We start from the raw sequence: 144179 nt of genomic DNA on the forward strand, positions 1-144179 counted from the left end.
TGGCTGACTTTACCAGCTGCTCTTGGTAGAGAATTAACCTAATTCCCGACCCCAATTCTGCACTCGAATATTTCCAATCCGAATTCTTAAAACTCGGTGATACCCATGCTCCACTACGCAGAATAGGAGTACGGGGGCCCCCCCTTCCGTGGGCTACAACTGACCTTATAGCGCTCTACCATCTTTGGCTACATCAAACCCAGCTAACTTCTGGAAGGTTATCAACAATATATTCCAGCCTTCTAGCCATCAACAAATGAATACTTTGTGGGTGTGCTACTAATTTATTAGCGAAACGTGACCCAAACCACAAACATGAACCTCATTCTGAGAGTACCCCTTATCACGATAGACCAGGTCTTTTAACACATTTATATTTAAGCGATCAGTCACAAGGCAAAACAAGGTAATTAAATAAATTGAGGTTTATTTGGATAAGACCTCGGAAACACACAGAAATACAAAATACAGAGAATATACACACTTATTGGTGTCTGGGGATTGATATCTAGTCCTTTCCTAGTTGCAGGGCTCCTGCTTCAGCAAAAAGCGTTACCCTGTCTGCTCTGGTTGGGTCCAGCCTGCTAGCTGGGCCTCTCCAGGCTTCTGTGTGTGAATAGCCCTTTCACTTAGAAGCACATTTGAGAAGCACGCCAGCAGCTGCTTGTCTTCTTCAAATCTGCAACAGAAAAGAGAGTTATCTGATGCACTGCTCTCCCTTATATAGGGCTTGATGCCTATCTAATACACTGAGGGAGCTGGCAACCAATTAGAGCATGGATTGTGGTTGTGCATTCAATGATAGGAGGGGAAAATTCAAAACTTGCCAATGCAAATTGTCCTATGAGTTTGACAACCAGCAACCCTTTTCCTGGCCAGCCCCATGCCCCCTGGGTTCCTGGCTCTGCTGGGTTTACATGAAACAAAGGCTTTTTACTCCAGCTATCCTGTTCACAGCCCTTCCCTCTCCCCATGTGCAACAAACCTGCATTTCTTTTGCTATGCTAATCTAAATTGTAGTTTTAAAACACAGCAACACTGAAACTTGATCCCTAGAGCTAGCACTATACAATTTGGACCTAAAATGTGGGGTCTTTTAACTGGGCTCTAAAACCTCTTCAAGGACACCAGCCCCTTCACCCAATACAGTAACAGTAATATTTGATCCCTAGAGCTGACACTCTAAAACTGGGATCTGCGAGTGGGGGTTCTAAAACCTGCATTAGCATACAAGCCTCCTAGACCCAGTGCTAATACCTTGCTGGCAGGAATACAGGTTAACCATGTTTTCCCCAAAATATCCACCTTTTTCCTCATATTCCAGAAGTCTCTGCCCTGCAGCTATTTCTCATAAGGGGTCACCCATACAAGGCAACCCACATAAGCTTGCACAGGCAGCTACAGGACCACGAGTCAAAGGGAATACTACATAGAATGCCTTAACTGGCCCACTGGGCTTACATAGTTAACCCCCCACACACAGTTCCTAGCTTATAACCCCATGGGGGACAGTATACAGGGAACAGTATTACAGGGCAACAGGGTAAGGTACAATATAAGACCCAAGAGCTGACACTCTCAGCCCTTGCCATATGGTTTCTGGGGCAGCCAGCCGGTCTCCACCTTTATTAATGTAGGCCGGGTACCCCCCCTACCGTCACACCCCTACAGCCCAACCCTCTCCCAACACTGCCCCCAATTTTCAATTTGTCCCAGTATTGGAAGAGGAGATTACACAAGTGCTCCTCAAACTAAAACTAAGCAGCCAATGTTGACCTGACTTACTGCGATCTAAGTTCCTAAGACTTGGTGCCCCGGCCATTGCCAAACCGCTTGCTTCCCTAGTCAACTCCATTCTGTCTGCATGCCATATCCCTAAGACCTGGAAAACAGCCACGGTTGTCCCAATCTTCAAAAGTGGGGACAAAAACACTGGCTCAAACTACAGGTCAATCTCTCTTCTCCCAATACTATCCAAAGTCATGGAAAAATGTGTTCACTCCCAATTAAGCGACTACTATACAAAGACAAATTTCCCTAGCCAATTCCAATCTGGCTTTCGCCCCAAACACTCCTCCGTAACTACCCTCCTAAAAGTTTGCAATGAGATCCAGTGTGCAATGGAATTGGGACAACTCACTGGTGCAATATTCCTACATTTGGCAAAGGCTTTTGATACTGTTGATCATGTTATCTTGCTAAACAAACTCCAGTGCTCTGGAATAGGGAAGCATGCTTTAAACTGGTTGCATTCCTACCTATCAGGTAGATCCCAACATGTGTCCATCTCAGGCTCTAATTCCAACCCCTTGGATAGCACCTGTTGTGTCCCGCAAGGCCTTGTTCTGGGGACCCTACTCTTCTCAGTGTTCATCAATGATCTTCCTACAGCTTGTAAGGGAGCTTCAATACACATGTACTGTATGGATATGACACAATCTTATATGCACACAGCTCTAGCCTCTCCGACCATGGACATGTACTTCAATCTGATTTTTTGAGACTTGAAAATTGGATTTCCCAAAACAAATTATTTTTAAACACTGACAAGACTGTAACAATGGTATTTGGGACCAAGGCTAAATCTTTAAAGCTTCCAATGAATGAGCTCCAGAACAGAACCAACGCTGATACCATCCTAGCCCGTTACTAATTTTAAAAACTTGGGCATATGGTTTTACACCCATTTAACATTGGGATTGCACATTGATACCCTGACATCCAAAACCTATGCCAAACTAAGTGTACTTTATAGGAACAAATCCTCCCTAAGTCTGCTGGTCAGAAAGCGTATCGCACAGCAGATGCTAATGCCAATTATAAACTATGGAGACATAGTATATGGCTCGGCACCCCAAACCCACCTTAGCAAACTTGATACCTTCTACAATTCAATATGCCGTTTTGTCCTCCAATGCAACTACAACACACATCACTGTGAAATGCTCAAAGAACTAGATTGGTCATCACTTGAGTCTAGGCGCAAAGTTCATCTTTCCTGTATTGCCTTCAAATACTTTCTGGGCAAGCTACCCATCTATCTGAACAAGCTCCTCATCCCTACCACATGCAGCATCTATCATCTGAGATCTGACTCCAAAGAACTGCTCATGGTCCCAAGGTTCAACAAAGTATCCGGCCGCTCCTCCTTCTCTTACCGTGCACCTCACAACTGGAACAATCTACCGGAGACTCTCACAGCCGCCACCAGTCTAAGTTCTTTCAAACTAAAGTTGTCTCACATTTTAATCTGGTCTGTAACTGTTACATACACCTATAATATGTTATCTCTTACTGTACATGGAATGTCTTGTATATAATGTATAACCATGCTCATTTAATGCAACTATGTATTTGTAACGTGAATACAAAACTAACTAAAAAACTCTCTACCAGCGCTTGATCCAAGTGATAAACTAATTGGTGTGATAACAACAATTGTGTGATTACAATATGATTACATATGCAGCCAAGGGGGCAATAAACAATAGATTGTTCAAATCCAATACCATACAAATATAAATACAAATAATGTCCCCGGCGCAAAGTGTGGTGATGATTATTACAGTACCATATCGAAAGACAGTCCTGGTTGAAAAGTCAGTCCTGGTAGTAGAATGTTTCATCAACAATGTGAGGTAGATTTTCCTCTAGGCGTATTTCCCTTGTGTTGTCTGCAATAACAGATAAAGAAAACACACCATTGCGCAGTATACAGACTCAATTGCCCCAACCTGAAGAGGAAAAATCCCTACTTACAGGATATTTTCTTGTTCATTCGGGGGAGAGGATCTGTTCTTTGGCTCTCTTCCTCCACCTTGATCTCCACGGGCCCCTCGTGGTTCCTAAGGTGGCTCTCTTCAACTCAGTCTGCGTCGTCCCAGTAGCAGCATACACCGCAACAGCCGTGGTTGGAGAAAATTGAAAGACAGCCTAGTGTACTCCGCAAATTTTATTAAACAATATTAAAAAGCAGCGATGTTACACTCACATTTTGCGAGGGCAAACATGCCGCTCAAGAATGCCGTCCGCAGCTTGTGTCCACTCGATGGTGTGTTGTTCACGAGGTCGCGCGCCAACCGATGACGTCAGTGGCGCAGCGCCCGGAGATCTCCCCACACCACGAGATGCAACGCAGGTGACGGCTTACAACGTGCACCGGACATTATTTGGGGAGTGACACATTGGCTGGAAAACATACTAGCCCTTGGGCGCTGCCTATAACGCAGAAGGCGCTACCCCACAGTTAGTATAATGGCAATTGGAGGAGGGAGTTGCAGGCCCATGTAGCTCTCATAAGGTGTGGAGTTACATTACCACCTCTCAGGGGGGTGCAACTAAGAATCCACGAGGTCTGGTTGGCTAACGGAGTCATCTATTTTTATTGCCCCTGCCTCAATCGTACTGTGCAGTGCTAACTGCTGACACCTACTCTTATAAAGGTGTATGAGCTACCACATCGCCATCCTGCAGAGCGCCTCATTATATAGTGATGCCCTGGAAAACTGGTCTTCTTGTAGGATCTAACCAAGGAGACTGGAAGCCAGACAGAGGAGCCCATGCTGAAGTGGGCCCTTCCCTTCTACAAGGATAAAAGATGACCCAGGCAGACGAACTATGCAAAATGAAAAAAATTAATGCATCTAAGAAACCAACGTTTCGAGTGTTACGCACTCTTTATCAAGCTGAGGGCGTAGTACTCGAAACGTTGGTTTCTTAGCTGCATTACATTTTTTAATTTTGTATAGTCCGTGTGCCTGGGTCATCTTTTATCCTTGTGAATACCCATGGGACTTATAAGACAATCCCGGACACTGGAGCACCGGCAGTTGGTTTTGTTTGCTGATGTAAGATGTGTGCCAGAAAAACCTAGTTGGAATTACTTTGAACCCTTCCCCTCTACCCCAACCTAGAGAATGTGACAAGAGACACCAGCAGAAAGGCTCCAGTCGGTGGATGATCTCCCAAAAATCCACCTGGGGAGATGTCTGGCCTAGACATGGAGAAGGAAGGGTTGCTGAACCTTGCACGACAGTACCAGCTCCAGCCCTAAGGAGGTAACTTGTCAAGGAACCTGGCCATTCAGAGAGCACCTGGCTCAGCTGAGGCGATACTTGCGCACACCGCTTATGGGACCTTATGGGTACTTTGCAGATAAAGATGGAGAGGAGGAGGCCATGTTCAGTTACCTGGACAGTGTACTGGATGAGTTGTATTTCAGGATACCCTGGATGACATGGTCCTTAACACTAACTTGTGGGCTGCCTGAGGAAAGCTGACAGAAGACTGTGCTCGGGTCATGAACGGGTCCCCTTTATCCCAGAGTAGCTTATGAATATTGTCAAAAGACAATGGAATCACATTGTGGACTTGGCCATACTTTGACATCTGCACAGCCTGGGCGGAGTTCCTCGTTCAAAGCACCAGGGTACCATTACCGAACCTGAGTAGAGACTGGTCTTTGGGATGGGCCATTCATAATGATAGTGTGGACTACACACAATCGTCTGGGGAATTGACCAAACATAGTGTAAGCGTTGCAGATAGTTAATTCGGATCCATCCCACTATTATCGACATTCCCCTTCTGCGGCGGTGCACCGTACAGAAGCCGGTACATTATAGCAAATGCGGAGAAGGTTGACCAGCAAGACTGCCTCAGTTGGAGGTCCCTTTTTCATCTTTTTATTGTTTGTATTAGGATTATTGTTTTTTTTTTATGTTCTGAAAAAAAAGAAAAAGGTTGTTGTAAATGGTGTTGAAATGTACTGCATTTTTTAAAACATTTTTTCCCAATTATTTTTAATTAGCCTAAAGCTACCAACTGTCCTAATTTACATAGGTCTGCAGAAAAAGGATAAGAATAACTATTCATAGCATAAACACGTTGTTCAAATCACTGCAGATATGTTTCATTTTAGAAAAGGTATCATCTCATTCTATAACAGCCCCAAAGTTATAAAATATGTGTTTTGCTTATGCTAACCTAGCCAGGTTGACCTTTTCAGAAATGTAGTCGTTTTAATTGAGCTATACTGTTATTTACAGTTAGTGTGCCTTCTGAGATCGCACTCTTCCTAGTGAAGGTCTGACACTGTGCTGTGGCTGGTAGCCCTTCACCCTCTCGCTAAAGGACACTCAACATCACAATCTCTAGGACTTTGAAGGTTGACAAAGATTTACAAAGAGGAAACTGTAGATGTATCCAAGCCTGAGCAGGAGATTTTTTTTCTTTAGTTAAGTAAAAGTATATATTTTTAATAATGATATTGCTTTACTTCATTAAAGGAAGGGGGGTTGCATTATTTTGCTGAGTTGTTGGGTGCAACTGTGTTGTTTTACAGTCTGGGGTTGAGCAGCACTACTTTGGTATATTTTGTAAAAATAAAATTAAAATAAAAAAAGAAGATAATTTCAGTAGCTCTACTCTGTTTTTTATTATCTAGGCAGAAAAGGGGGGCTGGGAAGGGGGAAGAAAGACGAATAAGGAGTTAGGGTGGGGGAAACCCCAAGGGAGAGGGGTAAAGGGAAGTAAAAAGAGCAGGCAGAGGAGGGGAGCAGAGGAAAGAAAGGAACAAATACAGCAAAGAGATGAAAAGAGCAGGACTGCAGTAGGAAGGACAGGAAAGAAGAAGGAGGAGGAGGAGGTGGGGGAGAGGAGGGGAGAGGTAGGATGAGAGGAGGAGGAGGAGGAGGAGGAGGCAGTGATGTGTTGCTGCTGCTGCTGCCTCCCTGCTGGGGGAGCGGCTGCAGATCTCGTCACCTCGCCCAGGGATCCGTGCACCGGAGCAGGGAAGGGGGGCTCCTCCTCCTCCCCGGGCAGGGTCCGGGGCTGCTGCGATGTCAGAGGGAGCTGCAGGAGGAGGCGGTGGTGGAGGAGGGGCGGTGGTGTGTGCAGCCGGTGCAGGGAGTGCGGCACTGCAAGTATCCCCGCCGGCCGTGGTGGTCTCAGCCGCCTGCGGACCGGCCCGGGCAGCGGAGAGCCCGGCCGCCGCCGCCGCCGGGGGAGGAGGAGCCGGGGCTGCACCGATAAGGATCGCTGCCAAGAAAGGGCAGCTGCGCTCAGCTCCCCGGGCAAAGAAACTGGAGAAGCTGGGGGTGTACTCTGCGTGCAAGGTAAGTGTGTGTGTGTGTGTGTGTGTGTGTGTGTGTGTGTGTGTGTGTGTGTGTGTGTGTGTGTGTGTTACACTGTCAGACTGACAGTGACAGTGAGAATAACAGGGCAGCAGGATTCGCACAGTACTGCATGATAGCAGAGGTGCAGACTGACACCCACACTGACATAACAAGGGAGCTGCAGTCACTGACACACCAACAGCAATAATAATAATAATAATAATAATAATAATAATGAAATAGCAATACCACTGACACAGTAACACCACGCTGTGCAGTAATGTAATAACAGTACCACTGACACAGTAACACCACACTGTGCAGTAATGTAATAACAGTACCACTGACACAGTAACACCACGCTGTGCAGTAATGTAATAACAATACCACTGACACAGTAACACCACACTGTGCAGTAATGTAATAACAGTACCACTGACACTGCAACACCACACTGTGCAGTAATGTAATAACAGTACCACTGACACAGTAACACCACGCTGTGCAGTAATGTAATAACAGTACCACTGACACAGCAACACCACACTGTGCAGTAATGTAATAACAGTACCACTGACACAGCAACACCACGCTGTGCAGTAATGTAATAACAGTACCACTGACACAGCAACACCACACTGTGCAGTAATGTAATAACAGTACCACTGACACAGCAACACCACGCTGTGCAGTAATGTAATAACAGTACCACTGACACAGCAACACCACACTGTGCAGTAATGTAATAACAGTACCACTGACACAGCAACACCACACTGTGCAGTAATGTAATAACAGTACCACTGACACAGCAACACCACACTGTGCAGTAATGTAATAACAGTACCACTGACACAGCAACACCACACTGTGCAGTAATGTAATAACAGTACCACTGACACAGCAACACCACACTGTGCAGTAATGTAATAACAGTACCACTGACACAGCAACACCACACAGTGCAGTAATGTAATAACAGTACCACTGACACAGCAACACCACACTGTGCAGTAATGTAATAACAGTACCACTGACACAGCAACACCACACTGTGCAGTAATGTAATAACAGTACCACTGACACAGCAACACCACACTGTGCAGTAATGTAATAACAGTACCACTGACACAGCAACACCACACTGTGCAGTAATGTAATAACAGTACCACTGACACAGCAACACCAAACTGTGCAGTAATGTAATAACAGTACCACTGACACAGCAACACCACACTGTGCAGTACTGTAATAACAGTACCACTGACACAGCAACACCACACTGTGCAGTAATGTAATAACAGTACCACTGACAGCAACACCACACAGTGCAGTAATGTAATAACAGTACCACTGACAGCAACACCACACAGTGCAGTAATGTAATAACAGTACCACTGACACACCAACAGTAATAATAATAATAATAATAATAATAATAATGTAATAACAGTACCACTGACACAGCAACACCACACTGTGCAGTAATGTAATAACAGTACCACTGACACAGTAAAACCACACTGTGCAGTAATGTAATAAAAGTACCACTGACACAACACCACACTGTGCAGTAATGTAATAACAGTACCACTGACAGCAACACCACACTGTGCAGTAATGTAATAACAGTACCACTGACACAGTAACACCACACTGTGCAGTACTGTAATAACAGTACCACTGACACAGTAACACCACACTGTGCAGTAATGTAATAACAGTACCACTGACACAGTAACACCACACTGTGCAGTAATGTAATAACAGTACCACTGACACAGTAACACCACACTGTGCAGTAATGTAATAACAGTATCACTGACACAGTAACACCACACTGTGCAGTAATGTAATAACAGTACCACTGACACAGCAACACCAACCACACTGTGCAGTAATGTAATAACAGTACCACTGACACAGCAACACCAACCACACTGTGCAGTAATGTAATAACAGTACCACTGACAGCAACACCACACTGTGCAGTAATGTAATAACAGTACCACTGACACAGCAACACCACACTGTGCAGTAATGTAATAACAATACCACTGACACAGTAACACCACACTGTGCAGTAATGTAATACCAGTACCACTGACAGCAACACCACACAGTGCAGTAATGTAATAACAGTACCACTGACAACAACACCACACTGCGCAGTAATGTAATAACAATACCACTGACACAGCAACACCACACTGTGCAGTAATGTAATAACAGTACCACTGACACAGTAACACCACACTGTGCAGTAATGTAATAACAGTACCACTGACACAGCAACACCACACAGTGCAGTAATGTAATAACAGTACCACTGACACAGTAACACCACACTGTGCAGTAATGTAATAACAGTACCACTGACACAGCAACGCCACACTGTGCAGTAATGTAATAACAGTACCACTGACACAGCAACGCCACACTGTGCAGTAATGTAATAACAATACCACTGACACAGTAACACCACACTGTGCAGTAATGTAATAACAGTACCACTGACACAGCAACACCACACTGTGCAGTAATGTAATAACAGTACCACTGACACAGTAACACCAAACTGTGCAGTAATGTAATAACAGTACCACTGACACAGTAACACCACACTGTGCAGTACTGTAATAACAGTACCACTGACACAGCAACACCACACTGTGCAGTAATGTAATAACAGTACCACTGACACAGTAACACCACACTGTGCAGTAATGTAATAACAGTACCACTGACACAGTAACACCACACTGTGCAGTACTGTAATAACAGTACCACTGACACAGCAACACCACACTGTGCAGTAATGTAATAACAGTACCACTGACAGCAACACCACATAGTGCAGTAATGTAATAACAGTACCACTGACAGCAACACCACATAGTGCAGTAATGTAATAACAGTACCACTGACACACCAACAGCAATAATAATAATAATAATAATAATAATAATAATAATGTAATAACAGTACCACTGACACAGCAACACCACACTGTGCAGTAATGTAATAACAGTACCACTGACACAGTAAAACCACACTGTGCAGTAATGTAATAAAAGTACCACTGACACAACACCACACTGTGCAGTAATGTAATAACAGTACCACTGACAGCAACACCACACTGTGCAGTAATGTAATAACAGTACCACTGACACAGTAACACCACACTGTGCAGTACTGTAATAACAGTACCACTGACACAGTAACACCACACTGTGCAGTAATGTAATAACAGTACCACTGACACAGTAACACCACACGGTGCAGTAATGTAATAACAGTACCACTGACACAGTAACACCACACTGTGCAGTAATGTAATAACAGTATCACTGACACAGTAACACCACACTGTGCAGTAATGTAATAACAGTACCACTGACACAGCAACACCAACCACACTGTGCAGTAATGTAATAACAGTACCACTGACACAGTAACACCAAACTGTGCAGTAATGTAATAACAGTACCACTGACACAGTAACACCACACTGTGCAGTACTGTAATAACAGTACCACTGACACAGCAACACCACACTGTGCAGTAATGTAATAACAGTACCACTGACAGCAACACCACATAGTGCAGTAATGTAATAACAGTACCACTGACAGCAACACCACATAGTGCAGTAATGTAATAACAGTACCACTAACACACCAACAGCAATAATAATAATAATAATAATAATAATAATGTAATAACAGTACCACTGACACAGCAACACCACACTGTGCAGTAATGTAATAACAGTACCACTGACACAGTAAAACCACACTGTGCAGTAATGTAATAAAAGTACCACTGACACAACACCACACTGTGCAGTAATGTAATAACAGTACCACTGACAGCAACACCACACTGTGCAGTAATGTAATAACAGTACCACTGACACAGTAACACCACACTGTGCAGTACTGTAATAACAGTACCACTGACACAGTAACACCACACTGTGCAGTAATGTAATAACAGTACCACTGACACAGTAACACCACACTGTGCAGTAATGTAATAACAGTACCACTGACACAGTAACACCACACTGTGCAGTAATGTAATAACAGTATCACTGACACAGTAACACCACACTGTGCAGTAATGTAATAACAGTACCACTGACACAGAAACACCAACCACACTGTGCAGTAATGTAATAACAGTACCACTGACACAGCAACACCAACCACACTGTGCAGTAATGTAATAACAGTACCACTGACAGCAACACCACACTGTGCAGTAATGTAATAACAGTACCACTGACACAGCAACACCACACTGTGCAGTAATGTAATAACAATACCACTGACACAGTAACACCACACTGTGCAGTAATGTAATAACAGTACCACTGACAGCAACACCACACAGTGCAGTAATGTAATAACAGTACCACTGACAACAACACAACACTGCGCAGTAATGTAATAACAATACCACTGACACAGCAACACCACACTGTGCAGTAATGTAATAACAGTACCACTGACACAGTAACACCACACTGTGCAGTAATGTAATAACAGTACCACTGACACAGTAACACCACACTGTGCAGTAATGTAATAACAGTACCACTGACACAGCAACACCACACTGTGCAGTAATGTAATAACAATACCACTGACACAGTAACACCACACTGTGCAGTAATGTAATAACAGTACCACTGACAGCAACACCACACAGTGCAGTAATGTAATAACAGTACCACTGACAACAACACCACACTGCGCAGTAATGTAATAACAATACCACTGACACAGCAACACCACACTGTGCAGTAATGTAATAACAATACCACTGACACAGTAACACCACACTGTGCAGCAATGTAATAATAGTACCAATAACACAGCAACACCACACTGTGCAGTAATGTATTGTATTGTATTGTATGTCTTTATTTATATAGCGCCATTAGTGTACATAGCGCTTCACAGTAGTAATACATGTGGTAATCAAATAAATAACAGATAATATAAATAACAGATCATGGGAATAAGTGCTTTAGACATAAAAGTAACATTTCGGAAGAGGAGTCCCTGCCCCGAGGAGCTTACAGTCTAATTGGTAGGTAGGGAGAACGTACAGAGACAGTAGGAGGGAGTTCTGGTAAGTGCGTCTGCAGGGGGCCAAGCATTATGTATCGTGTTTAGAATATCCACAGTGCTATTCATATGCTTCATTAAGCAAGTGTGTCTTAAGGTGGGTCTTAAAGGTGGATAGAGAGGGTGCTAGTCGGGTACTGACTGATGTAATAACAATACCACTAACACAGCAACACCACACTGTTTAGTAATGTAATAACAGTACCACTGACAGCAACACCACACAGTGCAGTAATGTAATAACAATACCACTGACACAGCAACACCATGCTGTGCTGTAATGTAATAACAATACCACTGACACAGCAACACCACACTGTGTAGTAATGTAATAACAATACCACTGACACAGCAACACCACACTGTGCAGTAATGTAATAACATTACCACTGACAACAACATCACACTGCGCAGTAATGTAATAACAGTACCACTGACACATTAACTCACATTCTGCAGTAATTTAATATCAAAGCTAGTAACACAGTAAGTGTATTAACAAAATCTACTACCAACACAGCAACATCACATACTGTAATAAGGTAATATTATGTTGTGCAGTAATGCAATGATAATACTATTAACACAGCAATATTGCACTGTGCAGTAAAGTATGAACAAAGCTAGCAAGTTATGTAATGCAACAGTTTCACACTGTTCAACACATAACAATACTACTAATACTACTGCAAGTGCAGCTTGACGCTACAATAATATAAACACTATGCTACCAATACAGTAGAATCATGCTGTGTGATAATGTATAATAATATTACTCACAGAACAGCATTGTACAACATAATATTGCAACAAAACTATTCAAAGAGCACAGTAACAGTATCATATTACTCACGGAGTAGCATCACAATGAATGCTAGAATAATACATCTGAAAGCAGTATCACACCAATATTAAAACACAAGGAGTATTACAGTTAATACTCATTAATACAATGAGTACTAAATATAATAACACTACTTGCGATTGTGCCGCATCTTTGTGTGTATTAAAGCAACAACATTAACAATACCACTATTAGAGAATTACACTATGTAATAATGCAAAAACAATACTTAGGGGGATATTCACTAAGCTTTCATAAAGGGTGTCGGAGGTGGATCCCGCGTTAACTTCCATTCAAGTCATCAGCAGCTATCAAGCTCCGAGAACCCGCATCTGAACTTCTAATATTGTATCAAAAATATGACTATAAGAGTAACATTAGGCTATGCAATTATGATGCTACATTAACATTGTAACAACAGTTTTCTAGGAAAGTAGCATCAAATTGTGACAATCGAGTTGCAGTCAATGACAACAGTATAACAATAGTACTATGCAGAAATGTTCATATGTAGGAAAGTGTAGTTGGTCTTACTGACCATAAGATATATGGTCGTAATTGTTGAAATAAAAATAACAAATGTTACAAATACTGGGGCCTACAGGCCCACTGACTGAAATTAATAACAATCTTCACCATTGATATTTGGACTGTCTTACAATAACAACTGCATCAGAAATAATGGTGGCACTATAGTAATACTCAAGGCTGGTGTTCTGGGCCTGATGGAGGAACAGATTAAACTGGACCATGTCTGTTCGGAGCCTGGCGTGTCCACAAACATCCAACTCTCCCACCATAAATTAAACATCCCCTAACAAATTGCCTGGACCCACACCACCTTCCGCCAGTCAACAAAGTGACCAGGGCCCAGATCATGGCTGGATTCCTGTGCTCCGGCAACTATTACGGTATGGTACGGTAACATGTGCTGTCGCTGAGCATCACTGACAAGTAACAAATCCTAATGGGACTATAGCCATATTGTAAAAACTGTGTTGCTGTCATAATTATGATGTTAGTAAACATAGAAAATATTAACAAGGCTAACAAGCCATATCAGACAGAGACATGGCAAAAGATTTAAATAATTGTAATACTGATATGAATATTAGCAAATTAACAATATGTAGCAAAAATAAAGCTAAATTGCTTATTGGCATGTAGTAAAACCACTAATAGCTATTGTAACAATGTCCGGAATAACAATAATTATTGTTAATAATTATTTTCACTTGGCAACATGTATAATGTGCTCACAATATAAATAATAATCTAACAACTAAAATATTGTAATTAATACTAAAAATAGGCCAGCAGAGTGTAGCATACTGTTATAATAATAAAAAGTCAAATGTAACTTAGATGCAAATGTACCAATGCTTAATTACGTTATACAATAAAGTAGTGCAGAATATCTTTATTGAGGTAGAATGTATTGCATTCCATAGCCATATTCCAGTAATATTAATGGTGCGATGGACATTCTTACACAACAATGGTGACTGAATAAGACTAAAGGTAAGGTGAAAAATAAGCCGTCCTGCTATTTAGCATTTCAGTGTGAGGATCTCCGTGCTCATTGTAGTAAACACCCATGTTAGACCGGTTGTATTTATGAGAGGCTGGTGTCTGTAGCCCAGACAGCTCTGTCAGTGGGAGGGAAATAATTATGCTCAATGTACAGTATGGCTTACGTCTCTGCTTAATCTTCACAATTGATTTAGAGGCTGCAGATAAACACAGACTTATTCATACAAGCTTAGTGACTAGCCATTAACTGAGTTGATAGTGAGTTCTTGAGCTAGCATTTAATTTATGTGGGGATTGCTCCTCCCTCAGCTGACAGTAGGACATCTAATTCTTGACCAGCTGTAATAGGTGGTGTCCCCCCTCCTCCGTCAGTATTCTCTAACCTACTGAAGCTAAAAGTAGGAGCTGGAGTGATATATATATATAATGTGTGTATGTGTGTAACACCCCTATCCTCTTCCCCCCCCCCCACCCCCCGGATGCAGAAGATAGGGTGTACACATATTCAGTCTCTCTGTCCATTGCAGACAGGGTTTCTACCTGCTTCAGCGTAGTATAGCTCAGTCAGTTTTACCGTTGGTCTCAGGGCTTCTCTGGTGGATCCAGGCCAAGGCTTGTAGTGAGGAGTAGAATAGGTAGAAAAGGGTGTCCGGAACTTTAACATGATGCTTGCTTTATTGTCAGCAGGATCAGCATACCAAACAGCATAAACAGGACAGGCTTTCATTATCTCTCTCATGCAGCAGTTCCTCCTTTGCCTGCAGTTCCTCCCAGGAGCCAACCTAACCCTGAATAGGAGTGAAGTAGGCTCAGCCCCAGGTCCCTACTTAACCTGGGCAATAGCCTTGCTCCCTGCAGCATGGGAACCTCTGTGCCTGCACCGGACACTCGGGAACTCACTTCACCAGCCCAGAACAGAACAGAAACCACTTCTCTAGGGTGGGTCCTTACCTTTATATACCCAGGGGGTGAACATCTTTCCCCTCTCTGTCTCTGGACCGGTCACATAACCTACTAGAACTCTCCAGGCCCTGCCAGAGAAGCATGTGCCTGAATATTGCAACAATATAGCTTGTCTCTAAGGCCCAGATCAGACAGGATGCTACGCGATGTGCACGTTCGTCACTCTTTGAGGCTAGTGGATGACAGTTGTCACACTAGAAACTGCTTTTGGCGGCAAACTACAGCATTGACGCAACATTTTGCCGCCACAACCCAAATTGAAATTTGGGGCTGCAGTCGCGTCACGTGAGCTGGTTCAGCCAATAAAGGTGAACCAGCTCCGTGACGTGTTCGTCGCGCCCCCTGCCACGTCCCCAAACGCCGCAACCCAACTCCTGCAGTTTGAGCACAGATCGCTGACTGTAGGAGCGCGCAGGGAGACGTAGCAGCCAGTCTGAGCTCAGCCTAAGACTGCTCTCATGCAGGACCGTGTGCAATGGGTTTAACCCCTACACTGCCATAGCCTACATGCTAAAAGGCACCTGATTTTTGCAAGAGGGCTACATGTGTATATGTGTATATATATATATGAAGAATGACCCTTTCAGGATGTCTGTGCTGGCTCAGGCAGCCCGATGTACGCCACTTACCTGGAGAATGTCAGGGGGGAAAGGATCCATTACTTGAACTTCTCTGGATTCCTAGGAAAAATGATAGCCAGCATTTTCTGGTCAAGTGTGTGTGTGTGTGTGGGGGGGGGGGGAGGGGAGGGAGGTGGAGACTTCCACGTTTTCACAACACATTGCATTCCATGGACTAGTGGGGCCAATCTAAGCACGGGGAGTTGTGAGGACGCCAGGTGGAGGAGGTTCACATCTAAATTATGGCATTACTTTGGGGGTGGTGCCTCTCTGAATTTCTGACCCAAGGTAGGCTTTTTAAGCAGCCCAACAGATGCTGAGCTCTTCATTCTGTGCAGGTAGTGGCTCTGTCTGAGCAATGTGTGTAAGTATGTCAGGAGGAAAGGCTCCATCTCCTGACCCGAAAAGTTATTTGGATAAACATAAAAAGTCTTTATGCAAAAGCAAGCACTTGACAGGTGCAGATTGTGTTGCCCATGGTCTACACCAAAAAGTTATGTGCAAATTGCATACAGCAATTGGCCTTTTCATTTTTTTTCTCTTGGATGAAATCAGCAATGTTGTATCTATTTGAGGCAAGCTACGGCTGAAATTATACTCAGCGCGATGGTGCTGTTGCGCGACAAACACAAATGGCTTATTCCTATGCGGCCGCCGCTAGTGTGCGCACACGCACGATGGAGCGCGATGGGACCGCGTTTTGAAATGACAAAAATAATTGTCTTTTCAAGTGCGGTCTCGTGACTTCAGCGTCACATGAGCGGTTCAGCCAATGAGGGCAAACCAGCTTCGTGATGCCTTCACCACGCCTCCCCAATCTCTTGTAGCTAAGATCACACATCGCTCGGGCTAGGGGCGCCCGCAATGCGATGAGCGCGTGGACAATAATCGTGGCCTAAGTCTGACGTCTCCAGGCTTGAAGAACTGAAGAGAATTCGCTCTCAAACTTCATTGACAGCAGACATCTGATAAATTTCAAGAAACTTTATTAAGTGAACAGAAGGGAAATCTTCTCTTAAGAGGAAGAATAAGAAGAAATCGTTGAGGATAGAGTGACATTTAAGGTGGAAGCAATGGAGGGCCTGATCAAGAAGATGTATTTAACTATCAATATTGAAGGCAGTAAGGGGTAGCTGGGAGTCTTGGATAAAGGTTTTTTTTTTTTTTAGGCAACGGAAAAAAGCCTAGAATTTTCTAGTTCATTATTCTCTTCTCTTGTGCAGCCCACTCGAGCGTAACAATCTCTTAGATAGAAGTTCTTTAAGATGTATACCTTCTTTAAAGAAGAATCGTCATACTGGTTGTAGCCTCCTAAATTCGATGCGGCTGTTGTCAGAATACCTAGAAGAACAACCATACCTTTGGAAGACAGATCATTTACGGATCCAATGGATAGGCGTTTGGAGGGGTTGCTCCACTTTAGGATTTGCTTTTAAACCAGTGGCAGCTGCTACATGTTTGCCAAAAACAGTAACCCAGATTCTGGAACATGAACTGAAATCTAGCATTTAGGGGAAGATAATCCTTAAAGCGGCAGTTCAAGCAATATCCTGCATGTGTGTTTTTGTTTAATAAATCCGTTCTGTAGTAAGAAAAAATACCTTTAGCATTTTCTGTTTTAAAAACAACAACTTTGAAAGACCAATTTTCTTGTATTCTATTTTTAAAAGCATGCTTGTTGCTATAGCAACCATTTACATTCCCCATATTTAAAGATGTCGCCAAACTTTGCCGATCAATAGACGGAGAACGAATTGACCGGCAGCTATGCAGTTCTTTAGGTAAGTAGAGATTGCCCAAATTAAACTATTGAAGTAAAAAAAAAAAAAAAAAACGGGAGCTTGATCTGCAGCTTTAAGGATTTTTAGGCGTGAAAGAAACCACAGATTATTTATGTGATGCAGCTATAGATATTATAAAGTTGACTTCAAGATTGGCAGCCCTTTCATTGACAGCTTATAGGTCACTATGGCTTGCACATTGGCAAGTGGGTCCTTCATCAAAATGTCATCTGGAGCAATAAAGTCTACTTAGACAGAACCAGTCATTTAAAAAAATCAGATTGTCTTTTTATTTAGCATTCTAGACAACAGACTCCAGCTCCTACTTTCAGATTCAGTAGGACAGAGGTGGGGAACAACACCAATTATACCTGGTCAAGAATTGGATGTCCTACTCTCAGCTGAGGGAGGAACATTCCCCACAGGTTAAATGTTGCCATGGAGGAATTGGAGAAAATATATTTTTGACTGGCTCAAGTACTCATGATCAACTCCGTAAATAGCTAGTCACTAAGCTTTAATGACTGACTGTTTTTATCTGCGGCCTCTCATCAATTGTGAAGATTAACCAGAGAAGTTAGATATTGAAACTAAATACAGAAACGTATCAGTAGAGCTGTAAAGTATGCTGTGACAGTGGAGGTATGCTGTGACAGTGGAGGTATGCTGTGACAGTGGAGGTATGCTGTGACAGTGGAGGTATGCTGTGACAGTGGAGGTATGCTGTGACAGTGGAGGTATGCTGTGACAGTGGAGGTATGCTGTGACAGTGGAGGTATGCTGTGACAGTGGAGGTATGCTGTGACAGTGGAGGTATGCTGTGACAGTGGAGGTATGCTGTGACAGTGGAGGTATGCTGTGACAGTGGAGGTATGCTGTGACAGTGGAGGTATGCTGTGACAGTGGAGCTATCCAGCACCTGAGATTAGTTCAATGCTAGAGCTGCTGCCCTGAATAGCAGAGGTTGTGGGTTCTGATCCTGTTGGTTATGAAATCAGTACCCCCTGGGGGTGTGGGGGTGGCGTGGCTGGCGCTAATTGGTTGCTGAAGGTCATGTGGCACATCAGTGAGCCTGGAAATCAATTTCATCTGTCTCGCCAAGCGCCTTGCACCCGCAAGCATACGAGCACGAGCGCGCGCGCACCGCATGAGTGTGGCCGTATGACATTCAATTGACATTCATTGAAAACACCCTAAGCGCCAAGCGCACTCAGCGGCAGCGTGGACGCAGCCTAAGTATGATAACAGCCTTTCCTCCACTCCTCCACCTTTTTCTAGTTTAATAATGTTCCCCACATTTCTCTTTAAGAGGGACAGATATGGCTTCTTATTGTGGTTGCAATGCATCATAAATAGAAAATAAAACCATTACAATATTTAAACAATACACAACCCACGACCCCCTGTGCCCCCACATAAAACCATAAAAACAGGATTAATACCACAGGCCGGCAGGGGTCCCAGCGGGTGTCTGTGGGCCCCACAGGGCACCTGGGGGGTTCCCACGAGTGTCTGGGGGCCCTCGGGTGGTCCCCGCTAGGCTCCATGGGCCTCCAGGTGGTCCCTGCGGGTGTCTTGGGGTCCCCGGGTCATTACCACGGGTGTCTGGGGGCCCTCGGTTGGTCCTTGCAGGTGTCCAGAGGGCCAACAAGGGTCCCCAGGTGGTCCCTGCAGGTGTCCGGGGGTCATCAGGTGGTCCCCGTGGGCGTCTGTGGGTCCTCGGGTGGTCCCCAAGGATCCCCGCTGGCTTGCGGTACCATTCCTGTATTTAAAAAAAACATGGCCTACATTTCAATAAATACACCCCCCACCCCACCAAACACATACAGTACAGTAATGTGCAAAATAACTATTATCCAGATATGGATAATAGATTATTTGCCCATTATTAAACACAACATTAGCCAGGCAGCATAAATAAAGCAAATAAAAAACGTTCTACTTACCCCTGCCAACATGGAGGGCGTCCTCATCAGCATACTGCAGGGCCATGTCCTCAGATGAGTCCCTTTCATGCCGTCACATTAAAAAAAAAAAAAAAAAAAGTGGCACATGGTTTTCATAGCCAATCAGATGGCCTGTGAACCATTTGCCGCCCAAATGTGATGTCACAGGCCATATTTAAGGCCGTGATGTCTCATTTGAGCTCAAGAAGCCGACGGGTCAACATCGTGGAATTAACATGGGGTTTTTGGACTAACAGATGAAGATAAAGACAGAAGATAAAGAAAAGCAAGAAATAATCACAGATGAAGATGATGAAAGATTTAAGAAAGAAGAATTGTGTTATCTGTCCTGGATCTGTAATCTAACGAGGACGCCCTCCATGTTGGCAGGGGTAAGTAGAATGGTTTTTGTTTACTTTATTTATGCTGCTTGGCTAATGTTGTGTTTAATAATGGGCAAATAATCTATTATCCATATCTGTATAATAGTTATTTTGCACATTACTGTACTGTATGTGTTTGGTGGTAGGGGGAGGGGGGAGGTGTATTTATTGAAATGTAGGCCATATTTGTTTTTTGTTTTTAACCACCCGAGGACCCACAGATGCCCACTGGGACCACCCGAGGATCCCCGAACGCTCACGAGGGACCCCTAGACACTCACAGGGACCACCCGAGGGCCCACAGACACCCGTGGAACCACCTGAGGGCCGCCAGACACCTGTGGGGATGACCCGGAGACCCCCAAACACCCGCGGGGACCACCCGTAGACCCCATTGGGCCCATGGACACTTGCGAGGCCCATGGAGCCTAGTGGGGACCACCCAAGGGCCCCCAGACACATGTGGGAACCTCCAGGGATGCCATGTGGGGCCCAAGGACCACCCGGGGACCCTTGCCGGCCTGTGGTATAAATTCTGTGTCTAAAAAAATAAATAATGGTTTAATGTGGTGGCACAGGGGTGGGTTGTGCATTGGTTTTTAATTTAAATTGTCTTACTAGTGTAGATGGGCAGGGGGTCTCTGGAGCAGAACCTTGTTGATTTGAGGTCCAGGGATCCCCTGCTTCCCAAGATACAGGCCCTGTTATAGGGTGCCGGTGTATCCTATGCATGTAAATGTCCCGCGTCATGTGACCGGGACATTTCAATGCATAGGAGATACCGGCACCCCATAACAGGGCCTGTATCTCGGGAAGCAGGGGGTCCCCGGACCTGAAATCAACGCGGATCTGCTCCGATGACCCCCTGCTCATCTACACCAGTAATACAATTTTTTTTTTTAAACATTCATTTCGGGCGAGATTTGCGCAGGGAGAGGCGGCTCTCTCTGAGCATCTCTCTGCAGCAGAAAGAACTCGCCGGGTAAGGCCTTTTCAGAGGGTCTATCTTCACGTCGGAGGCTACTCGCCCGTTTGTGAATTTTGCTGTCACAGGGTAATTGACGCTTTCTGAATACCGTTATAGTAACCCTCACAAAACCGGCGATTTAATTTCATTTTTAATGAACCTTTATTGCATAGGCCCCTTAATACTTTGAGATGGCAGCTTTTCAGTGTTCAAACCAAGAGGTGTCAATGGTAAATACTCTTGTCAAGCATATATTAATATTTTCATTTTATATTCTCTACACTATGAATAATTCAGTCACATGATTGTTTCAACATAAAACCGGGAAGATTGTACGCACAAGCAGTGTGCAACCTGTTTGTGTTGTGGAGGGGGTAGGATTATCATGATTTTACTTTCCTGTCAAATAATTTGACTGCGAGGCCTGGTTGGAAGCCCAGCAGCAGGAGCTTCTGTTATAAACAGCCCTCTGGCTCAATGACAATCCCAGTTTAGCAGCCGCTGCTCCTGTAGGTTGTAGGCTAGATGGCATAGCACATTTATTTGGTGCATGTTAATCTTCTTCTTTGTATTAGCGCAGATTTGTTATCCCTCTGGCACCCTGTGTACTTATGAGGTTTTGTAGGGTGGGGCCTGTGGTGTAATGCAGAGTTTGTTTTATGTTTATTTGGCTCCAGTTTCCTTGTTTTGACAGCTCATGGAGGCGGGGAAAAGCTTGTTGCCTTTGGCTGAATATATCCCTCCCTCTTGAAACAGTTCCTGGTTTAACCTTTTCCATTCTGGAAATATTAGAGAACAAATGCTTATGTTTTTACACTACATTTGATTAAATACTTCATATATCAGCTTGCCAGTGGTTTTATAATTGGTATATACAGGAGGTGGATTTGACTGATTGTCAGAGTTTAAGGCTACAATAATTTTTTCATAGGTAATCCCTGCAGACATTTTATTTCGCCATTTGTTTGTAAATTTAACAGTGATGTTGTTTTATTTTAATTGAAATAGCGCCATGTATGGAGCACTATACAGTAGAATAATTCTTACAATGTATGATACAGAAAATGATAAGAGCATCCAATATCAACGTAAGTGTAGAGAAAAGGGGGTCTTTGCCTTGTTGGTTCCAAGGCTGTGTACATGGCTACTGTCCACAAGCCAGCATTGTAAAAAAAAAAAAGCCTGTACAACAGTAATTCCACTAAGGGTCATTCAGTATATCACAGGCATTATGGAGTAAGTATGTGATCGAGGAAGCAAATGACAAGTAATTTAAGCAAGTAGTCAAATCTACATGCAGATTTTCCCATAAAACAAATAGTGAAGACAAAAGAGAAGTGACCAGTGACACAGTATGGGGTAAATGTTGCCTTTTTCATTGCAGTGGCAGCAGATAATGAAGGTTGCTAGATATGATGTATTTTTGATTATAGAAGGCTCTTATCTTGAAGGTCATGACAACAGTCTTGCTCTGAAAGAGAGCTCAAAAAGCTGCATTGATCTGTTATGGCTGAAGTTTTGGTCATAATCTGGAGGATATCAATCCCTCATTTTCTTTAATCATGACATATAACGTAAAGGTATTGGCCCTTAAGGCCTACTATATTGTCTGTTGTGCACGTACACTGCTCAATGCTCAGCGCTTGGGGAGACAGGGAAAATTGATTTCCAAGCGCGCTTAAGGGTCAATGCACACACACAGATACACCATCCCTCCCACCATCCAGTCAATGACACGCCCCCTCCCTTATGTGCCACGCCTTCCCCCCCCCCCCCCCCCCCACTCACACTCGCAAATTCCTGCAGGACAGGTTAGGCTCATGCTCAGAGACTTGGTGACGTCATGGCTCTGAAGCATGAGCGCACATTGCTGCATTTTGTCCACAGCTTAAAGCAGAAACCACAAACGATCATTGTAGCAACCGTGAAATAAAAAAAAGATTTCAGAACTAAGGCAAAGAACGTAACGCCGCCCCTTGATATTTCATAATATTTGTATTTCAAAAATAAGAGGAGGAGAAACTTTAGGGAACTTCAATCAACACGTCCTGAATCAGTCATTCCGAATGCTGACATTAATATATTCAGTTGCCTTAGGGACTGGCTATTGTTCATAGATGTTCAAAGTCGTTCTTTCACATCCATAAACTAAGAATATAAGTACATTCCCTGCAAAGTCAGGCATACAGTATAAGTACTTTCACCAAGTAGGTGAATGTTATCAGTCTATATCTGTGTCAGTAGTGTTCAGATACTTCAATACATGTGCATTGCTGTCTGCTGAGAAATATTGCAGTCACATTGAAGATTTGTGTGGTATGCCCAATATAGGCATGGTTCTTTTTTAGGCCCCATATTCGTTTTATTGTGAAGCCGGGAACCTTGTAATTGAGAACATTTTGGTCCCATTTTGAGTGGCGTTGAATTGAGCTTTCTAGCATTTTCAGAGAAAGAGGAGAACATTAAATGTTGTACTCTGGAATCATTATTGCTATTGCTCCATACAATACACATGTGCAGGCAAAGGAGTAATTTCTCATTTCCAGAATCAATTTTTGACACCCTTGGTATTGAATACTGGCAGTGTGAATCATAAAAAAAATGAAGCCTGTTGTTTTGCTTTAAGTATAAATAGTACATTATTCCCAGTGCTTCTAAAATTCAAACGTAACGTCTAACTGCATTCAGTTTTAAAAAAAACAAACAAAAAATAATTGAAATAAAGTGAATACCCTAACTATAGCGCTAAACCTATTTAAGTGTTAACTAAACGTGAATGTGTGCCAATTGTGAATGACAAGAGGCCAAAGCTGCCGTAGGCTTCCCACAATGCAAATTACCTCAATTTACATACAAAGCTGTGAAGGTGAAATTGGGATACCTGGCGCTTAAAGAGTCACTGTGTCCATGGGAAACAAAACCAGTCTCAGAAGAGTGTTTCAAAGTCCAAAACTTGAAGTAGATGGCTGTGATGTTTCTTTCTTGCTATTGTTCTTCAATACACCTGAAATTGATAAAAGGGTACACCATTGCGCAGTATCACTGATATTTGATGTTAGCCCCTTATTCCAACTTCACCAGTGTGGACTGAATACACTTACAGGAGTGTTTCTTTTAGGGTACAGTGGAGACAATCTGTGCTTTATTCCCTTTATGTTCTTTATGTACCTCGAATCCCCAGGGTACTTCCTTAATGCCTTGGGATTTTCGTAGTGTCCAAAATACCTCGAACTCCACGAACCCCCAAATGAGGAATGAACAGTGAAAGAAGGGGGGTCACAAATTTATTGAAAAAGGCTACTGATAAGCCCTATAAAACCGGCTAATAAGCCTGCATAAAAACAAATGAACAATGACTCACATGTACTCACATGAATACATGTGTTACAAAACAACACAAGGATGCCGTCCGCTGCTTGTACTGCGCTTCCTGCGCTTGCACCGGAAGAGAAGGGCTCTCTCACAGCTTCTCCTGACCGGTTTGGTGTAACTGGTGTCTCTCCCCCCCACTCGGTCACGTTCCGGTTTGTGACCAGCGGTTATGGCAGACTACTCACCTCTCAAGCCGCAGGGACAGCACTGCGCTCACGGGATCCTAACTCCTCCCACCCTAACGCGTTTCGTGACGTAGGCACGCCACTTCCTCAAAGGGATGAGGAGTTACTGCTGAATTAACTTTATATACCCTCCAGAGGTAATTAACCTTTCGGGTGTGGTAATAATAATGATTGGTATCACATGTTGGTGCACATTAATCCACTATGTAACCCTGTGCATCTAAAGATGTTAACACCTTAGGATTCAGATGACAACATTCCAAGCAAACTAACACCTGAAACGTGATGCAACAATTTAAACATATATGACATGATAAAATCTTATACAATATGTAAAATGAACCAACCCTATAAAATGAACTAAAATTTACTGTTACTAAAAAATGGGACATATTAGACTGTTTACTCTTTTAAAAATGAGGCCAGATCGAATTCTATGTTCAAACCCTTGGGGGCTAGGGTTTTTAAGGTGTATATCCAAAAACTTTCCTTTTTGGATAAATTATTCAACCTATCACCCCCCCTCCAAAAAATAATGTTGTGGTAATTTGTTTAAAACACAGTATTGGTATTATTTATTTCATGAGAACTTGCTTTATTTTTTTTTAGCCGAACTGTAATTAGCTTATCTTTGTCGTTTCTGTTTTCCATGCTTTTGTTACTGCATATATTTATGAGTATTGCCACCATGATCTGACGATCTGTTAAGAATCTCTGAACAATAAAAATTAATTTAACCATATCTAAGATTAATTTTGTTTTGCATGTAACTGTTTAGGACTGTCACATTATTTTACAAGCATTGTGTATACCTCAGTATTAGGCTTTTATAGAGCCTTTGTGTCCAGGACGCCCAAGAGAGGATCACCTACTTACAGAACCGAAGTGAGCCAGAACGATGTCGTCTGATACAACTGTGGCCAGAAGGGTCACTTCTCTCGGAACTGTCCGGAGCCCAGAAAAGCCTGGACATCCAATCTCAAGATCATGATCTACACAGTGCAACCCGCAGCAACATCTTTCACGTCCTCAGAGAGCACACCAGCACAAAGACTCAATGAAACACCTCCATCGGACACTTACAGTCACGTGGGGCTGGCAGCGATCATACACATCCTTGTGGACGGCATATATTCATCGGTTTTGCTGGACACCGGGTCCCAAGTAACCATTGTGTACCTGCCTTTCTACGACAAACATCTTAAACACCTGCCCTTGCAGTCGACGGACAAGATGAAGTTGTGGGGACTCAGCAAGGAGGACTACCCCATTGACGGCGTGGTGAAGGTTTGGCTGGAAATACAATAGCTGTACACTGGCAAGACTCACACCATGGATGTGGAGGCTCTGATATGCCCCGAGCCCCAAAAACACACAAGCTACCCGATCATATTGGGAACCAACGCCGATGTGGTGTGGGCGGTGATCCAAGCGTACCTGCAAGAGGCTTGCGAACTACCCCTGTTTGGCCCACAAATTCACCTGGCACTAAGGGAAGAGTGCTGCAAAATATCGGCACAAGATGGCTATGGGGACCTGTTCAATCATACCCAAGGATTGACCGAGATTCCACCAGGGGGAGTGAGGATCATGTACGCATTGTGCTGCTATCTGGGCCGAGATGAGGCCGATCATCTCTTCTCTCTAGAGAGTACGGCAGAGGAAGACGCCAACCGCAGCTACAAGCTTGTTCCCAAAGTACGAGAATGGAAGTCCTCACTACTGGAGAAGATCAAGATGTTTACCCAAAACATGTCTCCTTAAACCATGCCCATCGACCAAGGACAAAGGTTGTGTAGGATATAGCCAGGTACCCCCGCTGAGACGATGGCCACTCAAGTGAACACTTCTGCAGTGCAAGATCAACCAGATGGGCTGACATTCGACTTCAGGGAATGAACCCTGTCAGCCGAGTGGAGGGATCGGCTAACGGCCAAGTTGGAATAACGCTGGGACGTGTTCTCCACCAGCAAAATGGACATAGAGTGTAGCTGAAACGCCAAGCACACCATCTGGCTAAGTGATACCACGCCCTTCCGGGAGCGTTCCCATTGCATTGCTCCCAGAGATGTGGAGGACGTGAGAGACGTCTTACAATAAATGGAGACGGCGGGTATTGTGACAGAATCCTGTAGTCCCAACACATCGTTGATCGTGGTGGTGCGGAAGAAGAATGGGTCGTCCGATTGTGTCGATTATCGGACCCTTAACAATCGCACCGTGCCTGACCAGTACATTCTTCTGAGGATTGAAGAAATTCTCAACGCGCTGTCGGGAAGCCAGTAGTTCAGTGTACTGGAACTGAGATCTGGGTACTACCATTTACCATTGAGTGCAGAAGACCAAGAGAAGACTGCATTTGTATGTCCCCTGGGCATCTACCAGTTCACCCGGATGCCCCAATGCATTTGTGGTGCACCGGCAAAGTTCCAGCATTTGATGGAGAATACCATCGGCAACATGAACCCACAGGAGTGCTTAGTCTACCTCTGGATGACATCATCGTCTTTGGCAAAACTCTGGAGGAACACGAAGAACGGCTGCTGAATGTGCTGGATCGGCTGGGCAATGAAGGCTTGAAGCTGTCCTTGGACAAATGCTGGTTCTGCTGCACATCAGTGACCTACGTGGGACACAGTGTACGCAGATGGGTTAGCTACCAACCCCGCCAAAGTCGAATCCGTGGTGATCGGCCCAGACCCAAAAATATAATGGAGCTCCGCTCCTTCTTATGATTCTGCGGTTACTATAGCCGCTTTGTGGAGGGATAAGATCCTCAACAACCTTCTCAAGATCTAGCCTGAGGATACAGGGTGGAAAGCCACCTCCGCGTGACTGCCGTTCAACGACAAGTGGACGGACGTCTGTGAAAAGGTATTCATCTGCCTAAAGAAAAGCTTAACGGAGGCACCCATTCTCGCTTTCGCCGATTCCGAGCTGCCCTATATTCTTCATGTGGATTCGAGCTTCAACGGCCTCGGTGCGGTCTTGCACCAAAAGTACCCGGCAGCCTCAATGTCAGTCGCAGCTTGAACCCCAGCAAGCAGAATTATCCCGTCCACAATTTGGAATTCCTCACTCTAAAGTGGGCAATTGTGGACAAACTACATGACTATCTGTATGGAGTCACCTTCGAAGTATGTACGCACAACAATCCTTTGACGTTCATATTGACGTCCACCAAACTGGACGCCACTGGTCACAGATGGCTGGTGGCTCTCTCGAACTACCAGTTTACGCTGAAGTACAAACCCGGGCCCCTGAACATCAGAGCCTATGCTCTATCCATAAGACCAGGACAGAGTACAACCCCAGATCCCTGGTCCACTGGGACGAAATCCCTGGACCAGGGATGCAGGCTTTGTGCTCGTCCGCAGCCATTGTGGAAGATAAAGTGGCCTTCTCAGAACTGAGGGTCGCAGATTCATTGAGATGTCAATCCAAGGCTATCCCTGCCGCCTACTGCCACCCAAAGGGAATGAACAACATCCCAGACAAAATCATCACCTGGAAAGATCTGGTGCAGTACCAGATACTGGATCCCGTGGCCGGAGCTATTCACCAGGCCATCCAGAAAAACATGCAACCCCCCTGTTGAACGTGCTCCCAGCGACACGGTCGCCATACTAATGTGGGAAGTGGACAAATTTGAAATCGACAAGGGTTTACTCTATCGAGTGGTTCCATCCAGATAGAAGGCAACTGGTTCTACCAAGGGACCTACAGCATATGGTTCTTCGATCGCTACACGATGACCATGGACATCTTGGAGTGGACAAGACCTTTGGCTTAATACGCGACCGGTTCTTCTGGCCACGGATGAGAGAGTCGGTAGAACACCATTGCCGCCTATGCTCACGGTGCATCCAATGCAAGACACTCCCTACCAGAGCCGCTCCAATGGCTCATCTGAAGAGCTCGGGTCCCCTGGACCTCGTATGCATGGACTTTCTATGTATCGAGCCAGATGCCCGCGGCGTCGGCAACGTACTAGTGATACCAGACCATTACACTCGCTATGTCCAAGCCTTCCCCACCAAAGACCAGAAGGCCATCATGGTGGCAAAGTTTCTGTGGGAGCAGTACTTTATACATTACGGCCTACCCAATTGCCTACATTCGGATCAAGTAGAGAAATCCTGCAGGAGGTAAGCGGAGCACAGCGAAGCAAATGCAGGGGCTATACACCAGAGTAAGTAAAAATCCTTTATTGCATGATCAACATCTACTTGTCCACTAACATGATGTTGATCATGCAATAAAGGATTTTTACTTACTCTGGTGTATAGCCCCTGCATTTGCTTCGCTGTGCTCCGCTTACCTCCTGCAGGATTTCTCTACTCGTCCATTACCAGAGTGATGCACGCCTAAGGAACTGCTGAGACCTTCCAACCGTGAGTACCCCAGTCCGCTCACCTGCGCTCTGGGGGTTACGTTCCCTGTACCCATATACTTCCTAGGGGGACTACAAACTGTTCTTAGGTAATCAGATATTTTTCACTGATTTTACCAGTAGATTCAGGTCCCGCCAGCTAGAGGAAGGGGTTAATTATATGGAACACACGGCACCTATATTTGAGAAGACAGCCTTTTCCACTTTGTCCTTTTTCATGATACATGATTTATATCTTTCTAAGGAATACCATATAGCTGAGCACAGTATTGGAGATCTTTCTCCTACTTTCTACATTCGGATCAAGGCCAGGACTTTGAAAGTAACCTCATCCGGGAGTTGCTGATATTGCTATCACAAAAGTCCCGAACGACCCCTTATCATCCCGAGGGAGATGCTCTGCCAGAGCGGTTCAGTCGGACCCTCCTCAACATGCACGGCTCCCTAAAAGGTTCACCGAAGAATGAATGGAATAAGCACGTGGAGTCCTTGGTGCACGCCTATAACTGCACCTGCCACGAGTCTACGGGATAGACTCCCTACTTTCTAATGTTCGGACGAGAAGCACGGCTTCCAGTAGATATACGTCTGTGGGTACCAAAGAGGACACACTTGAAGTACTTACTGCAGCTCAAAGAAAGCCTGCAATGAGCTTACTAACTAGCAGAGAAGGCATCGGCTCATCTGAACACCTGTAACCAACGGCGCTACGACCATAAGGTCCAACATTGGGAGATTCGTCCTGGAGATGCCGTTCTCCTCCGCAACCTTGGGATCTCCAGCAAACACAAGCTGGCCAACTGTTGGCGAGAAGGAGTATTTGAAGTAGAATCGCAGATGCCGGGCTTCCCGGTCCACCGTATAAGAGACCCGGAGAGCCGGGTAAAGGTCTGGCACCGAAATCATCTCCTGCCTATTCCGCAAGTGGGGGATGACGATCTTGAAATAGAGACTACACCATTGGCCGATGAGCACAGTGGAGCTGATGAGAGCTCAGAAATAGTAACAGAGACACCCGAGGATCCTACGGAAGGGCCCTCTAGTAGTACAGACCACAGTCACTGGGCACCTCCCGAAGGAGCCATGGGCCCAGACAGCATACAACTACTCAAGTGGCTCCAAGGAGCCTTCCTTTGGACCCTAGGAGTCCTTGTCTTAAACCCGTAAGAGACATGTCAGAGACACCCTCTATGCCCGAGCCTCAAGCTTATGGTTATTACTCCCAAGAGGGAGTTGCCGAAGAAGAGCTTCGCAGAAGCCAAAGAGTGAGGTACCCTCCCAACCGGGTAACTTATGATTCGTTAGGGGCACCCCACTACGAAGCTCAGCAGTGGTCTCGTAGCAAAATTAAATCTGTCGTAATTTTCACAGAAATGTACAATCTGATGTAAAGCCATTGTAATGCGTTAAGTTGTGTATACATGTCCTGCATTTTTATTATATAAATGTTGTGTTGATGCTTATGTCGTTCCCAAGCAGGGCATTGGTTCTTTCACGAGGGGGAGAGTATAGCCTAGGTCCCCTTGGTCCACTGTTTGTCCCCTTACCTTGCCATAGGCAGTTGAGGCTGGGGAGAGTGCAGGGGGTATGTGCAGTAGCAAGTGCAAGTGGCGGCCATTAGGAGTATAGCACAGCAGGGGAACTACAAGTCCCAGCAGCCTCAGGGGCTGCAGACCACATGTTGCCAGGCAACCAATAGGGCTGAGAGATGCATGGCAGTTAGAATTCTGACAGTTGGAGTTCTGACAGTTAGAGGGACTGACAGTTGGAGCCAGGACAGAGAAAGGAAAGGTCTGGGTGTCAGTGGCATCCAGACTAGGCTAGATTAACCCTTTAGATCTAAGATAGGCCCCACTCACCTAATCAGATTATGGTTGCTACAGGGAAACCCCTAGCAAGGGACATTTCCCCTGTAGCTGTTGTGGTGCCATCGCTGTCCTCTAGGGGCTGAATGGGGCAGCTATTGAACTTTTTCACCACAGAGAGCTAAGTTAATCCTCTCTGGCATGGCTGTTCACCTGCTGGCTAATTAATCAGGAAGTACCTTAAGAGTATGGAAGCAGCAAGGCACTGAGAGACAGTTTTTCCCCAGAGAAGGGGGGGCAACAGAGGAGCTCCCCAGCTACCAGGAGCTGGTTAAAGAAGCTTGCAGAAAGTGAGAGACACTGCTGAGAGAGCCATGCTGAAGCAGTGACGTCTCGTTGCAGAGGACCTTAAAAGACTAAAGATAAGGCAAGCGCTTTGTTATTATCTGCAGAGAATTTGTATGGAATGTACATGTTTTGCGGCTGACAACCGGCTTAGCTGGCGGCCCTGATAGTAAGGGCCTGGGAAGTTTGTTAGTTCCCTGAATAGGGATAGGATTTTATTTGGTTTTCTTAAAGGGACGGTGGGCCTATTCGTATTATTTATCCCTGTAAATAAACCCCAAATATAAAGAAATACAGCGTTTCCTGCCTCATTTGGGATAAAAGAGACTGCAATGTGGTGTTGGCATCACACTGTATACAGTTAGTGTATAGTGCCATTTGAAGACGCTGCACAGTGATTTGTGGAATGTGGTCTGGGGCCGGACTACCACTGCACTATCATAGACTATCAAAAGTCAGTCTCTCCTACCGGAGTTCACCCCACGCAGAGGCGGAGGCTTCGCTGACATCGACATCGCTGGATCAGTGGATCCCTTTTGCTTTTCAGCCATATTCGGGTGCTGGTGCACCTGGGCAGGTACCTCACAACGTGCACCAACTATAACACTTTCTGTTACTACGGGCAGCGCTGTCTAACACTTTGGGTGGGTTGGCTCTTATGAACAGTAGGGAGGTTGGGTGCACAGGGGCCCCTCAGTACTTTGGGGAAATCCCATCAGGGGTGGACACTACGGTTGGAGGGCACGTGGGGGGGGGCTATGGCCATGCAAGGCCTATATTGTATGTGGGTTAATGATATCTCTAGTTGTACCTGTGTTCAGTAAACTGTTATTAAATACAAGTGTGTAATCTTATGGCGTTGGGTCCTGTGAAGGGGTTATCTGGCGCTGTCAGGATCCCTCACAGGTGGAGGTGCTGTCACCAGATGGATCAGGTGCACCATGGATTCCCAGCAGCGGAGGTTCAGGCCTCCTGTGAGCCACAGTAAAGCACCACATACTCAGTAGCCGCCACATGTCCCATAGGGTGAGGGAATCAGCGCTACACCTATAACTCGAAATATGGCATTATATAGTACAGGAGATTTACAGTAATGGTGGTAAATTGTAGCTAAGGTAGAGGTACAGTAATTTGACTGGATGTCTAGTGCAACACTGCTTGCTTGGTCTGTGACTTGTAACAACTCACAATGGGATGGTTGACCCGTCCTCATACATTCTTATATCTGGGGTGAAATTCTCTGGTATGTATCATTTTATTTATATAGCACCAACCATGTATGCAGCGCTATATAACATTACAACAAGAGGTAAATAATGTACAGTGCAAACATTGGGAATAAGGGCAACAGGTAAATGACAACATAAGGCTAAAGGAAACCCTGCCCCAATATATCTTACAATGTAATTGTTATGTTGGGAGGCTTACAGACACATTAGAAGTAAAAACTGCATTATTAGAAGTGCAGACATGGAAGGTCAAGCGGATCTGTAGTTTGTAGCAGTGGTGTAAGACCAGTGGCGGATTTCCCATTGGGCCCTATAGGGCTGGGCCTAGGGCTGCAAGTTTCCCTTTTCCCCCCTATATACTCTCTTCCCCACTGATTGCCAGGGGAGAGCGTGGGGTATCTCTAAAGTTCTTACCCGCTCTTGCAGCGCTGCACTCCTCCTTCTTCAGCATTGAGGCTTCAAATAATGCTGCCATAACAAATGATGCTACGACATCACATGGCATCGTGTTGCATGCTAACATGACGTTGTGGCATGTGACGTCATGTTGCCAGGGCAACGCAACGGCATGTGATGTCACAGTGTAATTTGACTCTGCGGCGCTACAAAGGGAGGTGGCCCGGACGGCAACAAGGTAAGTACCTAAGGGCGGCAGATTTTGAAATGTAGCACTGCATAAGACGTTAAATGAGCTGCTTCTTTTAAGAAAAGAAAGAGACTGTCCTGCGCTCCGGTGGTTGATCTCAAGCACCCGTGGGTGTCAGTGTAGTCACTGGAGGCTGGAGAATGAGGGTGCAATAGGGGACCTCTAGATAAATCAGAGCTGGGAGGGAAATCCCTTACCTATGAAGACTCTCCGATCTGGGTCCTGCTCTCCTCTGCTCTCCGGTATCCCGCGGGCAGCCTTCAGAGAAGTTGAATGAGAAGAAAGAAAATCCGGCGCCACTGCAAGTGACAAGCATCCAGGCTACTTCCGGGTAAGTTGAAAAAACTTTATTGGCACATTACACACACAAGGCTACGCCACGATCTCCCCCTCAACGCGTTTTACGCTATGAAACAGCGCTTCGTCTGTTCCATAGCGTGAAACGCGTTGAGGGGGAGATCGTGGTGTAGCCTTGTGTGTGTAATGTGCCAATAAAGTTTTTTCAACTTACCCGGAAGTAGCCTGGATGCTTGTCACTTGCAGTGGCGCCGGATCTTCTTTCTTCTGCTTCTTTTAAGACGGGGATTTTCAGATGTGCTTTGAATGTGGAAAGTGAAGGTGGTTGACAAATATTGAGTAGAAGAGTTACATAGGTAGCTAGAGATTAGTGAAAAAGGTTTACGATGGGAGAGGTTTGTAAAGGTAAAAGATGCAAAGTTGACCTTGGGTAGAGCGTAACCTTGGGTAGAGCGTAAATGTGTAACAAAAGATCAGCGTTGAGATATATGGAGGTGCAGAGGCATGTGGAACCTTAAAAGTAAGGAAGAGAATGTTGTAGTACATATGGAAATTAATAGGAAGCCAGCAGAGAGAGTTCAGGAGATGGGAAGCAGATATACACATAGAAGAACAGAATATGGGGAACAGCATTTTTAATGGACTGTAACAGAGGGATGTGAGGCAGGGTGGCCAGATAAAAGAATGTTACAGTAATGTTATATATATATATGTTTTTACTGTCTCAATACGACCTAAGCATGAAGTGTGATTATGAAAGCATGAATTATAGATTTATTTATTTATTTATAACATGTTTTACCAGGAAGTAATACATTTAGAGTTATCTCTCATTTTCAAGTATGTCCTTGGCACAGTTATGATGACAGATACATGGTTACAAATACATGGTTACATTAGGTGAACAGGGTTATACATTATGTATAAAGACATTGCATGAACAGGTAAAGATACAATATGTTATAGGCGTATGTAACAGTTACAACCCAGATTAAGATGTGAGACAGGTTTAGTTTTGAAAGAACTTAGACTGGTGGCAGCTTTGAGAGTCTCGGGTAGATTGTTGTAGGTGTGGGGTGCACGGTAAGAGATGGCGGAGCGGCCGAATACTTTGTTGAACCTTGGGACTGTGAACGGAGTCAGATCTTAGATCATAAGTGCTGCATGTGGTAAGGGCGAGGGAATTGTTCAGATACTGGGGTAGCTTGCCCAATAAGTATTTGAAGGCAAGACAGGAAAGATGAACTCTGCGCCTAGACTCAAGTGACGGCAAGTTCTTTGAGCATTTGCAGTGATGTGTGTTGTGTGCCCAGATTTTTGAAACTAGTGACAAGGGCTAGTATTAGAGTTGGTTCTGATCTGAAGCTCCGTCCTTGGTAGCTTTAAAAGTTTAGCCTTTGTCCCAAATACCATTATTAAATTCTTGTCTGTGTTTAAAAACAATTTGTTTTGGGAAATCCAGTTTTTGAGTCTCAAAAAAATCAGATTGAAGTATGTGTTCAAAGTCAGAGAGGCTTAGGCTGTGTGAATATTAGATTGTGTCATCTGCAGACATGTGTATTGAAGCTCCCTTACAGCTGTAGGAAGATCATTGATGAAGACTGAAAAGAGTAAGGGCCTGAGGACAGAGTCTTGCGGGACACCGCAGGTAATGTCCAAGGGGATGTAGCTAGAACCTGAAATAGACGCATGTTAGGATCTACCCGATTAGTATGAGTGAAACCAGTTGAAAGCATGTTTTCCTATTCCAGAGCACTGAAGATTATTTAGCAATGTAGCATGATCAACAGTATCAAAAGCCTTTTCAAAATCTAGGAATACTGCATCAGTAAGTTGTCCCATTCCACACTGGACACATCTTTGCTTGGTGTGGTAAACAAAGAATTTTAGAATTAATATGTAAACAAGTAGAAAGATCTACTGGTTCAAGTCTTGAAATCAGTGTATTGGAGATTATAATATCATAATTGAGTATTGCTAATGGGTATTCTTAGTACTGTCATAGGAAGTAAAACTCTTTCTTTTCCTGTTATGGGTATTAAAGAGGTACTTGCACATACAGTAAATCATTTTTACATCCCAACCACATATTTACCCATAAATCTGCATGATTTAGAGCAAATCCAAATTCATCTGGCAAACTTCTTGGTATTCTTAGAGGTATAGTACCACCTTGCAAAGCCTGCGCCATTACTTTAAAATCAGTAGAATGTTCAGTATCTCCAAGCACGCCCTGGCTACGTTAGTATTTTCTTCAATGTTTATAAGAGCTAAAGTTGCTTCTTGGAGAGGCAGAACAGACAGTCCTATCACTGAAGCAGTTTTTATTATCACCCCTTCCAAATTTTGATTTTTCCTCACTGAACATTTCCTCCTATTAACCCTGTGTTTTCTAGATAGTTTTTTAAAGAGTTTATATCCATGCTATTGGCTATGCTTCCTATCGTCCCTATTCCTCCTAGGAATCCTTCTATTAAACCTCTTTTATTTCTGTTTATATTGGTAGTGGTTTTTCCAAACCACAGTTTAATATCTTTTTCCATATTCGTAAAATGTTCCTTGCACTGAGGGAATATGGTTGAAATTTTCCATTCAGAAATATTACATTTCCAAACTATAGTCATACATTTTCCATCCAACAAAAGTGGTTTAGACTGAAAATTATTCACCTGAAAAGGGTTTGAGGGTTTAAAAGTCTTATTATTACAAGTAATGTTTCTAGGTGAGATTACATTAACTAATGCATGTCTACATTTGTCTTTTCTTTTTGCTAAAGAGATGCAACATAGATATTTCCCTTTTTTTAGGTAATGCAGGATTATCTAGGCTGTAACAAAGAGTTTGTCCTGACCAATCTACTCTCCCAACTGAACCTCGTTGTATAATATTAGGTGATCCATGAAGTAGACTTCTCAGACACTCACCATCCCTTGTCCATGTTTTTATAAATAAACATATTCATGCATTTGAAAACATTCAGATTATAAACTTAGGACAAAGAAAGGAGTGCAGAGAAGGCAGGACGTCAAAGAAATAGTTCACATTTATTATACATATAGCAAATTAAAAACTTACAGTGAAGTTCAGCCACTTGATCAATCCGATTCCCCTCATACTGCCGACATCAATACCACGAGATCCGCAGAGTCAACCCTGCTCCAACTATCCCGGATCACCACACGGTTGTCAAACCGGAAGTGAACCAGAAGCTGACTGCCAGGAAGAGCTGTTCCTCTCGTTAGAGCTGCATGCCTAGCTACAGCAGCGCTCACCGTTGTTTGTCTTAGTGGAGGTTCAATTACCAAACTTATCCCATAAACACACAAAAATGTATAATGTGGATGGGGGGACTGTGTGGTGGCCCTCTACGTGTTTCGCGCAATTTTGCGCTTTTCCTGAAGAAGACAAACAACGGTGAGCGCTGCTGTAGCTAGGCATGCAGCTCTAACGAGAGGAACAGCTCTTCCTGGCATTCATCTTCTGGTTCACTTCCAGTTTGACAACCGTGTGGTGATCTGGGATAGTTGGAGCAGGGGGGACTCTGCGGATCTCGTGGCATTGATGTCGGCAGTGTGAGGGGAATTGGATTGATCAAGTGGCTGAACTTCACTGTAAGTTTTTAATTTGCTATATGTATAATAAATGTGAACTATTTCTTTGACGTCCTGCCTTCTCTGTGCTCTTTTCTTTGTTCTATGTTTGCTGTGCTCCGGTTGATCGCCGGAGAGTTTTGGAGCAGCGGGAAGAAGAGGCAGAGGGAGCTCAGGACACCAGATAAGTGCGGTCTCACTACTTTCTTTATTGAGATTATAAACCTAACTGTATACTACGTGCAAGTTGTACTACATGCAAGTTTCTTGGATTTCTACTAGACCAAGTGATACCTTCACCTCTGGGATAATCCAGTCCATTACTGTGAGTAACAGTATCACCCTAATACCCATGCTCTGGTAAATCTAGTGTCTGTTATATCCCGTAAGTAGTTTTGGTAGCAAGCACCTAAAAAAATACTACAGTATTTTAATCTAGATATTCCTGTTTTTTATAAATATGGGGTACTTTTCTCAAGATCACGTGCCCATTCTACTGATTCTTCTCCATATACAGTGAAAAAGACAACAGATAGAATAAAGGCACTGTAAGAAATGTGTGCAGAGGTACATTTAATGGAGACCTTTTAGGGTGAAATTAATATAAGGCTTTATTGCCTGTTTCTTTAAACAATGTAAACACAAAACATAAAAGAAAAACCTGCTCCACTTTGGAGAATAACTAGACATTATATGCCCTTACTATCGTGGCTGGCTGGATAAGCCAGTTACCAGTCCCCAAAACATATATCATATTTCTCAGGGAGCAATGTATAAGAAAGTCTTATCTGGTTCTCCAGCTGCAGGCTTTTGCCGTCAAACCGCTCCCAGGAATAACAGTCCAGTCTTTACCCTGTCAGCATAGTTGTATGCTCAGGAAAAACTCTGGTCAGTCCTCCTTCTCTTTATGTCAGCCCAAATGTGAGCTAAGGAATCTCTCTCCTGTGTCTCACATGAGGCTTTTTACAGAGCTCTCATTAGTTCAGGTGGAGACTAGCTAATTGAGTGGCTGCAATTAACTATCTCTCTGCTGGATTCTCAAAGCTCTAAGGCTGCTTTATTTAAACAGGGTTAAGCCCCTGTTACAGGCACGATTTTAGTGGCCGAGTATAAGATATAGAACAATATTGTGTGATGTGTCTGGAGTGCCAGATGACTTCACCGGGGAAACCGTTTCTTAGCCCTTTGGTACCTACCCGTTATTGAGGTTCCTTTTGAGTGCATCGGTATGGATCTCATAGGCCCTTTGCCCAAGTCTGCACGGGGCCATTAACATATCTTGGTCATTTTAGACTGTGCCACAAGATATCCTGAAGCAGTTCCCCTTAGGAATAGTCTGCTAAAAATATAGCAAAGGTGTTAATGCTGTTTTTTAGTCGGGTCGGTATCCCTAAGGAGATTCCAATGGATCAAGGGATACATTTTATGTCTCGGCTTACAAAAGGGCTGTGCCGACTATTTAATATTAAACACTTGCACACCTCGGTCTATCACCCTCAGACAGGCGGCCTAGTGGAGCAGTTTAACAAGACTCTTAAAAGTATGCTACGGAAGGTCATAGACCGATAAGGTAAGAACTTGGATTTCAGGTTACCATATCTGTTTGCTCTACGGGAAGTACCTCAGACCTCTACTGGCTACACCCCCTTTGAGTTATTGTATAGGAGATATCCCCGAGGTATATTAGATAGGCTTAAGGAAACATGGGAAACTGAGTCGACACCAAACCGCAGCATAGCGGAGCATATTATGCAAATGCAAGATCACATTTCAGTGGTGTTACTGATTGGTCTTGCTACATATGTTGCCGTACAGAGTTCACAGCAGAATTCCCATAACCTGAATGCCAGGCCTAGGGTGTTCTGTCCAGGAGATAAAATCTTAGTGCTGGTGCCCACGGTAGAATGTAAGTTTTCAGCCAATTGGAAGGGGCCATACAAAGTCATAGAGAGAGTAGGAGAGGTTAATTACAGCATTAGCCAGCCAGGGAAGAGAAAACCAGAGCAGTTGTATCATGTGAACCTGTTAAAAACCTGGAAAAAGCGGGAAGCTCTGTTATTTGAAACAAATAAACTGTTGTCCCCTCTGGGCCACCTTCAATCCCTGATGTAAAAGCTGCAGACACATTGCCTGCTCTCCAGAGACAATAGGTGACTGAGTTTGTTGTGCGTAATGTCCACGTTTTTTCTCCCATACCTGCAAGAACCTTGGTAATTTTGCATAATATAACTATGGAGCCTGGAAAGGTTATTAATGTTAAGCCCTACCGTTTACCAAAGGCTAGCCGGCAGGCAGCTAAAGAGGAGTTAAAGAAAATGCTTGACCTTAGCAAGATAGGTGTCTTACAGTAACTTGTATAGTCCCATTGTGTTGGTTCCTAAGCCAAATGGCTCAATTAGGTTCTGTAATTACTTCAGGAAGCTTAATGCTGTTTATAAATTCGATACTTACCCCATGCCCTGGGTTGACAAATTGATAGACAGATTAGGGGATGCTCGGTATTTAACCACCCTCGACTTAACCAAGGGTTATTGGCAGGTTTCCACTAGCGCAGAAGTCGAAGGAAAAAAACTGCCTTTGCTACACTGGATGGGCTTTTTCAGTATAAGGTCCTACCCTTTGGCCTGCATGGATCTTCAGCAACCTTTCAGAGGTTAAGGGACAGAGTTCTAAAACCAGGAATATGCTGCAAATTATCTGTTATTATTATGATGTTATAATCCATAGTAGTGACTGAAATTCACATCTTATAAAGGTCAAGATAGTCCTAAATACCACTGAAGAGGCAGATTTGACGGCAAACCCCAATAAGTGTGCCATAGGTTTGGAAAAGACTATGTACTTAGGATATACAGTGGGTAGAGGGTTGGTATAGCCGCAGGTCTCAAAGATTAAGGTTATTAAGGAATGGCCAAGACAACTTAATAAAAAGCCCTCCTTGGGTAGACAGGCTACTACTGCAAGTTCATACCAGATTTTGCCACTATCTCTACGCCTCTGTCTGATTTAACAAAATGGAAGAATTCTGTCTTGGTAAAGTGATCTGACCAAGCAGAGCCAACCTTCCAAAAGTTAATAGACGCATTGTGTGCACAACCCATCTTGGTGACTACGGACTCTACCAAAGAATTCCAGGTCCAATGTGACGTCTCCGATGTAGGGATAGATGCTGTCCTATCACAGATAGTTGGAGTGGAATAACCCCCAGTGCTGTATATTAGCAGGAAGTTAAACCTCCATAACAGAAAATATGCTATTGTAGAAAAAGAGGGCTTTGCATTTAAATGGGTTCTGGAGTCCCTAAAATACTACTTGCTAGGTAGAAAGTTTACCATTATAATGGATCATGGCCCTCTAAAGTACATGCACCAGAATAGAGAAACAAATGTGTTGCTGGTTCCTAAGTCTTCAAATGTTCCCTTTTACTGTAGAAGACAGGGCTGGTTCCAAACATGGGAATGCAGATGCCTTATCCCGGGTGTATGCCTCCTTTTGTACAGTTGCTCACCCGACCATGCTTGAGCATAGATAAGGATGGGATGTAGCCAAAGATGATGTGCTTGAAGTGAGGTATTTAGGACCCAGCACCTTCCTGGGCTTGTACCCTTTCTCCCCACCTGGGAACTAGTTAATGGGCTGCTGTGTTAAAAAAGCAGTTCAAGCAGCTCCCTAGTCCCTGTTGTTTTTCCTGGATAAGAGTCACACTGACAGTGTCAGAGAGAGCTACAGGTGCTGCGGCTTATACAGGTACAGGGCTCTGTGTTGGTAAAGAGCTTAGCTCTACAGCTTATAGATAGTAGTTATCAAAGTGTTAGTTAGAGCTTCAGAGGAGCATTAGGTATTTTGTTTTGTTCTTGTTTATGTTTTGTGCCCTGTTGATAATAAACCTGATAAGTGAACCCTACATTTCCTGCCTTTCATCTGAGAGAAAAGACCCTACAAAGATAGATATATGTATGTATGTTGAGAAAATTCAAGCACTCACAGGATAAAATGCAAAGCAATCATTTATTTAATCAACGCTAAACTGTATAAGGAGAAACGTTGATTGAAAAAAAATGCAAAATAGAAATGTATTTAAACCCGGCGAGTGCCTGAATTATTTTTACTTTTTAACTATACCACACACACAAACCGCATGTATGCTGTATGTATGTGTATATATATGATGTATGTGTGTGTATACACACATACACACACACACACACACACACACACCTATGTTAAAGGTGCATGTAATGTACATTATTACTTCGGCTGGTGTGTTGCCGCAAGACTAACGTGTTATCCCACCTGATGAAATGCAGCAAATTATGCAATAATGTGTGTTACATCTGTATGTATATGGTGCATATATATAGTGTGTGTATATGTATATAATATATGTATAGTATGTGTGGTGGTACGTGTGAAGGGTGTGTCTGGTCTGTGCGAATGTGGTATGTCTGTACATATGTATATGGTGTGCGTGTTTATTGTATGTTTGTATATCTATGGTGTGTGCATCTGTGCATGGTGTGCATATCTGTGTATGGTGTGCTTGTATAGTGTGCACATCTATGTACGGTGCGTGTGTATGGTGTGCACAACTGTGTATAGGGTGTGTGGTCTGCCTGGTTCCTGGGCCAGTTTGTTGGGTTTGCCCCCAGGGCTAAAATTTGCCAGCCAGCCCCTGCTGTAATGCTTTAGTTTTTTGTAGGCTGCTCTAGCAGGTATGGGGCACACATTTGATGCCACACTGTTCAAGTACATGAAAAGTTTCACATCCACAAAATGTGTGTTAAGGGCACAATTAGCAACCCCAAAAGATTACTTTCATTCTGGTTTTAGAAATAATTACATATTGTAGAATGAGGTTAGGTCATTTCTATGGTGATTTGTATTACAACATCATGATCTATTTTAGCACATCTTCACACAAGAGAAACTTTTGAAGCCATTTCTTCAATACTTCATGTATTCTCTTAATTTCCCTTGCTGCTTGGACTAATTGTTCCAGATATTTGTGTATGCACAGGTATGATGTCATTTTTTTGTTTCTGTAGCCTTACAAAGCCTTTCAGGGAACTAATAGTAGAAATACTGTTCATGTATGAAGGAAAATGTATGCAAATTTCCTTCAAAGTTTGGCACCATGTGCTTCTATGGGGTTTCTTCTGTAAGGTGTGATAGCGCAGATGACGTCTGTAAGAGGGACTTATCACTGTTTGAGAGAAACTGCCTCTAAATCCAGCAGGGACCTGGTTAATTGCAGACAGGCAAATAACTAGACTCCACCTGGCCACATTAGAGCTCTAAGAAAAGCCTCCTGTTGGAAACAGGAGAGGGGTTCCTGATTTAACAATTGGGCTGACACAGGAATGCAGAGAAGCCTGCACACAGACACTGTCTTGAGCACAAAGGCTGTGCTGAGATCAAGACACCCAGCGACCTATATTTCCTGGACACAGAGGACCCAGGAACCTGCCAGAGACTGACATGGAGGGCCACCTGCTTAAGGTACCTCCTGAGACTTTGGGGTGATAGGCTGGTAATGGGAATATCCCTCTAGTCCTGCAGATAGGGTCTGGGGAAGTAAGTTAACCCTTACAAAGAGGGGGTTTGCTATTTTGTTGTTTTTGTATATTTTGCCTGGATAAAGGAAAAGGCTCTATAAAGCAAAGATATAATTTCAAACGTTATCGGTCTCCATTATATGAACCTATGCACACATCTGTTATAACGTACTATTGCATGAGAAGTCCCGTTTACTTTAATGGAGCTTTTCATGCGATAGCGCAGACGACGGGCTATCCCACCGTACAGAATAAGCACATATGACTCTACAAATCAATGTTATACTGTTTTTGCTTCAAGAAACCCCATCAGGTCTGAAGTGGCATCACTTTTCTGGCTAACACTTTGTGTTAATTGTAGGAAACTCTGATTTGACACAGATTGAAACAGAAAATTGAGCAGTGTGTTATTTTTACATTGATACATTGTCCGCATAGATCCAAATTCACGAAACTCTCTGAATTCAGGACAAATAATGTGACCTTACCTAAATCAGGAATTGCCATTATTTTCCTTAAATTAACACCTTATTCAGTAAGATAATTATATGCAAAATTAACCTTCAGACTTCAGTTCATTTCCATATAGTAAATGAGCCTTAGTGCATATTTATATCAACCAAAGCAGCACGTTCTGCAAAGTAGTACGTATGCACGTTAAGATACAAATAGCACACGTGCATTGAGAAATATAGGACTCTTGTCCGTTATTAAAATATTAGGCATATGCACGTTAAAATATTGTAATTCTAGCACTATTTTTTCAAATAAAAATATAAGCACATAACGTCCATTACAGTACAGCTTCCAGTAGCACACGGCAACAAATAATGCACAAGAAGCCTCAACACCTTTAAGCAAGGAAGGAAGAATAGGAGCCTTTCAAGTTAGAAAGGACGTAAATGTTCTTATAAATGGTATAATTGTAATCAAGTATAGCATATATGTTTTGGTGAGTGAGCAAAGCTTTAACACCAACACTTCCGAAATTTTTTACTTGGATCATGGATCATGCCACCAGGACAACTGACATCTTAAAAAGAGGAGGGCAGACAGCAAGGGGAAAGTTAACCCACCCCCCCCCCCCAAATAAAACAAACAAACAAACAAAAACTGACATACCATGCCAAGAAGAACCACAAAACTGGAGGAGGAATACCTGTGGAGCTCCAACTAGCTCCTTATGAAAGGCGCTTGAGTGAGGGATATCCTCTGCCAAAGTAGTTGGCCTACAATGTATCATTGGTATCGAGATCTGCAAGAGGAGCAAAGTGGTACCTGTAAGTGTAACTAAAACTCATAAGCTATTCAAGGTTACTGAGAATTATACCATTTTAGTTCAACACTATAGTAGGACCTCCATCACCTACGACATCTTTGGTACCTGTGATATCTGTGGCATCTGTTGTTCCGCCACCACCTGTGCCAATAGTGCAACTGACGCTCTAGCATCATCATTAGCAATTCCTGTGACACCTGAAACACAGTCTGCTGCCCATAGAAGGAAGAATTGGGATGAAGCAATTCCTATCAATGGCATCTGTAGTGTGTATTGGATACAGAGATATGGCAAATAATGTAAGACTTCTGATCACTGAGATTTGCCAACATCACAGACAGGCTAAGGCAAATAGTGTTTAACCACTATTAATAATGTAGCCTCAAAGATCACAGGTACTATAAATGATCTAACCTGTTTCTCTGCAAGAATGAGTAGATTATGAAATTGTATTTTGTTAAATAATGTTATATTAAAAAAGGAAAAAAAACAATGGGACATAACTTTAATTGAAATCAATTATTACAACTGGCCAAAGTGCTAAGTAACACTGGTGGATAAAAAATAGTTGAATAACCATAACTACAGCGTAGTTTTTGTTTTAATGCACATTGACACACATACTAACATGCTAAGATGTTAGAGACAGATGGGGTTTCAAGTGCACATACTGTTTAAAGTAATAACCCAGTGGACACAATAGTTAAAAATAAATATACAGCTCAACCCCATTATAGTGCGATCCGCTACAACGCGGATCCGCTATAACGCGGTTTAAGCGTGGCTCCCGATTTAAGCTGATCTCCTACATTTCTGATTGTGTGCTCTTGCTGCTGGCGCGCCCCCTCCTCCTCGACTCCGGCATCAAATGACCCCGCGGGTACATGTGACATCCCATCGCCACTACAATACACTACATCAGTCTAAGTTCGCCCACTATTGGCATATGATGTTATCTGCTGTCTGAGCAGTCTCCATTCATGCCTCTTGCAGGCGATCATACAGTAAAAATATTGATTTTAATAATAGTGTACATGTGCAGGGGGTCTCCTGAGCTGAACCACATTCGTTTCAGCCTCGGCGACCCCCTATTTCATGAGCTACATGCCCTGTTATGGGGTTATATATATATATAAAAAGAATACATTACCGCATAGCAGCAAAAAAGGAGACAGCACTCAGGTGAATGAAAATGAATGTATTAAATACAGCACATAACTCCAACGTTTCGATCCCCCTGTGGGATCGAAACGTTGGAGTTATGTGCTGTATTTAATACATTAATTTTCATTCACCTGAGTGCTGTCTCCTTTTTTGCTGCTATGCGGTAATGTATACTTTTATTATTTATATGGGACATGCACCTATTCATTATTGAATTTCTATTGGAGTGCCAGTGATTTTTTATCACATATATGTGATGTGTGTGTGTGTGTGTGTGTGTGTGTGTGTGTATGTGTGTGTGTATTGGCTCCCCATATAGCTTCTCACACTGAATGGCACTATATAAAAGGATCCAAGAACGAAAGAGAATTAGGGTACTTCGTATTTTCAAAACAAATGTATTTAAGCCATAAGGGGTGAATCAATGTTTCTGCTGTTTGTGCAGCCTTTAGGGGTGACACTATTCCTTTGATAAGGGCTGCACAGATGGCAGAAACGTTTATTCACCCCCTTATGGCTTAAATACATTTGTTTTGAAAATCCAAAGTGCCCTAATTATCTTTCGAGCTTGGATCTGCTAGACGGATAGCAGGATGTCTTCCGTTTTGGTATCACAGTTTTTTTCATTTTCTTTTGAAGTGTAACATAGTCCATATTTTACACTATATAAAAAGAAACACTAAGCACCTTAAAGTGCCACACTATGTGGCAATTTTAATATCCAACACTGTACACTGCATGCAACTGTGGAGCTCTATTAATCAGTATAGCATTCACATTCTTATTGCCAACATGTTTGGGGGGTTCTCAGCATAAAGAGTTTCTGAAACATTATTGAATCATTCAAGTACAATGCATTCTTCTGTTTCGGTTTTGCAATTTAAGTGACAAGAATGACTTTGCAGTTTTTTTTTTTTTTTTAAATTATAAGTCAGAATTATCAGAGTGAACATTCATCTACCCTAAATAAATTGTTCTATGAACTTCCAACTGATTCTCTGAACTTTTGTCATCCCGAACACACGCAAAGTTGTTTTCTATTTGATGTTCGGTGGTCTAAACTACAATTGGACTTTTCTTTGCTTTCAGGCTGATGAAACTTGTAAGTGCAATGGCTGGAAGAACCCTAACCCTCCTCCGACTCCCCCTAGGCTGGATCTTCAGCAGACAGCTGTTAGCCTCACTGAGCCATGCCGCAGCTGTGGTCATACACTTGGTAAGCAAAATACCTTTTGCTCATAAAGCAATGCAAACAATGTGCATCTTTTAACCTGCTATTGTTGGACTATAAATTAATACCTTAGAGACACTCTATTAATATTAATAATGAGGGTTCTTATGTAATACTGAATGGGTACCGAACATTTAGTACTGTATGCAGAGAAATAATGGCGAAAGGCAGGGTTGCAGACCTGTCTGAGACAAGTGAATGTGCTCACAAGGGATATTTTTATTTGCTGCATAGCAGGCGAAAAACTTGCCATGTATGTAACTGGTTATTTCCATGTATATTTTTGGATGATGATGGCAGCATAATTACTTGAAACAACACAACAAAGGAAAGAACCTGGATCAGCAAATTGCCTTTATATACAACAGTTTACAAATAGTCATCACAAAAGGGATTAGATACAAATTTGTAAACACCCCAACGCCTTTGGTTGCTTTAAAAGCTGTGAAAACAGCAGGTTTAAGCTCCATGCCGTGGATCCATAGTATGCTGTGCGATTTTAAGAAGTAAAGCAATGTGGACTTGTCTCAGATGTGAACAAGCTCGTAATGTTCTTGATTATTACTGTACGTTATATAGTGGAGGGTTATTATCACTTTTTTCTCACTGTAACTTACTTGTGTAGCCTTGACCAGCTTCACAATGCAGGACCAGTAACCATTCTCACACTGAGACCCACAAGGTCGAAACAATTATCTGTGATTAGGTTTACTGGCCATGCACTTCTTTACCCCAGGCTTTGCTTTAAAATCTGTGTAAAATAGCAGGCATTAGCTAATAAGGATCCATGTTAAAGTTGATAAGAAGCAAAAAGTGACACACTGTGGAGTGCACAATTGTATGCCTTTACCCAGAATCCTTTGCTGCAGTGGAAGCACGGTATGCTGTGCGTTTATTTTTTAAAGCACATTTGTGGACCTGTCTCAGATGTGAACATGCTCATCAGTGTTCTTTATCATTGCTATAGAGGCACAGTCTCTGATTTTAGTATCAATTAGGTGCATTAATAAAAGTAGTTGTTCTGTGTGTAATCCTCCTTGCCCAGTTCCCTAAGGAGGTCATATTAGTGCAGTGGTGTAATGTCCAACACAGCAATAGTTTACCTCATCTCAGGGGCTGTTGTGGTAGGCTGGGCGATGACAAGTAGGGTGCTAGAAGCTTTTGGGTGCTACAAAAGAACTCTTTTATTATAGGTTACCTTGCAGGGGAGCATCTTCATAAAGTCATAAATAAATGCAGGCTGTTGCACCTCTTACATTTTCTAGTTGACTTGACAGAACTCCTCCCCTATACAGGAATGACTCTTGGTAACATTCCCTCTGTGTGTTTGTCAGAATGACTCCTGTTAACATTCTCCCTCTGAGTATAAGGAGGAATCCTGTTAACATTCACTCTTACTCTGTATAGGAATGGCTCCTGTTAACATTCCCTTCCTTCAAGGAGTGTGTGCATGGCCCCTGGAGATCTGGGCCCCCCTCTTGTATGATTGTTCCCTTTAACTTCTTCTATGATCCTGGCCTGTTATAGACTCTGCTTGTCACTATCCATCCTTGCTGGGGAACTGCCACTTCTTCAGTGATACTTGACACTAACTTCCACTGTCGTGGAACTGCCCCTTCTACAGGGGTATTTACTACTGAAATATAGGGATCTGATTGTCAGGCAGATCCTGTGACACCATTGGGCCTTTTATATCTTGCTCTCTATGGTATGTCTGCATTCCCTCTCTGTGGGACATGCTTCTCTCTCCGGGCCATAATATAGGATCCTGACTACTTGGGTACTATCCGTGACTGAAACATAATAAAGGGTGGGCCTGTCCTACACTATACTTGAAGTAGCACATGTCCTACCCCTTCTCCTTGAGGTCCCACAACCTTCTGTCATCCTGACTTCTGACACTCTTGGAACCTGAACCTTCAAGCAGCCCCTCTGCTTTATATATCCCTTATGACACAGCACCATGGACATATACAATTTTAACAATTACTTTAAAACATTTATGCAACCAATACACCTCTGGGATTGTTCATTTTAGCACATACTGCGCATATTTGGCTGAATGGAGAGCTTTTTCAGTCTCAACTAGACATTGTATCCATAATGGGAGTACTACTGGAACACTGCCAGCTCTCATTATAAATATTAGATACATCTTTAATTCGTATTCATACCTGTACTTAATACATTTAGATACTTCATCACTATGATAACCTACTCTTTTGGGCACATAATATATATAGGCATACCTCTGACAGTAATGTACTGTAGGTCTTTTCATGGGCACAGCTTTCCCAGAGGGAAATATAAATTCTATGTCTTGACTGATTGTACTCTCAGTACCTAAAAGAGTTATCTATAAGAGTTGCCATATTTTACTTAAAAGTTTCCAAATTCTGTGGGGAACCCCAATTCACTTATAACAGTAGCCTAACGTACATACATACAATACATTGTATTGTATGTCTTTATTTATATAGCGCCATTAATGTACATAGCACTTAACAGTAGTAATACATGTGGTAATCAAATAAATAACAGATAATATAAATAACAGATCATGGGAATAAGTGCTTTAGACATAAAAGTAACATTAAGGAAGAGGAGTCCCTACCCCGAGGAGCTTACAGTCTAATTGGTAGGTAGGGAGAACGTACACAGACAGTAGGTGGGAGTTCTGGTAAGTGCGTCTACAGGGGGTCAAGCTTTATGTATCAGGTGTTCAGAATATCCACAGTGCTATTCATATGCATCTTTAAGCAAGTGTGTCTTAAGGTGGGTCCTAAAGGTGGATAGAGAGGGTGCTAGTCGGGTACTGAGGGAGAGGGCATTCCAGAGGTGTGGGGCAGTTAGTGAAAAAGGTTTAAGGCGGGAGAGGGCTTTAGATACAAAGGGGGTAGAAAGAAGACATCCTTGAGAAGAACGCAAGAGTCTGGATGGTGCATAACGAGAAATTAGGGCTGAGATGTAAGTAGGGGCAGAAGAGTGTAAAGCTTTAAAAGTGAGGAGAAGAATGGAGTGTGAGATGCGGGATTTGATCGGAAGCCAGGAGAGGGATTTCATGAGGGGACATGCTGAGACAGATCTAGGAAAGAGTAGAGTGATTCTGGCAGCAGCGTTTATGATAGATTGTAGGGGAGACAGGTGAGAGGCAGGAAGGCCGGACAGCAGGAGGTTACAGTAATCAAGACGGGAGAGAATGAGGGCCTGAGTCAGAATTTTAGCAGGAAAGGGCGTATCTTTGTTATATTGCGGAGGAAAAAGCGACAGGTTTTTTAGAAATGTTTTGAATGTGATGGGCGAATGTGAGAGAGGAGTCGAGTGTGACCCCTTGGCAGCGTGCTTGGGCTACTGGGTGAATGATCGTAGTTCCAACAGTAATGTGTAAGGAGGTAGTAGGGCCAGGTTTGGGAGGAAGTATGAGGAGCTCTGTTTTAGCCATGTTGAGTTTAAGGCGGCGGAGGGCCATCCAGGATGATATAGCAGAGAGACATTCAGAAACTTTGGTTTGTACAGCAGGTGTAAGGTCGGGTGTTGAAAAGTATATTTGTGTGTCGTCAGCATAGAGGTGATAATTAAACCCAAAAGATGTTATTAGGTCACCTAGAGAGAGTGTGTACAGAGGAAAGAGAAGAGGTCTCAGGACAGAGCCCTGGGGTACCCCCACAGAGAGATCAATAGAGGAGGAGGAGGTGTTAGCAGAAGAGACACTGAAAGTACGATGGGAAAGGTAGGATGAGATCAAGGATTGAGCTTTGTTCTGAATACCAAGAGTATGGAAAATGTGAAGGAGAAGAGGGTGGTCCACGGTGTCAAATGCTGCAGAGAGGTCAAGTAATATGAGCAGAGTGTAATGACCTCTGTCTTTGGCAGCATGGAGGTCGTCAGTTATTTTAGTGAGGGCTGTTTCCGTGGAGTGAGCAGTGCGGAAGCCAGATTGTAGAGGGTCTGGAAGAGAATAGGTGTTGAGAAAATGGAGCAAGCGAGAGAATACAAGACGTTCAAGGCGTTTAGAGGCTATAGGCAGGAGGGAGACAGGTCGATAGTTAGAAAGACAGGTAAGGTCAAGCTTGCTGTTTTTGAGTAACGGTATGACTGTTGCATGTTTGAAGGAGGATGGAAAGGTTCCAGAGCAGAGGGAGGAGTTAAAAATGTGTGTGAGCATAGGGATTATCGTAGGAGCAAGAGGTTTTAGGAGATGGGAGGGAATGGGGTCAAGAGAGCAAGTGGTAGAGGTAGAAGAGGCGATCAACAGCGACACATCCTCCTCAGAGACAATGGAAAAAGAGTCAAGAAAAGCAGGAGGAGAGTTAGGAAGAGGTGTAGGATGGGAGGAAGAAACAGAGGGGATGTTCTGACGTATGGATTCAAACTTTTCCTTAAAATAGTCAGCAAAGTCCTGAGCGGAGATGGAGGAAGGAGAGGCAGCTGAGGGTGGTTTGAGTAGAGTATCAAAGGCAGAGAACAGCCGGCGTGGGTTAGACTTGTGCATGTTGATTAGTGAAGAAAAGTAGGCTTGTTTAACTTGCGAGAGGGCAGAGTTGAAACAGGATAGCATAAATTTGTAGTGAAGGAAGTCTGCGAGAGTATGAGATTTCCTCCAGTGGCGTTCAGAGGAACATGTAAAGTAACATACTTTATTCAGCACATATACTTTAAAGCAATGACAGGTACCAGTGTAGTAGAAACACACATACACTTCTCTTAGATAACAGAGAAAAAAGTGGTGATAGAGAATAAGCATGCAGGCACATTTGTTAACTTAGTGTTCCCTTCATATATGGGAACCCTTTGCAATTGACAGATAAAGGGTAGATTAACAGTAATGATCAGTATCAGGTTTTCTGATCATCACACCTCCTCTCCCATCAGACACGTCTACTGAGTGGATTAGTTTAGTTCCCTTCTCATCCACATACTCTACCCTGTCAATATATACAGTTGTGTGAAAAAGAAAGTACACCCTCGTTGAAATCTATGGTTTTACATATCAGGACATAATAACAATCATCTGTTCCTTAGCAGGTCTAAAAATTAGGTAAATACAACCTCAGATGAACAACAACACGTGACATATTACACTGTGTCATGATTTATTTAACAAATATAAAGCTAAAATGGAGAAGCCATGTCTGAAAAACTAAGTATACCTTGTGATTCAATAGCTTGTAGAACCACCTTTAGCAGCAATAACTTGAAGTAATCGTTTTCTGTATGACTTTATCAGTCTCTCACATCATTGTAGAGGAATTTTGGCCCACTCTTCTATACAACGTTGCTTCAGCACATTGAGGTTTGTGGGCATTTGTTTATGCACAGCTCTCTTAAGGTCCAGCCACAGCATTTCAATTGGGTTGAGGTCTGGACTTTGACTGGGCCATTGCAACACCTTGATTCTTTTCTTTTTCAGCCATTCTGTTGTACATTTGCTGGTTTACTTTGGATCATTGTCCTGTTGCATGACCCAATTTCGGCCAAGCTTTAGCTGTCAGACAGAGGCCTCACATTTGACTCTAGAATTCTTGGGAAACAGAGGAGTTCATGGTCGACGCAATGACTGCAAGGTTCCCAGGTTCTGTGGCTGCAAAACAAGCCCAAATCATCACCCCTCCACCACCGTGCTTGACAGTTGGTATGAGGTGTTTGTGCTGATATGCTGTGTTTGGTTTTCGCCAAACATGGAGCTGTGCATTATGGCCAAACATCTCCACTTTGGTCTCGTCTGTCCAAAGGACATATAGTCCTGTATGCACAGTACAGTATCTCATGCGCAGAGAGCAGCTGCAGGGTGGCCATTATCGGATAGAGCTCAGCAGGGACTAGAGCCCCCAGAATGCACAGGGACAAGGCATCACATGGCGCAAACCACCCAATAGGGCTGTAGCATTACCCTGCTGAGGGAAATAGATACTTTTCGCGTGCTAGGAGTATGCCAGTCAGAGCTGGGACGTGGAAGGGGTAGTGTGTGTAGGTGCAGGGCATCTGTCACCCCTGCACTAGGCCAGAAATTCCCCTTAGGGCCCAGCTAGGCCCTGACTCCCCTCACTTTGTGGTTGCTGCAGGGACCGGCCCATCAGTTAGGGACACGGCTCCTGTAGTGCCAAGAGAGAGGGAGACAGCCAGGACGCGGTGGCAAATTAGCGATTCGGTGGTCTGGGAACAGACCACCATACAGAGAGACTATTAAGGTGGGACACTGCTGCCGAACACCACCCAACACGGAGCCGGACTCGTCGCTGACGATGACGGCATGGGACCGGACGGCTCCTTATCTACTGTCAGCGCTACCGGGTGCTGGAGTACCTGGCAGGTATCATCATGTGCACCAACTTGCACACGTTAGTTGTGGGCAGCGCTGTCCCACACACTTGGGTGGGTGGCTACTTGTGAACACCAGGGTGGTTGGGTGCCCAAGGGCCCCTCAGTACTTTGAGGGGATATTCCATCCAGGGGGGACATGTGCGTGGCCTAGTTGGTCTGGACTGGTTATCATTGTTATTCTTATGCATGCAGTAAAACTGTTACTCTTACCATTGTGTGTATTATTGCATGGGGTCCTGTAACAGGGTTATCCCACATAGTAGGATCCCGCACAGGTGGAGGCGCTGTCACCCGACGGATCAGGCACACCCAGCAGCGGAGGCCCAGGCCTCCTGTGAGCCGCAGGTAACGCACCACACACACAGTAGCTGTCATATCTCACCGGGGGTGGGGGAAAGTGCACTACATATATGAGACCCAATCTCTGTTTTCATCTTTGTAGATGGACTATTATTGCATATCATTATAAGATAAAAACAAACTATACAGGGAGTAATCTGATTGCCATTATTTGGAGTCAGGAAGGAATTTATTTTTCCCCTTATGAAATATCATTGGATGATGTTTCACTGGGGTTTTTTGTTTGCCTTCTCCGGACCAATATACGATAAGTACAAATATGGGATAAAGTATCTGTCGTCTTAATTTAACATAGGTTGAAATTGATGGATGTATGTCTTTTTACAACATCTGCTACGTAACTATGTAATTATGTTACTATGTTACTTTAAATGAATCAGCGCAGGTGTATATGTGATGATTATTTGATCATAGTGCTATGTTATGTGGCTCTTTGAATTGTCCATGTTTGCATTATTATACTGGATCCCTCTTACAGGAACTTTCACCTTGTATTCATGGCTGCTACTTGTTATGTTCCTTTTTATGTCGCATTTTTCTATTACTGTGCTGCATACATTTGAATATACTTCACTGCAACAATGAGATGTTGTTGTAATGGCTACAAATACTATTGTGATTACAAATGGCATTTCAAAAGGTTTTTAAACGATACAGTACTCTAATTTGAAGTGGTTAAATGGATAGTATTTTCCCTTTTTTTCTATTTAGGGCAATGCATTTCATATTTTCCGATATAAGACCAAATGTATCTTCTTTCAAACTCCCTATGTTTCAGCTTCTCACGTATCTCATTTGGAGAATGTATCTGAGGAAGAAATGAATAGGCTCCTGGGGATTGTATTAGACGTGGAATATCTGTTCACTTGTGTGCACAAAGAGGAAGATGCAGATACCAAACAAGTTTACTTCTATCTCTTCAAGGTACTGTATGCGATTCATAAAGTCTCCTGCTATTTTTTTTTAAAGCATTTCAAGTGTTTTGTGAACACAGATGATTTTAGGCCTGTTATCCAGGCAAATAAGTTGTCATAACCAAGTGCTATTTGTTTACTGCAGTGGATCTCTTCCTCCACTCATTTGAGGGTACTTGCTTTCTTAACACATACTTATCATGCTAATTCTTCACACAATTAAGGTGGTTATCCCAGTGTCAATTAATAATGGAGATGGCAGGAAATATAATTGAATCGATACGTTTACTAGATTTGTGGCTCAAAAGATCAATGTTTAATTGACAAAGGTAGTTGCAAACAGCACACGGAGAGGGCTCCTTTTGGGAGCTGATCAATCGTATGCATAATATTACTTACTCAATTTGTTCTCCCTCACAAAGTGATTTTATTCTAAAAAGTTGAATAGTTTGGTTTGCATTCATTCCTTGGTTCACTCCATTCAATTGTATTTGAGGGTAGTCAAACAGAGCATGTAAAAAAATATCCATGTAAATTGCTTTCTTTACAAAGATTTAATCACCCTTTCTGTTAACATTTGACTTATGTGTGCGCTGGGAAAAATGAATATGTTAATTTCACTGGGTTTTCTAAAATCATATTTATCTTCTTTTGTTCCCCCTACACTTTTCTCTGTTGGTCTAATGAAAGCAGAAAAATAATTTTACAAACAAATTGATCATAGAACATCTCGATGTGCAATGTGACAATGCAGTTAACAATGTAGTGTATTACACCTTTCTTGCAGCTGGCAGGTATCAGATATATCAATGGCACTATATTGTAACATGAAGCCACACTGAAACTCGGGATACAACGTTTCAGTATTGAGCCATCCAAGATGTCATTTTGGTATAATCTTACTAGCAACCTTGAAATGATCACACTTAGAATTATAATCTTTTTTTTTTCTTACAGATAATAACAAGGAATCTTTCCCATAAAACCTTAACTGTTCTTTGATTGAGGTTGATAAAATAGTGGCTTACATATTTGTAGATGTAACTGGGAATATCAGTAGGCCCGGGAAGCCCAGTTGATTTTCCTCTACTTGATAGTCTTCTCATCTTCAGTAGTTGTCGGAGGGTCATCAAGTACTATGAGCAGCACAACATTCCTTCTCACAAACGCCCTTAACCTCGTACGCAGGTGGGTTTGCAGTACACTCAGGGCTATATTTACTATTCAATTAAATGGGCCGCCAGGTGTCTTCCGGTGCTCAATTGTGTTTTATGACATAGCCCAGCATAGTAAATATGGGCCTGAATGTCTGGACATTTAACATAGTGCACAGTGTTGTAATGGACCTCTCTTTCTTCACTCAATACTGCAAACCCATCAGCCAGTGAGGAGTTTAAAGCTGTAACATGAATTTCTCTGAAACGTGCAGCTAAGTTATCGTGTGTGTAAAAATGCAGCTAGTGACTATAAAAGCTGTTTATTTAGAAAGAATGCAATTTTAGTTCCAAGTTGCTCACAGCTATATATTAGTGTAGTACGTGATTTGCGTTTTCCAGGGGGCGCATCTTACTGTAGTGCCGACGAGTATTCTAAAAACCAATCTGGGGCAATCACCAACAAGACCCAGGTACATACTGGGTACATTCTGCAACATTTCTGCAGACAGACAAATGGCCCATCGGATTAACAGCAGGGGTCCCTGGCAGTCCCATTCAAACTGAATGGGACTGCATGGGACCCCTGCTGTGTTAATCCGATGGGCCATTAGTCTCTGCAGAAATGTCACTGAAATGTTTGCAGCATGTACACAGCATGTACCTGGATCTTGTTGGTTATAGCCCCAGATTTTCCAAGGCAAGTTTAAGGCAAGTGTTAGAATACTCGTCGGCGCACCTGTAGCTAGTTTTACATTTGTTGTATCTTGTAGTAGATACATTAAAACTTTCCTCTTTTTTCATACAGCTTTTGAGAAAGTGTATTTTACAAATGGGGAAGCCTGTGGTGGAAGGGTCCTTGGAAAGCCCTCCATTTGAGAAGCCCAGTATTGAACAGGTAACAGTAAATACATACATTTGTCCTGCATGTGGGGTAACATCTTCCTGGGAGAATTGTCTTTTTCTGTGAATTGGCAAAATTACCAAGATTCGGGGGGCGGGGGGGAAATCGCCATTTTGTTTTAGTTTACATTTTTTGGTGGGAAGAAAGTTCATAGTTTTCATTGGCAATTCATTTTTTTGTACCACATTTGTGATTTTGCCACTGAAAATGGCCTACTAACGTTCAAAATAGTTTCTCTGTGAAGTTGGACAACTTTGTTGGATTGTTTCAGTTTAAACATTCAATGTTACCTGTGGCCAGTGGAGGATTTCCCATTAGGCCCGGGCCTGTGGCGGCAACATTTGGGGCGGCAAATTTCTCTCCCCCCCCCCCCTTCATATACAGAGGCCCCGCTCTCTTCCCCATTGATTGCCGGGGGAGAGCGTGAGACCTCTGTACATTTCTTACCTCCTCCTCCTTACCTCCTCCTTTGTGCCACTCTCCTCCTCTTTCAGCATTACGACGTCACATGGCATCATGTTAGCCCAGCAAATGATGCTGCCCCATCACGTTACCATGTGACATCACAGCATCATTTGACGCTGTGACGCTGTGACGCTGAAGAAGGAGGAGGTCGGCACGAAAGAGGAGGCAGTGGCCCGGGCAGAACCAAGTTAAGTGCCTATGGGCGGCGGATTTATAAATCCGCCACTGCTTGCGGCTAGATTTGTTTCAATAGAGCCTCTGTATATAGCAATAACACAATATTTTGCGATAACGGGTGTAATATCATCTGCTACATCTGTAAGTTTGTCCATATACTTGGACAGTATGGACAATATTCCCTATCGTTAGTTGTGCCATCAGAGCCAGTGACACATTGCAGTATGTTAACCCTTCTGCTGGCCCTGTTGCAGCAAAAGAGTTAATGTGTAACACAAAGACAATGTATGATAAATAAACTCAATGAGTTATGCTGATGAAAGATAAGGGAAGGATTTGGAACATTGATTTCAAGATATTATGGGGCTTTGTTAATACACTAAAAGTGTTTTTCACCTCATAGACCAATTCCATAATTTTTTATTACATAATCCAATATCTCTAAAATATGCCTTGAAGTATCTTAAACCATTGGGATATTTTCAGTGTGCTTGTTCCAGTTTATTTTCCACTTCAACAATATTTTTGGTTGACTAGTTTTATCCATTTAACATTCCAATTCACATAAATGTACTTTTTCAAAAGCCAAAATGCTGAATCAAGAGTCTGCCATGTCTAAATCATAATAGCTACACTGCCAGAACAAAGGGGCTGTACAATAGTGAGTCAGTATAATATATGTTCCAAAACATAGTCTTTTCCTTTCCTGGTAAAGTAAAGTAATATTCCGTGCTGGCCTCTGAAGTATAAAGATGTGAGTCCCAGGTGATTGCTTAATAAAAGTTCTGTATTTATGGCATATTTCAGCGAAAAAACAATACAGGACACAAGGTTGTGTATTTTATACGGACGGTGTAAGACTCGCTCCAAAATGTTACCGCCATAAGCCCGGGCCTATAGGGAACTCCACCACTGCATGGAACCCCTGAGGGGTGCCCGTGGAATCACGGTTGAAAATCACTGCTCTAACACATTCTAATATCGATGCACTATTATTTGTCAGATAAGAACCGTCACTCGGCCTGGGGGTTAAAATCCTTGCATCTCTTCAAGAGCTTTTTTCTTTTTGCATGTGGTTGGAGTCATTATAAAGAAACAAAGAAGAAGAAAAATGCTTTAGTCAGCATGGTATTTTACACACTCATTACATTAAAGATTACATCCTATAACTGGGGATGGGTTCATGGAAATGATTTGGCTTCGTCATTTGTGCTGTGATGGGCGAAGAGGAAGGGACAGTTAGCAAATGCAATTATGATTCAACACAAATCATAATTCTACAAAGAAGAGACAGACAGGGAGTAAGTGATCATTTGCAATTACTATATAGACATGATGTGTGAGGACAATTTATTCCTTTTATTTCTGGACACTTAACATGTTATTTTCTTTCCCTTCATTAAGGGTGTAAATAATTTTGTGCAATATAAATTTAGCCACTTACCTTCTAAAGAAAGACAGACCATTATTGAGCTGGCTAAAATGTTTCTGAATCACATCAACTACTGGCACTTAGAAACTCCTTCCCAGCGACGATTGAGATCACCCAATGATGACATTGCTGGATATAAAGTCAACTACACAAGGTACTGATCCCATATTTAATGAGAACAAAGCTAACTTGTGCTTATCATTATCATTGTTTTTTTGCTCTATTGCCTCAAGAATTGTCTAAGAATTGCAAATGTGATGTGGTTTTTTTCTGTAGATACTCCTCGTGGCTTCTAGTAGAAAAAAAATGAACAATTTAAAACAGTATAAAAACATTGTGACTTCAGTATAGAAACACTAACCAATTATAGTCATCGCATCAATGAAATGCTTTATTAAAGAGGCAATCCATGGCGTTTTTCAGGATGGAAGCAGGGCATTAATTTCAGCTCGGGGGACCTGCTGCTTCTGGAGGTACTTATCTCCATAGTGGGACCTGGTGGTCACTCCAGGTTTCCCTATATGGCTGCTTTTCAAAGCTCCCGGGCCCTGTGGGCCAATAGGAAGATGTGATGTCATCCGGTGCGGCTTCCTATTGGCCCATGTGACGGGGGCTTTAAACTGCAGAAAACTGCAGGAGATACCGGCATCCCCTTCGGAGGTAACTATCTCTGGAAGCAGGGGGTCCCCGGGGCTGAAATTAATGGGGTTCAGCTCCGGAGTCTCCCTGCTTCAATCCTGTATTAGAAAAATGAAAAGAAAGGGGGAAAAACAGCATGGATTGCTCTTTAAAGCCATATTCACTGTTGGAACAGAATAGCACAAATGCATTGAGAAAAATGATATTTTGGAAAAGGTAAAAAGGAAGTGGAACAATACATTTGTAGACGTACTGTAGATCCACACACTGAAACTTTGAAACTCTTCACTGACGGATTTATTTTGAAAACACAGTAGCTTCGTATGATGTTGGAGAAGATGATGTTGAAACGGCTTCTTATCCCTTCTTTTGTTGTTGGAAATGTAGGTGGCTCTGTTACTGCAATGTCCCCCAGTTCTGTGACAGCTTGCACCGGCATGAAACAACCCAGGTGTTCGGGCGCACACTGCTGCGCTCTGTGTTCACCGTGATGCGACGGCAGTTACTGGAGCAGGCCAGGCAGGAGAAAGACAAACTCCCACAGGAGAAACGAACGCTCATACTGACCCATTTCCCAAAGTAAGAAGCACCTCACCTAAAGCACACTTTGCAGATAACGCTCTGTCCTCAGCTTTTGGTTCAAAAGAAAACATTTCAGCAGTATACTAAAAACATAGTTAGTTGTATTTAACAGCAGAGAACGGGAAACAAATCCCAACAATGCTGCTTCTAATATGCAGGATATAGTAGCAATATAGCTAGAGTGTCCAGGACCATAAGCAGTAAAGAGAATCCACCCAGAATGCACTATATTTGTGTAAAGAGTGGTGTAGGGCTCACAATAAAGCCATATATAAGGACCAAATAAGCAGGAAACACACAAACAGCGCAACAGAGGAATGAGCTCAAGGATAAAAGAACTCACCCTGTCTGAAGTGCCTAAGGGGTGATCCGTCGGTCCATAGGGCTGGAGCACCAGCAATACCTCTAAGTGGTATTTAATACTCATCTTATTAATATTAATACTTATTTTTTTTTAATTCTGCATTCTGTCTATCCTATATTTGTTGTATCTGGTGTGTGGTTTCAACTATAGTTTTATTATTATTTTTGTGTGATTGTGAAGTGCTTTGAGTCACATTGAGAGAAAAAAACTATATAAATAAAGTTGTTATTATGTTATTTTGAGTTGTGTGTTTCCAGGGTTCCTGTGATATTTAGCTTTTAACTACCTGGTCAAGAATGTCTGCCAGGGTAAAACAATATGGCCGCCAGCTCAGCCTTATATTAGCTACCAACAGAACGTTGCAGTGTTCAGTTGGATGACCCCAGTGGGCATCTTTTTGGTGCTGGGGACTGCTCTTTAATTTGTCTATACTTCTTAGTGTTACATGTAAATTAATCCATAATCATAGTCTCTGTCTGGGCTATAGTACTCTCTTGGCTGTATTTTATTAGGAAATGTATTAAAAGATACTATACTAAGTCAATTAAAATGCGATTCTCATCAAATGATATATTCTTTTCCTACACTATTACAATGATTGGATTTTATGTTCTCGTGTTCTTATTTCTCCATTTAGATTCCTGTCCATGTTGGAGGAAGAGATTTTTAGTCACAATTCCCCGATATGGGATGAGGATTTTATGTCATTATCGTCCCGAACTAGTGAGCTAGGAATCCAAGCAGGTAACGTGGAAGCAGTATTATATATAGCATGACAAAGAGCGCCCCACAGCTGGATATACTCCCTGAACTTCAGAGAGACTCCTGCAAATTTAGACGGTTGTATGTTACCATTCAAAGGTGCATTTCCCACAAAACATCACCTATCTTCACTATAAATTTAGTGTGATGTTCCTTTAAGCAGATCACCAAACTTATTTTGAATGTTTGTTTCTAGGTGGTTTTAATTTTTATTGAAAAGGCCCGAAGCCTATAGCAACGTGTTTTTTTATTAGTCCTGTTGTTGTTTTCCATGCACATTACATAGGGTCCTATTAGGAAAGCTGTCTCATCTGTCTTGTGTCTTTCTTTTAAAAATATACTAATGTCACTTTATGGTGCAAAAGGAGCTACTTCAATTTAGGGTTTTGGCTCGATTTTTTAACGGTAGAAAGAAAAATAAATTAGTGAGTAGAGAAAAAATGAGAAGTGACATTGTACCGAATGGTGAAGAAATCTTGAAAAAAAATAAGCACACAAGGAGAAATGCACCCTTTAGCTTTGCTTTCTTCTACATGTGGTCTGAAAATTGACTGATACTTTGACCCAGAACTCTTAGGGAATATACCATGTTCGTGCAAAAAAGTTGAGTTGAGAGGAACCACACTATTTGTAAAAAGACTGGTCTATTGAGACATTTCTCCCTCCATTAGAGGTATATGAGAATTTTCACAGGTAGTGTTAGGACCTGCAAAGTGGTCGTGATGTGAAGTGGCTGCAGGCTTATAATGCTTTGGCCAAAGAGTTAAACTAAATGATCTTTATTTATGAGAAGACAAGCAGTTAAGTATTTAACTATGTATTTTTTTGTCATATTGGATGTAGCATTGGGAATTTGTGTCTTCTGTTGTATACATTTGGTAACACCCAATAGCACTGCTTTTGACGCAAATATATATATGTATGCTATGGTGTGGTGGATGTTGGGGTTAGAGCTTGCAGGGGTTGTGTATGTTAGTATGGTGGTGAGCAAGTACTTTCAAGGTCAACAACCAAAAATGCCTTGAAGAACCTATTTAAAAAATGTTTTTTTTAATCTTTCTGAGGTATATCAATGTTTTAAAGGAGAATAAGTAACGAAAATAAGTTAATATTTTGGATGCCTGAGAATGTACTATGTATCGCAAAGTATAAGCAGTGCTAGGCAGTTATCTCTAGTGCTACATGAATTCTGTGGACAATGTGAGCTCACTGCACTTTACTCTGTGTTCCCTGTGTGATTTTAGTAATCAGCGCCCCTCCTGTGGCACGGGCTGTTGCCTATGCTGCCAGTCCCTCATCTCTAGAGCAGACCAGCAGCGGAAGTTTAAGTCCATCTGCTAAACCGGCTTGTGCCCTTGAAACAAACCTAGGTAAGTGTTAATAGGTAAATATATGTTAACATAATCTAGTCATAGATTCATTGTTGGTTAACTACAGCCACAATAAAATGTTGGAAGTGTTTCAGTAATGACACACACTGTGCTGTACATCTGCTGCTCTGTCTCTATATATATTGCAATAGGTTCAATTATTTTTATTATGTAGATACAGTATATCGACAGAGACAGACACACACACAGACAGACAGACACACGCACACAGACAGACACATACACACACACACACACAGACAGACACATACACACACACAAAGACATGCACATAGACAAACACAGAAAGACACACTGACAGACACACACACACACACACACACACACACATATACACACACACACACACACACATATACACTGGCAGACACATACACATACACAGACAAACACATACACACAGACACACACACACACACACAGACACACACACACACACACACACACACACACACACACACACACACACACACACACACACAGACACACAGACACACAGACACACAGACACACAGACACACACACATAGACACAGAAAGTTAGAGCCATAGGGGTCAATTAACTAAGCAGTGATAAGTGGGTTTTCTGGGGGCTATGCAAATAGCAGGGATAAGTGCTTTTAAGTGAGATAAATGTCTTTATAGCGTGATACTGCCTGCTGTGAGATTCACAAAGCAGTGATAACAGTGCAGTATTGTGCTTTAATGGCTTTTTATCTCACTTAAAAGCACTTATCACTGCTTTGTGAATCTCACAGGAGGCAGTATTATGCTATAAAGGCATTGATCTCACTTAAAAGCACTTATCACTGCTTAGTGAATCGGACCCATAGACAGACAAACACACAGACAGACAAACACACAGACAGACACAGAAAGACACACACTGACAGACACACACACACACACACACACACACACACACACACACACACACACACACACACACACACACACACACACACACACACACACACACACACACTGGCAGACACATACACATATGCACTCAGACAGACACATACACACACACACACACAAAGGCATGCACATAGACAGACGCACACACAGACACACACTCTGTATACCTATCTCTATGTACACACATATTTATTTCTTGCCTGTTAATTAATATAGTATTTTAGATAATGATATGCTCTACATCTTATTTTTTTTAAATATGTAATATTGCAGGAGACAAGAGGAAAAGCTGTGAACCATTAACTGGGGAAGAGTTGAAGAGGCCGAGGGTTGTAGGAGACATTCCTATTGAACTGATCAATGAGGTGATGTCCACAATTACAGACCCTGCTGCCATGCTGGGTCCAGAGGTAAATCTAGAGCACCTACTTGTCGTAACATAATAAAAGAGATAGCTAAATAACAAAAATAGGAGACTGTCATTCGAATATGCAGGAGTGTTTATTTGATGTTGAAAATCAATCCTTACACATCAGGTCTCCCATAAATTTCCTATATACTTCACTTTAAAAATAGCTTTGTGTCTTCTCCCATATCCGAAGGCACCATATACCGATACACAATATAGTTGTAGTGGAATTTGGGGCTCAGACATTAAAGGATTTGTTCATATGGAACTCGCTTTTAATAGTACCACTGCTCTTTACGGGACAGTTGAATACTAGAGATATATATTTAAAAGACACAAATACAATTTCAAATCATACAGCAGCCAATGGATTTCTCAAGTGAATATTTATTGTTTTCAAATATCACAAAATCACAAATGACTGATGCAACAAAAAATAAATGAATAGAAACCTTTAGTATGCTTCAGTACATCACTTTACCATTGAGTTTTTTCTTCTTCTTTTAAATAAAAAATAAATCTGGCTGAAATTGCATGATATGTTAAATTAACAAGCATAGAACAACACATTAGTCATTAAATGAAGATGCAGTCTTGATCTATAAAAACATATTCTAACCCAAAGAGATCTCCTTATTGCCTCACCCTATGTTTTTTTTTTCTGTTTCTCTTTTGTTTGTAAGACAAGCTTCTTGTCTGCAATTTCAGCAAGGGATGAGGCAGCCAGACTGGAGGAGCGCAGGGGAGTCATTGAGTTCCATGTGGTCGGGAATTCTCTAAACCAGAAGCCAAACAAGAAGATCATGATGTGGCTTGTTGGTCTACAAAATGTTTTCTCCCATCAGCTACCCAGAATGCCTAAGGAGTATATTACTCGCCTTGTCTTTGACCCGTGAGTTCCTTATCTATTCTTTGGAATTAAATAATCGGTCTTCTTCACGTGTCTTCAAAATGCTAATCGTTTATATAAACGGAATATTGTTTTTGACAACGATTCTCTCTTCTTTTTATAGCTGAAGCCTGCCATAGATATCTTCTGGCAAAAACATAAACGTTTGGCCACTTTTAATATGGTTGCGCTGTGCTTTGTCCCTTTTTTTTTACCATATCTATTTAGAATGCAACAGACAAATATCATTTTTTTAAAGGGATTTTTGATTTTCTATATCTTTTTCTGGAGATTCTGCGTTGTTAAATGGCTCACGTTCAAAGATTCGGTTTCAGAATGTCATTTAATAGGTTAAAGAGGCAACTGGGTTAACTGAATATGTATAAACTGCAGAGGAGATGCTTGTTCTTCTGGTCCAAAGCTCAGATTTAATATGATTTTGCCTTTATGGTTAAGATATTTCTATAGACACTTCAGAAGAAAATAACATAGTTCCCAGCTTTCCTCTTTTGGTTGGAAGACTTATAGTTATCATGTCTTTCTGCTCCCCACCCACAACATGTTGATTTTTGGTATGCATGTGGGTTCAATTCCAGCCTCCGCTACATACACTCACCACTTCAAATTATATGAGGTGAATCATTTCATCTCCTAAATGCCTTTGCTCAGGGATGGCCAACTCTGGTTTTCAAGGGCCACCAACACGTCAGGTTTTAAGGATATATCTGCTTCAGCACAGGTGGCTCAGTCAGCTATTGAGCCACTGATTGAGCCACCTGTGCTGAAAGAGGGATATCCTTTAAATCCTCACCTGTTGGTGGCCCTTGAGAACTGGAGTTGGCAACTCCTGCCTTAGCTGATGGGAAGTAATAATATTAGTATGCCTTGAATGGAGTCATAGGGGCCTATTCACTAAACTTTGATAAGTCACTTAACATTTGCTAAGTGCACTTTACAAGCAATTTTGCATGTGGAGTCAAAATCGCTTGAAAACGGCTTTTTAACAAGCGTTATCACTCTTGCGCTGACAAGCCGTGCGGTAGCTCAGAAAAGGTTGAAACTCACATTTTTTGCCAGTAATTACAGACACTATTCATAAAGCTCCGAGATGAAAATCGCAGGTTAAACATTTGCTTCCCCCCCCCCACTACGTAAAAGGTGGCGAGATAGGAATTGCGATTTCGAGGACGACTGTATATACAGTATGTCCCCTCAAACCTCCCTGCAAATAAATTAGGGTGATATACCTGTGCTGAAAAATGCTGATCAATCCGTTCCCTGTGATCGATCAGCGAAGATATCGCTGCGGGGTTCACTAAATGGCTACAGTGCAGCAGAAGAGGACCCATGCAAAGTTCTATGTGGAAGATCATGTGACCAGGCAGTCACTAGATACAATTGGTTCACTGCTTGAGAGAGGGCAGGGCTCAAAAAGGGGTGTGCCAGAGCCTGTTTCAGAAGAGGAAGGGGATGTGACTTTGTAAATGGTTGCTATAGGAACAGAAAATCACATTACATTATAATACATTAGAAATGTCTTTAAAAATGTATTTAAATTAGCGCGTGAGGTCTCAGTAAGGTTCCTTACCTTATCTCCGGCGGCTTCAAATGACGCCACGGGGTCATATGACTTCGCGTTGCCATGGCGTCATATGATGTTGTGATGTCAAACGCCGGAGGCAAGGAAAGAGGGGGGTGCGTGCAGGGGGGAGTGCCGGCAAGGGGGCGCAGAGGGAAAACTTTGCGCACCCCTGCAGTAGGGGGTACCAGTGTCAGACACAACAGGATTAGAACCCATAACTTCTGCTATTCAGGACAGCAGCTTTAGCATTGAACTAACCTAGGTGCTGGGAAGTTCCACTGTCACACATCTCTCAGGCGTCTTATTTTTATATGTAAACCAAGTGACAATGTACATTGGCAATCGTTTGGTGCTCCTGTTATAATTCTGCAACAATCCCGATTGGGAGCCTAACATATTGGCCGCCTTTAGTTTAAATCAATCCTTCAGTCAGTGTAACTTAGCAGCTACACTGTATCCTTATACAGTAGCATTATCTATTGTTACAGTTTACAGCTCAAACTGCTGGGAACATTGGCAACAAATCATCACAAAGCGTTGCAAAGATCTTGTACTGCTTGCAAAATTGGCTAAACCCTGCTATAGAAATCAAAGGATGCTTTAAAACGGCATTAAGAGTTCAATAAAAAAAAGCTCACTATTATCTAATACTACAAAACTGATTTATGTAGAAAAATACATATAAAATTTCACCTTGTTTTGCTGATTTAAAGGAAGCTAGGGGGAGGGGGCTACAAGTGTGAATAGTAGAACTCAATGCTGTGCAAACATCATTTCCCAGCATCTGGATTAGATCAATGTTAGAGCTGCTGTCCTGAATAGCAGAAGTTGTGGGTTCTTGTTCTGTTGGGTCTGACACTGCTACCCCCTACTGTACATTACAAGTGTCTTTAAACTGATTGGTCTTAAGGATATATTTTAAGATGTGTGACTCACTTAAATATACTTTGTATAGACATTAGCATATCCACCATAGTACCTCAGGTGTTTTAATTTTTCAGCACAGGCATGTTTCCCTAATTTATTTGAAGAGAAGTTTAAGGGGATATATATACAACTGGCGATACCTAATATGTTAGGAAGACGTTCCTCTCCCCCTCTCCCCTCCTCCCCTGTTCAGCAAATACAAAGTAGTGCGATTCTTCTTGGTGAATACCGTTTTTTTCACAAATGTCATACCGTGAGGTAGGAACATGCGAACACGTTCGATGTTGCACTGAACTTACCAAAGTTTAGTGAATAGGCTCCATAGAGTGCTACAATTTGCTGTCTCTGTACAGTGTAATTGTAAAGCACTTGAACATTGCAAGGTGTATGTAAATGCTAAATATTTTATTATTTGCAAACTAACACTTATAACAACAATTGTCTCTTTAGAAAACACAAAACCCTAGCTTTAATCAAGGATGGACGTGTAATCGGGGGGATCTGTTTCCGAATGTTTCCAAGCCAAGGCTTTACTGAGATAGTCTTCTGTGCCGTGACCTCAAATGAGCAAGTGAAGGTGAGAGATCTTTTATCAACAAGATGACTACAAAAATGTCCATAAATTCTGCATTGTAAAATAAGTCTTTTTTAAAGCAAATGGATAAGTGGTTCACTTTGTTTTATTGTGAATAGATAGTGAATTTGAATACATACAGTGCAGAAGGAGATCACCTCTGTGTTGCTTAATATTCGTATTAAAAGAATAAAAATAGAGACAAGTAAAATGAGGTCAGTAACAAATAAAACATATCCCTAACCATATATAACTTTATTCCAAACATTTCCAGGTTTCCAGCTGTTTTGGAAGCAGTTGAAATATAGGTGTAGAATAATATCACCACGTTATGCGATATCATGTAACCTGAAGGATTTGGATGTCACTTGCCTTGTAGTGGCTTAACATTGATGTAATGACCTTGATCTCTGTTGATTTAAAACCACAGTGGATAAATATTTATTTGTAAGTCCTTTTGGGAGTCAGTTAAAACAAAAAGATCGCAGTAATTCTTGCTCAGTTACATTTCAAGGATAAACCATCAAAGCCTCTGCCACCATCAAATAAGTAAATTTAGCTGCTTCTATGTTATTTATTAATAATAATACCTTTATTTCAAATCGTGATTTTCTCCCAATGGGACTCAAAGCGCTTCACAATTACAATATAGTGCGCAATATGCAGCACATAGGAATGTTACAGACACAGTCCCTGCCCCGTGGAGCTTACAATCTATGATTTTGGTGCCTGAGGCACAGTGAGATAAAGTGACTTCCCCAAGGTCACAAGGAGCTGACATCGGAAATGTAACCAGTTTCCCCTGATTCAAACGCTGTGCCAGTATTTACAGTCAGTGTCTTTACTCAGAGAGCCACTGCTCCTCTCTTATTAAAACAATGTGTGCGTGTACCAACTAATTAAAGAACAAATGCAAGAAAACGTGATTTGGGACTACAAGCAGTGCAATTTAAAAGCAAGGGTTTGTGGTAATAATTACAGACACACCATTTTATTATGGAAAACTGTAAAAGTAGTGGTTCTGTGAATAAATCCAGGAGAGCACGTTACTTTTGAATTAAAGAGAAACTTAGTTGTTTCCAGTGTTTGTTGGAGAATCAAATGATGAAGAAAAGATCGGACGTTTATGCATTAAGGATAGAATAGCAAGGCCACATTTGCAAAATAGATTTTTAGAAAAAAATCAGGATTCTGCAAAAAGAGTACCGCCATCACACTTTAACCACTGAATGTACAATATATCAATTCTTTTAGAGGACAAAAAGGCACGGAAAGGCAGATTTTGGTGATTGTTGTTGTTATTGTTGCTCGTGTTGTGTTCATGTTTTCAGGATTTACAAAGGCGTGTTCCAGTCCATTTCACATGTACTTTCTCTGCAGGGTTATGGAACTCATTTGATGAATCACCTGAAGGAGTACCACATTAAGCATAATGTTCTGAATTTTCTAACCTATGCAGATGAATATGCAATCGGCTATTTCAAGAAACAGGTAAATAACTGAATGCAACTTTTACTTGGCAGAATGAAATACAAACACTTGGTGTGAGTGGCATTTTCCTTTTTTTTATCATTTTTTGTAAATCTCAGACTATGTTTGAGTATTTGCTCCATCATTTTGACACTAATACAAGATAACAAATGAGAAAAGGCGATGCAGCGCTTCATATACCTCATTATAAGCTGTACATAATGTAACTCCTTCTATTGATTCCCAATAAATCACAAATGGATACACATACTGTAGCGCGCAACTTGGAACCAAAACCTTGATACAATGATGTTTAGACACAGCATGAAAATGATACAATTTGTATACGTTTTGCTCTAAATTTCCCTTGACCACTCCCATAGATCCAGTTAGGGTTTTGTCTTTGATTTTTCTTTTGGGTGTTACTGCCATCAGAGGATCTTCAGTAACAATGTACAGGCAGTCCTCGGTTATCCAACGGAATCCGTTCTGGAAGTAGCGTTGGATTGTGAAACCGTTGTAAAGCGAGTCCCATGTTAATCAGTGGCGGTTAGAGTTGGATAACGCATTCAGGCGTCGAAAACCGGCCGGTAGGGTTACATTGTAAAGTGTTGGATATACGATTCGTTGTGTATGGAAACGTTGCATAGCGAGGACTACCTGTACGGTAATGTGGCCATGCAGGGAGATGGTTACAGATGTGTATTCTTTTATCTAAAATGTTCTGGGCCTGTGTAATTGCAAAGGGGCTAGTGAAGAAACCATAAATGATCTAGGAGTCGCTCAGTAACAATATATTTTCTAAATATCTTCTGTCGGTAGGGTTTCTCAAAAGATATAAAAGTACCTAAGGCGAGGTATGTTGGGTACATCAAGGACTATGAAGGAGCTACCTTAATGGGGTGTGAATTAAATCCCAGGATTCCTTACACTGAATTTTCTGTTATCATCAAGAAACAGAAAGAGGTAATGTAGAATATTTTTCCAAGACATTTTCACGCCACCGCCATACATTTTTAATATAAGTTTTCTAATATTTTCACTGGCAGATTGTAGCTCTTGGAACATGAAACGTGTATGTAATGTTTAAATCATCTATAAATACTGTAAGAATGGTTGCATTGTGGTAGTGCCTTTGTTTTTCTTTTTGTTCATGATAAAGACATTATTAGTTGTACAGAAGTAGCAGTACTAAAAATAACTGGTTACTTTGGGCATAATATTCTGTAAACATGGAACATTTGAATACAATATCTGTATCACACCAGAAAATAGTATACTTGTAATAACTATAATCCGAGAGTCATAAAATTATATTTAAGGGACAAAATGTACTCTTTATAGCAGTATAAAATGATTTCAAGATATGCTGTAAATGTAAGTTATTTTAAATCTTCCATACATTTAAGGGAGCGCACAATCAATTGTGTACCCCCTGATTTAGAGAGGGGGGTTGTTCTAGGAGTCAGAGTGGGGTGATTCATGGCTTTAATTGAGCGACCCACTGAATCGCTTATGTAAGTATGGCAGAGTAAGTGGCAATGCTGATTTCATGGCTAGCCATTTAAATCAACCCGGCATAAAATAGAAGTCATTGATTAGCCTGGTAATTAAACAGCTGGGAAATGTTAATGAATGCAGCCCTTTGTAAATCAAACCAGCAAACCCATAGTGAATACGCGTATTCAACAAATGGTAATTAAAAGTTATTATAACATAAAGAAAATTCAGATGCCATCATCATTTCTGTCATGGCTTATGATGATAACTGAAGCATAAAATGGGATTACCATCTTAAAAATCAGTTTTGTTATTTCGTTAAAAATAAACTCATGTTGCTACATTAACTAATAACTTCAATGTAATGCAATGCACTAATGATCATACACTGAGCGGTGTGCTGTGGAGCAACTACAGTCATCATCGACACAGCTTTGCCAATAATACTTGAACTATTTAAACATTCGGTAATTGACACGTTTCAGTGCATATGGAAGGCGATGATGTGGTTGTAAGTAATACGATTATTTCTATTGGTCCATGATACAGTCGTTCTGTGGATTCGGATAATGTCATTAGAATAAGAAACAGAGTAATGGATGGGGACATGTGTATTGCAATGTTACAATACTGTGTTGATACATGTCCAATTCCAAAATGTCACCATGATCATCTTTAAACAGGACAGTCGAGAAATGTACACCTCCCTATATATTTTAATTTCAGGTGTGGAGAGCTTTGCGTGATTTGTGGAATGCACGTGAAAATAAACTGGTATTGTTACATCACAGCACATTATTACATTGTACGATAAGTAACATGGCACTGTTAATTTTGGGAATCCGCTACCACTGTTCTCTGTACGCTGTGCACAACTCTTATTATTTGCCTGGCTTGTTTATTAGAGTAACAAATACTGTGATGTACATGTATAATTAATGCAATAATAAAATGTACCATTACAGATTATCAAAAAACTGATTGAGAGGAAACAAGCACAGATACGAAAGGTGTACCCAGGACTTTCCTGCTTTAAAGACGGAGTACGACAGATTCCCATTGAAAGCATTCCTGGGATTAGTATGTATTGCTTTTTAAAACATTTGTTTGCACAAAGTCAAGCCTGTAGTTTTATACGGCCGCGTCCATGCTGAGCGCGAACGCACGCGCGTGGTGCGAACAAAAGGCCTTTCCTCAATGAGGATGGACATAGTGCGCTGGTGATGGAGCGTGATGGGGCGGCCGATTTTTTGCACAACAAAATTATTTGATTTTGTCACGCGATGGCCGGATCACGTGAACTGTTCGCCCAATGAGGGTGAAGCAGCTCCATGACGTCATCGGCCACACCTCCCTCATGTCTCCCCCCGTTGCGAGGATCTGTAGTCCACAGATCGTTGCTGACAGGCGCGCGCGAGAGGCCCTACGCTCCGTCCCACGTGCACGCCTGCACCATGAACTAGGCCTACGTCTTCAACTACAGAAAGATACATTGTAACTAGTTAGCAGAACCTTGACCTTTGCCCTCTGTTTTACACCAATAAGCTGATCTTCACAAAGGTTTATTTGTAACTCTCTTACACGTTCATTTGGACAAAGTGGAGCAACTGCCAGCCAATGATTTGTTTTCTGATCATAGTAAATTCATCGTGCTTACAGTACACAGAAAAAAGATGGGTTGGAGATGTGGGCACCGTGTGATGCGTGGTAGTGGGCACCATGTCTGACACGTGGTTTTGGGCACCATGTGTGAGGCGTAGTAGTGGGTACCATGTCTGACACGTGGCATTGGGCACCATGTGTGAGGCGTGGCAGCAGGAAGAATCTGTTATGTGTAACATGCTATTCAGTGCATTGCCTGCCCCTTTTGCAGGATTGCAGTGCACCTGTCGTATGTCATACTACAAAAACTTTTGAATCCCTTCTGTGCTGCCTTGACCTGCAATGCTGTGCAATGTTGCAGGTCCCTAGGGCACGGTGTGCTAGCTCACATGTTTATATGTATCATTTGCATTGTTTTCCAGGAGAGACAGGGTGGAAGCCAAGCATAAAAGAAAGAGGGTAAGTTATAATTCTATTAGAGATTATATACAGGCTTTCATATCAAATGTATATATTGCTTGCTGTAATAGCCCTCAGATATTTTGTATATTTTAAGTGTTTGAAAATTCCACACTCGCAAGGATAAATGGAGAAAAAAATAAATGGACACAACTCATCATAAATTCTATTAAAATTATTTAGTACTGACATAAAACAACACTTTTTATACAATTAAAATATTCAGGGATGTTCATTCTTGATTTGGTGCTGTAAGTAATATATTTTCATGCAATTTAAAATGAAATAGTGGGGGTACTTAACCAGGGCCGCCAACCAGGGGGGGGGGGCGGGGGGGAGGAGCAGCTGGTACTGCTGTTTAGGGTCCCCAGCTCCCTTCCTTCCCGCATGTCCGTTATCTGCAGGGACCCCTGAGATGCAGGAAGTAAAGAGAGGGAAAATCCCCTCCTCACACTGAGTGGGTAGAGCCTCAGGCAATGGGTGGGGCCCGAGGGAGAGCAGAGAAGAGCAGTGTGGGCGAAAAAGACGGACATGAACGGGAAAGAAAGAGGGAAAAACGAAACAAGAAAATTAAGTTTGAAAGAGAAATACATAAGAGGGAAAAGCATGTGTGAGAAAAGAAACATTGAGGGGATTGAGGGGAGAGGAGAAAAGCATGCTGGGGGAAAGAGGGAGGGATGCTTGAGAGGGAGAGGAGAAAGATGCTGGGGGAAAGAGGCAAGAGAGACATGCTGAGGGGAGCGGAGGGAGAGGAAGCGAGAAATGCAAGGGGAAAGGAGAGAGAAAGACATGGGCGAAAAAGAGAAACATGAAGGTTAAAGAGCATCACATAAAGGGGAAAATAAGAGAAATTTAAGGGAGGGGGGGGAGAAAAGAGAGACATTGTGGAAAGAGATAGAAACTGAGAAACACATGAGAGGAGGGGACAACAGAGAGTGACGCTAGGGGGAAAGATGGAATGACATGAAGGGGTTTGAGAAATACACTGGGGAAAAAGAGAGAAAAGCATAAGGTGGGGGGTGGAAATAAAGAGACATGACGAGGTACAGTATAATTACAGTATGTAGTGACTGTCAGCGAGCAAACAATGGGCACCCCATTCTTCAAATTTGTCCTGGGCTCAAAATATTCTGTTGGCGGCCCTTACTGTAACCTTATTCTAAAACCTCACCCTCTCTAAAATACGCCCTCTGAATTCATTCTTACTTTTATTATGCACTGAGCTACTGCATGCATGAGACAGTAAGAGGGGCTTTTGAAGACAGCATACCCAAATGCCCACCTCCCCAAAAGTATAAGTGTTCTTCTCAACTTTTATTTCCACAAAGGACTCTTGTGTATATACAGTAATGAAATTATTGAGGCATTATTTGATAATCGGAATTACATTCTATAAAATGTCCCCAAAAACTGGTTATAAATGGAAATGAAATACCTTAGTACCACCAAGTATCATTCAAAATGTGTCGAACAATATCCCAAAGTTGCTCATTTATTTTCCCATGGAGAACCCTTCCGGTTAGTCTGAGGCACTCTTAGTTAACACAGCACCTTTGTTGAAACACACCATATCTAGGCCTTAAGTATGTCCACGGAGCCAAACATATTTTTGTGGATAAAACATACTTGTAATGAAGCATGAAAGGCTTTAAGCTGAGCTCAAATGAATAGGTTTTGTGAATTCTTAACTTTGTACAGTATTTTATGGCAAGCTATGAATACTGTACCATGGCACACAACTCTTATGTTAAAATTCTCAGGCTGAAGGAGTAGCTGAATGGTCATGTAACTGCGTTTGAAGCGTGTGAACCTGGTTGGGATCCCAGTGTCAGCTTTCCTTGTGACTCCAAGTCACTTTATTTTGCCTCTAGATTGTAAGCTCTCACGAGCAGGGCCCTCGTCACCTCTTTGTATCTGTTTTGTGAATGTCCGGCCTCGCTTGTATGTAACTGTTTATGTAATATACATAACTCTGTACCCCTCATTTACCGCACTGCAGTACATTGTCAGTGCTGTACAGGGGAACAAAACTAAATACTTCAATTTAAAACATTATTCATCCTAGAAACAACAAACCCCCACCTCCCCCTCAAAAAATAAATAAATAATGGAAGCAGTGGTTCGGTGTTGCTCGACATTTTGTTTGACTATTTTATTTATTTCCATTTACCTAAAATGAGTAGGTCTCCTTGGAGCATGATCTCGTGACGCTTAAAACCAAGACCTCATTGGTTTGGGAAATTCGTCACTAAATTCATTTTCTTTCAAAGGGGCCTAGAGGCACCAAGTTAAATGATTCAGGACTGGGAGGTGCTGTGGGAGACCCCTTGTTTTGGATCCATGGAAAATGTTTAAGGTTAGGATTTGTATTTATTGCTTCACTCTTCCGGGCACCACCTCTATTCAAGCTGCAGTTCAGTCAATATCCTGCATGTGTGTTATTTTTAATAAATCAGTTCTGTAGTAAGAAAAAATACTTTTAGCATTTTCTGTTTTTAAAAAAACAACTTTGAAAGACCAATTTTCTTGTATTATATTTTAACAAGCATTTGCTAAGGCACTGCCCCTTCATGTCCTGTCACAAGCCCTGGCACACCCCTCTGTCAGCTCTGCCCTCCCTCTAGCACATGTCAGTGCAGGAGTGCTCATGAATATTCATGAGCTTCCACTGACTGACAGAAGCAAATAAAAACATATGCCAGCTCTAATTATGTCACCAAATTTCGCCTATCAATACATGGAGAACGGATTGACCTGCAGCTATACAGTTCTTTAGGTAATTAGAGATTGCCCACATAAAACTATTGAAGTAAAAAAATAAACTTAAAAAAAAAAAAAAAAAAAGACTGAACTGCAGCTTTCAGTGACTGTTCACATTTTTTGCAAGTATTTATAGTTTATGTATATTTTTATTTATGTAGCGCCCACAGTGTACTAAGCGCATTGCAAAGAGACAGTACAATATCATTAAAGTTGTCTGCTGAGTGCACAAGATTTCCATGTAATGTTTCAAATGTGATTCATTTGCCTACACTAACAAGAATAAGAGTATGAAAATGAAATGTAAAAGTCTTATGCACTGTAAAATGTTTTTTTTTTTTTTAAATGATTGTTGAGTACCCATTGTGTACTAATAAACAACTCTTGAATGACGTGTGTTAAAGCTCATTTGTTTTGTCAACATTTTGTTTCAAGTAAAGAGCCCAAAGATCCAGATCAGCTATACAACACATTAAAAAACATCCTTCAGCAGGTAAAGGTGAGTATTCCTGTGGTAACCTTTGTGTTGCTCATTAGTTGGATTAGGGCAGGGGTCTCCAACCATGGCGCCCGCCAAACCTTTTCTGGTTGCTTGCCATGGGCCCCCGACAGGAGGGAGGGAGATCCTGGCCAACTGCTCTCCCCCTGGCAGTGGGCTCGGCCTCCTTCTCGCATCCTAAATCGGGCCCGGCCTCCCTCTCGCCTCCCAGCAGTGGTTTCTGCTTCCTTCTCGTATCCTGCAGCGGGCCCGGCCTCCCTTTCGCCTCTGGCAGTGGGCCTTGCCTCTCTCTCGCCCCCTGCAGTGGGTCCGGCCTCCCTCTCACACCCTGCAGTGGGCCATGCCTCTCTCTCAACCCCTGCAGTGGGCCTGGCCTCTCTCTCTCGCACCCTGTAGTGGGACCGGCCTCTCTCTTGCCCCCGGCAGCAGGCCCGACCTCGCTCTGGCCCCCTGCAGCGGTCCCGGCCTCCCTTTCGCCCCCGGCAGAGGGCCCGGCCACTCTCTCCCCCTGCAGCAGGCCCGACCTCTCTCCCCCCCTCCCCCACCTGCAGTGGGCCCAGTCTCTGGTGTTAGCCCTGCCCCCACGCTGGAAGTTGGGCTGTTCAGCGCAGCACTGGAGGCCTCCAGGTAAGAAGTGTGTGTACGGTTATTATGTGAATGTTGGGAGGGGGGTTATGTGTATTGGAGGAGGGTAGGGATTATGTTTATTGGAGAAGAGAGAGAGGAGGGGGAGAGACAGATGGGGGAGAGAGGGTGCAGAGAGAGGTGGTGGTGAGATGGGAGAGAGTGTTGAAAGGGGGTGAGGGAGGGGAGAAGGGTGTGTGGAGGAGAGAGGTGAGGGGGAGGGAGAGAGAAGTGTGGGGGGAGAGAGGGAAGGGGTAAGGAGGGGAGAGAGGGAGGGGGGAAGGGGGAGAGAGGTGAGGAGGGGTGAAGGGGCGATATGGGGGTGAGAGGATTAAAAGGGGGGTGAGGGGGAAAGAGATAGAAGGGGGTAAGTGGGAGAGAAGTGGGGATGAGAGCGGAGAGAGGTGGAGTTTTAGAGGGCGAGAAGGGTGGGTGGTGATATGGGGAAAGAGAGTGGTGGGAAGTTTGGGAGGGAGTGAAGGGGAGATATGGGGGAGAGAGGGGGTGAAAAGGGGGGTGAGGGGTTGCGGGGAGGGAGAGGTGGGGGGAGGGAGAGGGATGAGGAGGAGAGAGAGGTGGTGGGGGTAAGAGGGAGAGAGGTGGGGGTGTTGGAAGAGAGATGTGGGGAGTGAGGGAGGTGGGGGATGAAGAGGAGAGAGGGAGAGGGAAAGAGATGGGGGTGTTGGAAAGAGGTGGGGGGGTGAGGAGGAGAGGTTGGGGGTTAAGGGGGAGAGATGTTAGGGGGAGTGAAGGGGAAATATGGGGGAGAGCGGGAGGTGAAAAGGGGGGTGAGGGGTTACGGGGAGGGAGAGAGGTGGGGGAGAGGAGGCAAGAGGTGGGGGGGATGGGGTGATGAGGCAAGCGGTGGAGGGAGGGAGAGGGGGAGAGAGTTGAAATTGAAGATGAGATTAGGTGGGGAGGAGAAAAAGGGGGAGGGAAAGAGGTGGGGGAAGAGAGTAAGGGGGGGAGAGAGGTCGGAGGAGGGTGAGGTGTGGGGGGGAGAAAAAGAGGTGGGGTTGAGGGTGAGAGATGTGAAGGGAGGTGGAGAGGGAGTGGAGGGGGAGATGAGAAGAGAGGAGGGGGAAGGAGAAAGATGTGGGGGGAGGGGAAGAAAGATAGGGGGAGAGAGAAGTGGGGGGGTGGGAGGCGAGGGGTGGGGGGACGGGGGTGAGGAGGCAAGCGGTGGGTGTTAGGTAGAGAAGGAGTTGGGTTGAAATGGAGGATGAAAGTAGGTGGGGAGGAGGGAGGGAGGTGAGGGAGAGAGGTGGGAGGGGAGAAAGAGGTGGGAGGGGAGAAAGAGGTGGGGTTGAGGGTGAGAGATGTGAGGGTGGGTTGAGGGGGAGATGAAGAGAAGAGAGGTGGGAGGAGGGAGAGAGAGATGTGGGGGGAGTGGGAGAAAGGTAGGGAGAGAAATGTGGGGGGGGGGGAAGCGAGAGGTGGGGGGGGGGTTAGGAGGCAACCGGTTGGTGAGACGTAGAGGAGGAGAGAGAGGAGGGGGGTTAAGGGGGAGAGATGTTAGGGGGAGTGAAGGGGAAATATGGGGGAGAGCGGGAGGTGAAAAGGGGGTGAGGGGTTACGGGGAGGGAGAGAGGTGGAGGAGGGGAGGCAAGAGGTGGGGGGGATGGGGTAATGAGGCAAGCGGTGGAGGGAGGGAGAGGGGGAGAGAGTTGAAATTGAAGATGAGATTAGGTGGGGAGGAGAAAAAGGGGGAGGGAAAGAGGTGGGGGAAGAGAGTAAGGGGGAGAGAGGTCGGAGGAGGGTGAGGTGTGGGGGGGAGAAAAAGAGGTGGGGTTGAGGGTGAGAGATATGAGGGGAGGTGGAGAGGGAGTGGAGGGGGAGATGAGAAGAGAGGAGGGGGAAGGAGAAAGATGTGGGGGGAGGGGAAGAAAGATAGGGGGAGAGAGAAGTGGGGGGGGGGTGGAGGGCGAGGGGTGAGGGACGGGGGTGAGGAGGCAAGCGGTGGGTGTTAGGTAGAGAAGGAGTTGGGTTGAAATGGAGGATGAAAGTAGTTGGGGAGGAGAGAAAAGGGGGAGGGAGAGAGGTGGGAGGGGAGAAAGAGGTGGGTGGGGTTGAGGGTGAGAGATGTGAGGGTGGGTCTAGGGGGAGATGAAGAGAAGAGAGGTGGGAGGAGGGAGAGAGAGATGTGGGGGGAGTGGGAGAAAGGTAGGGAGAGAAATGTGGGGGGGGGGGGGAGCGAGAGGTGGGGGGGGGGGGGGTTAGGAGGCAACCGGTTGGTGAGATGTAGAGAGGGAGAGAGTTGAAATGGAGGATGAGAGTAGGTGGGGGAGGAGAGAAAAGGGGGAGGGAGAGAGGTGGTTTGATAGGGAGAGAGATGGATGGGTAGGAGAGAGGTGTGGGGGGGGGAAGGTGGGGGGTGAGTGGGAGAAGAGGGCTGTGAGAGGTGGGGGTGTGGGGAGAAAGGGAGGAGAGGTGGGGGGTGAAGGGGAGACAGGTGGGGGTGGGAGGTGAGGTAATGGGGGAGTGGAAGAGAGGTGAGGGAGAGAGATAGGTGAGAGTGTGTGAGGGGGAATAGAGGTGGGGGAGAGATGTTAGGGTGAGGGGGAAAGAGGTGATGGTTGAGGTGGGAGCAAGAAAGAAAGGTGGTGGGAGAAAAAAGTGAGAGTATGAGAGGTGAGGGTGGGGGTGGAGATGAGGAGAAGAGAGGTGGGTAAAGGCAGAGAGAGGTGGGTGAGTGAGGAGGGGGTGAGAGAGGTGGGGGGAGAGAGGAGCGAGAGGTGAGGGAGTGAGTGGGAGAGAGGGTTGTGAGAGGTGGGGGTGTGAGGGGAGAGAGGGGGGAGAAAGGTGGGGGTGAGAGGGAGACAGGTGGGGGGTGGGAGGTGAGGGGAGGTGATGGGGGAGTGGAAGAGGTGTGAGGAGAGAGAGTTGAGGGGGTGAGACAGGTGTGGGGGGAGAGATAAGTGATGGAGACATAAAGAAGTGAGGATGGGGAGAGAGAGGTGAGGGTAGTTAGAGAGGTGAGGGGGGAGGACAGAAAGAGGTGATGAGAGAAGGGGTGGGGGCAAGAGAGGTGAGGGAGAAAGGTGAGTGGAAGGCGGGAGAAAGATGGTGGGGGTGAGGGATAGTGATAAGTGGGGTGGTGGGGGTGAGGGAGAGAGATGGAGGGGAGAGAGGTGGGGTGAAGGGGAGAGAGTTGGAGAGAGTTGGAGGGGGTGAGGGGGAAGAGAGGTGGATGTGGGGGGGAAAGGGGTGGTGGAGGTGGGGGTAAGGGGGAGGAAGTAGAGGAGAGGTGGGGGGAAGGAGCGGTGGGAGAAAGTGGGGGAAGGGGGGTGGGGGAAGGGGGGTGAGAGAAGGGGAGTGAGGTGAGGGAAGGGGTGAGAGGTGGGACGGGGTGAGAGTGGTGGGAGAAGTTGGGGTGAGGGGTAGGGAAGGGGGTGGGAGAAGTTGGGGTGAGAGGTGGGGGAGGGAGGTGAGAGTGGTGGGAGAAGTTGGGATGAGAGGTGGGGGGAAAGGGGGGAGAGGAAGTGGGAGTGGAAGGCGGGGGGAAGGGGGGTGAGAGGTGGAGGGAAGGGGGTGAGAGGTGGAGTGAAGGGGGGTATGAGAGGTGGGGGGCAAGGAGGTTTGGGGGGGAGAGGTGGGGGGATGAGGAGGAGAGAGGTGGGGGCAAGTAGGGGTGAGGGGTGGAGGGAGAGGGGGACATGAGGGAGAGAGATAAATGTATTGTATGTGTGCGTTAATTGGTTGATCCCCGCCACTCAATCCAGAATTCTGAAGTGTCTCAAGAAATAGATGGAGGACCCTGGGATTAGGGGTGTTTAAACTGCTGACTGCGAATCATCAGCAGTTCCTGATGACTTTGGTAGTGGTCCATACAAGATTTTTACCTGCACTACAAATAAACAATCAAGTTGCAATCTGCATACACAACTCTGCAGTATGTAACAATGTTATTCTAATGGAAAAGTACTAAAGTACAATACACAAATAGTTTTGTCTCCTGAGTCACATTGTCGTCAGTTTCTGGCCAACTGTATAGTACTGTTTGCTTCCCAGGTATTATTTGGAGTCCTTTAGATTATGACCATTTAGTAGAAGGTCAACAATAACCATTCTTGGATGTCCATATATGTATATGTATCTTTATTTATATAGCGCCATCCAGGTACATAGCGCTTTACAGCAGTAATACACGTGACAATATATTGTAACACAGAATGGGAATAAGTGCTCCAGATATAAAACAATAGGAAAATTAGTCCCTGCCCCAAAGAGCTTACAATCTAAACACAGGACAAAGGTACTAAACGTGTTGATAAGTGTGTGAGGAATTGAATTATTTTAAACGTGAACGTTCCCTAATAGAAGTTACTTTTTTCTTTACCCAAGAGCCATCAAAGCGCTTGGCCCTTTATGGAACCTGTGAAGAAAACAGAAGCACCTGGATACTATGAAGTTATAAGATTTCCTATGGGTAATGACATTCATTTTCCAAGTACAAATCTAAAGTTGTAATACAAACGTGAACATATTTATAATGTTATATTTCCATGTGAGCAGTAATAAATAAACATGTCATGTGTGACAGTAATCGGCATAATTAAGTAGAGAGTGTGTAAAGCACAGTAGATGTTGCAACTTAATGTAGGTTATTTAATGCATGACCCAGTACATAGCATTAGTGATGTCACCCCCAGACTTTAATTGGTTGATATCTAACCATAGCGTGGTTTTTAGTCCGATTTAACTTTATATGTAAATAGGGTAAATTCCTGCATAGTTTGAACCCTTACAAGTACAGTATCTTCAGAAATGTACTGAAATTAAGTTCCTGGGCAGCTAGATTCCTTAACGTTAGAATTAAGCAAACCACCCCTAACATATGACTTCGTACATAACTAAAGTCTACATTAAGTGCAGTCCCACAGAACTATTCGCACTGATATGTTTAATGTTGAAATTTAAGTGATTGGTACAAATCACACTACTATATATTTAAGTGACTTATTATTCCTTATAAAATTGTCATTTACTATCAATTGTCATCCTGTTACTGGCTGTGAATATTTTAATTAAAAAATCAAATTAAAAAAAAGTATATCCGGTCCAGGACCCAAACTTTTATACTCAAACTTTTGCCATTTCAGTAAACTGTTTAGTAAAGTGACATTAATCAACGTTCCTTTATTTAATCAGTCTATATAGACATTGAGTTGGTGCAGTTATTGTGTGCAGATTATACAAAATTGTATTGTAATATATTACATTGATTTCTTTTATTGGATCAGGGTGAAAATAATATGTACATTGTCTTGTGGGTATAAACTCGAGACCTGCGAAAAGCTCCCTTCCACTTAGATTATTTACAGGTCTTACACAAGAACACACATTATGCATCATACTGTACTTATAGTGATCAAAAAGGGATATCATTGTTTGCAAGTAATAGTTTCTGGGATCAATATGACTGCTAGAGTTGTTCACTAAATTTATTTTGCGTTTGTTTGGTTGACTTGTTGCAAGGTACAATATTTTATTATGAAGCCTAACCACAAGCTGCTGCCTTGATTCCATCGGACCAGACCACGTTTGTTCCTGGAAGAACAAATGTCAAAATGCATAAAGTGTTGAGTGCCGTTCACTGCTAGACTTTTAAATTGAGTTCTTTCTCCAAACTCATAAATGACAAACCTGCATGTATAGTGAATGTTCATGTAGAGAAAGCATTTAATAGTTTGGGAACTCTTCTTCAACACATTGGATGGTTTGGTTTTAAAAGTTATTTCATCATAGCTTTAAAAAGTATTTATACAAATCCTGTAGCATCCTACATTCTCTTTAAAACAGATAATCTGACAAACGCCTACTTTTTTAAATTCATTTTTTAACCTAATCTTGAAACTCCTAGCTATTGTCCATTGAGTGTCCTTTTCGGACTTGAGGGCAGACTCTAATTACAATAGCACACCAATTGTGGCACTATCACCTGGAAAACCCAATTAATGTCAGTGGGAGTTTCCATGCGATAGTGCCACGATTGGCACCGTTTTATAAATAACCCCATATTACATTAAAGTTGTCTACAGGCAGATTCTGTCTCAGATCCACAAACATTTACTAACTAACTGGTTTAACAACCAAGAAAGCCCCCTTTTATACATGCTCTCAGGGAGGAATAAATACATCATACATTTAAATAAAAATCCTAATTCTACTTTGTTATCATTTAAGCAATGAAAACATATATTTGATGTCCCAAAAATATCTTCATTATATATATCATGGGGCACGCCGGAGTCTCCATTATGTAGTGACTAAGTCATGCCCAATGTGTGTTTTTTTGCAGGTTAGATTGTGCCCTGTGTTTCCATGGAGCGCAGGACATGATTTGCCCAGTGAGGACATGGAGGATTCCCTTCTCTTCCGTTTCCTGCACCATGGCCTCCTCAGTCACATGGCCGCACTGTGCCGAAGGGCTGTGGCACTCGGGCACCACAACCCCTCCGGCACTCAGTGTTAACAATATATGCCTAGCTCGGATGCGCTTATACGTGAAGACTTGAAAGAGAGCTCTGATACATGCTAATTCTAGTATTGCCAATATGATTCTTTATGGCTGCCTCTAAGACAGTGGTAGGCAATATTGTATACTCAAAAGGGCTGCACATTTGAGATCTATATATAGAATATAGATATGTAGATATAGTACACGTGCACAAGGAATATCGCAGCCCTAGGTAGGAGTTTCTCTCCGTTCTGATCAGCTGCTTAATGGTGAATCCTGTCCTGCTCCTTACACAGTGAACAAGTGATTAGCACAAGAGAAGCGGGGCAGTACAGTTATCAGTTCACGGTCATCTACATCAGCAACACCTTCACTCCCTATGTACTAGGGAGAAAGAGAGCGGACCTCTGGGGCAGCCAGGAGATTAGGTAATGCAGTTGAGGGCCCTCACCTTGGGCCACTTGTTGCCAACCAATGCTCCAAGGCCATTTGACCAATTTGGATAACATCTAACCAACGTTTCTCCAAACTGATAAAATACCCTTATTCAATCTACTGCTGAGCATTAGAATTGATTTATGGAATTAAACAGAGGTTGTCAACCTCTATTATCTTCTGGCACAATTCAAATTTGAAATACTTAATTTATAAATATATATATATATATATATATATATATATATATATATATATATATATATAATGTTTCAAATAAATTGCAGAGCTAGTACAGTCATCACTTAAGTCTCAGATTAATTTCAGTTCTGTATGAGAAACTTGAACAGACGTGATGAAATCAGGTCATCCAGCAAACACCGAAACAAACATTCTATACTTTGTATTCAATATCTTCCATATAGAAAAGGACAATATCACAATTCAACACATAATGGTTCCATTTGTCATACACTGACTGCACTCAAAACATATCTACAGAGTATGATCTAATCAAAGTTATCCTCTGATGATCTCTGTTAGATGTTTAATGTGAAATTATATATATATAATGTATGTCTTTTTAGTCTGGGTGTCGTTTACTGTATTCCTAATATTAATGTTCAATCAATATCGCCTGTTTGTTACAACATTTCACATTAAACATCTAACAGAGATCATCAGAGGATAACTTTGATTAGATCATACTCTGTAGATATGTTTTGAGTGCAGTCAGTGTATGACAAATGGAACCATTATGTGTTGAATTGTGATATTGTCCTTTTCTATATGGAAGATATTGAATACAAAGTATAGAATGTTTGTTTCGGTGTTTGCTGGATGACCTGATTTCATCACGTCTGTTCAAGTTTCTCATACAGAACTGAAATTAATCTGAGACTTAAGTGATGACTGTACTAGCTCTGCAATTTATTTGAAACATTTCCATCATTGCAGTAGTTTCAATGCCAGTCAGTTCAGTGTTTGATGTTAGAATAGATTTGACAAAAAAAAATGTAAATAATAAAATTACAAACTCTCTATTTGCATTCTGTTATCAAACGTAATTTTTTTCTTAATCGTTTTTTATTTTAAGAACTTTTTAACAAGGCCAAAAGCCTTCAGTAAAGTGTTTATATGCCAAGCGTTGCTGTTTATTCTCACATACTTCACCCCCAGCAGACAGTGCAGAGCTGTTTCCTGTGCAGACTGCAGAGACTCTTTTCCAAAGCCTGTCAGATAAGATTCTGAATTCCAGTGATGTGAAAGTGGGAAGGTCTTGGCACGCATCAACTCTCCCTATTTGTCAGGGAGACACACGGTTTTTAGCTGAATAATATATTGTGCAGTCTCCCTAAATAGTTCCCTCACCCCAACAAAAGTCTTAACATTTTTTTTTTTTTTTAGAAATCTCCTACATTTTCTTCATCACAAATCTCACTGAAAGAAGCTTGCAATGGTTGGCTAGTATATCTTAGTCATATTAACATCAGCCTTGAACTTAAAAAATAAAAAAAATAGGTGTTGAAAACAGACTCTATATAGTAAAATATGCACCTTTAATAAAGTTAATCTAAAAATTGCTCTTTTCTATTGTACAGATCTTAAAACCATGAGCGAACGAGTGAAGAACAGGTATTACGTGACAAAGAAATTGTTCATGGCAGATTTGCAGAGGATCTTTACAAACTGCAGAGAGTACAATCCCCCTGAAAGCGAATACTTCAAATGCGCCAACATCCTGGAGAAATTCTTCTACACTAAAATTAAGGAAGCTGGGCTGATTGACAAATAAGCAGTGACCCTATTACGCAATGTGCCTCGTCATTGGCTAGTCTGCCATTTAGTGTACCTCACTGGTACGTTGGCACGAAATGAACTAATCTTCATAATCGCATATCCATTTTCAGTGCAGGACATATCTACATTTCTTTTCTAAAGAAAGAAAACTAACAAATTACCAGCGTTTTATTTTTTCAATCTGTGTACAATTTTTTTTTTTTTAACGGATTTGTTTTTTATTAGGAAAAAAGATGTTTTGAAACCTGTAGGACTGTTTTGTACGTTTAGAAATGTGTTTTGTATAATAATGTTAAATTACACATTTACATTGCTTGTAAACCACTAACCTAATACTGTTTTAGATTGGGCAGATGGTTGATTATAGCTTTGCTTATGCAGGACATAAGTTAAAACAATCTGATATTACCACATACATGACACTAATGCTTTGCTTGGAGAGGTTTCAGTTGTACTAACATTATATTTAAAATAATCCTCTATCAAATAAATGCAAACTTTCCATAGTACAGCTCAACCCCGTTATAACGCGATATGTTACAACGCGAATCCGCTTCTAACGCGATGCAAGCGTGGCTCCCAATTTTCGTATTTATGAATACTTTACATGACGATTATTGGTATCTTAAATACTTTATTGTACAATGCATACAATTGTACATTATTTCTAACGTGATCCGCTTATAGCACGATGTAATCCTTTGGACCCGATGCACAGCGTTATAAGGGGGTTGAGCTGTATTAGTACTGTCATAGTACTTATAATACTTATACATTACCCATATTTTTTTAAATAAAATCAATGCTGTATATTTCTATGTAAGGACAGATTTAATGAAAACGCATCAAGTCAATCTCCCAAGCTGTTTTTTTTTAATATGACAGCACTTTTTTTTTTTTTTAATATATATCAACTATGGCAGATGGCTATTAGCAGCTGGGTTTTACTTGTATTTTGATACGTGGATACATTAGGCAGTGTGAAATTGACTGATTAAATGTTTTTGTATTTATAGAACTTACACAAAACTAAATGTTGAGTTTTTATGACAAGACTTCCAAATTGTTGATAATTTGGCAACAAAAGGGTTGGGGTACTCTGATTGTATTGAATGGTAATTTACCACAGCTGTAATATTATTGGTGCCTTTGGGCTCATTTGTTGTGAAATGCTGCTTAGCACCTAAATCTCCTCCCTGTAATTGGTCAGAACAAATATAACATTATTTGAATATTCAAAAATTCATTGAAGTAGTACTGTACCTAGGCATTTTAGGGACAAGCTAATTTCATATAATTGGTCAAAATTGAATTCTCTAATCGCAACCACATAATGGCCCTAAGAAGTCCACAGGTTTCTTTATAGGGCAATCCAACTACAAGTATCTTGATTTATTCTCTGCATGAAAAAGGCTTCCTCATCTAATGTAAATCAATAATAGAAGATACTGTAATGCCGACAAGTATTCTAAAACAAATCTGGGGCAATCACCAACAAGACCCAGGAACATGCTGGGTACATGCTGCAACATTTCAGTGACATTTCTGCAGAGACTAATGGCCCATCGGATTAACAGCGGGGGTCCCTGGCAGCCCCATTCAAGTTGAATGGGACTGCCAGGGACCCCTGCTATGTTAATCCGATGGGCCATTAGTCTCTGCAGAAGTCACTGAAACGTTTGCAGCATGTACCTGGATCTTGTTGGTGATAGCCCCAGATTTTCCAAGGCAAGTTTTAGAATACTCGTCGGCGCACCTGTACAACTTTCTTTTTTTAGCAAATCTCCCAGAAATAACACACCTAATCTTGGCCTGTGTGCCATACATCATATTTGCAACACTTGTAGTCAGTACTGCAGCAGACATGCAGTACTGCAGTTGGGTAACAGAAACCCTTGTCTGTGTGTTATAATATACAGTCCCTTTTCTTAGTGCTATTACGCAACTGCTGACTAGAAATGTAATATGAGTCAGTGGCAGTTGTTTGTTTTGTTATAAAATCCCCCCCTCCCCTCTTAATCTGATTCATATTATCTAGAGCAGGGGGGCGCAAACTTTTTTCCCTGCGCCCCCCTGCCGGCTGTCCCCTCACTCCCGCGCCCCCCCCAACCCCAACTTCCCCGCGCTCCGGCGTAATGACGTCACGTTGCTATAGCAATGTGACGTCACATGACCTCGCAGCGTCATTTTGACGCCGCGTTGCCATGGCGAAGCAGGGAGGGAGCCGCCGGAGCCACGGTAACTTAGGTTTACAGAGGCTCTGCAGCTCCCCCGGCACTTAATTTAAGTGCCTTCGGGAAGCGCGCGGGGCCTCTGTAAACCCCGCGCCCCCCGTCGGCAGTGTCAGGGGGGGCGCGCCCCACAGTTTGCGCACCGCTGATCTAGAGCACTGGTTTTCAACCTTTTTTTTTTTGGTTAGAGAACTCCAGAATCCAATTGTGAAATTCTGGGGCACCCCCCCAACACTCCCGTCTCTTCTCCCTGACACACACACACACACACACACACCTCTTTAAGGGAGCCAGTGATGAGAGCCCACGCTGATGCTTCCTCTCCCTCCTGTCAGCTGGAAGTTGACAGCAAAAGTAGGGAGAGGAAAGATAGCAGTGACCGGGCGGCTGCTGCTGAGCTCAGGAGCCGCCGGGCCACAGCTATGTGAGGGTGGTGCCGCGCCGCTGGGTCTGGGACAGTCGGGAGTGCTGTCCCAGCTCTCCCCCCTGGTGGCCGCGGAACCCCGGTTAAAAAATCACTGATCTAGAAAGTACAGTTGCCTGTGAAAAAGGTACGCTACTTAAAGGGGCAGTCCCTCCAATCACCAACTTGTAGTAATGAAAGCGACATGTTCAAGGGGCGGTCTGGGTACTTTATTTATTTTTTTAAACCGAAATCTAACACCTATAAGCAATTCATATTTTTTTCAAAGTTTGTTTGAAAACCGGGTTAACAGAGAGTTGGGAGGGAGTTTGATTTCCTCTGGCTGTTCCCTTTTGTCTTGAGTTACCGGATGTTCAAAAACAGTTTGCACAGCCAGAGTCCCTCCCACCCCTTTCTCATCACTTGGAAAAGGACAGGGCTAAGCGTCAAGGAAACAGATGATATGCCAACAACTTCCCCAAAGAGCCACATGAAATATAATTTGTAATCATTTTCCAGAGAAACGCATCAATTATTTGCTTTTAGCTTGGTTAGGTTATTAAATGGGTTAGACAAAAAAATTGTTTGGCTACGTGGAATTGCACCTTTAAAATGTAATTTAGACACTTCGTGCTAATATGTGAATTTCTTTTGGCAACAAAAAATACAATGCTGAAGTTATACATTTAAAGTAGTTCCATTAAATAGTTGCAATAAATATTTATTTGGAATATTTAGTTACAACATGCCAAGGAATAGTAGCAAACGTTTAAGTCCAAATTAAGAATTGTATTCTGTGTAAGTTATATACTCTTATGCATTAATGTTGAGTAGCTACACTGTTGTCTAACAAGATTGTCCCATTTCTATATTGAATGCATTTTTATGTTTTTTAATTTAAAAGAAAGTGATATTTTCATATAGATATTGTGCAATAATGCTGAAGTAGAATGTGTGGTTTTGCAAATGCTTTGTATAGCAAAATTTACCTTTGTAAAATTAATATATTGTATTGGTTCAGAATAGTTTTAAATTATAAAAGTATTTTGGCATTGTGTCATTTTGTGCTTTAATCAATCTCAGCCAACATTCAGATTGAATTACAGCGTCCCCTATAGAATAGTGTAGCAAAATATTCCTTTACAATTTATATCAATATAGTTAAACAACACTTGAAATTCTATGGTCATATATTGAAAGGAATATATGGAAGCATTTTAAACTGAATACACTTGCCCCCAACAAGGAATTTACAGTACTGTATAATGGTGCAGCATCTATCTGTAGTACCCAACGCGTTTTATATTGCTGAGAATGATAACTTGGAAACCCAAACCTCTGGAAGGTCATCCATGTATATATATGTGTTTCCTATAAGTACATTTATCCAATAGTAACAACCAGAAGTGTCATCTTCTGTAGTAGGCCCATTGGTGTTTTGATAGAGGGTAGTAGGTGCTAATTGCAGTAATAGGACGCTGATCAGGGGGCAACCAATGTTTTTGAAGAGTTACACATTACATTGCTTGTAAACGGCTTATCTTAAAGCAGCAATCCCCTCTTCTCACCATCAAAATAAATCATACCACTGTGAAGTCATTTTGCTGCTGAACTTAGCAATACCTCCCTTTTTACATTCTGAAGTTGCATTCTTGACACTTGTTAAAAATGCACTTCCCTGGGAAATTACCATGGCTGCTGCCACACATTAAAGCAGATTGCCGAGGTAACGTTTGACACCAGTGAAGTAATAAGGTAAAAACACAGTACAAGATAAATACTGTATATATATATATATAAATAAAAAATAATAATAATGTGTACATGGCAAAATTGCTTCTTTAAAAAACACACTGAACACCTTTATACAATGTCATTTCAAAAGAAAGGTACCCAAGTTTTGCAGCTAATAATTACTCACCACATGCTTACCCCTAAACTATAGGAAAGTTTGCAGCTGGAGACAATACACAAATGAATTCAGCTACTTTGTAGACACATTTTTTAAACTACTTGGGAAGCAAGGGATCTATGGAGCAGAACCGCATTAAACTCCGGGTTTTGGGCCCCCTGCTTTCTAAGATTACTGAAGGCAGGACACGCATTATTTCAGTTTAAAGGTCCCCGTCACACGGGCCAATAGAATATCATCCCTTGGACCTTTATTAAGTTATCGGCAGCACCTTTAGGAAGTATGTATCTCAGGGAGCAGGTATTTAAAAAAAAAAAAAGGGATTCTTTAAGGAAAAAGTAGCAAACTTCCTTCCTATTCCTCCCCCCAATTACAATCTTATACATGGGGAAAGAAGGTACGCAAATGTATACTTGTTGGAAGGGGAAATAAAACATATACATACACACACACACCTTAAGTACGGAATATAGAACACGATACAAAATTGTTCGAATTAACAACAAGTGTATTGAGACATCTGCTTGCTGGCAAAATTCCCCTTAAATGGTCAAGTAAACACATACTTTAATAAAAATAAGATAGTGTGGTTACACACTACCTCGACATCTATACAATCATACAATGGTATCAACATTTTGCTCTGAGCTAAAATGTATAGTGCTGTAACAATATGTAACTATACTTGGATAACATGTTGGCATTATCAGAACTAGATTACATTTCATAATATTAACATACGCAGCATCCCTACCACGAATTTTCATAAATTACGATTAAGCAGGCAGTGATTAATATTCGGAAAGAATTCTAATTGTTGTTGATTTTTTAAATACAGTGAAAAAAAAAATTAATTGGACCGTGGGCCCCTTTTTATTTTTAGTATTGTGGTCAAAGATTTATTAACACAACAGCTACAAAGCTAACAAGAAAATAAGAGGTATTCATTTTTTATTCCTCTGAAGTCAGAGACATAAATATTGCCTCCCAACAGATGTTTAAGGAGGCTAAAGGGCCTTATTGCTCAACTGATAGCAAAACTTTAATCACTGTACACTACAGGCTGGTATATTAAAACTCAAACCATTGACATTTAAAAGGAAGGCTGTTTTGGTCACTCTTTAAAACCAAGTCTGCCAGGAAAATGCTTCCAAAGCAACAGAAACGACTGATAGAGATAGTATCTTTTATTATGAAGAAAAAGGCAAAACAGTAAGTCGTCTTGAACACAAGGAATATATACACACTTATGGGTACAAAACAAAGACAACCCCTTACACTTAAAATATTTACAGTTTATATCTCTCTTTTAAGATAAAATCATTGATTTGTTAGGAAGAGAGGATGGTTGTTTTTTATAGTTAGATTTGATGTAGGTTGCGACACCTTTTAGGTCTTCTTAACGTGTACAGAGCTTTAGAAGGCGTATGTTTCTTCTTTAAGTGTACTCTGTACATGAAGAAACCTATGGGGTTTAAAATACCCTGTACACTACAATTTCATCTATGAAGACCTGAAATGTTGTTCTGCTATGAGGTATCCCAACCTACATCGAATTTGCTTTTCTTTGGGACCAATATAGCTACTAGAACGTTAAGCTACATCCGCTCTAAACAATTGTGATTATATAGCAACAGTAATTTGCACAATTGTAATGCACATTGCAGGGCAGTTCGCACGAAGTTCATCAACGGCAGCCAACAAATGCTTCATTGTATCGAGCAAGTGACCGTCTCTTGATTGATTTGCGGTTTGAGTCTTGCTGCTTAAAAATGGGAGAGTGTAAAAATTCTGTATCTGTAAAACGATCCCCTCTCCTGAGTTTCCTGTAAAGACAGGAAATAAGACAAATGTTAAGGGTGACATTTTGTTCCTGACAACATATTTGCTATTTTTCTGTAATGCAAGTTGCGTAAAAAAAAAACGAGCATGAGCATTTTAAGCGAAACTTTTGTCTTTTCTCACTGTTTTGTTACAGAAATTGTATTTGTGATGGTGATGTTTTTAATTAAAAATCAAAACAATTTCAGTGGCAAAACGCAAAGAAATTTGACTTAAAATGCGTGTGCCCGGCACACACACCCTGTTTTAGCCATTTGTAATTCTATATTTATAAGTGAATTACTTGTGTGTCTCTGTGTGTGTGTGCGCGCGCTGCTCCTGCGGCTGGTGTGCACTGTACACCGGTGGCTATTGTGCACCGGCGGCTGCTGCGCAGGTGCGCCGGGAAGGGGATAACGGCTCCTGGATAACTGGCCTGGAACTTGGAGGTATGGGCATGCGCGGGGCCATCTGTAGCGTGATGTCACTTCCGTCATGCTTTTTCGTTACAACACAGGAAAAATCACTAATCAAAAACTCTGTAGGTGCCAGCAAAGAAGTTTCACTTCAAAAATTTGCAGCATACCGGCCAAATGTAATTTTAAATGATGCACAATAAAAATGCAAACAGTTCTTTGGACTAAAATATATAGGGATATCCAATAAATTCCTCAAGAATTTACAGGAAATTGAAGAAGAATGTGTGCAACATTTCTCATATCCTAAAATGTGAAAACAGTACTGTAAACAAAATATGCTTTATACTTACCCACTGAGTTTTGGCTCTGCGTAATTTACAACTACTGTACACCGGCGTTTTCGGGTGGGAGTTCTAGATTTCTTCCTTTCATGCTCATTAAAAAGGGGGCAGGAAAGCTTTTTAGCTTCTGTGCCACCAAAACATCCAGATAAATTAGTGACATCCGATAAGCTGAAGCGCGGAGTTGGAGGAGCTCCTGCAGGCTCACCTGGGAAACAAACATATTTCAATGACAGTCTTATTATTAACTACATGGTATACAGAGAGGATTTAGACAGGAAATGCAAAACTGGAGGGCAAGTAGTAGCTCAATTGATCCTTCATAGTAGCTCAATACTCCACTTCGCCATGAACTGTGCTGTAACAATGTGTACAATAATGTTATACAGTGGCGGTCGCCTTTATCCTCGTGCGGCCGTATCGGCGCAACTCTGAAAACCGCGGGCAGATGCAGTATTTGATGCGGTATGTTCCAGTATTTTAAGCCGCAGCCGCCTTTATCCTAGTGCATTGTATTAGCGCTGTCTCGGCATGAATGCGGCAGGAACGCGGTGAAGTGCATGGCATTCGGAAAAAATACCCAAACAAAATCGGAGATGTTGGAGAATAAAAGGGGCCGTGACAGTACTAAGAAAACCAGCTAGGCTCCGTCACCCACACACAACCTAGAAAGATGTTTCGAATTGCGTAACTGTATTATGCTCCCACAGCGGTAAACAGGTGCTGAATTGCTGTAGCATGTAGTATAGTTACAAGTTGCTACTATTTTCGTTGAGGTGCCAATATTAAAAGTAATAACCACCATGTGGTGTTTAGGGTAGAAATCTCAGAGTACACTGAATGCAAATGGTGTAGGTGAAGCCATGCCGAGGCATCTGGACCATCTGGCTTTGCTAGAACCACATTTTTGAGTGCTTCATTTGGAAAAGCAATGAACAAGAACCAATTAACCTCACACTGAAGTGGGACAAACTTATGCCACAGTAAAGATATTTTTACAGAAAGCAGCCAACTTCAGATCACAATGCTACAAAAATGAAGGGAAAATAAAATATACCCATAATCCGGTCAGTAGGATGGAGCTTGCTACTGTTCAGTTTTTCTCGGAAAACCTTGATCTCCAAGCTTTTGCTGGTTTCTTCCTCTACATTAGCACATGCTGAGAAGCATACCTTTTCTTTACCCCTTTCCACATGCTCTGTTACAGCGTTAATACTCGACTCCAAAGCATAGTCTTGTCTGGTTTTCAAACCATTTCTTAACGTTTTCTTTCCAGTAGCTAAAACAATTATAAAAAAAGGTTTGAAGATACAATTTAAAAACATTTTTTAGGATGGTTTGTTAATTGCTAGCTCACATTTGGCTAAACCCATTATAAATAAAGCAACAATTTTACAGCAGAACAAATGTGTTTTCCCCGCACAAAAAAACGCTTGAAAACATGCATCCTTTTAAAATAATCACATAGAAAAAATGATCAAATGTGTGCTATTTTTAGGGCATTTTTAAACATGCAGAGAATTTTCTAACAGCTTAAAAACGGATAATATCCATTGTACAATAGCTGCAGTATGCTCTTCTAGAACAGTTGCACTAAATGTTTTTTTTTTTACGCAATGTAACTTAATTTGTGGTGGACAGGGATACCAACCACCAAGCTACTAGTTTGGCAGGCAGGAAAGCCGTTCCTGTTTAACGCTATTATTTACATTATATTATTAAAGACTATATGACAGAAGTGTGTCAGGACATAAAGATACTGAAGGCCTTAGTGTAATACTATTGGCATACTGAATTATCAGGAAATAAAAAAACTCAGGCTGATTTTCTGACGTAAGTGACAACCCCGTTTGTCATTTGGAATGCATCATCATCTGGGTTATTAGTAACTAGTCAGGGTAATAGTACAACATGGTAATACACGTCAAGAAAAGTGTTAAAGGGACAGTATTGCCTGGGACAAAAGTAAACTAAAAATAGTGGAATGTTTAATCTGCTATATGTAGCCTATCTATAGGGTGACCACCCGCCCCCCTTTAACCGGTACAGTCCCGGTTTTTCGAGAGCTGTACCGGTTTTCTGTGTGTACCGGAAATGTCCCGGATTTTCTCCCTGGTCCCGTTTGTGTTGTACTGTAGATGCGGTGGCGGTGCGCGGCGACGATGCGGCAGCCCAGCCGGTGAGTATTTTTTTGAATTTCAGGGGGTTGGGCTTCTAATATGCCGGGCTGCAGGTGATTGGCTGGAGGATGCCGGGGGCGGGGCTTTCTCCGCTTCCTCACACGATCCCCGCGGCCCGCGCAGACAGGGAGGTGGGAGCGGGGACAGCCGTTGGCTATTTGGCGCTTTTCTCCCCTCTGCCTCCGTTCCCTGTGGCTGCTGCCCGAGGTAGAGAGGTAGGCGCGGGGGGAGCAGGGTTGGTGGGAGCATGGATGGCTGGAGGCGTGCGAACTTTCCCTCCATCGCGTGCGCATGGGGACAGTGCGCGGTTGCTGTTGGGGAACTCCCTGCTTCTGTCCAGGCGCACGGCCTTACCCCCGATAGGTGGGAGAGAGCGGAGCCAGGTCTGGCGGGCGGGTTCTCCTCCCGTCCATGGGCTCGGCTAGCAGTGACTTCCGTGGCTGGGGGGCGGTGCAGGGGGAGGCGGGGTGTGTGTGTGTGTGTGTGTGTGTGTATCTGTGTGTTTGTATCAGCGTGTGTGTGTGTGTATCTGTGTGTGTGTGTGTGTGTGTCAGTGTCTATCAGTTGGTGTGTGTGTGTGTGTGTATTAGTGGGTGTGTGTGGCTGTGTGTGTATCAGTGTGTGTGTGTGTGTATCTGTGTGTGTGTGTGTATCAGTGTTTGTGTGTGTATCAGTGTGTGTATCTGTGTGTGTGTTTGTATCAGCATGTGTGTGTGTTTGTATCAGCGTGTATAGGTGTGTGTGTATAGGTGTGTGTGTGTGTGTGTATCAGTTGGTGCGTGTATGTGTGTGTATCAGTGTGTGTGTGTGTGTGTGTCAGTGGGTGTGTGTGTGTGTCAGTGGGTGTGTGTGGGTGTCAGTGGGTGTGTGTGTGTGTCAGTGGGTGGGTGTGTGTGTGTGTCAGTGGGTGTGTGTGTGTGTCAGTGGGTGTGTGTGTGTCAGTGTGTGTGTGTGTGTGTCAGTGGGTGTGTGTGTGTCAGTGGGCGTGTGTGTGTGTCAGTGGGCGTGTGTGTGTGTCAGTGGGCGTGTGTGTGTCAGTGGGCGTGTGTGTGTCAGTGGGCGTGTGTGTGTCAGTGGGCGTGTGTGTGTCAGTGGGCGTGTGTGTGTGTGTCAGTGGGCGTGTGTGTGTCAGTGGATGTGTGTCAGTGGGTGTTTCTCCCTCTCTGTCTCCCTCACCCTCCCCGCCTCCCTCACCCTCCCCGTCTCCCTCACACTCTCTGTCTCCCTCACCCTCCCCGTCTCCCTCACCCTCTATGTCTTATCTTAACTGCCGTATACCTACACCGAAGTAACCTATCCTGTTTTCTTCCAGATCTGACTCAAGTTTCACGCGGGAGACATCGGAAGACAGGTAGGGAACACCTCCTCTCCAATATAGTACCTTGAGGGACTGCGGATCAGGTAAGATCCCAGGCGGGATTGCTGCTTTAGAAATTGTGAAGAAGGGGCGTCCTGACACTGGTTAATGGGTTCAGAATCATTCACATCTGGCTTTTTTTTTGTTCGATTAGTGAGGTCATCCGACACGCACACACATACACGCATGTACGCACACACACACACGCATGTACGCACACACACACTCTAATGGTAGTAAAGTATAAGTGTACTACAATAAATAAACTGTTATGTAAAAAAAAAAAAAATGTGTCCTGGTTTTTCATTTTCAAAATCTGGTCACCCTACCTATCTAAGCAAAAAAAAAAAAAAAAAAAAAAAACCAGGCTGAAGAAGAAAAAAAAAAAAGAACGAATCAAGAGAATAAGTTGAGTTCTCATGATAAAACACAAACCTGGTTCATTTTTCTTACACTCTTCCTCCTCAGCTAATGGATGGTGCACTACTGTAGATCTTTTGGATCTGGGTCTTGTAGGAACTGGTGCACTATTCTGTTCACAATTTCTATTTTTTGACTTCTTCATGTATGGCACATATAAGCTGTCATCCAACTCCTCTTCACTGCTGCTTTTATCAGAATCGCTCTCATCTGGGCGCTCTTCCTCGCGCTCTTCCTCCTTATTTTGTCGGAACGGAGTGACATGCACACTCTCCTCAAAGACAAAGTCATAGGCATCACCAGACGTCAGGGAAGCATCCATTTTTTCCTTGGAGAACGTTTGTTTACTTGCACCTCGCTCTTTACGTTTTGATCTGGCTCTGGGTTTTGAATTTTCCCATGGCTTTTTCAACTGGACACTACTTGTCCCGTCTGCCCTGCCCTTTCGAACGCTCTCTCTTCCAGCACGAGACTCCTCGTTGCTCTTACTCGATATTTGTTCTGGCTTTGGTATAGGCGTTGAACTTGCTATTTCAGATATTTCTTCAAGGGGAAGAAACTCTTCTTTTGATAGACTTGAGCCATGTTGCATGTTATCTACTTCTCCACCAATGCTGCTTTCATACAAGCAGTCTTCCATAGTAGCAAGGCTCTCCTGTTCAGGAACCTTGCATCCTGAACTTGATGTGTAATCTTCCAGTGGCTCTGTCATGAGAGAATCCTCCCTGTAGCTTTTCAAGTTAGAATGGCGGCGTCTGATAGACACATTTCTAAGCAAATTACTACCACTTTTATATTTTTCCTCAGTCTGTGTTTGTTCTTTATCAGTGAGAAAACATGACTGACGTGAACTGGACCTTCCTAATAGAAGGAAACGGGACAAAATCAGAGGGATTTATTATGCAAAAGAGGAGAACTTGCCAACACCAACTATTGTTTTTTTTCCCTTTCAGTCTATTAAAGGGTAGTCCTGTGTAGGACGAAAGTGAACCATGGATAGTCGCATGTTTATAGGGGAAATTCCTTCTAGGACCATAGTAAACTAATCCAGTGACATGTTTAAATGGGTCTCCTTTGGGCAATTGGTGCTTTAAAAAAAAAAAATATCAAAATATGACACCTATAAGAATATATATATATTTTTTTTAAATTGGAATTTGGGGTGGGATTTGCTTTCATCTGGCAATTTTTAATCTTTTTTACTCCCTTTTGTGTGATGTCACAGTGTTTAGCAAGTGCTTGCACAGAGTCCCCTCTCACTCATCCCATTATCTTTATTGGTTCTTTGAGAAGGACAGGGTGGGATAAGAAAACACTTGATTGACAAACATTGTCCCATTCTGAAGCCCCTAAAAAATAAACTTTCAGCTATTTAAAAAATAAATAAATAATGTTAACCTGTTCGCATTGCTAGATTGGTTTCGGGAAGCTATTTAGACAGTTAAAAGTGTTTTCTGGCCTATTTTGTGGGATTACACCTTTGAAGATAGAGATAGAGAGGAGAGAGGGACTATTCAGTCAAACAGAAACATAAGTAGCCGATTTTCCTGAATCCTGTAAAAATACAAAGCATATTCATATTTCCCAAGGCACAAGTATAAACCAGTCACAGTGACTGAGTCTTCAAAGGAAGCCAGTCACGCTAATAAGTGGTAAAAATTTTATTTTAACCCGTTATGTTGGACTGTCTTTTGAGTAACAATATATTTTAGGGAACACCGACATAAAGGTATGAGTAAATTAAAATAATACAGAACGGCTAATAAATGAAGCATACAATTGTTATCCCACCCAATATATTTCAGTTAATGTATACATATTAGTTGCATTCACATCTAGCGTACAGTGTCATTCTTCACAAGCTGGTTTGAATCAACTCCTTTCTAATGTAAATAAGAAAGGGTGTCTGAATTACACGATAAAGTGATACGTGATTTGAGCAATAGTTTCTTTTTTCTCTCGGCCCGGCTTTTAAAGATTTTACTGACCTTTGGATACTCGCTTTACTGTAATTACATTCTCAGGTGTTTCCAAAATATCTTCTTTGGGATTCCCTTTTTCAGTGTCTATAACATTCTTAAATCTACTTGCACCTGCAACAGGAACACGTTTTGGAAATCCCCTATGGAAAACAAAATATAGTGTGCAATGTTACTCTTATACATCTGGGTATCGGGATTAAAAAATAGAAGCAACTCAAGGAAGGAAATATCTTTACTAAAAGGAGCCTCAACAGTTAGGAATATTGGGTGAAAGAGAACACAATCTGACAGTAGGTATAAGTGTGGATTTTGTTTAAGAAGAAGGCAAGGTGCTGTGTATTTGGGATATTAGAAGTGCAATATTAGAATACTCAGATCCTATTTCAGTTTGTGTGTATCTACAAGAGGTTACGTTAAACTGTATGCTAGACAAACTCACAAGGCATTGCATTAATATTGCAAAGTATAGAAGCCTGAAAAGCACGTAAAATTATACATAAAACAAAGCACTTATAAAACGATTTCATTTGTTACATGGTTTTACTGGTACATTGGAATGCAATTGTATGAAAGATGCATTCAAATGATATGAAATGTAAACCCAACAATAATGTAAAGTACAAATAAAAAATTTAAAAAAAAACTCACAAAAGGTCAGTTGTCCCAGATTCATTCGAGTGTTTTCCATCCAAGCCGGATGGGCTAACTCTTGTGTTCTTAAAAAAAAAAAAAGCTTGTTACCAAGTTTTTCACATATGCAAAAGAATACTGGATCAATTGAACTTCCTATGCATTTGCCAACTAATCCTTTTCGTAACATTCAGAGCACAGGATTTTTAGTTGTGCCACCAAGCATCTTATTTTAAGTGCACAGAATCTAGTTTCATTATTACTACGTAGAAGGTGCTGAGCCATGCAAATTGGTGAACACCCCGCGAAATACCATATATACCATGATCACTGTCATGCGGGCAGCACACGATATTTAACAGAATATATTTTTGGCAGCCAGTTTACATAGAAGTACAAGTGCTATTTTGCCATTTATCTAAATTGATAATCTAAGGGATTAAACAAATAATGCTTTATTGACCATCTGAACAATAGCACCGACCTATCATATAAGTCTTGTACAATTAGTCCCAGGGAACGTAGCCAGCAAAAAAAACAAAAACACATTTCCCTTACCCAGTCTAAGAACAAGAGCTGTGGAGACTTAGTGAAAGTACTGGGGCAACAGGGAAGCAGGACCTACAACAATTCTAGACCACACATGTAAATCATGGTTAGGCTGCGCTTATAGTACTGGCTATGTGACCGCTGACGTCAGCCGTCACCATTCCGGCACTCTGGTGCGGGAGACCAAGGGAGGGCGACATGGGGCGTGGCCGTGAGCGGTTCGCCTTCATTGGCTGAACTGCTTACGTGCCGCTGACGTCAAGCTGCCGCCACTGTAAATCTACAATTCCCTCGACTTCAGGGATTTTGGTAGCTTTGTCGCTGCGCATCGCCGTCGCGTCCACTATAGGCACCCGCGAAGGACAGTGCCGTCGCCAGTACCATAAGCGCAGCTGTAGGCTTTCGTTTATAGAAACAAAAAAATAATACTCACATCACTTGAACACAGCATGTGGGCAGGACCAAGAAGGTTTGCCGTCTCTAGCAAATTGTGAGTGACTTTGGTAATTATTTCTTTCAAGGAAGCCAGCTTAGACTGGGAAAATAAAAGTAAAGACATATTTGTAACAGGTATAACAAGTACATGCATAATGTACGATTTACTGGATAACAAATTGACGGCTGTGACGTCATTGGAGTGGCAACATCTTGCCTTTACTACACGGCTTGTATCTTGTTGTTTTTCTATTTGAGATAATACTAGTCCTCCATGACCACTGATCTACTGCTGTAGAGATAATATATGCTGAAACACACACACACACACACACACACACACACACACACACACACACACACACACACACACACACACACACACACACACACACACACACTCTGCATTTGCTAGATGTCAGAGTAGTAATTCTGAGCTTGTATGTTTTATACACGCAACTGAAAAGTGTTTATAACTGGTCTTACATACTACAATAGCCCTATTTCCTATATTCTCTTCAACTCCGCCACGGGGATTTTATATTTTATTATACTCTGTCACTGTGTATAGTTAACACTATATTGTCACCATAATTTTGGAAGTAATAAAATTGTATTATTTTATTTTTACTGCTGATCCTGATGTCTAACTGACAGCCTTGCAGCCTTACTTTCTGCCGGACCATTGTTGTACAATATATCTTTATAATAGCATTGAGTGCAACTATTTGGAGGATCCTTTTGGTCCTACTTGGATCAGTACTTTGTATACTATTTCTTCTTCCTATGCACCCTTGTCTCATACCTACACTACTTTTGTCTCAAACTGTATATATGAGGAACATTTCCACGGTGAGAGGTCTGACAAATCCTGTTTCTCTCTCTAACAAATTTGGCAGCAGAATTGCCTGTAATAAAGCAATTAGTGTTTTTATGAATTTATGACAGGTTTCTAAACTCATCAAGCATCATTCATTTCTTTTTAATTCTAACTATGCAAACAGCAAAGTGTTTTATCCTCACATGGACCTATATCATGGAGAACGGCTATTGGAACCCAGCTGTTGACTGCTGAAAAATTACTTCTCTCACTACCTTTAGACAAGTGTTTTTTGTTGTTTTAGAGAATTTTGTCTCTATAATTACATTGGAGAGCTGTTCTATCTAGAGACTTCGCTCTAGAAAATTACTGTTCTACCAGAGCTTTATTATAGTTTTTGTTTGCAAAGAACTTGTTTTTTTTTTTAACAAGAGAGACGTTTTTCAAAATCAATATCCGAAGAATGGTTTGTTTTTAAGTGGCTGAACTATACGGTTTTCACTTACACCATTGATCCACGATCTGTTGTTTTCCTAGATCTCCTGTTAACTGTAGATGAGAACTCGAACATCAAATCTTTAAGCAGGTGTCATCCAACAGTTACCTTGAGGCGAATAGCAACCATCATAAACAATGGCTGCAAAATATACCGTACGGACAACTCAGCCGTTTAAAAAGAAACTTCTCTTCGGTTACTAATAATGTTTTAGTTAATATGAAATAGAAGAACAGGACTCACAAATAGAAAAAATATGCATTACCAACCAGGAAGCATTACCGTAATCCTTAATATACTGCGATGCACTGATTTACTAGATTGCTGAATCTGCGTGGGCATGAAGAATATATTTATTTAATCCTGATTAAGATCTACCTGAAGATTACCCCCAATCTTGTGTGCTATTAGCGGTTGATTAATTGTCCTGTAATACAACTGAAGTATTGTTAATGACTTCCAAAAGCTTCCACTGGAAGCATAAATCTTATGCTACTGATGACATGAAAAGCTGAAGAAAAAAAATGATAACTCGACATCCAATTCATCAAGAAGTCAATTTAACAGATCTGAACAATAGCTTTCTGGAAAAATGTATTGTTTTATGGTTATATCATAAAGGTACTTTGAGAGGAGTGATTACACTGCTCATAGGGGAGGTCAGACTAGCATATTAAACAAAAGAAACATGGGCACAAACAATGTGCAAACGTACAAGCCGAACTGACACCTATCGTAGTTACATTTTTATTTCTTCTCATTATTATTTCTATATATGTTTTAAAATGGCAAAGGAAAAAAACTTTAACACTTGAGAAGCAAGTGTTTTACTACTGCAGGGAGAGAGAAGTAAAAAAAAAAGAATTTAAAAGCAGAAAAATGTGTGCAAAATTTTCCACAAATCAAATATTACACAAACTAGAAAGCCAACTTACAAAGACAAATCTCAGTCATTTTAAGTTCCTTTTATGATTCCAGAAGTGTAAAAAAAAAAAATAATTAATATATTTCACAAGAAAGCAGCTGTCAAAGGCATGCTATATAGAAAATGGTACATGCTTTAACATTTGACACTACACCAGGCATATAAAACTGTGAAGGAATATTCTGAAAGCACAAATTTGCAGTATTTCTCACATTTTTCAGGTAAACATGAGCTTTTCCACTGATCATAAATATGTGGGGGAAAAAAAGCCCAAATTATGTTAAAGACAAATGACAGCTCCTCAAATAACTAGCAGCTAGTCGTGGAGAGAAAAAAAAATTCAATGCTCTTCCTTAGAATGTGCAAATGAACCCAAGTATAATAAAGACATACATTTACTTTTGAATAGGTTTCCTTAGTTTAGAAAGACTCATGAGAATGGGGTGAATTAGATAAATTAACCCAAGGTTTTTTTGTTTTAAAAACAAAACTTATTTATTTTTAAATTGCCTCACTGCTAAGACATAAAAAAAGGGTGTGTGCGCCGAGCACTCGCATTTCAAATGAAACTTCTTTGTCTTGTTACAGAAATTGTATTTGTGATGATTTTTTTTAATAACAAAATCAAAACACAATTTCAGTTCCAAAACACAAAGAAGTTTGACAGCGTGTTTTAGCTATTTGCACGTCTATATTTATAGTAACTGAATTCCTTGCATCTGTGTGTGTCTGTGTTAGTGAGTGTGTTTGTGTCAGTCAGTGTGTGTGTGTGTGTGTCGTGTCTCTCTGTGTTCTGCCCCCCCTCTCTCCTGACTCCCAACCCCCTGGCGGAGCTGCGGGCTGTGTGTCCTGCTGAAGCCAGCCCCCTGGTGGAGGTACGGTGACATATGGGGGGGGAAGGTTCTCGGCAGCTCTCTGGGGAGGGATAGGCACATCACTCGGGGGGGCCGTGCTTGGCGCATCACTTGGGGGGGTCGGGGGTGGTGTGTGTATGTCAGTCAGTGTGTGTGTGTTTCAGTCAGTGTGTGTATGTGTGTCAGTGTGTGTGTCTCTCTTTCTCTCCGTGTGTGTGTGTGTGTGGTGTGCATGTGCCTCTCTGTGTCCTGCCACACCTCTCTCCTGACTCCTCCAACCCCCGGCGGAGCAGCAGACACGGCTGTGTACCGGACCAGGAGGTGACAGGGCACGGTAACGCACGTGTGTGTGTGTATCAGCGGTGACGTGACGACTCCTGCTGGAAGCTGGCAACACTTATGGCCTCTTCTGCCAGGAGTGATGTCACTTCCGTCACCACTGACTTCCATCTCAATCAAATGCATTCCATTCCATCTCAATCAAATGCCTCTAAAGAAGTTTCACTTCAAAAATAGGAATCGCTGAAGCAAGAAGTAAAAGGTGACACATTGAGTGTCCATTTGCATGTAATTTCCCAGAATCCCTGGCTGCAGTGGAAGCACCCTATGCTAAGAGATAATGGTGAAAGGCAGCGTTGCAGACCTCTCAGACATGTAGAAAGATTCAATGTCATAAAAACTAACCAATGTTGGGCTTACTTTTCAATTTTATATAAAAGTTATATTTTTTTTTTTAAATGTGCAAATCATGCAAATTAAAACCCCTTTAAACATGTCACTTTCATTGGTCAGGATCTATTTTTCTTAAAATAAAAAAACCGAAAGCACCTGTAATTAAAGAAACGATTGGGCAGAATTATGATCTTCCATGAAATGTTATTTATCATCATAAAAAGCAACTGCCCTCCCCAGGCTCATATTAACACTTACTTCTGCGAGATCGCTTCCTTTCTGCAGATTCAACTTCCGTCGCAGCATAAAGATCTCAAACATCCGCATCTGGTGTTCTCTTTTCAAATGCAAGATAAGATCTAGTGCCTGCCTCGTTTTTAATTTTTCTTCTTCTAGAGCTAGAGCAAGGGCTTGGTTGTTGGCCTTATAACTTTTAATTGCCACAGAGCTGTTGTCTACAGAAAGTACATTAAAAAAAAGGGGGAAAAAAAGTGAGAGATTTATTAGACGCAAAGCTCACAAGAAACCTCCTAAAATGTAATCATAAGTGTTAAAATCTCTTACTGAGTATCTGGACTTTGGTAGACAATGCCTTGTGCACCGTGGCTACCTTGGCCAATTTCTTTGTTCTCTTTTCTTTCATGCGCTCCTTTATGTCTTCCAAGCTGTCCTGAAAGGTCTTCTTCAGACATTTTTCTTTCGCCATCTTTTATAGACAGTCCAACATGAACTGAAAATCCAACCGTAAAATAAAAACAAGTTAAGTAATAACGTAGGTGAAGGAATTGGGGTGCTCAAACCCGCAGCAACTCCATCCAAAGGCATAAATATTAATAACCCCTGGAGATACCAATGGGAGTGGGTAGGCAGAATAAAGACATGTAGGTATAATGTTGACTGAAACGCGTAGGAGGTCCCTGTCTGTGTCCCCCAAGGGGGTGAATTTGTCTCTCACCATGCTGCAATAAAGAAAAGTTTTTTTACTCCACACCTGGCTCCCCAGCTGTGCGCCACTCGTTTTTCTCTTAAGTAATAACGTAGAAAGAACACCTGATGTGGAATCGAACACATTTATTTATTTTTTTAAACTTTGGTTAATATATACATTTAACTTGTATTTAGTGTTTTTTTGTAGATAGATTTTTGGTGTTCACAATTCAGCTCCTATAAAGTTTCCATTTTAGAGTTAATTTTGCATGGTCTATCAAAAACGGTGAGAAAGTTTTACTGAATGCAAAAGAAACAAATTTGCTTGGTACAAGTGGGAGTACACCAAAATGAGAAGTCTCGGTCCTGTGCACAGGCAGCAGATAAACGACCTTCAAAAGTGAATATTTGGAAAAGGTGGTAGAGGAGCACATAAATAGCCCCATAATCGTGTAAAACCTTAAATAATGTTGAAAAAAGTGCAATAAGAGGGGCAATTACCAGAGAAAATCTTTAAAACAGCATGTAAATGAAAAGTTTCTGGGTTTCCCCAGAAGGACCTGCCGCGCCTGTCCGGTCTCCTGGTATACAGTGTCCTGCCCCATGCGCTGTTTCCTAGGAGATGTCGGATTCACCGGCATCCCTTGACCTGGTAATGTCAGCCCTTCCTCCTGGGGTAACCCTGAAACATTTCAATTAAATGCTGTTTTAAAGATTTTTCTCTGGTAATTGCACATCTTGTCAACATTAAAGGTTTTACACGACTATGGGGCTATTTATTTGCTCTTCTAACACCTTTCCTGCAGAATCCTTTCGGACTACAGGAGGTCTGGAACAACTTTCTGAGGAAGTTAGCACCTGCCCCTATAGTGGACTTTATTATGGATTGTTATTGCCCACTACAGGATCGCTCTCCCCCACCCCTGTGCTGAGCTCTCTCTCGTTTTACCACATGTACGGTCAGGTCACGAAAATGAATATGTTTGTTCGCTTTATACTAACAAGCTATGAAAAGGTTAATTTGTAGTTAGGAAAAATATACAAATTGCCTGTTTGAGGAATAGAAGCCTCAGAGCAGAATATATACATCCACCAAAAGTCTGCTCTCCATTGAGAACATGTTTTACCTGTAATGACTGAAGCTTGGTATTGTAAACTGCCTCAAGACTAAATATATTGCAATGGCAAGAAACCTGTGTCGGACCAATTAGTTGGAAACTATATACAAGGAATCTGTATTTTCACACAAGGATCTCATTATATTTTCCATGACAAACCAGCACTGAATCGGAGGAACGCGTATTTTCAATTTTACAGACAAGCTTTTCCGTAACATTGCTAGGCAAAATGCAATGCGTTACTTATGAAATAGCCCATACTGTATTTAACAAATGAAAGTTAGATGCTCTTGTACTCCGTAATATAAATATATAACTGATACTAGTAAGTTCTGTACTCTTCTTGCCAAACGACATCTGTTCTCCACACTTGCTGCCAGTTAGATGGAGAACCGGTTTTAGAATTCAACGCCCTACATAAATCGTGGTCCCAGCCACCTGAAAGCTCCTGGTTCAATATACTCCCCACTCGTTCACTTCAATCCGCACAATCTGTGAAAAGATCCCAGACTCTCCCCCACTTCATGCAAGGTCCGAGCTATTAGAAATGCTGAGCATTAGATGTGAGCAGAGCACAAAAGTATGCTGTGGCAGTGGTGCTACCCAGCAGCTGGTTTAGCTCACACCGCTAGAGCTGCAGCCCTGAATAAGAGGTTGTGGATTCTGATCCTGTTGGGCCTGACACCAATACCCCATTCTTCTCAAGGAGCCTAAGGCCGCGCCCATGCTTAGTGCGCGAACAAAAGGCAGTGCCTCCTTGGGGATGGCCATAGAGCGTGCATGGGCGATGGCGGGCCGATTTTCCACGCAACAAACTAATTTGATTTTGTCGCGAGACGGCCAGGTCACGTGAGCGGTTCCGCCAATGAGGGTGAACTAGCTCCGTGATGTCATGGCCACGCCTCCTCATCGCATCTCTCTTCTTGGACACAAATCGCCTCTGCTGCATGCGCGCGGAACGCCACACGCGCGCGCCTAGCATGGCCTCAGCCCTAGGCTGGTCAATATAAGTCTTATGGAAATCCTGTTAGGAAGTGTTGGTGTGAGTAATTGAAATAAAATTTGCAAGTCTCTCAGGTAATACAAGGTGTGCTCCTTTCTGAGCACAGGTGTCTCTCAACATGTTATTTGTAGGCAAGGTTTGAGGAGATGAATGTATAGAGCCTGGGATAACCAAAATAGGTCTCACTTTCCCTCTAGCAAAATCCATATTTCAAGACCCCGGCAAGAGAGATTTTTCAAAACCCACAAGCAGATTTCATAACATCTGGGTGAAAACAGGCCCGATGGCGGATTAGGATGTAACTGATCTTTTTTTTTTTTTTTTTGGATCGGATTTTGACAAATTCACTCATTTGTAGTGTATAACTCTTAAATAGGAAAACTTTGAAAACCACAGCCAGTCACCGCTGGCAACTGACTGACACAAACTAGGGCTTGAGGATTTGTTTTTGAGCCGAGACTTCTGACGTGTTCATATAGTCCGGTTGCACCTCAAGGACCTGAATTAAGACTTATATACCCCCTTCAGGACTTTTTGCTTCTTTTATCATCATTACACAGGACACTAACAGATAAAGTAAATGACTGAGACATTGTACAAGTTAAATTATCACCACCCAATACTGACAGAGGAATATGTTCTAAACCAATGATACTCAGAGGACGGGTCTTTATTGTGTCTTCTAGAAAAATGTTTAGACAGGCTGTGTCCTTGTGGGTGGTGATAGATTCAGGAGGCTGTGTCGAGAGACCTCCTGGATCTATACCCTGGATACTGTCCCCTAAGGGTTTCAACGAGTGCATTGATACTAACTAGCACATTAATCTAGGTCTAGATTATTTTCCCAGGTGGTTCCTCTTGATTTCCAAATCATCATCATTGTATATATTTTTTAGCAACATTATGTACTTTAAATGGTTGAATGTATTTGTTCATCTGCAGTCTAATGGATTTGTAATATGTATCTATTGATAGTATTTTGATATTTTTAATAAGTTATTATGGTATGTTTATGGATGCATTTGCATTTAAAAAACAAAACTTTTTTTTATAATGTTTGGAATTGATTGACCCAGTATTTTCTGGTATTTTATACATTTTAATAATTTATATTTTTGAGCACATTAGTATTTATGTTAGTCAGATTTTCTACTTGTATTTAAACAATTTATATTAATATTTGATTTCTATCTGCATGTGTTTTTGTTGCTTATCAGTGTTTTATGTTTATCCATGCATGTCTAACCAATAGCAGACACTCTTGTTTACCCTAATGCGTTAAAATTGGATTTCTTATCAATCAATTAGGATTGTGCTATTTAAGGGCCACCAGTCCTCTAATTTCTTACTCCCTGATGAAGTTGCCAGTGAATTGAGACAAAATGCTTAGAGTTGCGTTTTAGGACTGTGTTACACATCCAGGAGCCTGGTTAAATCAATAGCACGGATGCAACCGAGCAGTGGAAATGCAAGCAGTGTCGCAAGTCTGCTGGAGGAATACAGTGCGGACACGCACTCCCAAATTGTATCCGGAATTGGCTCTACGGTACACGTTGCTTTAGTGTTCTAATTAAGAACTGACGGTGACTACATGTTGATCGTGTTATTCACAGTTCCTACGCGCTTGTTCTATTTTACTTTTGTGAGTGGTCGTAATCTATTTTTGATTTTTATTCAAGATGATTGCACTATATTACCCTATGGAGGCAGCGCTGTCCTTTTGTATCACACACACACACACACACACACACACACACACACACACACACACACACACACACACACACACACACACACACACACACACACACACACACACACACACACACACACACGAAGAGCACAAATGACCAATAATATTAAAATATTAAGACAATTTATTAAACATATTAATAAATGCCCCTATTGGGATAATCAATATGAGATAAATAAATAAAACACAGGATAACAGAAATAATAATAATAATGCTTAAAAAACGAAATTAACCCATTGGAAGCTGATACTCAGTGAGGAAAGAGACCTGCTGATAGCAAACACACAAACAAGGGACTGACTCGATGGGGAGTCCGAACAGATGATACTGTGATAGTTAATCACATGAATGAGTCCAGAGGGAAAGATAGGGAGCCGATATAGTTAGGCTAAGGCCCCGCTACACGCGCCGGCCTTGTGTCCTGGCGGCGCGTCAGGGAGCTGGTTTTTGGCGTGGGGGCATGGCCAAAATGGTCAGGTGGACGCAGCCATGACGGGGGGACGGATGGGGCCATGATGCGGTGGGTCCGTCCAGCATTGAGGGCTGAGCATGGTTGAGGAAGGATCCACCCCCCTGCCGGCGATCTCCCCTCTTCATTGGCTCCCTGCCACACCACGTGACGCGTCGCTGCTCGGGATCACAATCCTATTGTAGCCCTTGCTGGCTGACGCGTCACAGTGTGTAGTGAGGCGGGGAGCGAGACGCCACTGGGGACTGCTAGGGAGGAGGTAAGGGGTTGGTGAGAGGCGCGCGCCGCTGGCTGCAGTGGGGACCTAGCCTTAGGCCTCGTTCGGGGTGGCAGACAGGAGGTGGAGGGCGCGTGTCAGTCTGCTTGGCAATGTGTGCTCATCATCCCCAGCGCAGACCTTTTCAAGCGTTCAGGAGGCGGGTCTACAGACCTGAGGTTAGGGATGGGTGTTGCTCTTCTCACTACACTTTCCCGAATGATTTCATTGGCTGCCGATGTACCAGTGACGCTGCTGCAGCTTGAAAAAACAACTTCAGTTATTTATGCAAACCGTAGCAAGCGTCAACTCCGTACTTTCGGCGACAGGGCAGCTTCTACCGACAACTGATATTTACTTTAAACACTGTTTCGAACGTGCGCACGCGTCGCAAAGCAGGCACCCTGAACGAGGCCTTAGGAGGCACAGCCGACGGACCTCCTGCTACCATCACTCACGAGCGGACACGGGTTAGATGATACCGAGCACTTTATATGTACCCACACTTTACTGGAACTCTATATCACCTCCGTATCTTTCCCTCTGGACTCATTCATGTGATTAACTATCACAGTATCATCTGTCTGACCTCCCCTCAGAGTCAGTCCCTTGTTTGTGTGTCTGCTATCAGCAGGTCTCTTTCTTCACTGAGTATCAGCTTCCAATGGGTTAATTTCGTTTTTTAAGCATTATTATTATTATTTCTGTTATCCTGTTTTTATTCTCATATTGATTATCCCAAAAGGGGCATTTATTAATTGGTTTAATAAATTGTCTTAATATTATTGGTCAGTTGTGCTCTGTTTTTGTGTTTTAGATTTGGAAAATCTGTTTGAGCTGCATATTTCCTTAGTCCTAAGCACTGTACTTACCTATCTTTAAACACCTTGCTCAAAACACTCCACTGATTATCACCATTCTAAATTAAGCGCTGTTTTCCCCCCCTTGTTGCATATATTACACTTCCACCATCTCAAAAAAGTTTACATAGAAAACGCTGTTGTCTTTATTAGAAGCATATCTGTGCCCTATAATGCTGTAAAGCAGTTATTTCATGTTCTTGAGGACCCCCACCATTGCGTTTGGGAAGTGATATTTCACGGTCAACGAGACCACAGGGGGAGAAAGCAGACGCACAGCTGCCTGCTGCTGCAGTTCAAACTGTCTCCCCACTGGCTCCAACATTCAAACCGTCTCCCCACTGGCTCCAACAGTGAAACGGCCCCGGTACAGGCTGAGCACGCGCCCTTCCCTAATGTTCCAATTACCTGTGTCTCGCGGCAGCGAACACCAACCACCAAGGCGCGTGGCGGCCTCAATCACTTGTGTTGTCCGGGTACCGCGTCCCATCCACTGGGTGAATCGGAAAATTGAAAATAACAGAGAAAACGAAAACAAACAAATCCGTACCAGGAAGAGGATTTCGCAGCGAGAGTTCGAAATTCACCGCCGCGTCTTCCGATTGGCCGGCCAGGGTACGTCACGTGAAGGCGACAAGTGAAATAGCGGCGCTGGTACAGGATAAACAGAGGAGTGAATATGGAAATCGGCCATGTTTGTTGAGGGCAGAAAACACAAGCCATGTTTGTTGAGGAAATGAGGGCATGAGGATGCAGGCGCTAGAAAAGTGTGCGAAGAGAAACGTTGCAAGCCTGTAGCATTTATACAGCATGACTCAAAACATGGAGATCAATGAGCAAACTAATACATGATGGAGATACTCTGTCCTAGTTCCAGGTTTTATTATAATGCTGTAGATATTTATTTCAGTAAAATATATATTATTGGGACCTAGAGTACGGGCTTCTCTTTGCAATATGTTTGTTATACCACTTAGGCTGCATCCATAGGACTGCAGGCGTGCGGAGGCGCACGGAGGCTAAGGGAAAGCGAGTGCTTTCACTGGCTTTAGCCCGCGCGCCGTCCGGGGGTGTGTTGGGGGGGGAGGGGGGAGGGTGTGACGTTATGGAGCTGGAGGGCGAACCACTCACGTGACCGGCCCTGCGCTCCCGTGAGAGCCAAATCTAAAAATGTAATAAGACACGCGTCTGCACGCTTGCGGAAGCGTGCGCGAGCACCTGCTAAAGCCGCTCTCATTGCGGCTGCAGGGGCTCACTGAGAAGCCTCAGCACGGCGCAGACCCTGGACGCAGCCTTAGATAGAAAGTACGATTTTAAAAATGAACGTGTTTGTTATTTTTTACATTTATTTTAAACTTTAAAATTGTATGGAAATTTTGGGAGGAGGGGTACAGAAAAATGATGAGGGCCGCAAAGGGGGGGAGAAACAAATCACAGGGCATCAGTTGGGTACATACATTGAAATCAGCCTAGAGCAAAGGCATCAGCAATATACTCAAGACTTTAGCTATCGGGCACATTGATATGAGGAAATAAGAATCAGAGCACACAATCGCATCGGACCCAAAAGGGGATGGAGATCCTGGTAGTGGCTTGTGTAAATAACAGTTGGTTAACAGGACAAGGAGGTGAAGCCAATTTAAAATGTAGTAAAACCCTCTCAATATACAGTGAACGATGTATCTTTTCCTACGAGTAATTAAAGCTGCAGTTCAGTCAATATCCTGCATGTGTGTTTTTTTTTTAACAAATCAGTTCTGTAGTAAGAAAAAATACTTTTAGCATTTTCTGTTTTTAAAAAAACAACTTTCAAAGACCAATTTTCTTGTATTCTATTTTAACAAGCATTTGCTAAGGCACTGCCCCTTCATGTCCTGTCACAAGCCCTGGCACACCCCTTTGTCAGCCCTGCACTCCCTCTTGCACATGTCAGTGCAGGAGTGCTCATGAATATTCATGAACTTCCACTGAGTGACAGAAGCAGAAGAAAAACATATGCCATCTCTAAAGATCTTGCCAAATTTTGCCGATCAATACATGAAGAACAAATTGACTGGCAGCTATACAGTTCTTTAGGTAATTAGAGATTGCCCACATGAAACTATTGAAGTAAAAAAACTAATAATAAAAAAAAAAAAGACTGAACTGCAGCTTTAATCTAAGGGTTCCATATCTTGTGAGATTTCGGAATGTTTTGTTTAAGAAGGGATGAGAGTTTTTCCATTGTATTGTATTGTATGTCTTTATTTATATAGCGCCATTAATGTACATAGCGCTTCACAGTAATACATGTGGTAATCGAATAAATAACATAATATAAATAACAGATCATGGGAATAAGTGCTTTAGAAATAAACATAACATTAAGGAAGAGGAGTCCCTGCCCCGAGGAGCTTACAATCTAATTGGTAGGTAGGGAGAACGTACAGAGACAGTAGGAGGGAGTTCTGGTAAGTGCGTCTGCAGGGGGCCAAGCTTTATGTATCATGTGTTCAGAATATCCACAGTGCTATTCGTATACTTCGTTAAGCAGATGTGTCTTAAGGTGGGTCTTAAAGGTGGATAGAGAGGGTGCTAGTCGGGTACTGAGGGGAAGGGCATTCCAGAGGTGTGGGCAGTCAGTGAAAAAGATTTACGGCGGGAGAGGGCTTTAGATAAAAAGGGGGTAGAAAGAAGACATCCTTGAGCAGAACGCAAGAGTCGGGATGGTGCATAGCGAGAAATTAGGGCTGAGATGTAAGGAGGGGCAGAAGAGTAAAGCTTTAAAAGTGAGGAGAAGAATGGAGTGTGAGATGCGGGATTTGATTGGAAGCCAGGAGAGGGATTTCAGGAGGGGAGATGCTGAGACAGATCTAGGAAAGAGTAGAGTGATTCTGGCAGCAGCATTTAGGATAGATTGTAGGGGAGATGGGTGAGAGGCAGGAAGGCCGGACAGCAGGAGGTTACAGTAATCAAGACGGGAGAGAATGAGGGCCAGAGTCAGAGTTTTAGCAGTCGAGCAACAGAGGAAAGGGCGTATCTTTGTTATATTGCGGAGGAAAAAGCGACAAGTTTTAGAAATGTTTTGAATGTGAGGGGCGAATGTGAGAGAGGAGTCGAGTGTGACCCCTAGGCAGCGTGCTTTGGCTACTGGCTGAATGATCGTAGTTCCAACAGTAATGTGGAAGGAGGTAGTAGGGCCAGGTTTAGGAGGAAGTATGAGGAGCTCTGTTTTAGCCATGTTGAGTTTAAGGCGACGGAGGGCCATCTAGGATGATATAGCAGAGAGACATTCAGAAACTTTGGTCTGTATAGCAGGTGTAAGGTCGGGAGTTGAAAAGTATATTTGTGTGTCGTCAGCATAGAGGTGATATTTAAACCCAAAAGATATTCTTAGGTCACCTAGAGAGAGTGTGTACAGAGAAAAGAGAAGAGGTCCCAGGACAGAGCCCTGGGGTACCCCCACAGAGAGATCAATAGAGGAGGAGGAGGTGTTAGCAGAAGAGACACTGAAAGTACGATGGGAGAGGTAGGATGATATCCAGGATAGAGCTTTGTTCCGAATACCAAGAGTATGGAGAATTTGAAGGAGAAGAGGGTGATCCACAGTATCAAATGCTGCAGAGAGGTCGAGTAATATGAGCAGAGTGTAATGACCTATGTCTTTGGCAGCATGGAGGTCGTCAGTTATTTTAGTGAGGGCTGTTTCCGTGGAGTGAGCAGTGCCGAAGCCAGATTTTAGAAGGTCTAGGAGAGAATAGGTGTTGAGAAAATGGAGTAAGCGAGAGAATACAAGACGTTCAAGGAGTTTAGAGGCAAAAGGCAGGAGGGAGACAGGTCGATAGCTAGAAAGACAGGTAGGGTCAAGCTTGCTGTTTTTGAGTAATGGTATGGCTGTTGCATGTTTGAAGGAGGATGGAAAGGTTCCAGAGCAGAGCAAAGGTTCCATTAACCTTACTTCATTAATCTTGTTGGTACAGTAACTTGAGTCAGGGAAGGGGCTTTAAGTTTTTTTCCATGAGGCCGTTATTGAACAACGAGAAGCTGTAAGAATGTTGGGGGCTGAACTCTTCGAGTGGTTTTGCCAAAATCAAAACTACAGAGCCCCTTGGAATTTTGATTTCAAGTACTGTTTCTATGAGGGCAATGATCTTTGTCCAGAATGGTTGTATAATTGAACAGAACCAGAGAATATGTGGAAGATGTCCCACCATACCACAATCCCTCCAGCAGAGATCAGAGAATCCTCAGTCTCACTGGAGTGATATACCACCTGAAGAGTATTTTATATATATTTTCTTTCATTGTTGAGCAGATCCAAGTTCTGGAGGCCCTATCCCAGATACCCTCCCAGTCTTTTAATTGCATTTCAGTTTAAGAAAGTCTGCTTCCCACTGAAGTATATAATTGTGTTTAGAGGGTTCCTTGCCGTAATGGGTGGACATTAGCCCTTTGAGATGATTTTGAAGTCACAAACATTTTCAAAGGCAGTTTGTTTGGGAAATTGTGGGTTAGGGGATAGGGTATGTATAAAATGTCCCACTTGAAGAGATTCCTGGTAGCTGGATTTTCCAGGGAATAGAAAGTGTTTCCTTTAGGTCACTAAATTCCAGAAGTTTATCTTCATTGAGTAGATCTTGTATATGCAATATCCCCTTCTATTGTTTGAAAGCATATTTATAGCACATCTGGTTGGAAATCTGGGTTGTGAAATATGGGCGTCAATTTTGAGGGGGAGGAGGAGAGACCAAACTTTTATGAGAATTTCTTCAGATTTCTCAAGTGAAATTTATAACTGGAGTGACAGATTACAAGTCAGGAAATCCCACCTTTGTACTTACTGAGGGAACCTACAATATCTACCCAACACTTTATACCAGTGTCTAGATGCCAAGATGGAATCTGTTTTGCTAATATCTTTGCAGGCGAGGGACTTCTGGGGCTAAGAGCACCGACCTAGAAACTTGAGGTCGTCTATCCTTGTAGACAAATTGAAAAGGTCTATTTTGTATGTCTTTTAGCAATTTGGCGGAGAAAAGAAATCGGCAGAAGTTTGAAAAAAATGTAGCATTCTGGGCACAATATTAATTTTTAGTGTACAAATACAGACCTAGCTAGGAAATGTGATAGTCATTCCAAAGTGACAAATATTTTTGGATTGTGTAGAGGAGTTTGGGGTAGCTATGTTTATAAAAAAGTGTGATCATCTTTACTCAAATGGATCCCCAAATACTTAAGATATGAGTTCTTCAAATTATACTTAAATTAAGAAGAAGGAACTTAATCTGCTGGGATAGAGATGGGTGGATTGGTCTGAGACCTCATCCTGGATTTTCCAAATATAATTCCCACACCAGAATCTGTCTGCAAATTGGGTAATAAAAAATGAGAGCAGATAAATCCTAAGTGATTTTGTTTCTACCACTGAAAATCCGTCCTGTGGTTTCTGGATTTTAACATATCCGCAGAACGGACTCACAATTTTAACCGAACTCTGATTCACTCCGCATGCCGGGAGGAGGTATGATGAGCTCCATTTTAGTAGGGTCTCCAGTTGTAAATAAATTAGGGAGAGAGATCGCTACTATGAAAATGGATAACACTTGAAGTATCCTGAAAGATATCCTAATGGCTATGCAAAATATATTTGTATAGTCAGATCTCACACTTCCTAAAAGACGGTCCATACAGGGCCATCTTAACAGCATTATAGGCCCCCGGGTAAAAACAGGGCACTGGGCCCTGCCTACATAACCACTCACAGGAATAAAAATGTAAATTATCGATAAAATAAACTTATATTTATTGGTGCCCTTACTGTAAAGAACCCTTTCTTTTGTTGCTGGTGAAACCTCCTTTCCTCCAACTTTAAGGGATAACCCAGAGTCCTTTGTACTCTCCTTGGGATAAACAGTTATTTTGAAAGCTCCTTGTACTGTCCCCTAATATAGGTAGAGGATATTGAGGTTGGGACCCCAAATGTAACTAGTGCTACAGAGCATATACCCATTAGTTCAAAAAAAATAATATTGTTAAATTCACTGCAAACCGGCACACATGATATCCTTGGTGCATGCTTGGAGCTTAGGCATTAACCCCTAGATGAACCACGGTTAAGCAAGGGTAAAGAGAGTTGTATGGGGGATATCCTGGGACCCCCCCAAACCTCTAATATACACCAAGAACACAATGAACCAGTGGTAATGGGGCAGCTCACTTTGAAGCATGAAAGTACTCACATATATCCTTATGTGTAGCCGGGTCTGTGTGCTCCAGCTGAATGGAAGTAGAACGAAATCACCTTGTGCCGAGAGGGAAGATGAGTCAGCGGGCACTACGATGCAGGAAAAAATCGAAGAGGCTGGACTGTGCTACAAAAAAAATCCTTTATTAAGACATGGTTAAAAATTGAGAGGAGGGAAGAGAACCCCTGCGCCTCTAACGCGTTTCACCCGCAATCGGGTTGAGAGTTGAAAAGAGTTGAAAAAGCCCGATTGCGGGTGAAACGCGTTAGAGGCGCAGGGGTTCTCTTCCCTCCTCTCAATTTTTAACCATGTCTTAATAAAGGATTTTTTTTGTAGCACAGTCCAGCCTCTTCGATTTTTTCCTGCATCGTAGTGCCCGCTGACTCATCTTCCCTCTCGGCACAAGGTGATTTCGTTCTCTTTGTCCCCTAATATATTTGTATATAGTTATCATATTCCCTCTTAGACGCCTCTTTTCTTTTTTTTGTAACTTAAATTTTATTAGTTTATAATTTTATAATATTATACAATACAATACATTACAAAATACATTATGTCATGGTGATTCTCAGTGTATCTGGAAGTATAACGTTACTAATATCAATGGAATAGAACTTTAATCTGTGGTCAGACTGGTGGGCCTAAAGGGGTATCGAGACACGGCTCGCTTTCCGGGGTCCATATTATGGTGTCAAACCCCCCTTCTAATCGGGGGGGACCAGGTGTAAAAGCTCAGTCACCGAATCATTAACCGCCCGACCGACTAGTCGGCTGACACACGACTCATCCAGACGACGTATACATAAACAGGTAGACAACTACATGGGTAGACAAACAAACGTGAAGACCGACAAACAATCAACCATACGGACGGACAAACCGGTAGACAAAAATTGATCCAAGAGGAAGAGGGGGGGAGGGGGGGAAGAGGGGGTTGGGATGGATGCTAGTGATCGTGAGTGTGTCTCAGAGTTGTTACGCTGCCTCTCTAGGTATGTTACCTGTTTGAGATATAATCATCTTATGCCGAGCATGGGTGTAGCACACCTCTCCCAAGGAGAACGGACTTGGAAACTATCATAGCCAGATTGAGGCCCTTTCTAACCCCGGGATGTCTGTCTGTGCCAACCAAGGCGTCCAGACTTTTAGATAATTGTCGCCAGTGTCGTTAACCAGACTCGTTAACTTTTCCATCTGGCAGATAAACCAAATACGATTCCGAATTTTTGGGATGGTTGATATGTCTGAGCTTTTCCATAGTGCTGCGATCTCACACCGCGTTGCGAGTGCAAAGTGAGCAATAAGTTTATTATGAGCTTTAGAGAGACCCGCTAGTGGTCTGTTCAAGAGAAACAGCCACGGATCTGGGGGAATAGTGAGATCAAACAGTCTCTGTATCCAAAGTCTAATTGTCTCCCAGAATGAGGAGATCCGCGGGCAAGACCACAGCATATGTAGCAGGTCTGCTGATCCTCCACATTGGCGCGGGCACAGCGGGGAGGATCCCGGCACGAACCTTGATAATTTTAGTGGGGTAAGGTACCATCGCATCAGGACCTTATATGCGTTTTCCTTGAGGGTGGTACATATGGAGCACTTTGCTGTGGCTAGAAAAATAGCACTCCAGTCCTCGTCTTCCAGACATTCTCCGATGTCTGTTTCCCAACGCGATCTAAATGAGGGTATCTCATGGGCTTGTTTGCTAGAACTGATCACTTCGCTGTATAGCTGCGAGGTAAGTCCCTTTGTGTCGGTCTCTGCCAGACAGAGCTTTTCGAAGGATGTCAATTGTGGGTACGGGGCAAATTTGTTATAGAACGCCCTGATCTGGAGGTATCTAAAGAATTCTGAGTGGGGGATCTCTTTTTCTAATCTGATGTGATCAAACGTCTTAACTTTTCTGTCATGGCCTTTCCAAATTGAGATATTACCGACCGATAGGCCCGGCACGAACTCGGAATTGTTCCACAGGGGTGACATCATAGAGCGTGTCGTTGTGAGGGAATGTTTAAATTTTGTGGCCTCCCAGATTGACAATGAGTTGGTCATTGAGGATAGCGGCACATTGGCGCCTTTTCACACCATTTTGGGGAGCCAGATTAGATTACGTAATTCTATAGGTTCACAGGCTGCGCTCTCTAATTCGACCCATCTCTTAGATCTCGGGTCAGACTGCCATTGCATAATTTGGCTCAACTGTGCCGCTTTGTAATATGATAACAGGCAGGGTACCGCTAGACCCCCAGCCAAGACCGGCCTTTTCATATTAATTTTGCTGACTCTTGGTTTTTTACCTCCCCATATAAACTTGGAGATGTCGGAGATTGAAGTGAGTGCAGGTCCTTCAATCTGAGTGGCACTGAGAGAGTTTGGAAGAGATATAAAATACGGGGGAGTAAGTTCATTTTAACACTATGGATTCTTCCTATCCAGGAGATCCTTTTAGATGTCCACTTTTGTAGGTCTGATTTTAGGGTCCGGATTAGGTTGGGGTAATTTGCGTCGTATATTTCTTTGACGTTTCTGGTGATGTGGACACCTAGATATTTTATAGATTTGTGTTGCCAGTGAAATTTAAAGTTTAGTTTTAATAGTTTTTCTATATGGCTGGGGAGATTGACATTGAGAGCCTCAGATTTGGATTGATTGATTTTGAAGCCGGAAATTTTAGAAAACCTGTTTAGCAGGTCAAATAAGTTCGGTAGTGAGGTGAGGGGTTTTGTGATCATCAAGAGGATGTCATCTGCGTACAGGGCCGCTTTATGGGTTTGGGAGTATGCGTTTAACCTTGAGATGTCAGTGTTTCCTCTGATTTGCGCCGCCAGGGGTTCGATACAGAGGGCGAATAGGAGGGGAGATAATGGGCAACTCTGTCTCGTACCACTCCTAATTTGGAAGGGCCGAGAGGGGTAGCCTTGGTGTATAACCCTGGCGGTGGGGTTAGAGTACAGCGATAGAATCGCATCACTCACCCGATCTCCAAAGCCAAATGCCGCAAGCGTCTCCTTTAGGTAGGGCCAGTCTATCCTATCGAAAGCCTTTTCGGCGTCCAGACTTAACAACATACTTTGAGCAGTGTCCATAGTGGCCAAATCTATCAGATCTATAAATCGACGGGTATTATCTGCGGCTTGTCGGCCCTTGATAAATCCGACCTGATCTGGATGTATGAGTCTGGGTAGGATAAGACATATTCTATTGGCCAATAACTTTACATATAGCTTGATATCCGTATTGATTAGTGATATGGGCCTGTAACTTTTGCAGTCTAGTGGGTCTTTCCCTGGTTTCGGGATGATTGATATAGACGCCTGTAACATCTCCTTGGGTATGGGGGCTCCCGCTAAAATAGCGTTGAATACTTGGAGCAACCTTGGGGCAAGTAATTTGATAAATTTCTTGTAGTATAACCCTGAGAAGCCGTCCGGCCCCGGTGCCTTTGAAGGTTTAAGTTCCGTAATGGCCTGTGTCAACTCCTCGTGTGTGAAGTCGGCATTTAGGAAGGCTCTGTCTGATTCTGTCAATCTCACCAGGTTGGAGCTAGCCAGGAAATCTCTTAGCTTACTGCTCGTGCTAGGATTATGTGCCACTTTCTCACCATTATAGAGTGTCTCATAGAAGGAGCCGAATTCATCTACTATTTTCTGTGGGTTTGAAGTAGGGGTACCAGATTTTAAGCGTAAAGCTTGGATGTTGTATTTAGTTTGCCTGTCTTTCAGCATGCGGGCCAGCATCGTATCCGGCCTGTTTGCTTTTTCGTAAAATTTCCTCTTTGACCAACTCAATGAATTATCAGCCTTGGAGGTCAGTATCATGTTTAATTCAATTTTAGTGTCTTTTACCTCTTGTAGGGTTTGCGGGTCTAGTTTCTTTTTATGTTTGGCGGAGAGAGTTTGTAGTTTAGTTTGGAGTGTGACAAATTTTGCCTCTCTCTCTTTTTTTCGTCTAGCCGTGATATTTATGAGGGTACCTCGGAGAGTCGCTTTATGCGCCTCCCAGAGGACCAGATGTGAGGAGACAGAGCCGGCATTTACTTTGAAAAATTGGTCTATCTCATTACCCACAGTATCACAGATCTCTGGAATTTTTAGAATGGATTAATTTAGCTTCCAGTTCGTTCCTGGTCTACCCGTTTGAATATTGTTGCACCGGAGCTCTATGGGTGCGTGGTCAGACCATGAAATATCATGGATCTCCGCTTGGGTGACCTTGGGGACCAGGTGACAGGACACTGCGAAGTAATCAATCCTACTGTATGAGCAATGTGGGTGCGAGAAGAATGTGTAATTCCTATCTGCTGGATGTAGCTCTCTCCAAATGTCTATTAATTGGTTACATTTGAGACCTCTTCGTAGGGATATACCAGCTCCTTTATTGTGTAGGGTAGCTCCACCTGATCTATCCATGTGAGGTTGTAGGACCATATTAAAATCTCCTGCTAAGACCACGCTTCCCTGCGCAACCGAGTTTAGGATTCTAAAGAATTTCTCGAAGAAGATTGCACTCTTTTCGCAGGGGGCATATATACAGGCGATTGTGATCTTCTGTCCCCTAATAGTTCCTACTATTATAATAAATCTGCCATCGTTATCCTGTTTGGTTATCAGGCCTTCGAAAGGGATGCTATTACGGAATAGGATGGCAACTCCACGCTTTTTGACTTCAGCAGAGGCCGAAAAAACCTGGGAGAAGTCTTTATCAAGATATTTGGGGGTATTGGTTTTGCTGAAATGTGTCTCCTGTAGGAGCAACACATCTGCATGTTTTCTTTTATAATCTGTGAAGGCTAGTTTGCGTTTAGTGGGGTTGTTAAAGCCCTGCACATTGTGAGATATAAAAGTCAACGCCATTTATTGCTGTGTGTGACTACGCGCATCATTATGTTGCTTGACTTACCCGTGGCTTCCATGTGTAGGGCCGGACGATCACTGCCTTCAGGGCGCTTATTCGTAGATAGGTATTTGAGGGAAGGGTAAGGAGGGAGTGGGAGGCAACGGGGAGGGAGGGGGAGGGGAGGGGGGGACTGGGAGTAGCACATGAGGGTCAACAACAAGGGGATTGGGTTCACGACACATAACAACAGATACTCTAATGTACAAAAAACAAATAGGAACATGAAGACAAGAGCCCACTCCGGGAGCCCCCGGGAGTGGCCCTTGCGCCCAAGGGATGGGTCCTTTGGCCCAGACTGACGACGGGATCTCCCCTGCCTGCTGGGTCCTGGCTTCCCTGGGACTTGTTTGTGACCCCTATTCTGTAGGGATCGTAGCGGAGGACACATACACGCCGATCAGGGAACTGACATGCCGGCGCATCTCCTTTAAACAGACAACAGTTAAATAACAGTATAACTTATAACTTTAGCAATAAAAAACTCTCATTTACATAACATCCACCTAAAGAGTTTCTCCCAAAACTCCACCTCTCCCTACTCCTCCTGTTTTTGCCCTCTATGTGAGTATAGGTTGTAAGGAGCACCGTGCCCCCCCAAAGGGTTCCTATTGTGTGGTCCTCGTAGCGCCAATCCCGACCACTCTTGTTGGTGAGGAGTTCAGAGGACCGGCTACCTAATTTTCATTATCCTCTTATATGTGAATGTCTACTCTCTATATGGTAGGGTGCCGGACTCCCCTCCTTTAAGTGCCTCTGTGTTTTAATGTGTGGGTGGTGAACGTTTAATGTGCTGGTGGTCTGCATGTATTGTAACCATATAGCGGCATCCAAGAAGGCGGAGGGGCCACTGGCGCACATGACGCTGACGTTAGTCGACTACATGCAGACCTATCTCCCTATGGTGGTCCATGTTCCCATGTGGGGTCAAGCAGGAGGCAGCCACCGATTCCCAAACCCTCGGATGGCCCCGGCATGCATTTGCACCCCCCCTCCCCCGCCCACCAGCCCACTCCGTCAGCACTCTAAGGTCAAGGCCCCGCTCCCTCCCTCAGCGCTCCTGCATTGCCAACAGGCGGGGCGCCGACATACACCGACCGCGATATGCGGTCTGCAGGGAACGGGAGATGGAGCGGGGGGTGGTCGGGATCGGGAGGCCTGAACGGCAGGGGGGCATGGCCTGAGCGGAGGGACCCGCCACTCTCCCCCTCCTCCACCTTTCACGGGCTTGGGCTGGGGTTGCTGATCACAAGCAACACACATATTCAATCACACATGCAGGCATTCTCACACACACACAGGTTCTCTCACATACCCACAGGCACTCTCACACATACACAGGCACTCTCACACATATATACACAGGTTCTCTCATACACACACATATGCTCTCTCACACACACACGAGTTCTCTCACAGACACACACACACACACACACACATACAGGCTCTCTCACATACCCACAGGCATTCTCATACATACACAGGCACTCTCACACACACACACACAGGCTCCCTCACATACCCACAGGCACTCTTACATATATACAGGTATTCTCATATACACACATACCCACACACATATACACGCGCACACACACAGACAAAGGCATGCACTCACGCACTCAGGCACACACACAGGCATCTAGACATCCAGACACATATACAGATAGGCATCCCTGTTCCTCCGCTTCCCCCCCTCCCCTATGGCCCTCAGCCACATCGCGCGACGTGCCGGGGCCAGGGAACACAAATCTCCTGCGTCCCCCAGTGGCCGATGCGTCACCGCAGTCAGCTGCGCAGTCGAAGGGGATCGGGACCGGCCCGGAAGGGTTCCCCTGCTGCGGGTCCCATCTCGTTCTGCTCTCTGGACCGGCCCACCCTGACGTCATTATCACGCCCACCCTGACGCCACCATACAGCTCTTCCTGACCCTGGACGTGTCCCATCGCCGGGTGCGCCGCCTGGTGTGTCTGGCTGCTAGGTCTCGCCGGTTCAGGGACATATTTGGGCCTCAGGGGGGGGGGGGGGGAGTTTGGGTGCTGGGGAGACTCCGTTGGCGCCGTCTAGGGCTTCGGCTACGTCATCGCCCGGTGCCGTCGCAACTGTGTCCCTCTGCGCATGCGTCCCGCTTCAAGTCTCGCGGGAGCCAGTGACGTCATCGAGGCATCCCGCGAAGAACAGGGCTGCTCCCGCTCGCCTCGGGGAAGGAGCAGGAGAAGATGGCTGCCCCTCAAAAAAAGTGAGTAGACCTGCGGGGGCTGAAAGTTTTCTTAATCTCCGTGGGGGGGTCGATGGGGGTTCCCGGACAAGCACCCCTTAGCTAGGGCCATCCAGAGGATCCTGCTGGGGAGTTTGGGGGAGAATGTAGATGTTTATTGGGGTGGTATAGCAGAGTCTATGTGGAGCTCGGCGGTTCCTCCACAACTCTAGCTGCGGATCGTAGGCTCCCAGCTGCGCGCCATGAGGTTGAGGGGGCGCCATCTTCAGCAGCTACAAGGTGAGGGGGGCTTTGCGGGGAGCCAAGGACCTTATGGAGGAATCCCTCTCCATCCTCCACATGTTTCAGTGTGTGTGCAACACCGTTTTTCACAACCAGAACTGCACATGGGAACAGCCATCTATAGCGCACTTCTTTGTCCCGGAGCGCTCTAGTTATGGGGGCCATTGCCTTTCTTTTTGCCAGGGTAGCTGGGGACAAATCTTGGTATACTTGGAATTTGATGTGTTCAAACTCCACTGTTTTCATCTCTCTGGCGATTCTGCATGTTTGTTCTTTTGTCCGATAGCAGTGGAACCGCATAACGATGTCTCTGGGGGGGTCCCCCTGCTGGGGTCTTCCTCTGAGTGCCCTATGGCATCTGTCTAGCATTAAGTCCCTTTCTGTCAGGTCTGGGAACAGATGCTCCAACCACTTAGCGGCGAAGTCTTCCGGATCTGTGACCGATTCTGGCACCCCGCGCAGGCGGATATTGCAGCGACGGTCGCGATTCTCCCCGTCTTCGATCTTTTCCTCCAGGGATCTGATTTGATCTTTAAGGGTGGACACTTGTGTTTGTGTCTGGGATATGGCGCTGGTGTTCTCTTCTGCCCTAGACTCCAGGGTATCAGTACGCTCCCCCAGGGCATCCACATCTTTCCTTAGTGCCCAGAGCTCTGTCTTGAAGAACTTTTTCATGTTGGAGCAAAACTCCTTCATGTCTTTCCTCCGCACCACTGCCATATCATCCTGCTCCTCTGCAGGACTGTCCATATCAGGGTCTGCTGCTGGATGCTGCTCAGGGGAATCGGGAGTCCCGGCCTTAGCTGTACCTTTACTTTTAAAAAATGTAGATAAAGGCTGTGTTTTTCTACGCACCGTTTTGGTAGAAGCCATCTCTGTAGGTTGATGTATGTTGCGCTTAGCTTTTATTAAGGAGACGATAGCGTTTTAACTGTTATTTCACACTATTATGCACCGGGGGGAATGGAGCTCTCACTCTAAGCTGCCATTCTCCATCGGGGGGGCGTGTCCTCTCCCAGACGCCTCTTTTCTAATGTAAATAAATCTAATTTAGCTAACCTCTCCTCATAAGTTAGATTGTCCATCCCGTTATTAATTTGGTATCTCTTCTCTGCACTCTCTCTAGTTCCATAATGTATTTTCTAAGGAGTGGTGCCCAAAATTGTACTCTATATTCAAGGTTTGTCTTACTAATGCTTTATAAAGGGCATAATTATGTTTATTTCCCTTCCATCCATTGCCCGTTTAATGCAAGATAAGAACTTGTTTGCCTTTGCAGCTACTGCATGACTTTTGGCACTATTGCTAAGCCTGCTGTCTACCAGCACTCCTAAATCCTTCTCCATCAAGGATTCCCCTAATTTATCCCCATTTAATTTGTAAGTCGTCTGTTTATAATTGCTTCCCAAATGCATAACCTTACATTTATCTGTATTAAACCTCATCTGCAATTTACATGCCCACGTTTCCAGTCTCTCCGAGTTCTTCTGGAGAGAAACTACATCCTACTCTGATTCTACTACCTTACACAATTTAGTGTCATCAGCAAAGGTGGAGACTTTGCTCTCAATGCCAACCTCAAGGTCATTAATAAACAAGTTAAAAAGCAGGGGTCCCAGTACCGAACCCTGAGGTACTCCACTCACGACTTTAGCCCAGCCTGAAAAAGTTTCATTTATGACAGCCCTCTGTTGTCTATCCTTCAACCAGTTTTCAATCCAGGTGAATATATTATTACATTAAAGCCTTCAGCTGTGCATTGGACCCTTAACATTCAGAAACCAATATTTCTGACCGGTATAAAGTTAGGTTTTACTGGCATAAAATGTCCATAAATGTGAATGAATAATAGCTGCTGCTGTTTTTAGTTCACTCCTTTCTATAAGGGATCTGTTCGATACCTAAGATGGCCGCCGCCATGAAGTGACATCATCCTCACGGAAGCAATGGGGACCATCTTGCTTCCTGGCAAATCCTGCCTCGGTTTCCAAAAGGAAGTGACTTCAATTCCACTGAAGCAAGCGTGGCCATCTTACTTCCTGGCAAATTCTGCCCTTTCCCCCCTGACAGGAAGTAAGCCTTTCACTGGCTCTCATTGCCAGCAGCTGCCTCTGGCCTTTAAATAGCAGGCAGTTGCAACTTGTCTTTCCTCATGCAAAGTAGTCAAGTACTCTATGCCTTGATCCTGTTTGTCTTGACCCCTGCCGGAACCGAATTACCTCTTGTGTTCTTCTGCTTTGTTCCAGTCCAGTTCCTTTGTCCTTGTTTGATCCTGAGTCCTTTCCTGAGTCTTCCCCTTGCCTGTGTCTGCACCTTCCCTGGAACCGGACCTGTCTTCCCCTGCATCCCAGGCTTCAGATCCCAGGGAAAGGCTGGTGTACCTACTCCCTACCTCTGCCCTGCGGGTCTGTATCCTGTTCTGCAGTCAGCAGCTTACACTTCTGCACCTGCCTATTTTCCTCAGAGTTTGATGCTTATTCCTATAAATAAATGAGCAAAAGAAAGAACTCCTCTCTCTTCTTTTTATTTGCAGTACACTTTTTTAATACTCTTTTTCAGCAGAAATATATATATATATATATATATATATATATATATATATATATATATATATATAATCAACTTAAACAGAATCCAAAAACCTAATTATAAGACCACTTACCACACATTTAGACTGTAATAGTAATAATTTGCCTCATAATAGGGCATTGCCTGACCAGTATTAACCTGGCCAGCTTTTAGGGCCTTGTTGCAGGGTCAATGCAACATGGGGGTTTCTGAATTGGTTTGTTTATTTAGCTTTAAAAATATGGCATACAAAAATTATACAGCTTCTTTTCAGCATATGCAAACAAACAGAAAATTAGGTCCTGAGCAGGGCTTTGCCCTTTTCCCAACAAGGGCTGTTTTAAAGTCCAGAGTAGCAAACAGTTATCACAGGAAAGACAGACCTTGTAGCAAGCAGTTTTTCCTCCAGCGTTCCAGTGTGTCTCATTGGTTCAGACAGCCAGGTATGTATGAGCAGCCTGGGATTTTAAAGCCTCTTAACGTGGCAGCTGGGCCCTGACCAATTAACCAGACCTTTTCCCAGCTGAAATTTAACCCGGTCACTGCTGCACTGCAGACCTACACATAGGTCTGCCAGGCATAGGGCTGGTGTCTTATATTCACCCTGTTACATTCTTCCCCTGTTAGTGTGTGGCTGGGGCCATGCACGGCTGAAGCCCAACCATCCACCAATTCTCTAGAGAACAAATCGAGTTTGCATTTTCCTTTCCAAGCCTATGCTAAAGCTCAGAGGAGAAGGGTTGGAGGGCCATATACCACCTGGTCAACCTAGCATTGGTGTATTTAATTAAATTTAGCCACTTTAGCATGATCCGTCACCAGAGTAAACTGGACTCCCGACTCAAGGCCTCAATTTCCCACTTTACTGCGAGGCACTCAATAACTGAGTAGTTTTTTTCCCTCAGGAACAATTTCCTACTCAGAAAAAGGATCTGATGTTCTACCCCCTCAAACTGTTGTGACAGCACTGCCCCTGTTCCTAAATCTGATGCATGATAAAAGGCCTATTAAAGTCTGGGCTTCTAAGGATTGGACCCTCTGATAGACACATTTTTACCTCCTCAAAGGCTCTCTGGCAGTCCCTAAACCATACCACTTGTGTAGGGGCACACTTTTTTGTGAGGCCTATTAGTGGTGCCACAACTTCAGAGTAGTTGGGGATGAACCACCAATAGCACCCTGCTAAACCCAACAGAGAGCATAATTGTGGTTTTGTTCAGGGGTTGGAACTTCTTTCAGGGCATCTACCTTGTCGGTGTAAGGAATTGGGGAGCGCGTTCCCCACGGCGCACTCCCTCCTTACCTATTGTCTTGTGCATCCTTGCCGCCCCTACAGCGCGCGCGCTACCGCAGGAGCTTTTCTGACGTTTCTGGCTCCACCCCCCACTTGCGACACGCATTAATGTCCTGTGGCGCGCACACGTGATGCGTGTGCACCGCTCCCAAGCTGCGTGTCAATGCTCGTTATCATGCCCACCTGTCTCCTGCATCTGTCTCCCTATCAGTGCCTCCGTGGTGGCCGCGCCTCTGCTCCACCCTCCTCTCCCATTGGTCATCCTTCCACATATATGCTCAGCTTTGCCACTTGCACTTTGGCTGAGCATAGTTCCAATTAGCGCTGTTCTCCCACTTCCTGGTTCCTTGTCCTGCCTTGCCTTGCCTCAGTAGCCTTGCTTTAGATTGATCTCCTGTGTACCAACCCGGCTTTACCTTGGACTCCACACTTCTGGCTCACCGACCCGGCTTACCTCTGACCTTCCGCATCTCTCCAATCCTGACCACGGACCTCTATGCATCTACTGTCTCCAAACACTGACCACGGCTAAACGGACACTGACCATTCTACCGGCTCCTACCTCAGACCTGGCAAGTACTTGACCATTCTACCCTCCCCGATCCTGGCCCGGCTGCCTGACCATCCGCACTCCAGATGTGAACCCGTGTCTGTGGGTGGCGTTATACCCATTCCCACCGCAGTACCGGAGTCCCGCCTTGTTTGTGGTAAGCACAGCGTTACAGTCGGCCAGTGGCCTTACTTTTCCACCTCCCACTGCATAACCTAAGTATTTAGTTTCCACCTTACCTAAGGCACATTTCTTAGGGTTGGCTGTGAGCCCTGCCTCTCTTAGAGACCTGAGGACCGCTTTCAGCCTATTTAGATGGGACCACCAGTGTTTTCTATATATGGTGTATATATGACCATGCCATCCTGGTAGGCTACGGCATAAGTCCTGTGAGGTCTCAGCACTTTATATATGAATATCTGGAACATGGCCGGGGCTCCATGCAGTCCAAATGGCATTGTCACAAACTGGTATAAACCCATGGGAGTGTCAAAGGCGGTTTTGCATTTGGACTTCTCCTCTAAAGGTGTTTGCCAGTTTCCTTTTGTTAGGTCCAGCGTGGATATATACTCCGCTGTACCAAGGGAGTCAATTAACTCATCCAGCCTTGGCATCGGATATGCAAACTTGGATACCGCATTGACTTTTATGAGGTCCAAACAAAATCTTACCTTCCCATCTGGTTTAGGGATCATAACTATTGGACTACACCACTCACTGCATGATTCCTCAATCACACCCAAATGTAACATTTCTGGTACCTCCTTCTCTACCAGGGCCTTACAGCTTTCAGGCAACCTGTAAGGACGAGAACGTACTTTTACCCCAGGTGCTGTCTCTATCACATGAAACTAAATTTGTTTGCCCTGGTCAATCAGAGAAAATGTAATTTAATTGTTTAAATATTTCTAACAAGTCCCCTGTCTGTTCAGAGGACAACTGGCTTCCCATAGGGATTTGATCATCACCAAAGGGGTTCCCCTGTGTGGGCTGAGGACCCAGCTCTGTTTCCTCCTCCACCAGGTGGATGTACAGAGACCTCTGCACCTTCCAGGGTTTCAGCAAATTCACATGGTAAATCTGTTTACTCTTCTTGAACTCTGGTTTAGAGATCTCGTAATCCACATCACCTGTGCGGCGGAGTACTTTGAATAGGCCCTGCCATTTTGCTAGGAGTTTGCTCTCACAACTGGGTAATATTACCTTCACCTTGTCCCCCTGGTGAAACACTCTCATGCGAGCATTTTGGTTGTAATGTCTCTCCTGACTGTCTTGGGCTGCTCTAAGATTCTTCCTTGCAAAATGGCCGACCACATCTATGCCCTTCCTAAGGTCCAACACATAATTCAGGGTATTCTTAGAAGGGGACCACTTTTCCTCCCAGGACTCCTTTAGGAGGTCTGGGATTCCCCAGGGTTGGCGGCAATACAGGAATTCAAATGGAGAGAATCCCGTGGAGGTTTGCGGAACTTCCCGCACAGCAAACAGCAGAAAAGGAAGAAGTTCATCCCAGGCTTTTTTTTTCTGAATCTACAAGCTTTTTCAACATACCTTTTAGAGTTTGGTTAAACCTTTCCACCAATCCGTCAGTCTGTGGATTGTGGACCGATGTCCGAACTAATTTGACCTCTTGTAATTTTAAGACATCCTGCATCAGTTTAGCTATAACATTTGTACTTTGGTCTGTCAACATAACCTGGGGAAGTCCGACCCGTGAGAATAGTTCCAACTATATGTTGGCTACATGCTTCGCAGTTGCTGTCCTCAGGGAGAACGCCTCAGTATACCTTGTTACATAATCAACTACTACCATAATAAACCTGTGTCCCTTCGCAGAAGGCTCTAGAGGTCCTACCAAGTCTGCTCCAATCCTCTCAAAGGGAACTGAGACCAAGGGTAGAGGGACCAAGAGGGCTTGTTTTTGTCCCTTCTGGCTGGTTAGCTGGCATTCAGGACATGCCGCACATAATTTAGCAATATCATTACTTATCCCTGGCCAATAGAACCTGAATGAAATACGGTTTTTGGTTTTGTCTCTACCAAGGTGACCAGCTCAAGGGACAGTATGGGCTAGGGTGAAGACAGTTTTAACAAATACCTTGGGAACCAAGATTTATCTGGTGACCTCCCCTGTTTCTGTCTGCTTATTCACCCTATACAAAATATAATTCGACAATTCAAAATGAGGGAACGCCATTATCCCTTGTGTATTCAATATCTGGTCATCAATTTTTACTACCTTCTCATATTGTCTGGCAAGGACTGCGTCTTCCCTCTGCCTCTGGCGAAAATCAGGGATACATTCTATGCTCCATGGTGAGTCATAGGAAAGCACGTCGGGCAGTAACAGTTCCTTGAAGACCATGGTTTTCCCAGAGCCTGAATCCACAAGGGCCTGGATGGTTTTACCCCCAATCAGGACTGGAAGTAGCGAGGGCTTGCAGCTTTTTCTGAGGAAGGCTGAGGCAATGGCAAGTAATATCACTAAGTGGGATATTACTCTGACAAACCCCACTGACATTGCAAATGCATTCAATGATTACTTTGTGGGGTGTGCCACTAACTTATTAGCGAAATGCAGCCCAAACCACAAAACTGAATCTCATCCTGGGAGTACCCACATAGCCCCACCCCTCCCAACACTGCCCACAACTTTCAACTTGGCCCAGTATCCGAAGCGGAGATTACACAAGCGCTCCTCAAATTAAAACTAAGCAGCCAATGTGGACCTGACTTATTACAATCTAGGTTCCTACGACTTGGTGCCCCAGACATTGCCAAACCAATTGCTTCCATAGTCAACTCTATCCTGTCTGCAGGCCATATCCCTTAGACCTGGAAAACTGCCAGAGTTGTCCCAATCTTCAAAAATGGGGACAAAATCACTGTCTCAAACTACAGGCCAATCTCACTTCTCCCAATTCTATCCAAAGTCATGGAAAACTGTGTCCACTCCCAATTAAGCAATTACTATACCAAGACAAATTTTCCTACCCAATTCCAATCTGGCTTTCGCCCCAAACACTCCACTGTAACTACCCTGCTAAAAGTTTGCAATGAAATCCAGTGTGGAATGGAACGGGGACAACTCACTGGTGCAGTATTCCTAGATTTTGCAAAGGCTTTTGATACTGTTCATCATGCTATCCTGCTTAACAAACTCCAGAGCTCTGGAATAGGGAAGCATGCTTTAAACTGGTTTAATTCCTACCTATCAGGTAGATCCCAACATGTGTCCATCTCAGGCTCTAAATCCAAGCCCCTGGATATCACCTGTGGTGTCCCGCAAGGCTCTGTCCTGGGGCCCCTACTCTTCTCAGTGTTCATCAATGATCTTCCCACAGCTTGTAAGGAAGTCTCAATACACATGTATGCAGATGACACAATCCTATATGCACACAGCCATAGCCTCTCTGACCTTAAACACATAGTTCAGTCTGGCTTTTTGAGACTCGAAAACTGTATTTCCCACAACAAACTTTTTTTAAACACTGACAAGACTGTAACAATGGTATTTGGGACCAAGACTAAATTTTTAAAGCTTCCAGCGACTGAGCTCCAGATTAGAACCAACACTAACACCACCCTAACCCCTGTCACTAATTTTAAATACCTGGGCATATGGTTTGACTCCCACTTAACATTTGGGATGCACATTGATACCCTAACAACCAAGACCTATGCAAACTAGGGATAATTTACAGGAACAAATCCTCCCTAAGTCTCCTGGTCAGAAAGCATATCGCACAGCAGATGCTAATGCCAATTATTGACTATGGAGACATAGTATATGGCTCGGCACCTCAAACCCACCTTAGCAAACTTGACACCTTCTACAATTCAATTTGTCGTTTTGTTCTCCAATGCAATTACAACACACATCACTGCGAAATGCTCAAAGTACTGGATTGGTCATCACTCGAGTCTAGGCGCAAAGTTCACCTTTCCTGTCTTGCCTTTAAATTCTTTATGGGCAAGCTACCCAGCTATCTGAACAAGCTCCTCACCCCTACCACATGCAGCACCTATCACCTGAGATCAGACTCAAAAAGACTGTTCATGGTCCCAATTCTCAACAAAGTATCCGGCCGTTCCTCCTTCTCTTACCGTGCACCCCAAAACTGGAACAACCTACCGGTGACTCTCACATCCACCACCAGTTTAAGTTATTTCAAATCTAAGGCTGTCTCACATTTTAATCTGGTCTGTAACTGTTTCATATGCCCATAAAATATATTTTCTTTAACTGTGTATGCAATGTCTTGTATATAATGTATACCCTGTTCATTTATGTAACTGTATTTGTAACCATGTTTTATAAATAAATAAAATGGTCCATCTGTGGGCACTGCATGACGATGGCCTTGTTCCCCGCAGGTAGAACATGGAGAGATATCACTCACCAGGGTTTGACGCGGATACGGCTCAGCTGGGCCGGATACAGGCATACCCCGGTTTAAGGACACTCACTTTAAGTCCATTCGCGAGTAAGGACATATCGCCCAATAGGCAAACAGCAGCTCACGCATGCGCCTGTCAGCACATCCTGAACAGCAATACCGGCTCCCTACCTGTTCCGAAGCCGTGCACAAGCGGGGAGACTATAGAGCCTGTTACAAATGCGTTATTTACATCAGTTATGCATGTATATGATGATTGCAGTACAGTACATGCATCGATAAGTGGGAAAAAGGTAGTGCTTCACTTTAAGTACATTTTCGCTTTACAGACATGCTCCGGTTCCATTGCGTACGTTAATGCGGGGTATGCCTGTACTGGAGACCAGGAGTCGGGTGAGTCCTGCATGCGACGTCTTCTGAAGTTTCTCTCGTTTGGCGATGAGCTAACATAAGGAAGTAGTCGAGGGTGTCAGCAGGGACCGGTGTCCAGACCTCTCCATTGCTGGAATGACTGCTCCTTTCGTGAGACTTGGCATGTGGATGGGTCATAGTTTACCCACTGGTACCGTCTCCTTCTTTGGGCTTCCGCCAGCGCCGGTGCAGTCGGGTCCGTCGAGGCCAGGACACTCTCCTGGTCCTTGGCACAAAGGAAGTTTTCAACGAGCTGGACAGCCAAAGTTAGGGTTTTCGTCGCATGGCGTTTTACCCAAGAGCATATGGGTGGTGTTATCACTTGTAGGAATTGTTCCAAAACAAATTGTCTGAGAATCGCCTCCTTAGTGCACTGCTCGGGTTTTATCCAGCGAGTACACAAGTCCGGTAAGCGCTGAGCTAGGACCCAGGATATCATCTTAGATGTGTACTTCAAGTTCCGGAACTGCTACCGGTAAGTTTCTGAGGTCAGACCTAAGCGATCCAGTATAGATGATTTTAGAGTCAGCAGCCTAGCCATCCCCTCACCCTGTGCTGTCTGGATTAGGAGCTGGGCTTGCTGCTGCAATATTAGTTGGTTTTGCCTTGCTTGTCTTTCATGTCGCTCTGCCTGCTGTTTGGCCTGCTCACAAAAAAACTATTTTAAAAAATGTTCCATTTTTTGGGGGGCCCTTTGGATGCGGGGTCTGCTCAAAGTCCGACTTCTGACACCAAATGTTACAGGGTCCATGCAACAACACGTGGGTTTTTAAATTGACTTGTTTATGGGACCTGACCAATTAACCAAACCTTTTCCCAACTGAAATGTAACCAGGTCACTGCTGCTCTGCAGACCTAAACATAGGTCTGCCAAGCATAAGGTTAGTGTCTTATATTCACCCAATTACAGGCCTGCACTATGCTTCAGGCCATGAACATCTCCAGTCATTAAATTAATAGCAAGGTTTGTTCTGAGGGGATTAAATATGTAGGGTGACCAGATTTGTCCCGGCAAAAACCAGAACAAATCTCACGCGTGCGCAGCCAGTGCTTGCCGACTACGCATGCGCAAAGAACACTTGCTGACCACGGATGCACGATCGGCACTTCCCGGCTGCTCCTGCGCATGCGCAATCAGCACTTGCCGACTGCGCATGCGTGAACGGCGTTTGCCGGTTGCTCATACGCAATTGGAGCTTGCCGGTCGACAAGTGCTCTTTGCGTATGCGCATTCGGCACTCACCAGCGGCACAGAAAACCAGGACAGAACCCTAAAAAGTCGGGACATAGTCCAAAAAAACAAAACTGTCCTGGCTAAACCGGGACACCTGGTCACTATGTAAATATATAACTGAAATATACTACCATAAATATTATACAATGTTATGTGTGTCTATGTGCCGCTTCTATTGTTGGAGTGTCTTACACCCAAATTGTTGAGGCGCACCACCACCATTTTTTGGAAACCTGTTGTGCTTTATTGCCATTCTGCACTCTTTCTGCAAAAATTGAACTGGAAGGAACATGCTCCAACGCCACAGGATTGCCCCTATCTGTTCTCCAGCACCTCTCCTACACCAAGATTCACTAATCTCTAATGTGGGGAATTGCATCTCCAGTCCGCTAACTACTATTGACTCGAATGTCAGTTAGCGACAGATCAGGGTTTGATACCCCACACTGGAGCTTAGTAAATCTCCCCATAGGTATGGCAGAAATAAGGAACTGATTGTGGGCTTGTTAAAGGCCCAGTTTAACAGAGGCCTCAAACTTAAAAAAAAAAAAAATGACAAAACTTATCAATGTAATTGGCTTTTAATAAATGGCAAAATGATAGTTTATGGAAAACAGGAAGTGTGTGTGAGAGGAGAAAAGTAATGGAAGATATGTGTGTGAGCGAGATAAAGGTGTCACTGAGGGTGGGTACTTCACTTCTTATACGCACTGCAGTAACTGTAGATACTTCTTCTAGCATAGTCAGTGAAGGGTCCTTTCAAATGAAAAGTTTTTAAGATTGCTGATCACAAGAGTTCGCTTATAAAGTGATGTGTCACACTGTGCTTAAATTATTTACATACTGTATCACCTACTAGAGCAAGTGAGGTTGCCTAAGCCAGGGTTGCACAAACTGATGCCGGATACCAGTTAGGAAAGCGCGAGCACGGGGGCTGAGCATGTGGGGGTGTCCATGCCCAAAAAGAAATGGTATATGACAAAATTACAGAAAATTTTAACTTGTGAATGTCTATGAATATCAATAGTTAGGGTTTTTGGCAACTAATCAGGACCACCACCACATATTTATTTTTAATATTTGGGTAGCTTTATACATGTATCTGATAAAAAATAAAATCCAGGCAATTTCCTTATCATTTAGTCATTGACCTCATATCATTTAGTCATTGACCTCATGACAAACATGAAGAATAGATTTAAAAACATTGCCTACATTTCACAAAACATGGGAACCTTTACTGAGTTGCGTTTAAATCAGAATTTTAACCCAATTAATGGCAGGCACCTAATTAATGGTAGGCTAGCATATACAGTATGAATGAACAGAGATATCTTCAAAGGTGTAACGCTGTAAAAATGAATATTTATATCTTACATAAATATAATAACCTCTATGTTCAGCTTCCCATCCTCTCGCCCTTCCCCTTTTTCTTTTTGTGTCCTCCCCTTTCCTTATCTCAGTTATTCATGAATATATATGTATGTTACTTGTTTCTTGTACTGTACAATTACACAACTTTAATAAAATAAGAGTGATAATGAAAAGCATTTCAGAGCCAGTGGGTTCATTATTTAACTACATAGAAAATGTGACAATTTTCAGCATATAAGAAACACAAGGTTTTAATATTTGATATGGAGTCGAACCTTGAAAGATGCACTATGTAAAGCAGATATACATTTGTTGTAATAGCATGAGTGCTGCATTATTCAATTCATGACATCACAGGGTTAGAGGGCACTAAACATATTGAATAGTAAAAATATTTTTCACTTTTGACTTTTTTCCAAGGCTCAGGTATATAATTGACCAATGTATTTTCAAGTTGCAATGCTTAGTATTGAACTTTAAGGTGGTAAAATGGATAAGACATTGGTTGAACGATAGGCTACAGAGAATTGTGGTAAAGGGAGTACATGATGAGGAGTTGAAGGTAACCAGTGCAGTACCTCAGGGATCAGTACTGGGACCGGTGCTCTTTAATATCTTTATTAGTGAAATGACAAATTGTCTGGAGGGGAAAGTATGCTTTTTTGTTGTTGCAGATAACACACAGATATGCAACAGGGTTGACACTCCAAGGCGGGTAAACAAAATGACTACTGATATTTAGGTAGATTGGAAGAATGGTCAAGAGTGTGGCAACTACAATTTACTTACAAAAAGGGCAAAATAATGCCATTGGGTCACAAAAATCTATAGGCAGAATACAGGATTAATGGCACTATGATGCTAACTATTATAGAGGAATGTGATCTGGGAGTAATTATTTCAGCAGACTTTTTAAAGTGGTTAGCAATGTAACAAAGGAATGTGGAAAGCAAGCAGGATGTTGGGTTGTTTACCGAGAGGTATTAGCAGCAGAAAGAAAGGAGTGGTGAGGGGGGGTTGTATGATAGAAAGTTTCAAATATATAAAGGATTGAACAAAGTACATGAGGGGAAGCGTAGACAAGGTAGGCCACGTGTCAAATTCTGTTTCTAAGAAGCATATGAGTAGCACCGTGGCTAATACTATATGCATTATACATCAAGCTTGGCCCCTTGCAGATGCACTTACCAGAATCCCCTCCTACTGTCTCTGTACATTCTTCCTACCTACCAATTATATTGTAAGCTCCTCGGAGCAGAGTCTCCTCTTCCTAAATGTTACTTTTATGTCTGAAGCACTTATTCCCGTGACATGTTATTTATATTATTTGTTATTTATATGATTGTCGCGTATTACTACTGTGAAGCGCTATGTACATTAATGGCGCTTTAAAAATAAAGACATACAATTAGAAAAAAATTCCCAACCTCTTGCAAATCTGTCATATACACTTTTTTTTTAACCTTTTTTCCTTTTCCAATGATACCAAATTATATAATATTACTCTCAGGTTGGGTCCTGCGGTTAATGTACATTTACCAAATCCATTTATTGCTGTTTCCTGTTCCAGCTCTGTTTAAACCCAGGACTGCCTGTCCTCTTTGCTGCTGCAACAGGTTATTTCCTGTTGTTTGGTTGCCTGTTTGCCTGGCTCAATGTTACGCCGGTGCTGCCCACAGACCAGACCTGTCCCCTGTGCTGAGGTGGGACGTAGGGATACACGCACCCGCAGCAAAGGGAGCGCGTCCGGAGTGTGGTGTTAGTGTTGCCAGGCCAGGTATAGTGATGAAGACAATACTTGCCGGTACCGGTAGTAGAGGAGGAGTAGTTATTGCCGTTGCCAAGATCAGGGATAGGAGAGTTGCGGATGATCGAAGGTATACGCCGTGTTACAGGGATGCCAGAAGTCACGAAGTCCAAGTAGAGCCGAAGTCGAGAGCCAGAGGGGGTAGTCATCCAATCCGCGTCAATACCTGAGGAGTCACTGAGAGAGTAGTCAAATGCTTCCATGCAGAACTATGTCGAGCGACGAGTGATGGGAAGCACAGGCACAATAAAGCTGGGCAGGCCAATGGGAAAAGGGGGCAGGCCTGGAGGACTGCAAGGAGTCCTCCCTGATAGGAGGGAGGTGTTACAGCCCAGCTGAGTGTAATCATTGATTTGCATGGAACTGTGTGATGCTTGGGAGCGACGCCTCACTGCAGGAGCAGTGGTTAAAAGTGCTCTGTTAGGCGTGTGCTCTGTAAGCTGGGAATGCATGCTTACGTGAGCATGGCTGGCGTGCGTGTAGGTGTGCATGCAGGAGGGCGTGGGCGCGCCCGGCGCTGAGCAGAGGAATCGCCAAGGGGAGTGATCCCGCGACGGCGGCAGGGGCGAGGAGCCGTGGAGGACGGTAAGGCAGGATTGTTTTGTGGGTCCAGGGGCTCTCCCTAGAGGAGAGCCATACCAAATCCCCTGGTTTGTAACTGGGCGCCGAACGACAACGACGATCGGCCTGTAATTTCGATCTGCGGGAGGAGTTGAGAAGGATAGACTGAATCCTGGACCATGCGGTTTGGAGGGAAGAAATGCGTTCATCTACGGCTGGTACTCCAGAAGGAATGTTGGGGATGGGAAGACAGGGAGGGTGGAACCCATAATTTATAAAGAAGGGTGACTCCCGGGTGGACTCGTTTTTTGCAGAATTGACGGCATACTCTGCCCAAGAGAGGAGTTGAGCCCAATCATCCTGGAAATCGGATATAAAACATTTCAGGTACTTCTCCAGGGATTGATTGATTCTCTCCGTTTGTCCATTGGACTGAGGATGATAGGCGGAAGAGAAGGAAGAAGAGATGCCCAATCTCTTCGTGAAAGCTCTCCAAAATTTGGATACGAACTGAGAACCTCTGTCAGACACAATGGACGAAGGGATCCCATGAATCCGGAAAATCTGCTCCGTAAAAATATCAGCAAGGGCGGGGGAGGTGGGTAATCCTTTAAGTGGAATGAAATGGGACATCTTTGAGAACCTGTCCACGACCACCAAGATAGTGTTCATTCCTCTGGACCTGGGCAACTCCACGATGAAGTCCATAGAAATGTGGGACCAGGGGCGGTCGGGAACTGGAAGGGGTAACAGAAAACCCTGAGGCTTTTGACTGAGAGTCTTGCTTTGAGCGCACGTGGGGCATGCGCGGGTAAACTCCAGAATATCTTGAGACATCCTTGGCCACCAGAAATTCCGACGAATGAGATCAATAGTCTTCTTAAAACCTGGATGACCTGCAGATTTAGAGGAGTGACCCCAAGACAGGACCTCTGGAACAAATTTGGATGGTACAAAGAGCTTGTTGTCGGGAACGACCAAGTCCTTGGGAATGCGTCTCTGGGAGTGCAAAATCTTGTCAAGATTCTTGAAACTAGACGTGGCGAGAATCCTCTCATGTGGAAGGATAGTCTCCAACGATTCCTCTGGCCTCTCTTCAGAAGAATGTATACGGGAGAGTGCGTCTGCCTTTACGTTCTTGGTCCCGGGAATATAGGACAGGTGAAAATCGAATCGAGAAAAAAAAAGAGCCCAACGAGCCTGTCGTGGACCAAGGCATCGAGCGTTGTCTATGTAAAGAAGGTTCTTGTGGTCCGTGAGAATAGTAAATGGCTTTTTTGACCCCTCCAGCAGGTGTCTCCACTCTTGAAGAGCCATCTTCACGGCCAGAAGTTCCCTGTTACCCACGTCATAGTTCCTCTCGGCAGACGAGAATTTCTTGGAAAAATATGCACAGGGATGTAACTTATCTTGGGGCGTGGGTCTCTGGGAAAGAACGGCACCAGCGCCGCAATCAGAAGCGTCGACCTCCAGGACAAAGGGAAGTTCGATGTTGGGATGACGGAGAATAGGTGCGGATATAAAGGCTTCCTTGAGTGTCTCGAAGGCGGAGATGGCCACGGGTGACCAAGCAGAAGGATCAGCTCCTTTTTTGGTGAGCGCAGTGAGGGGTGCCACAATGGTGGAAAAACTCCGTATAAACTTACGATAGTAATTAGCGAACCCTAAAAAAACGTTGTATGGCCTTGAGAGAGTTGGGTCTTGGCCATTCAGTGACTGCTTGAAGTTTACCGGAGTCCATCATAAACCCCTCATCGGAAATGATATACCCCAGGAACGGAGTAGAGGTCGTATGAAAGGTGCACTTCTCCAGTTTGGCGTACAAATGGTGTTCATGGAGACGGGAAAGGACGTAGGAGGTGTGGCGTATATGGTCCTGGAGATCTTTGGAAAAAATCAGGATATCATCCAAGTATACAATAACAAAAATATTGAGTACCTTACGAAAGACGTCGTTGATGAAATCCTGGAAGACAGCGGGAGCATTACATAAGCCGAAAGGCATTACTAGATATTCGTAGTGTCCACTACGCGTGTTGAAGGCCGTCTTCCATTCATCCCCCTTCCTGATGCGCACCAGGTTATAGGCACCACGTAGATCCAACTTGGAAAAAATCTTGGCCCCCTGTTGAACAGTTAGGTAATAAGGGGAAGGGGGTAACGATTTATAATAGTGATGTGGTTTAAACCCCTGTAGTCGATGGAAGGCCTCAACGACCTGTCCTTTTTCTTGACGAAGAAAAACCCAGCCCCTGCTGGGGAATTGGAATGACGAATAAAGCCTTTCTTGAGATTCTCCTGGATATATTCATCCATAGCGTGAGATTCTGGTAACGACAAGGGGTAGGTCTTGGACTTGGGTAGGGAGTAACCTGGAACTAGATCGATCGGACAATCGTAAGTCCTGTGTGGCGGCAAGAGGTCTGACTGTACCTTATTGAAAACGTCCCGGAATTGATGGTAAACGGAAGGTAGAATAACTTCGGGAACTGAGGTATTGGCCAGCAGTTGATGAGTCTCGCCTGACCTCGGCCTCCAGGAAATGGGGGCAGAGGAAGTCCAGTCAATGAGAGGATTGTTAAGCTGTAGCCAAGGAAGACCAACAAGGGTGATGGGTATCCCAGGAGCGTGAATGGCATCGAGAACTAAGATCTCCTTGTGCAGATGTGAGGACAGAAGCAAGGGAGCCGTCTCTAAGGAGATGTGGGCCGGGGTAAGAGGACGTCCATCGATACCGACGAGTGCGATGGGAACCTTCTTTCTCACGAGTGGTATGCGGTTTAACCTGGCGAATTCAAGATCCACAAAGTTTCCTCCAGCTCCTGAGTCAATGAAAGCGGCGGTAGAAGTCTTGAACTTATCGCCTGAAAGGGAGACTGGAAATGTAAGTTTCTTAGGGAGTTCACCTTTAGAAAGAGGACGTTGAGACATTACACCCAGAGAGAGCCCCTCTGTACTCACTGGGTGTTCCCGTCCCAGACGCAGTGGACACTCCCGAACCAGATGTTCCATGGATCCGCAGTAGAAACACAATCCCCCGGCGTGGCGGAACTGCCATATCGGTGTGCGGATGCGTTGTACCCCCAATTGCATTGGCTCTGGCAACTCCAGTGCAGGAGTGTTGCTGGGAGTACTGGAGAACGGAACTTGAAAGTTATGGACGCGAGTGCGCTGACGCTCTGAGCGGCGTACCTGGATACGTTGATCCACTCGGACAGCCAAATCAATGAGGACCTCCAATTGATCCGGCCTGGATTGGCGAGAGAGTTCATCCTTGATGGGATCTGCCAGGCCTTGCCAGAACACGGAGACGAGAGCCTCTTGTCCCCAGTTAGTCTCGGCTGCTAGAGTCCGGAATTCCACAGCATACTGCGTCACCATTCGCCGTCCCGGAGTAATCTGGAGGAGGGAAACAGATGCCATCTCCCGACGAGCGGAAGAATCGAATACTTGTTGAAACTCGGCTTTAAATGGCGTGAAATCTTGGGTACGGTCAGAACGTCGCTCCAAAACCGGGGAAGCCCAAGCCAGGGCGCTGCCAGTGAGGAGGTTATAAATGTAGGCTACCTTCTTGCGATCAGTATTGTAGAGATGGGGAGCCATTTCAAACTGCACCTCACACTGGTTTAGGAAACCCCTACAATCTTGCGGTTCACCTGCATAAGGCTTGGGGGGAGGAATCCTTACATCTGAGCTGCTAACTGCGCTTGCGGAGTGGGGGCTTACATCTGGCGGGGTCGCGGTCGGTACCCTGTCTGGGAGAACTGCGACCTGGCGTGTAAGTGTCACAATTTGATCCGCCATGGCCTGGTTATGCTGAAGCAGATTAGAGAGAAACTGTTGAAGTTCGGTCTGGTCTGCGTCTTGTGGGCTCGACATAATGTTACGCCGGTGCTGCCCGCAGACCAGACCCGTCCCCTGTGCTGAGGTGGGACGTAGGGATACACGCACCCGCAGCAAAGGGAGCGCGTCCGGAGTGTGGTGTTAGTGTTGCCAGGCCAGGTATAGTAATGAAGACAATACTTGCCAGTACCGGTAGTAGAGGAGGAGTAGTTATTGCCGTTGCCAAGATCAGGGATAGGAGAGTTGCGGATGATCGAAGGTATAAGCCATGTTACAGGGATGCCAGAAGTCACGAAGTCCAAGTAGAGCCGAAGTCGAGAGCCAGAGGGGGTAGTCGTCCAATCCGCGTCAATACCTGAGGAGTCACTGAGTCAAATGCTTCCATACAGAACTATGTCGAGCGACGAGTGATGGGAAGCACAGGCATAATAAAGCTGGGCATGCCAATGGGAAAAGGGGGCAGGCCTGGAGGACTGCAAGGAGTCCTCCCTGATAGGAGGGAGGTGTTACAGCCTTGAAAAAGAACGCTGCGACGTTCGAAATGCATTGGATGGGTCTTTTGCCACATTAAAGTGCCCTTTTAATCATTTTTTTGTCCTGGTTTCTTCCTGCTCCGTTTGTGCTGGTGCGCTTTTTGGTCTCCCTTTTCCAATGGGAAAAGGGGGCAGGCCTGGAGGACTGCAAGGAGTCCTCCCTGATAGGAGGGAGGTGTTACAGCCCAGCTGAGTGTAATCATTGATTTGCATGGAACTGTGTGATGCTTGGGGGCGACGCCTCACTGCAGGAGCAGTGGTTAAAAGTGCTCTGTTAGGCGTGTGCTCTGTAAGCTGGGAATGCATGCACATAACGTCTGAGGCTGGCGTGCGTGTAGGTGTGCATGCAGGAGGGCGTGGGCGCGCCCGGCGCTGAGCAGAGGAATCGCCAAGGGGAGTGATCCCGCGACGGCGGCAGGGGCGAGGAGCCGTGGAGGACGGTAAGGCAGGATTGTTTTGTGGGTCCAGGGGCTCCCTGCGGAGAGAGGGTGCTCTGTGTGGGAAGCGAGGAGAACGCCGATTCCTGACTACCCCCCTCTTCAGGAACGGCCTCAGGACGGTCCAAGAACGGTTTCTCTGGAAACTTCTTCCTGAAGGACTTAAGAAGGGCCGGGGCATGAATGTCCTTTGAAGGTACCCAGGATCTCTCTTCAGGGCCAAAGCCCTTCCACTGCACCAAGAACTGGAGCTGACCCCTGGATAGGCGAGAATCCAAAAGAGAGTGAAATTCGTATTCCTTGTTCTTTTGTACCGTAATGGGATCCGGTTTACGAGTCTGATCCGGAAAGAAGTGACTGGAGATAAATGGTTTTAAGAGAGACACATGAAAGACATTGGGAATCTTCATACTGGGTGGTAGTTGGAGCCGGAATGCCACAGGATTGATTTGTTCACAAATAGGGAAGGGTCCCAGGAACTTAGGTGCCAGTTTAGGAGATGGTACATTGAGGTGGATATTCCTAGAGGAGAGCCATACCAAATCCCCTGGTTTGTAACTGGGCGCCGAACGACAACGACGATCGGCCTGTAATTTCGATCTGCGGGAGGAGTTGAGAAGGATAGACTGAATCCTGGACCATGCGGTTTGGAGGGAAGAAATGCGTTCATCTACGGCTGGTACTCCAGAAGGAATGTTGGGGATGGGAAGACAGGGAGGGTGGAACCCATAATTTATAAAGAAGGGTGACTCCCGGGTGGACTCGTTTTTTGCAGAATTGACGGCATACTCTGCCCAAGAGAGGAGTTGAGCCCAATCATCCTGGAAATCGGATATAAAACATTTCAGGTACTTCTCCAGGGATTGATTGATTCTCTCCGTTTGTCCATTGGACTGAGGATGATAGGCGGAAGAGAAGGAAGAAGAGATGCCCAATCTCTTCGTGAAAGCTCTCCAAAATTTGGATACGAACTGAGAACCTCTGTCAGACACAATGGACGAAGGGATCCCATGAATCCGGAAAATCTGCTCCGTAAAAATATCAGCAAGGGCGGGGGAGGTGGGTAATCCTTTAAGTGGAATGAAATGGGACATCTTTGAGAACCTGTCCACGACCACCAAGATAGTGTTCATTCCTCTGGACCTGGGCAACTCCACGATGAAGTCCATAGAAATGTGGGACCAGGGGCGGTCGGGAACTGGAAGGGGTAACAGAAAACCCTGAGGCTTTTGACGGAGAGTCTTGCTTTGAGCGCACGTGGGGCATGCGCGGGTAAACTCCAGAATATCTTGAGACATCCTTGGCCACCAGAAATTCCGACGAATGAGATCAATAGTCTTCTTAAAACCTGGATGACCTGCAGATTTAGAGGAGTGACCCCAAGACAGGACCTCTGGAACAAATTTGGATGGTACAAAGAGCTTGTTGTCGGGAACGACCAAGTCCTTGGGAATGCGTCTCTGGGAGTGCAAAATCTTGTCAAGATTCTTGAAACTAGACGTGGCGAGAATCCTCTCATGTGGAAGGATAGTCTCCAACGATTCCTCTGGCCTCTCTTCAGAAGAATGTATACGGGAGAGTGCGTCTGCCTTTACGTTCTTGGTCCCGGGAATATAGGACAGGTGAAAATCGAATCGAGAAAAAAAAAGAGCCCAACGAGCCTGTCGTGGACCAAGGCATCGAGCGTTGTCTATGTAAAGAAGGTTCTTGTGGTCCGTGAGAATAGTAAATGGCTTTTTTGACCCCTCCAGCAGGTGTCTCCACTCTTGAAGAGCCATCTTCACGGCCAGAAGTTCCCTGTTACCCACGTCATAGTTCCTCTCGGCAGACGAGAATTTCTTGGAAAAATATGCACAGGGATGTAACTTATCTTGGGGCGTGGGTCTCTGGGAAAGAACGGCACCAGCGCCGCAATCAGAAGCGTCGACCTCCAGGACGAAGGGAAGTTCGATGTTGG

The 144179-nt window shown here is 43.4% G+C and overlaps 2 protein-coding genes across 10 annotated transcripts; one reads left to right on the plus strand and one right to left on the minus strand.

Moving 5' to 3' along the window:
• Nucleotides 1-6731: 6731 nt before the first annotated feature.
• KAT2B (lysine acetyltransferase 2B) lies at nucleotides 6732-86334 on the plus strand. Of its 6 annotated transcripts, none has more exons than XM_075586921.1 (19): nucleotides 6732-7115; nucleotides 42155-42172; nucleotides 46243-46369; nucleotides 53844-53989; nucleotides 55942-56031; nucleotides 58084-58265; nucleotides 59138-59329; nucleotides 60334-60440; nucleotides 61703-61828; nucleotides 63043-63179; nucleotides 63862-64070; nucleotides 67027-67153; nucleotides 68531-68641; nucleotides 69443-69586; nucleotides 71086-71200; nucleotides 72145-72181; nucleotides 75377-75440; nucleotides 80409-80493; nucleotides 84561-86334. In XM_075586921.1, exons 1-19 carry the CDS (start codon nucleotides 6840-6842, stop codon nucleotides 84752-84754), a joined length of 2487 nt encoding a protein of 828 aa, XP_075443036.1. In that variant the 5' UTR covers nucleotides 6732-6839; the 3' UTR covers nucleotides 84755-86334. The 6 variants fall into 6 exon arrangements, with proteins under 6 accessions (XP_075443036.1, XP_075443039.1, XP_075443041.1 ...); XM_075586924.1 differs by having other exon boundaries at nucleotides 75382-75440; nucleotides 84561-84700; XM_075586923.1 differs by lacking the exon at nucleotides 42155-42172 and having other exon boundaries at nucleotides 6733-7115.
• A 4143-nt stretch (nucleotides 86335-90477) lies between these two features.
• On the minus strand, nucleotides 90478-110188 carry SGO1 (shugoshin 1). 4 transcript variants are annotated; one of them, XM_075586930.1, is made up of 10 exons: nucleotides 110002-110187; nucleotides 103771-103912; nucleotides 103465-103661; nucleotides 99438-99539; nucleotides 98474-98541; nucleotides 97832-97965; nucleotides 95859-96704; nucleotides 92944-93165; nucleotides 91896-92094; nucleotides 90478-91131 (listed from the first exon to the last, which is right to left on the minus strand). In XM_075586930.1, the coding sequence occupies exons 2-10, from the start codon at nucleotides 103910-103912 to the stop codon at nucleotides 90993-90995; spliced, it is 2049 nt and encodes a 682-aa protein (XP_075443045.1). In that variant the 5' UTR covers nucleotides 110002-110187; the 3' UTR covers nucleotides 90478-90992. The 4 variants fall into 4 exon arrangements, with proteins under 4 accessions (XP_075443045.1, XP_075443043.1, XP_075443044.1 ...); XM_075586928.1 differs by having other exon boundaries at nucleotides 103771-103936; XM_075586929.1 differs by lacking the exon at nucleotides 110002-110187 and adding an exon at nucleotides 109606-109932 and having other exon boundaries at nucleotides 103771-103936.
• Nucleotides 110189-144179: the final 33991 nt, after the last annotated feature.

Source organism: Ascaphus truei, chromosome 2 (assembly GCF_040206685.1).
Source record: "Ascaphus truei isolate aAscTru1 chromosome 2, aAscTru1.hap1, whole genome shotgun sequence".
NCBI classification, from domain to species: Eukaryota; Metazoa; Chordata; class Amphibia; order Anura; family Ascaphidae; genus Ascaphus; species Ascaphus truei.

What these genes read in the sequence shown, in the direction of transcription:
- KAT2B (XM_075586921.1), top strand. Translation starts at nt 6,840, where the DNA reads ATGTCAGAGGGAGCTGCAGGAGGAGGCGGTGGTGGAGGAGGGGCGGTG. An exon ending in CCTCAAATGAGCAAGTGAAG is followed by an intron (nt 67,154 to 68,530) that starts GTGAGAGATCTT and finishes CTTTCTCTGCAG; the next exon opens with GGTTATGGAACTCATTTGAT. An exon ending in ACATCCTTCAGCAGGTAAAG is followed by an intron (nt 75,441 to 80,408) that starts GTGAGTATTCCT and finishes TCTTTACCCAAG; the next exon opens with AGCCATCAAAGCGCTTGGCC.
- SGO1 (XM_075586930.1), bottom strand. Translation starts at nt 103,912, where the DNA reads ATGGCGAAAGAAAAATGTCTGAAGAAGACCTTTCAGGACAGCTTGGAA. An exon ending in TCTGGGACAACTGACCTTTT is followed by an intron (nt 97,966 to 98,473) that starts GTGAGTTTTTTT and finishes TGTTTTCCATAG; the next exon opens with GGGATTTCCAAAACGTGTTC. An exon ending in GCAGAGCCAAAACTCAGTGG is followed by an intron (nt 91,132 to 91,895) that starts GTAAGTATAAAG and finishes CTGTCTTTACAG; the next exon opens with GAAACTCAGGAGAGGGGATC.